The sequence below is a fragment of the Heloderma suspectum genome, chromosome 3, assembly GCF_057233095.1.
Source record: "Heloderma suspectum isolate Gila_16-S chromosome 3, 16-S_ref, whole genome shotgun sequence".
In the NCBI taxonomy this organism is placed as follows: domain Eukaryota; kingdom Metazoa; phylum Chordata; class Lepidosauria; order Squamata; family Helodermatidae; genus Heloderma; species Heloderma suspectum.
In genome coordinates this window covers 231114585-231258763 of record NC_139460.1, presented here as the reverse complement: position 1 = coordinate 231258763, position 144179 = coordinate 231114585, and positions in this window count along the sequence as shown.

The following is a 144179-nucleotide window of genomic DNA, read 5'->3' as shown; positions in this document are numbered from 1 at the left end:
ATCTCCCCTATGAGAGAAGGTTACAATGGCTGGGACTGTTTAGCTGGGAAAAAAGGAGGGTAAGGGGAGACAGGATAGAGGTCTACAAAATTATGCGTGGTGTGGAGAATGTGGATAGGGAGACATTTTTCTCCCTCTCTCATAATACTAGGACCTGGGGTCATACCATGAGGTTGATTGGTGGGAGATTCAGGACAGATCAAAGGAAGTACGTCTTCGCATAGCGCATCGTCAAACTATGGAATTCACTACCAGAAGATGTAGTGATGGCTTACAATTTGAATGGCTGTAAAAGGGGATTAGACAAATTCCTGGAGGAGAAGGGTACCAATGGCTACTAGTCCTGATGGCTATGTGTCACCTTCAGTACCAGAGGCAGTGAGGCTATGTACATAGGGATGGCAGAGAATTCCGCCACGGATCTCGGTGAGGCCGAATGCCAGTGCTTTCTGCCCCCCTAAATCTGTGGCGGAATGGCCTGCCACCCCCCCGCCCCCCTGCGGATCCCCCCTGGGATGAGAATTACCTGGGGTGGATCTTCCAGGCTGCGGCAGCTCTGGCGCCGGCGCCGGCAGCAGCTGCGGCGGCTGGTCTTCCGACCGACTGCCGCCGCCGCCATTTCCAGTCTTGGTAAAAAAAAAAAAAAAAAGACATGATAAGCTACTAGGGGTGCACGAAAGTCAGTTACCTGGTCTCGCAGCTTTTCGCGGTGGGGGGGAGGTGCTTCGCTGCTCCCTGGGGGAGGTGCTTCGCTGCTCCCCCCGCGAAGTTCAGGCCGGGGTAGGAGGCTTCCCGCCTCACCCGGCCGAGATTCAGGCCGGAGGGGAGGCTTCCCGCCTTGCCCGGCCGAAATTCAGGCCGGGGAGGAGGCGCCTCGCCTCGCCCGGCTGCGAAATTAAAAGTAAAACAAAAACAAAAAAAACACCCCCTTGATAGGCTACGTGACGATTAACGTAGCCTATCATGGCTAGATCTGCAAAGTCAGCCGTGATAGGCTACGTAAATCATCACGTAGCCTATCACGGGTGACTTTAAAAAAAAAATCACGGAGGAGTTTTGTTTTTTTTTCTTTTATTGGAATGGCGGCAGTGGCAGCCGGTCGAAAGACCGGCTGCCGCTCCTGCCCCGCAGGAACACCCGCCGAACCGCCGGCCGGACCCACTGCCGGGAGGGACAATCAGCAAAGGTAAGTCCCATCCCGGGGGGGGTGTGGGGGGCGGGGGGGTGCGGAGAATTTCTCAAATTCTCTGACACCCCTAGCTGAAATGTACTGAAGTGGTGGCTTACTTCCAGTACACCTGAAAAGAGTAAACTAGCTTAGGGGGTAGAAGACAGGCTGTGTAGCACCCACAGCTCTGTCCTCGAACATTTCACTGCTGCCCCTCTCACCACCTCTGCTGCCTGAGGCAGCTGCCTCACTAAGCCTAATGGTAGGGCTGGACCTGAGGCAACACATTTTTGTAGAGGAAGAAAGGATATCAGACACACATATTTATCTGCAAGTATATCAACACATACAATTAGACTTACCTTTAATTCACAGAAACCTATGTTAAAATACATACACACACACACACAAACACACACATTTCTTTTGTTTTGGGGACTGGGGTTCACATGATACATTAAAGGCTTTTTGAATTGTCCATCTCCACAAAGAAGCAGCTTATCATGGTCCTTGTCCTTCTTGCATTGTTGGGAATCACTGCAAAAATAAATAAAAACCTAAGTAAAAGTACATCCTTTTCAAAGCTCAAGTGATAAACATTGCTTTATTTATCACAGAATCAATGCCATGTCTATATTTTTGAAGAACATCTCTCTAAAACTTTTAGTAGGCTCTGACGGTGTTCATTTTCCACCCTAAAGTGTTCTACCCCTTTCAAACTTAAAAACAAAAACCTAATCCCTTTAAAACTCTCTTACAGCAATTTACAAGTGACAATGAGGTTTTCTTACATTTCTGTGACCTGGATAAAACAAAGCTGACAAAAATGAGGATACAGTTTCCAGGAATGGTTATATTGTAACTGTAACCAGTAAGGCCCTCATAAAGCACAGTGAAGGATAATTATATAGAAGAAGTTTTAAGAATACAATTGTAACACTGTCTCATGGCTAGGGTTGGCAGAGAATTTCTCCCCGAAACTTCGGGGGGCCGAGTGCCAACGTGTTCGGCCCCCCGAACAAGTTTCGGGGAGAAATCCTCCGAACCCCCCCCCCGCCCCCCGCACCCGCCCCCCGCACCCCCCCCCCGGGACGGGACTTACCTTCACCGAATGTCCCTCCCGGTGGCTGGTCCGGCCGGCGGTTCGGCGGGTGTTCAAGCGAGGCGGGAGCGGCAGCCGGTCTTTCGACCGGCTGCCGCCGCCGCCATTGCAATAAAAGAAAAAAAAAAACGCCCCCTGATAGGCTACGTGACGATTCACGTAGCCTATCACGGCTAGATTTGCAAAGTCAGCCGTGATAGGCTACGTCAATCATCACGTAGCCTATCACGGGTGACTTAAAAAAAAAAAAAGTGTGTACGGATAATGGCGGCCCCCATAGGGAGCTGCCATTCCCGTTCCTTATTTGGTCGCTGTAGTCTACGTAAAGATTTACGTAGACTACGGCGAAAATAAGGGCAACGCTATTTGCATTGCCCTTATTTTCGCCGTAGTCTATGTAAACATTTACGTAGACTACAGCGACTAAATAAGGAACGCGAATGGCGGCTCCCTATGGGGGCCGCCATTCGCGTACGTGCTTTTTTTTTTTTTAAGTCACCCTTGATAGGCTATGTGACGATTGACGTAGCCTATCACGGCTGACTTTGCAGATCTAGCCGTGATAGGCTACGTGAATCATCACGTAGCCTATCAGGGGGCGTTTTTTTTTTTTTTTAACTTTCGCGTTTGCGGCCGGGCAAGGCGGGAAGCCTCCTCCCCGGCCTGAATTTCGGCCGGGGTGAGGCGGGAAGCCTCCTCCCCGGCCTGAATTTCGGCCGGGGTGAGGCGGGAAGCCTCCCCCCCGGCCTGAATTTCAGCCGGGCCGAGGCAGGAAGCCTCCCCCCCGGACGGAACTTCGCGGGGTAACCAGCGAAGCGCCTCCCCCCCACCGCAAACGTCCTTCGAGGAAAGGTAAGTGACTTTCGTCCACCCGTACTCATGGCTGGCTGCTGTTCTCCAGGGATTTTGTACAGACCATGATCATTTGATTCTAAATGCCTAAGAAAAATATGAGGAATGTCATTCTATAGGATTTCAAGGCTGTCAAAGCTCTTTCAGCCTGAGGGCCAAATTCAGTTTTGGAGAAGCTATTGGGGGCTTTGTTTTAGTGGTGGGTGGGGCTGAAGGCAAAAAGGAGTGGGACCAAAGCACCAAAAATTCCAGTATAATTTAGCTTAAAGCTCTTACAGTCAAGAACCAAGCCTTAGGAGAGGCATTTCGACCTTTGGGGGGAGGGATGCAAAACCCGGGAAGCCACCAAACCAACAGCAGTTGGGGAAAACGGGGTGAGCCCCAGGGAAGAGGGCATGGTTATATGTGGAACCCAAGAGGGCCAGATTGGGACCCCAGGGGGGCAGGATTTAGCCTGTGGAGCCGAGTTTCAACACCCCTGCCCTAAATACTGGAATGCTTCCTCTGCTACTACAGAAATTATTCTCTCTGCTAGAATAAAGGCAGATCTTCTATCTTCAGATGTGTGAAGCATAAAACTAGCTATGGTTACCAGCTTCAGAACAAGCCAGAATATTAAATCTTGGTTTGTAGTCAATATAAGATTCTGGGCTACATCCAGTGTAGCATGAGCAAAGTGTTGTTTACACAAGACTTCCCCTTCCTGCCCTCTCTACTGCACACACACACACACACACACACACATGAAGGGCTTCTTCACACAGAGCTTTTATCCTGCTATTGAGTTTGTCACTCACGGAAGATTGTGGGCCCTTTAGATGACATTGTGAACCTCCAGGACATCTCCTGTACTAAATGACCTTTATTCCATTTTTAAATAGATCTGAGATAATGAGCTATCAAATTACCCCACTTGTGTTCCACTTGAGTTCCCTCCATGAAAAGAGGAAAAGCTGCAAGAAGAGAAGCAAGATCAATGAAACATACAGAAGACTCAGAGAAGGGGGAGAAGGGGGGGAAAGGAATTATGTGTAAAGGGAGTCCATTGTGATCCTGCATTTAAAATGGAAGCAGAAAGACCCCTTTTAAATGTGGGATTTTAGGCTGGTATAGAGATGCTCTAAATCAGCTCTGGAGGGTCTCCTCAACCCTAAAGAAAAGATTTGGGGGCCTGCAGTGGGAAGGGGAATCCATTCCACCAGTTGTGTCTCTTCCACTGGCAGATGGACACTGTTTAGGGGTGTCAGAGAATTCTGCCACGGACTCCAGTGAGGCTGGATTCCTTAGAATCCGGCCCCCCAGAATCCGTGGCAGAACGGCCTCCCCCCCACCACCAGGATGGAGCTTACCTGGTGGTGGATGCGGCGGAAGAGGATGAGGCAGCAGCTCCAGCTGGTCTCCCTGCCGCTGCCGGGTTGCTGCAGCCGCAAATGGCAGCCATCGTAGAGGCCGCCATTTGCATGGTTTCCTTTTGCTGTGATAGGCTATGTAATGTAAATATTTACGTAGCCTATCACAGCAAAACGCAGGAGTGCAAATGGTGGCTGCTATGCCATTTGTGCCCCTGCTTTTTGCCATGATAGGCTACATAAATACCTATGTAGCCTATCACAGCTTGACAGCCACGCAAATGGCGGCTGGTGTAGCAGCTGCCATTTGTGGCCGCAGCAGCCCAGCCACAGCCAGAATTTCGGCTGTGGCCGGCCCCAGCCAGCAGCTCCATGGAGTTGCCACGGAGCGGAGCCAGCTGGGGAGGATTCTAGGGGGAGGGACGGAGCACCTCCCCCCCACCGCCTATGCCCTGGAATGGACGGGTGAGTGGGATTCGTATATCCCTAACACTGTTAGACACAACCCCCTGACTTGTTCCAAAGCTTGTAAGCAGAGTTTCCTGGTTTTGATGAAATGAGAAAGTATGATTAATTGGAGACTTCCTATCCTGGTTTAGTGAGGAACACAGCCTGCATATGTAGGCAAAAAGCTCATGCATATCTCATCTTAATAAGCAAAGATATGATTGTCTGAAGACTCTATCGCCTAGCAAAGTAACTTTATAAATCCCGCATCCTCATAACTCAATGTCAAACCGTGTCAGATTTAGCAGAATACTATTTGAAAAACTCTCTGGCTGGCTCAAACTACATGTTACAAAGAATGCATAGCTGCAGCCATACATCATCCCAGTAACATTTAGCCAAAGACAATGGGTATCATAACATCATCAGAGTTTACCCACTCTGCATAGGTTGCAGTCCGTGAAGCAGTGTGTGTAGGGTGGAGAAATTCTGAACATGATGACAGCATGTCAAACATCTTTTTTAACTACATGTTATCAGGGAAGTTTTGGGATATGGCAGTCATATATTCCTCAGATGGTGATGTTGTTGTTGATGGTGATGATGATGATTTAGAATTTCTTGGTCATCTTTTTCTAAGAACCAAGGTGACTTACAACAAAATGATTAAGGGCGCATTCCTTCCTATGGGGATAGTTGGCCACCTCTGAAATTGGAGGTGGACAACTATCCAGTGCAGGGTGGGTGGAGCATTGCCCTTGCATTTGCTGCTAGACAACCAATTTCAGCTGCCTAACCTGGGCACTTCTGAGCAGGGCAAGGAGGCCAGATAGTGCATAGGAAGCATTGTGCCAGCGCTTTTGCAGTCCCCTGCCGTCTCTGCCCCCAGGAATGCCCCCTTTTTGGCTGCTTTGCACTGCTGTTATGAGCGCAGACTGGGGACAAACCATGCCTCCTACAAGGTGATGGGGGAGGGGGAGGGGAGTCGGGTTTCTGGGAACTGAGCTTGGAGCACCAGCTCCAAGCTTGGTTCCCATAAATGGAAAAACCCTGTGGCCATCTAGACGCTGTCTAGCGGCCACAGGATTGTGCCATAAAATATACAAAATATTAAATAGCTAAATCAATTTCCATTCAAAATACCAAGAAATAATAAAACAACTAAAACATCAGTATGGACCATAATTGAAACAACTGATGCATAAGAAGCCTATCATATGTCTTCAAATACCTGGGGGTAGAAAAAAATCTTAACCTGGCACCAAAATGTTGACAGTGTTGATGCTAGGCAGGCCTGACTCATTTAAGACTGGGACTCATTTCCCTCCACACTGAATTCAGCCTGGAGAATAGTAGCTGGTTTATACAGACTAGTAGCTTCCTTGATAAATTGGGAATGTGTGTGTGTGTGTGTGCGTGTGTGCGTGCGTGCATGCGTGCGTGTGTGTGTGTTTAGTTTCTAGATGTTAGTCTGTGTAATAAATATTTCTCTGCATTCAGTTACTGACCATGATGTGCATTTCACTTCTCTTTGCCTGTGACCCTTCTAGGTGCCTTCATCACTTCCAGATAAGGATAGATAAACCAGAGACCACAAGTACCAGTAGCACACATTAAAGTTACACTGCAATACTTGCACATTCTAGAATTCCATTCATCCTATCTGATACTCAGGATGTGCTTAACTTGCTATCTCCCCACAAAAAAAGCATGTAAAAGGTGCTATATAAAATGGATAACATTCCTTCCTTAATGCAAACATTTCTTCATGAGCAAATCTCTTGTATACCCCATGATTCATAGAAAACAGGAATATTTAGTTGACTATAATATATATCCCCTTCATGGTTCACTGCCTTGTTGTGGTGAAGGGGCTTGCGTAACTCAGTGAAGCCATAAGCTATGCCGTGCAGGGCCACCCAAGATGGACAGGTCATGGCAGAGAGTTCTGACAAAATGTGGTCCACTGGAGAAGGAAATGGCAACCCACTCCAGTATTCTTGCCAAGAAAACCCCATGGAACGTATCACAAGGCTAAAAGAGATGACGCCGGAAGATGAGCCCCTCAGGTCGGAAGGTGTCCAATATACTACTGGGGAAGAGCAGAGGGTATTTCCAAGTAGCGCCAGAAAGAGTGAAGCAGCTGGGCCAAAGCTGAAAGGACACTCAGCTGTGGATGTGTCTGGTGGTGAAAAGAAAATCCGATGCTGTAAAGAACAATATTGTTTAGGAACCTGGAATGTCAGATCAATGAATCAAGGTAAGCTGGAGGTGGTCAAACATGAGATGGCAAGATTGAACATCGACATCTTGGGAATCAGCGAACTAAAATGGACAAGCATGGGCGAATTTAATTCAGGTGACCATCATATCTACTATTGTGGCCAAGAATCCCTTAGAAGAAATGGAGTAGCACTCATAGTCAACAAAAGGGTGGGAAAAGCAGTACAGGGGTACAATCTTAAAAATGATAGAATGATCTCAGTACGAATCCAAGGCAAACTATTCAGCATCACAGTAATTCAAGTCTATGCCCCAACCACTGAGGCCGAAGAAGCTGAGGTTGATCAGTTCTATGAAGACCTACAACACCTTCTAGAACTAACACCAAAAACAGATGTCCTCTTCATCATAGGGGATTGGAATGCTAAAGTAGGAAGTCAAGAAATCACTGGGATAACAGGCAGGCATGGCCTTGGTGTACAAAATGAAGCAGGACAAAAGCTAATAGAGTTTTGCCAAGAGAACACACTGATCATAGCAAACACTCTTTTCCAACAGCACAAGAGACGACTCTACACATGGACATCACCAGATGGTCAATATCGAAATCAGATTGATTATGTCCTTTGCAGCCAAAGATGGAGAAGCTCCATACAGTCAGTAAAAACAAGACCTGGAGCTGACTGTGGCTCAGATCATGAGCTGCTTCTTGCAAAATTTTGGCTTAAATTGAAGAACGTCGGGAAAACCACTAAACCATTCAGGTATGACCTAAATCATATCCCTTATGAATATACAGTGGAGGTGAGGAATACATTTAAGGGATTAGACCTGATAGACAGAGTGCCTGAGGAACTATGGACGCAGGTCCGTAACATTGTTCAGGAGGCAGCAACTCAATCCATCCCAAAGAAAAAGAAATGCAAGAAAGCCAAGTGGCTGTCTGAGGAGGCTTTACAAGTAGCTGAGGAAAGAAGGGAAGCGAAAAGCAAGGGAGAAAGGGGAAGATACATCCAACTGAATGCAGAGTTCCAGAGAATAGCAAGGAGAGACAAGAAGGCCTTCTTAAATGAACAATGCAAAGAAATCAAGGAAAACAACAGAATGGGAAAGACTAGAGATCTCTTCAAGAAAATTGGAGCTCTCAAGGGAACGTTTTGTGCAAAGACGGGCATGATAAAGGACAAAGAAGGCAGGGACCTAACAGAAGCAGATGAGATTAAGAAGAGATGGCAAGAATACACAGAAGAACTATACAGGAAAGATCTTAATGTCCCTGATAGCCATGATAGTGCGGTCACTGAACTTGAGCCAGACATCCTCGAGAGTGAAGTCAAGTGGGCCTTAGGAAGCATTAGTAACAACAAAGCTAGCGGAGATGACAGTATTCCAGCTGAGATATTTAAAATCCTAAAAGATGATGCTGTTAAAGTGCTGCATTCAATATGCCAACAAATTTGGAACACTCAACAATGGCCGCAAGACTGGAAAAGGTCAGTTTACTTTCCAATTCCAAAGAAGGGCAACGCCAAAGAGTGTTCAAACTACTGCACAATTGCACTCATTTCACATGCCAGCATGGTGATGCTCAAAATTCTTCAAGCTAGGCTTCAGCGGTATGTGAGCTGAGAACTACCGGAAGTACAAGCTGGGTTTTGAAGAGGCAGAGGAACTAGAGATCAAATTGCCAACATTCGCTGCATCATGGAGAAAGCAAGAGAACTCCAGAAAAACGTCTATTTCTGCTTCATTGACTACGCTAAAGCCTTTGATTGTGTGGATCACAACAAACTGTGGCAAATTCTGAAAGTGATGGGAGTACCAGACCACTTTACCTGTCTCCTGAGAAACCTGTACGAGGGTCAAGAAGCAACAGTAAGAACCAGACATGGAACAACCGAGTGGTTCAAAATTGGGAAAGGAGTACGACAAGGCTGCATATTGTCATCCTGCTTATTTAACTTATATGCAGAGTACATCATGAGAAATGCCGGGTTGGATGAATCAGAGGTCAGAATTAAGATTGCTGGGAGAATTATCAACAACCTCCGATATGCAGACGATACCACCCTAATCTCAGAAAGCGAAGAGGATCTAAAGAGCCTCTTGATGAGGGTAAAAGAGGAGAGTGCAAAACCTGGTTTGAAACTCAACATTAAAAAAACTAAGATCATGGCATCTGGCCCTATCATTTCCTGGCATATAGAAGGGGAAGAAATGGAAACAGTGACAGATTTTACTTTCTTGTAGGGATGGGGGAGAATTTCTCCCCGAAACTTCGGGGGGCCGAGTGCCAACGCATTCGGTCCTCCGAAGGTTGTTCGGGGAGAAATTCTCCGCCCCCCACCCCCCGCCCCCCACCCCGGATGGGACTTACCTTTCACGAATGTTGCTCCCGGCGGCGGGTCCCGGCGGCGGTTCGGCAGGTCTTCGTCAGGGGCGGGGGCGGCAGCCGGTCTTTCGACCGGCTGCCGCCGCCGCCATTACAAGAAAAGTAAAAAAAAAAAAACGCCCCTGTGATAGGCTACGTAACGATTTACGTAGCCTATCATGGCTAGATTTGCAAAGTCAGCTGTGATAGGCTACGTTAATCGTCACGTAGCCTATCACGGGTGACTTTTTTAAAAAAAAAGCGCGTACGCTAATGGCGGCCCCCATAGGGAGCCGCCATTCGCGTTCTTATTTGGTCCCTGTAGTCTACGTAAAGATTTACGTAGACTGCGGCGAAAATAAGGGCAACGCAAATAGCGTTGCCCTTATTTTCGCCGTAGTCTACGTAAATCTTTACGTAGACTACAGGGACCAAATAAGGAACGCGAATGGCAGCTCCCTATGGGGGCCACCATTAGCGTACGCGCTTTTTTTTTTTTTTTAAGTCACCCGTGATAGGCTATGTGACGATTAACGTAGCCTATCATGGCTGACTTTGCAGATCTAGCCATGATAGGCTACATAAATCGTTACGTAGCCTATCACGGGGCTTTTTTTTTTTTTTTTACTTTTCTTTTGAAGTTCGCGGCCAGGGAGATGGAGCGCTTCTCCCCGGCCTGAATTTCGGCCGGGCGAGGCGGGAAACCTCTCCCCCGGCCTGAATTTCAGCCGGGCGAGGCGGGAAGCCTCCCCCCCCGGCCTGAACTTCGGGGGGAGAAGTGAACCCTTTCCCCCCACCACCACAAAGCAAACTGCGAGACCAGGTAAGTGACTTTTGTACATCCCTACTTTTTTGGGCTCCAAGATCACCGCAGATGGTGACTGTAGCCATGAAATTAAAAGACGCTTGCTCCTTGGGAGGAAAGCTATGGCAAACCTAGACAGCATAGTAAGAAGCAGAGACATCACCTTGCCAACAAAGGTCCGTCTAATCAAAGCTATGGTTTTCCCAGTAGTAATGTATGGCTGTGAGAGCTGGACTATAAGGAAGGCTGAGCACCGAAGAATTGATGCTTTCGAACTGTGGTGCTGGAGAAGACACTTACGAGTCCCCTGGACTGCAAGGAGGTCAAATCAGTCAATCCTAAAGGAAATCAACCCTGAGTGCTCATTGGAAGGATAGATACTGAAGCTGAAGCTCAAATATTTTGGCCACCTAATGCGAAGAGAAAACTCTCTGGAAAACACCCTGATGCCGGGAAAGACTGAAGGCAAAAGGAGAAGGGGATGGCAGAGGATGAGATGGCTAGGTAGCATCACTGATGCAATGAATATGAACTTGAGCACGCTCCGGGAGAGAGCGCAGGACAGGAAGGCCTGGCGTGCTATGGTCCATGGGGTCATGAAGAGTCGGACACGACTGAACGACTGAACAACAATAATAATATATATGTGTGTATGCAAACCTAGACAGCATAGTAAGAAGCAAAGACATCTAGGGACGTACGAAAGTTACTTACCTTTTCGCTGATGTGACTCGCAGTGGGGGGGAGGTGCTCTGTCCCTCACCCCAGAATCCTGCCTCGTCGGCTCTGCTCCGCGGCGGCTCTGCAGAGCAGCCGGCCAGGGCCATCCACAGCTGGAGTTCTGGCCATGGACTGGCTGCTGCGGACGCAAATGGTGGCCGCCATAGCAGCCGCCATTTGCGTCCAGCCAGGCTGCCGTGATAGGCTACGTAAGTATTTAAGCTAAGTAAGTATCATGGCAGGCCAAAAAAAACAGCATATGCAAATGTAGGCGGCTATGGTGGCTGCCATTTGCATTCCCCTTTGTTTCCGCCATTTTAGCCTACGTAAATATTACGGCGAAAAATAGGGAACGCAAATGGCAGCCGCCGTAGCCACCGCCATTTGTGTACACTGTTTGTTTGTTTTTTGCTTGCCATGATAAGCTACATAAAAACTTACATAGCCTATCACAGCAAACAGCAGATGCAAATGGCAGCCATGGCAGCCGGTCGAAAGACCAGCCGCCGCCGCTGGAGCTGCCGCCGCCGGAACATCCGCCCCAGGTAAGCTTCATCCCGGGAGGGAATCCGCAGGGGGGCCGTGGTGGAATTCTCCACCATCCCTAGAGACATCACCTTGCCGACAAAGGTCCATATAATCAAAGCTATGGTATTCCCAGTAGTAATGTATGGCTGTGAGAGCTGGACTATAAGGAAGGCTGAGCGCCGAAGAATTGATGCTTTCGAACTGTGGTGCTGGAGAAGACTCTTACGAGTCCCCTGGACTGCAAGGAGGTCAAATCAGTCCTTACTAAAGGAAATCAACCCTGAGTGCTCATTGGAAGGACAGATACTGAAGCTGAAGCTCAAATATTTTGGCCACCTAATGCGAAGAGAAAAGTCCCTGGAAAAGACCCTGATGCTGGGAAAGACTGAAGGCAAAAGGACAAGGGGATGGCAGAGGATGAGATGGCTAGATAGCATCACCAACGCAATGAATATGAACTTGAGCACACTCCGGGAGAGAGCGCAGGACAGGAAGGCCTGGCGTGCTATGGTCCATGGGGTCATGAAGAGTCGGACACGACTTAACAGCTGAACAACAAAAATGTGTAGAGGGGTGTGTGTGTGTGTGTGTGTGTAATTATGAGGAAATCCCAACACATAATCAAACATTCAGCTTTTTAATTTTTAAAACAGCCCTACCCCCATGTCTGCCTTGGCTGGTCATGGTGGGGGCGTTGCAGGTGGGTGGGGTAAAGAGATGTCACAGGCTGCCATTGGGCAGCACCTTCGCGCCACTCAAAAGGGGAGGGGCCAGAGAGGTTTTGTTCTCGATCCATGCCCCTCCCAAGCAATATCTCGCTCGCACGGTTCTCTCCCCCCCCTTATGCAGTGTGGGTGACAACCATTTGCCCCTTTTAGGGGGCCATGTAGGAATTTTTGGCTCACAGTACGATTGGCTGGGACTGCGTGTCTTTTTGCCTACTTCACACTGTTATTGGGGTTGGGCGTGTCCTATAGGTAATTCTGGTTGAATTCTTCCTCAGTTCTGGTTGCATTTCAGTTGGCGGCTAGGGCGGGCAAAGAAGAATGAGCTAAGGGATGGTGAGCATTCAGAGGCATCTTATGGTGACAGGTGACGCCTGAGGCCTCCTGAATGGGTTTTGCAGCTTGGCAGCGGGACAAGGGTTGCCTGGGAGACCGACTCACCTCACTCATCCAGGAACTTTGCGGCCCCGGAGGGGGTGACAGGGGAAAGTCTACCTCCCCCATAAGGGGCAGTCCGGAGGGGCGGCAATGCAGACATGCCACCCCTCAGGCTGGGTATGTTTTCGCCCATAAAGGTGCCAGCTAGGCACTGGTACAGTCAGGGCCTGTCCTAGGTTTCCCCTTTGCAGATATTTAAATAAATGTGGCCCAATTTTAATCCAAGCTTTGTTGTCTGTCTTTTCATTACCCCGTCTCCGCTCACAATGCTCAGCATGCACACTGTGTAAATCAGATAACTTCAGCTTAATAACCCTTGAGCAAATTATGCACTTGAACTGAAAGATCCTTTCTGCAGCATTAGAAGGTATGCCAGGTTAGAGGGAGAAAAATGTGACAGTGCTCATAAAATATAATTAAATAGCATTCAGTGAATCATGCTGTAAAATACTAATAAAACTAAGCTGTCAGACACACTGACAAGTCAGTAAAACAGAGAATGATTTGGAGTGAAGGAAAGTAAGATTTGAAATGCTAGCAGTGAAATTTAATGCTAAAGAACTGCATTTGCTTACTTGGCTTGCTGTAGAGATTCCAAATTAACTGTAAAAGTGTCTATTGTTGATATAGAGCACCTTGGAATCTGAGGAAAGGTAGAATAGTGAACAAACCCAGTGTTGTTATGATCGTACCATTTGCAACACTTTCACAACACCTTCATTTTTCTCTAGTGTAATATTGCCAATGTCTTTCAAAGTTTTTTTTTTATGTGTTATGACAAATATGATACAAAAGGCAGTTAAAAACCTGGGACACATTGGGAAACATTTAAAAATTGCTCTCAAACTGTTCTCAAGAATGTATGCCTGCTTCACATAGCAACCCCTGAATCACAAGTTCACAGCAGCCTTTGCAGGATAATTTTATTTTGAAGAAGAGAGCAGTGGAGGCCTACAATGTCTTTGTAATCATGGTTTATGGCGGATGGGAACCCATTGGAGCAAATCATGAGTGACACACCAACGATATGGCAAGAGTAGAAAGCAATCGGCCAGTGCATCTTCTCCTTGTCCTCTCTCCTTTCTGTCAGAGCTCAGTAACATCATCTGATGGCTGCAGTCCTTCTCTAGCCAAATCTAGTGACCAAGATGCCCATCAGTGCTATGACTGAGCAGACAGAAAGAACAGGGAAAAGAGGGAGAGAAGAAAAGGTGGACCAGACAATCACCTCTCTCTGTGCCCCTCCCATTTTCATCACTTACCCTTCCCAGATAAGTGTCTATAGGACCCAGCCTTAAACAGTTAGCAAAGAAATAGCCAAAACATTCCTTACAGATGCAGAGAGCAAGCTCCTCTTCCCTTCCACAATGCAGTCAATTAATATAATGCCAAAGCAAGAAATAAGCAAGTCTGGCTTGTGGAAAGATGCCTTCTCAGAGTGTATGTATTTGTCTTTCCCATTTCTAGTTCTCATTTCCAGCCACCCCTGTGCAAATTATCAAGTCAAGTTCCTTACAGTGTGGAGAGGAGGATAGTTTTGAAGCAGCCCAATGGTCTTGTGATAGGCTCACTGCCTTAAAGCTATATTGCTCTTACCCTTTATCTTGTGTGTAGGTGGATGTATGCCAAAACCAAGGTACTAAAAGCACATGATATGTGATGGAATTGTGAGAAGGGAATAGATTGAAACACAAAACACTGCAATTAGAAGACACATTCTGATTATTGAGTTCAACATTTTAAAGGTCACCTGTTGTTTCTGTACCTCTCTCATGCTCCTCTTCTCTCTTCCTGGGTCCATTGTATTATTTATTTCTATTGCAAGTTCTTTTAGGGACACAGACACACAGACACATTAAACTGCTGTTGTGTCTATGAGTATCTGAGATAGGACAGGACATCCAAAATGAATCAACCTGGCAGCTGATTTTGGATGTCAATAAAGGGCAGCAAAATGTTAGTATTGTATCTATCTTTCTATCTATTGACTGAACAACTGATAGATCTATCTATCTATCTATCTATTTATCTATCTATCATCTATTTATAATTAATTACTTGTATTTTTTATTCCAAAGGAGAGACACTTTGGGGATTTTCTGCCTCAGATGCCAAAATAACTTGGCCAGCTTTGGATGCTCTCTGTGCACCTTGATGGGTGGAGTGGTGGGGGGGGGGGGATTTGTTGATTCACATCAGGCTGCAAAACGTCTTAGGTCAGCTTCACTAATCACAAATCTCTGTTGTAACGTGTAGTTTGGACCTCAGAACTTAGCTATGAAGAAAGAAACAGAGGTTATATGACGTCTTTGGTAGAACGGCAACCAAATTCAACAGAAAATAAGTCAGCCCTGAAACACAGCTCTTTCTGGAAATGAGCCTAGTGGTATTTTAAGGCTTGGGTAGGGATGGCGGAGAATTTCTCCCCGAATCTTCGGGGGGCCGAGCGCCAACGCATTCGGTCCCCTGAAATCGGCGGTGAAATTCTCCGCCACCCCCCCCACCCCCCGGGATGGGACTTACCTTTGGCGAATGTCCCTCCCGGTGGCAGGTCCCGGCGGCGGTTCGGCGGCAGTTCATCGCGGGCGGGGTGGCGGCCGGTCTCCCGACCAGCTGCCGCCACCGGCATTGCAAAAAAAAAAGTAAAAAAAAAAACACCCCTGATAGGCTACGTCACGATTTACGTAGCCTATCACGGCTAGATTTCCAAAGTCAGCCGTGATAGGCTACGTAAATCGTCATGTAAACTATCACGGGTGACTTTGAAAAAAAAAAAAAAAGCACGTACGCAAATGGCAGCTCCCATGGGGACTGCCATTTGCGTTCCTTATTTTGGCATGTCTAGTCTACGTAAAGATTTACGTAGACTACGGCGAAAATAAGGGCACGGTATTTGCGTTGCCCTTATTTTCGCCGTAGTCTACGTAAATCTTTATGTAGACTAGACGTGCCAAAATAAGGAATGCAAATGGCGGCGCCCCATGGGCGCCGCCATTTGCATACATGCTTTTTTTTTTTTCCAAAGTCACCCGTGATAGGCTACGTGACGATTTGCGTAGCCTATCACAGCTGACTTTGGAAATCTAGCCATGATAGGCTACGTAAATCGTGACGTAGCCTATCACGGGGTCTTTTTTTTTTTACTTTTTGTTTCGCGGCTGGGGACACGGGGTGCTTCTCCCCGGCCTGAATTTCGGCCGGGCGAGGCAGGAAGCCTCCCCCCCTCGCCTGAACTTGGGGGGGAAAGCGAAGCGCCTCCCCCCCACTGCGAAGCCAAGCTGTGAAAAGGTAAGTGACTTTCGTACATCCCTAGGCTTAGGCCATGGTTTGAACCAAATCTTGCTCAAAAGGAAGTATATGAGGAAATGTTCCTTTGAAAAGGGAGATGTTTTCTAATGTTAATTAAGGGGGGAAAATACACATATTTACAGGCACCTAATTATAACAAGAACACATAATGCATTATCTCATTGTTTCTTTAGCCTTTGCCAAAAGGCAATAGTCCTACGTAATTACTAGAACTTGATAATTACAGGTCTTGTATAATTAAGCAGCAGCATAAAGTATTTATGCTTTATATCTTGACACAAAAAAGCAATCTTTGCTTCAGCAGAGACAGCACAAAATTATAGTTCCAAAACCAGCACCACATGACATTTCCCAACATCAGCACCACAACTTGCCACTTGTTGATAATTCCTCAGCAAAGGCCATTAAAGTAGAGATGCTGGTGAAGTGAAGTTCACCCAGGGCCAGATGCAAGCTTCATAGAATCATAGAATCATAGGGTTGGAAGGGACCTACAAGACCATCAAGTCCAACCCTCTGCTCAGTGCAGGAAGCTTGATTCCCAGGTGGTCTCCCATCCAAGTACTAACCAGGGCTGACCCTGCTTAGCTTCCGAGATCAGTAGGGATGGCGGAGAATTTCTCCCCGAAACTTCGGGGGGCCGAGCGCCAACGTGTTCGGCCCCCCTAACAAGTTCCGGGGAGAAATCCTTCGAACCCCCCCCCGCACCCCGCACCCCGCACCCCCCCCCGGGATGGGACTTACCTTTGCCGAATGTCCCTCCCGGCGGCGGGTCCAGCCGGCGGTTCGGCGGGTGTTCGAGCGGGGCGGGAGCGGCAGCCGGTCTTTCGACCAGCTGCCGCCGCCGCCATTGCAATAAAAGAAAAAAAAATGCCCCCTGATAGGCTACGTGATGATTAACGTAGCCTATCATGGCTAGATTTGCAAAGTCAGCCGTGATAGGCTACGTCAATCGTCACGTAGCCTATCACGGGTGACTTTAAAAAAAAAAAAAAAGCGCGGACGGATAATGGTGGCCCACATAGGGAGCCGCCATTCCCGTTCCTTATTTGGTCGCTGTAGTCTACATAAAGATTTACATAGACTACGGCGAAAATAAGGGCAACACTATTTACGTTGCCCTTATTTTCGCCGTAGTCTACATAAAGATTTATGTAGACTACAGGGACTAAATAAGGAATGCGAACGGCAGCTCCCTATGGGGGCCGCCATTTGCGTACGCGCTTTTTTTTTTTTTTTAAGTCACCCGTGATAGGCTACGTGACGATTGACATAGCCTATCATGGCTGACTTCGCAGATCTAGCCGTGATAGGCTACGTTAATCGTCACGTAGCCTATCAGGGGGAGTTTTGTTTTGTTTTTTAAACTTTCGTGTTCGCGGCCGGGCGAGGCGGGAAGCCTCTCCCCCGGCCTGAATTTCAGCTGGGGCGAGGCAGGAACCCTCCCCCCAGGCCTGAACTTCACGGGGGGAGCAGCGAAGCGCCTCCTCCCCACCGCGAACATCCTTCGAGGACAGGTAAGGGACTTCCGTCCACCCCTAGAGATCAGACGAGATCGGATGCATCCAGTCACCAAGAAGGTCAGGTGCTGGCAATGTTTGTGTCAAAGAAGAGAAGAGCTGAATTCACAGATACCCATCCCTCCTACCTACCTATCACCCAACATCTTCTCTCCTGCCCCACCTCCAAGTCCCTCCTCCATACACTTTAAATCCCACTTTTCTGGCTGAATTGCATCTGGTGGCAGCTGAAAGAGGGAGGGGGGAAGGGAAGAGAAGGAGAAAGATGCTGTACCTCACAAAACAATTAGGGGGTGAATGCTCACCAAGGATCCTTGGGGCAAGAGGATGCTCAGTGGGCAGGGAGGGGAACCACTTTGTATCCCTGCCTTGCAATCCACCACCACCACACACACACACACACACTGAGGATTCTCTTGCCTCAAAGTCCTTGCCATGGGGTTATTCATCCTTGCACTTTTCAGGGGCAGCCTTCCTGTCCCCCATGCAATCCAGTTGAGCTGATGAGAAGATACAGGAGCAAACGTGCATTTTTATTTTATTGATTGATTTACAACATTTGTATACCATTCCATATCTAAAACAGGTCCAGAGCAGTGAACGTAAGCGGTGAAATACGAAAAAAGATTAAAAGAGTTAAAAACACCTGATTATAATTATTCTTTTTTCAAAACAAAAGTTTTTTAGGGCTTTGTACACTAGTACCAAGACCTTAAACCTGGCTTAGTAGCGAATAGGCAGCCAATGCAGTTCCCTCAGCCAGAGGAGTTACATGCTGAAAAGGGGCAGCTCTCGACAACAGCCGACCTACTGCATTCTGCATTTGCTCCAGCTTCGGGACCAGCCTCAAGGGCAGCCCCACATAGAGTACACTGCAGTAATCTAGTCTTTAGGTTACTAGACCCTGTACCACCATGGCCAAGCTATCCCTGTGCAGGAGGGACTGTAGCTGGCGAACCAGCCAAAGCTGGTAAAAGGCACTCTGAGCTGCCGTGGCCACTTGGACGTCCACCGACAGTGATGGATCTAGCAGTACCCCAGACTACGAACCTGATCTTTCAAGGGGAGTGCAACCCCAACCAAAGTGGTGGGGAGGGGAGGGCCTTCGGTTGTCTGGATCAGGAGGTCCCTGCATAGCCCTATTTATAATTTATAGGTACTCATTGATCCGTCTTTGTCAACTGAGGCACAAGTGGTCTCTGTGTGGCTCACAGTGCTTTTTCTCAGTTTAGGTGGATATGCTAGCTCTAAGTGTACTTGAACAGATATACAATTGGGTCAGTCGTCCATGTCCTGCTAACCTCCTGTTTGGATTACTGCAATACATTCCCTTTGAAAATGGTCTAGAAACTTCAGATAGTCCAGACTATGGTGGTGAGACTGCTAATTGGGAGTGGGCAACACGAACACATCATGCCAGTTCTTCATCGCCACTGGCTTGCAGTAGATTCCAATTCAAAGGGCTGGTTTTGATCTTTAAGGCCCTTCATGGCTTGGAACCAAGGTACCCCTTCCCACAAGTTCTTATCTGGACCCTGAGCTCTTGTTTAGAGATCCCTCTCCAGGTGTCCATGCCACGTAAGGTGCAGCAGACAGCTACTGGTTTAAGAGCCTTTAGGGTGCAATCCTATGGGGATAGGTGACCACCTCCCAACTCAGAGGCGACCACCTATCCAATGCAAGGCAGGAGTAGAGCAGAGGGGATCATCCCCTCTGCACTTCAGCCACCCTGCATTTGTGGCTAGACAGCTGATTTCGGCTGTCTAGCTGTTGGATGGCGGAGTGGGGGAAACGGCTGCTGGATGTCACATAAGGTGTGTCGTACCAGCATTTCTGCCTTCCTTTCCCTGGAACGCCCCCCAGAATGCCCCATTTTCACCACTACACACTCCTCTTCCGAGCGCAGAGCATGGGGCCATTCTGAGCTGCCTGAGAGGCAGCATGGGAGAAGAGGAAAGCCTGTTCTCAGGGAACCGACCTCAGAGCACAGGATCCAAGGTCGGTTCCCAGAAACCAACGTGTTCTCTGGCCATCTAGCTGCTGACTAGCCACCATAGGATTGCTCCATTAGAGTACAAGCACCCTGATTATGGAATGCCCTCCTCAAAGTGGCTTACCTAGAGTCAATTTTGTTGTCATTTGCCAAACAAATATCTTTTTTTGTTTTCCCAGGCAATATACATCTGTTTTAGCCTGTTAAATCTGTTTTAGCACACTTTTTATTCTCCACTTCTTGAGTTTTATGCTACATCATACTTTATTGTTATAGTTATTTTCATTAATATGATAAGAAATATACAAAATAAATAATAAGGTATATGCAAATAATAAGTCATCCTACAAATACCTACATTATAATGCATATTATACAAATTATAATATCGTGAGTCAAATTATATATCTTCTTGATATTATATGGTGTAAAAGACCACTGATGTAAATACTTAAAGAAGTTTTCTTTTTGATTCATCACTATCAAATTCATCCCTACATTAACACCTATCCATTGCCAGCCCTCACCTGGTAGAGTAACTTCTGGATCTTTTCCCCACTTTTTCTTTAAAAAAAAGAAAAAAATGCAGGGGTGGGGCAGAACCCTAAGTCTTTTAGCAACAGATAGATCTTACTTATTAGACTCTTACTAGAGGTACTTAAATAGCACTCATCAGTGGCTGACATTTCCCCAAGAGGAATCTGTTTGCATAAAAGCACAAAAATAGCTTGTCTAGTTTGGAAAAAGTGATGTAGTTTCAGCTTCCCATTGGCCCTTAAACTTTCTTGATCAAAAGTAATCACAGAATTTCCTACCACATCTTTCATGATACAAGAAGTTTACCTCTTCCCATTTAGAAATATCCCCCAATATTCCTGTTTCATTAATTCCCTTGGTATAGACAGAGACATACATCCCAAAAGTAGTCTTAACACATAGATGAAAAAACACCACATCCAAATCTATGTGTGTTTTCTGATACTGTAATATATAAGTCAGAGTGGATATGTCCCATTTTTGTCAAATTCTTTGACTCCATTCCTATGGATCCAATGCCATATATTAGCCAATCTGCATGCTTCATAATATTTAGAAAATAAGGATAAATTAACCCCTCCATTTCTCCATGAGCGGGGGAATGCTGTCATATGAATTTATTGAAAGATCTTGCCATTCTTTAAGTCTGGATTATATGAGCTTCAAATGTATATTAATTATAAAAATAATATCCTCAGGAGAGCAGTCATTTTAATTTAATATAGTCTACCCATCCAAGACAAATTCAACTTAGGCCATTTTTGCATATCCATTGATACCTGCTGAAGTAGCTTCTTATGATTAAACTCAGCTATCTGACCTATGTCACCCATCAACCAAATACCAAGGTATTTAATCCCTGAAGATTTAAATTGGATTTTATATAGCTCTACTAATTTATTTTTGTATTGCTGCATCATGTTAAAGCCCATATACAGATGGATTTCAACATGGCACAGCAGAGCTTTGGCTATAGGGCAGTATGGAAATGTAATAAATGAATACATACATACATACATACACAAATAAATAATTTTATACCTGTCCTGAAGACTTCTGTACATGCATTAATCAGCTGAATAATGAAGGAAAAAGCCTGTCCTGGATTCACACATGATATTGTCTGCATATAATAATGTTTTGAAAATATTTTTATTCAAATGTTCTCTTTGAATACATGTTTGTTCCCTAAGAGCAGATGTTAAAGGTTCGGAACACATGATAAATAAAGCTGGGGACAGAAGACAGGCTGCCTTGTACCTCTTGGCAAACTGAAGCTCTCTGACAGATGGCCATTAATTGCAATTTTTGCTTTTGGAATCATATACATACACCAAATCCATTGTCTGAAATATTAGATCCAATCCCATTCCCAAAATATTCCATGACCTTCAACAAGTAAGGTCATGCAACTCTATCAAAAGCTTTCTCCGCATCTGTAAATAACAAAGCACCAGGCTCTTGACAAGATTTTATTTTATGTGTGATATTAATTGCTTTCCTTACATTACGAGACAGCTGGCATCCTTTAATAAGCCTGACAGGTCAATTTCTACATATTTATTTAGTACTCTGTTTAATCAATTAGCCAATGTAGATATCCATATTTTAAAATCACAGCTCAATAATGAAACTGGCCAATAGAATGTTGTTAATGAAATACCTTTATTTGAATTCGGAACAACTAGTTTGTGCCTAAGTACACATGCTCCATAGTATCTCATTGTTTGAGTTAATGGTTTTAACAGCTCATCACAAAGGACTTTATAAAATTCTAGGGATGTACGAAAGGGACTTACCTTGTCCCGCACCTTTTTTCGCAGTGGGGGGGAGGCGCTTCGCTTCTCCCCCCAAAGTTCATGCGAGGGAGGGGTGTCTTCCCGCCTCGCCCTGCCGAAATTCAGGCCGGGCAGGAGGCGCCCCATCCCTCGCCGGCGAAAGTCAGGCCGGGTAGAAGCGCCCCGTCTACCCGGCCGCGAAAAAAAAAAAAAAACCACCCCCATGATAGGCTACGTAACGATTCATGTAGCCTATCATGGCTAGATTTGCAAAGTCAGCCGTGATAGGCTTCGTTAATCGTCACATAGCCTATCACGGGTGACTCTGAGAAAAAAAAAGTGCATACGCAAATGGCGGCCCCCATAGGGAGCCGCCATTTGCGTTCCTTATTTGGTCCCTGTAGTCTACGTAAAGATTTACGTAGACTACAGGGACCAAATAAGGAACGCAAATGGCAGCTCCCTATGGGGGCCACCATTTGCGTACGTGCTTTTTTTTTTTTTCAAAGTCACCCGTGATAGGCTACGTGACGATTAACGTAGCCTATCATGGCTGACTTTGCAAATCTAGCTGTGATAGGCCACGTTAATCGTTACGTAGCCTATCACGGGGGTGGTTGTTTTTTTTAACTTTCCTTGTAATGGCGGCGGCGGCAGCCAGTCGAAAGACCGGCTGCCGCCCCCGCCCCTGACAAAGACCCGATGAACCGCCGCCGGGACCCGCTGCCGGGAGGGACATTCGTGAAAGGTAAGTCCCATCCCAGGGGGGGCGAGGGGGGTGGAGAATTTCACTGCTGATTTTGGGGGGCCGAATGCATTGGCACTCGGCCCCCCGAAGTTTCAGGGAGAAATTCTCCCCCATCCCTAAAAAATTCTTGTTTAAAACCATCAAGGTCTGTTGCCTTACTAGATTTCTAGATCCTGGATTGCTTTCTTTAGTTCTTCTCCTCTTCATTTTGAATCAAGATACTATGTTCCTATGAAAATTTAAGCAAAGTCTAATTTTTAAAAATCAGCAATTTTCAAAGAGTTTGTTTTTCTGACTGATACAACATCTCATGATAAACTAAAAATTCCTGTACTGTTTCCCTTGGAGTAGAAGCATAGCTGATCAATTTCTTTGTCAGATGTACCATGTGACTTTCTTCTTTCTTCAACATATTGGCTAATAACCTATCACTTTTATTTGTTTTCTCAAAGGGCTTTCATCTCAGATATCTAAGTGTCTTTTGAACTTTCTCAAATTAAATTCTAATTGCTTCCTTACTGCCACTAACTGCTGATATATTATTTTTGAACATGTATCTTTGTGTATCTTTTCCAATTCTTTTATCTTCCTTTCTAATCCCTTAATTTCTTCCTTTCTTTTCCTTCTTAACCAACTCACTTTCTATATCAACATACCCCCTATATATGCTTTATAAGTATCCTATATAGTAAGTCAGCTAGAAACCTTGACTCTTTTTTCATTTCATGTACCATATTCTCAGTAATTATTTAATTTTACCTTGGGTTTTTTTACCTCTTACATTGTAACCCACCCTGAGAACTTTTTGTTATAAGGTGGCCAATAAGTGCTATAAGTAGTTTTGTTTTGTTTTTTAAAATAAAGACTATTAGGGAAAGCAATACAAAATACACAGATTATTGCTACATAATGCTTTCTTAATATTGTCAAAATAAAATCCTGAAAGAATTGAAGCTCATGTAGTGCAGATTCCAAAACCACTTAACTGAGTTTTAGCTGAAACAAAGTCAATGCTCTTCAAATGAGAAGCCTACACAACCACTGACATAATCTATCCTTGGGAGGAGGGGAGTGAATAGACGACTTCAAAAAGGCCTACTGATGTGTCTATGTATGCACAGAAGTCATGGTTCACACTAAATAACCTGCATACTCTGAGGGGGTGGAGACATAAATGTAGGTCACAAGGATGAGCAACTTGTGGCCTTCCAGATGTTCTGACCTAAAGCGTCCATCAGCCCTATCCAACATAGCTAATAAGTTAACCTGCCAACACTTTGCTGAAATGCAATCCATCTCTCATTGAAGTTGGTGGTAACATTTCTCACAGATTATAATCTGTATAAGTATGTAAGGCTCAAATTACATATTGTGTTTAATACATAGCATGCAACTTCATATTTTTCCCCCACTTTATTTGAAAGTAAATTCAGGGGTCCAGTCCAGATCAGGACCACAGCACAGGGAGGTAAGATTTAATCTTCCAAAACTGGGGCAGGAGACTAATTTTGGGTGTGGATGAGATTTTTCTATTCTTTTTTTTTTGATAATATTTTTTCTTTTTTAAAAACAAAACAGCAACATAAACACGCAATAGATATACAGTAAAACATCTCTTACACTTATAAGGTATCTTCCTTTGGCTCCACCTACACAACAAATGCTCATTATTACTCTCTAACTAATTCTCTAATTCTTATCTTGGTTGTATATCATACACTGAGTTTACAGACATTATATTATTTCTCTCCTAATTATAACAACAACAAAAGAGAGTTAACCATCTCAAAGCTCAAATCCAGATACATAGATATCATTTATCTCTATTTCTTATACAAATTCTATAAAAGGTTTCCAGTCTAACATAAATTTAATTGTTGATCCTTCTTTAATCATAGTAGTCAGTTCTGCCATCTCTGTCAGCGCCATCATTTTCATAATCCACTCATTCGCAGTTGGTATTATTTCATTCTTCCACTTTTGTGCATACAATAACCTTTCAGCTGTTGTCATGTAGAGAAAGAGGGTTCCCCCCTTCTCTTTTACATGGTTATCTATTAGTCCCAATAAAAAAAGTTTCTGGCTTTAATTCTATAGTAGTCTTTAATATTCTTTGCGCTAAAGACTGTATTCGTTTCCAAAATGTTTTAGCTTTCTTACAAGTCCACCATAAATGATAAAAGTTCCCTCTTGATCTTCACATTTCCAACATCTTCCAGAAACACCTTTATACATTTTAGACAGTTTAAATGGTGACATATACCATCTATACATCATCGTATAAAAATTCTCTTTAAGTCTTGTACATAAAGTAAATTTTAAATCTTTTCCCCACATACTTTCCCACTCTTCCATTAATATATTATGACCAACATTTTGTGCCCATTTTATCATACAATCTTTTACTTGTTCATCTTCTGTCTCATACCTTAACAGTAATTTATACAGTTTAGCAATAACATGTTTGTCATTTTTACAGTGTTATTTCAAATTCAGATTCTGTTCAGATCTATTTTAAACCTTTCTTTAATTTGCAAATATGAAAACCACTGACATACATAACCTTCTTCCAATAATCTTTCCCTTGATTTTAACTTATATTCCCCTTGTGACAATTCCAGTAAATCATTATATCTTATCCATTTATGTGTACTATCAAATTCTCTTCTATACATTGCTTCTTGTGAGGATATCCAATGTTGTATTTTTTTATAGAACCTTAATTTATATTTATTCCAAATTCTTAATACAGCCCTTCTTATGTAGTGATTATTAAAATCTACATTCACTTTTGTTTTATCATACCACAAATAACCATGTCACCTGTATTTCAATTCGTGTCCTTCTAATTCTAGAAGTCTTCTATTTTTCAATGTCACCCATTCCTTCATCCACATCAAGCAGCAGGCAGAAAAATAGGTTTTAAAATCTGGCAATCCCAAACCACCTCTTTCCTTTGCATCTTGTAAAATTTTTATTTTAACTCTTGGGGTTTTTTGCTTGCCTATAAACTTCGTTATATCTCTCTGCCACTGCTTGCAAGGTAAATCCGATGTAATAATGGGTATCATATGAAACAGAAATAACATTCTAGTAGGGATGGCAGAGAATTCCGCCATGGATTTCAGTGAGGCCAAATGCACTGGCATTCGGCCCCCTGAAATCCGTGGCGGAACAGCCTGCCCCCCCTGCCCCCCCCCGTGGATTCCCCCCAGGACGAAGCTTACCTGGGGCAGATGTTCCAGACAGCGGCGGCTCCAACGCTGGCTCCACTGGCAGCGGCTGGTCTTTCAACCGGCTGCCGTGGCCACCATTTGCATCCTGCTCTTTGCCATGATAGGCTACATAAGTATGTACATAGCCCATCATGGCACGCCAAGCAAAAAAAAAAAAAGCGTACGCAAATGGCGGCGGCTATGGCTGCCGCTATTTGCGTTCCCTATTTTTCATCGTTTTAGCCTACATAAATATTTACGTAGGCTATTAAAGCAAAGAAAGGGGAACGCAAATAGCATAGTGGGCGCTATTTTCATTCCCCCTCTTTTTTTTGCTGTAATAGCCTACGTAAATATTTACGTAGGCTAAAACGGCGAAAAATAGGGAAGGCAAATGGCGGCCACCGTAGCTGCCACCATTTGCGTATGCCATTTTTTTATTTTTTTTTGCCCAGCCGTGATAGGCTATGTAAATACTTACGTAGCCTATCACGGCAGCCTGGCTGGACGCAAATGGTGGCCGATACGGCGCCTGCCATTTGCGTCCGCAGCAGCCCATCCGTGGCCGGAATTCCGGCTGCGGACGGCCCTGGCTGGCTGCTCCGTGGAGCCGCCACAGAGCGGAGCCAGCCGGGCAGGATTCCGGGGGGGAGGACCGGATCACCTCCCCCCCATCAAGGATTCCGGGGGGAGGGATGGAGCGCCTCCCCCCCCATGAATCAATTCTGCGAAAAGGTAAGTGACTTTCGTACATCCCTACATTCTAGGTAATACATTCATTTTGATCATTGTAATTCTTCCCAAAAGTGATAATTGTAATTTTTCCGATTTTAATAGGTCTTGTTTAATTTCATTTCACACTTTAACATAGTTATTTTGGAAAAGCATAAAATTTGCATTTGTCAAGAGGACACCCAAATATTTTACTTTCTTTTCAATTTGGAAGCCAGTCTTATCCATGAACTTTTTTTTTTCCTGAACATTCATATTCTTTGTTAAAAATTTTGTTTTCTGTTTATTAACTTTAAACCCTGCCACTACTCCAAATTCTTTTAGTTTTTTCATTAAAATTTCAATTCCCTTTAAGAGTTCTTCCAGCATAAATGCCAAGTCATCTGCAAAAGCCCTCAGCTTATATTTCTCCTTTTTAATCTTTACTCCTGTAATTCGATCATCCTGTTTTATATCTCTGTTCAATAATTCTAAAACCAATATAAACACTAGCGATGACATTGGGCAACCTTGTCTTGATCCTCTTTGTATCACACAAGGTTTAGTCAAATCCCCTTTTATAATTATTTGAGCCTTTTGATCGGTATATACCAATTTCACCGATTTTATAAACTTTTCTCCAAAATCCAATTCTTCTAAAGTCTTAATTAAAAATTTCCACTTGAGATTGTCAAATGCTTTCTCTGCATCTAAAAAGATAAGAGCTGCTTGCTTTTCTGGATGTTTTTCCAAATATTCCACCATGTTCAAGTAGGGATGGCGGAGAATTTCTCCCCAAATCTTTAGGAGGCTGAATGCCAACGCATTCAGCCCCCCGAAATTGGTGGGGAAATTCGCCTCCGGCCCCCTGCCCCCCCCCGGGATGGGACTTACCTCGTGTAAATGTCCCTCTCGGCGGCAGGTCCCGGCAGCGGTTCGGCAGCGGTTCGTCGGGGACGGGGGCAGCGGCCGGTCTCCCGACCGGCTGCCGCCACCGCCATTGCAAAAAAAAAAAAAGTAAAAAAAAAAAAACCTGTGATAGGCTACATAACGATTTACGTAGCCTATCACGGCTAGATTTCCAAAGACAGCCATGATAGGCGACATAAATCGTCACGTAGCCTATCACGGGTGACTTTGGAAAAAAAAAAGCGCGTACGCAAATGGCGGCTCCCATGGGGACCGCCATTTGCGTTCCTTATTTTGACACGTCTAGTCTACATAAAGATTTACGTAGTCTATGGCGAAAATAAGGGAACGCTATTTGCGTTGCCCTTATTTTTGCCGTAGTCTACGTAAATCTTTACGTAGACTAGACGTGTCAAAATAAGGAACGCAAATGGCGGTCCCCATGGGAGCCGCCATTTGCGTACGCGCTTTTTTTTTTTCCGAAGTCACCCGTGATAGGCTACGTGACGATTTATGTCGCCTATCATGGCTGTCTTTGGAAATCTAGCCGTGATAGGCTACGTAAATCGTTACGTAGCCTATAACAGGTGTGTGTGTGTTTTGTTTTGTTTTTTACTTTTTTTTTTGCGGCCGGGTAGATGGGGCGCTTCTACCCGGCCTGAATTTCGCCGGTGAGGGATGGGGCGCCTCCCCCCCAGGCTGAATTTTGGCCGGGCAAGGCGGGGCGCCTCCCCCCCCCTCGCCTGAACTTTGGGGGGAGAACTGAAGCGCCTCCCCCCCACCGCGAAGCAAGCTTCGAGAACAGGTAAGGGACTTTCATCCATCCCTACGTTCAAGACAGTTCTTACATTGTCTTTCATCTGTCTCCTTGGTAAGAATCCACTTTGATCCTCGTGTACAAACTCTTGCAATATTTACTTGAGCCTTTCTGCCAAAATTGTTGCAAATATCTTATAGTCATTGTTTAATAATGAGATTGGTCTACAGTTTTTTGTCAAGGCTAAATCCTGTCCTTCTTTATGTATTAATGTTATATATGCTGTTTTCCACGTTTCCGGTATTCCCCCTTTTCTAAGATACTGTTCATCATATTTTTCAATGGTTGTAAAATTTCTTCTTCACATTTCTTTTAATATAATCCTGATATTCCATCTGGTCCCGGAGTTTTTCCCAATTTAATTTTTTTATTGTTTCCACTATTTCTTTTACTGTTATTGGGCCATTCATCATTTGTTTTTGTTCCTTAGTAATGTTTGGTAAATTTTGTTTATGAATATATTTATCCATTAATTCTGGGGGGATATCCTGTCTTTTATACAAATTTGAATAGTATTAATCAGATAATTGTCCCCCATTGCCAAAATGTGCCCCTCAATGTAAGCACTGGCCCAGGTTAGCACCAGAGCTAACCAGACAGTGTAACGAGGAACAGAATTCCAGACTATAACAGGGAAATTATAACACTCACTTTTATACCTCAGTTCACTATCTGCAAATGGGATGACAAATCTGGGGAAAATTCACTCTGCTGTACCACACACATCCTCCCCCAAAAAACACTTATTTGATCCTTGTTTATCATTCAATTAACTTTCAAAGACTGAAACTAAGCACATCAATAGGTGTTGGAGTGATAGTGTCATGTATTTAATTAGACTACTACTACATAATATTTTAAGACCCCATCTGCAAACAAGACTTCTTGCAAAGCTTCAAAATTCGATGATGTTGGATGTCAGGGCTCTTGCTGTTTACATAAGAGGAAGTCAATCTCTCCTTACCTGAGGCATCATTTTTGTTACAACACTGAAAGATGACAAACATTATTGTTCTTATTTACCCATCAAGTATTGCAAAACAAGAACAAAAAGTTTGATTTCCAGTGACTATGTAAAATAGTGTTAATATTCAACTGTTGTGTTACTAGCACTATAGTTAGAAACAAGTTAACACAAAGGAAATTACATTTAAATGTAGCACTAAGGCTATATCCAAAAATGCCATGGAAGGTAAGATGAACACATAACTTTGAGTTCTTGCTTTCTTATTCAATAACTCAAGGAAATGAAAGATTATTTATTATATACCAAGTCCCAAACATGCACAAAACACCATGATCAAACAATTGCCCTAAACCAGTCCCACAAGCACCACTTTAATATAGAAACTGAGCTCCCATATGCATGAACTTCCCATTTATTTTAATGGAAAAGATCTTCTGGCTATCAAAAACACCCCAGAGCAGGAAAGGAGAGACAGCATACAGAAAATGTTATTTATGAGGAAGCTTTCAGTCATCCCAGCAGTTTGGCATCTACTTGAGGCTTGGTTGACAGTTTGCCTTCTGGGTAGGGCTTTCAGGAGGAGCTGAAGATGTAGTTTGATGACATATGTAGTTTGATTTACCTGCCTGGTTTAAAAAAAAAAAGCATCAGTTGCAACAAGGTGTATTGGGTGGGGAACCTCCTTCAACCCAAGAGTCACATTCAATTATGGAGAAAGCTCAGATTTCAGTGGTGGATGAACTGAAGGAGAAGGGGGTGTGGCCAAAGGCAAAAAGGGTGGCCAAAATACAAAAAAATCAGCATTTTATAGCTTAAAACTCGTACTGCCTGTAACTAAGCCTTAGGAGAAGCATTTGCGTTTCAACTTTTTAGAATGGGGGGGGGGAGTGTACAAAAGCCAGGAAACCACCAAACCATCAGCAGTCAGGGAAAGGGGTGGGGCCAGAGGAAGGCAGCATGGCCCTCTGCGAACCCCTTCTCAGGAGGGCCAGATTTGGCCCCAAGGCCCGAGTTTCTCCATTCCACTGGCAGAGAGCCAGGGAGCAAGTAGGCAGTGGCATCTACTACTTCCCTTCTCACCACCACCATTCTCTGGGCCAGAACAAGAGGCAGGTGAACAAGCAGACTGCAGTGGTGAAGAGGAGGACAAGTCCAGGGGGCACTGGTCAGTGGGCCCCTGCTGGGGGTGTGGGCCCTCAGCAGGTGCCCAGCCATGCTGACCCTTGATACTGGCCCTGCCCCAGGCGTCTAGTAGCTGTGCAGGGGAAAGGCACAATATGGGTAACTTTCTGTCTCAGTAAAATAAAAAAGAATCCAAATGTACTGAGAGTTATGTTTCACAGCTCCTTTAGAACAGGGGTGGGGAACATGCAGCCCACCAGATGTTGTTGAACTGCATTTCCCATCATCCTTCACCATTGGCTATGCTGGCTAGGGCCACCAGCATCTGGAGTGGTTGGCCACGTGTCCCAACCCTGCTTTAGAAACTGAAACAGTTGCACAAACAAACAGCTTTTGCTTCTTTAGTTCCATGCAGCTTTTTTACACTAGAAGGGAAATGGGGGTGGGGGGGAGCCATTTTTATCATTTCTCTTAGACAACTGCACACTTTAAAAAAATGTATTGCTGTGATTTTATTATTTTTTCCTCCTTAACTACTTTCCCATCACCAAGATAAAAATTTCAGCGTTTCTGAAGTTGCAGGCCAAAATGAATGCTTTGTCTTTAATTACTTTCAAAGTGCAAAATGTATTGCTATCAGGCAGATATTCTTTAGCTGTGATACATTTATTTACTCTGCTGTGGCTTTGGAGCTCATGGAGGGTTTGTAATTAGGTTGTGTAACCATGCAAACCTTCAGCTGGTGTTTGCTGTTTTTCAAGCAGTTTTGTTCCGCCTCTTGAAACAAGGAAATGCTACAATATACTATGAAAATTATGCAGAATTCTTTCATCTAAATGCATAGTATGGAAAAGAGCTACTTGAGAAATAATTGTTATGTTTTTAAATGCTGGTTAGGTTCACAGCTCAAAAGGCAAGATGTGTGTTAATATCAGTGTCTCTGAGGTGCCAACCACTTTCTCTGAATACTAGTCCTTGAGTGTTATCAGGACCTTATTGACTGAAGATTGCTATTACAGATTCTTAACCTCAACTTGGAAGGACATCCTTCTAGTGAAGCTTCATGCCTCCATTCAAACACATGGCACAACTCAATGCATTAGGAATCCAGGGAATTGCGTTATACCTTATGGGACTATTTGTCCCATTAGCCCAGGTCTGTCTGACTGGCCATGGCTCTCCAGGCCAGGGTCACAGGCATTGGTCAGGATGTATGAGAATTTTGTTTCTGTTTGTTCAACATTAAAACCTGCCCCATTTGCAAGCCTCAATGCGAATGTGAACACAAGCATGAGTGCATTTTTAGGGCAAAGCTCATGTGTTCCTGAGCTTGCAATAGCATTTGCAAAATGTGTTCGATAGAAACATGCACATTTTGAAACAGAAAAAAAAAGAGCACATTTTCATGCTTTAGTCAGTGGGGAGAAAGTATTCATTTAGAAGTGTGCCTTTAAAAAATGTGCACCTGAATGTGCATCTTTTCCCATTTGAAAACAAAAATGTTGCATTCAGGAACTAGAACAAGGCAAACCACGCTTCAGTGTGGAAACTGGAGAACCTTGACAAGGTTGAACTTCACTCAGTCTCCCATCCAAGGCAGTGGTCTTTCACATCATCTGCTAGTGCTACTAGGGATGGGGGAGAATTCTGTACAGTTCATATGTTCTGCACAGTTACATGTGCAAACTGGAACACAGTTATCCTTCTATACTCACACTTCTCCAAATTGTGAGATGTAATTCACCTAACAAAATATATAGTTACAAAAATGTGTATTTTAGGGGGAAAGTGCACACCAAAATGTTTATTAGTGAAAATGTGCAAACCCTTTACATAAGGGGTATGTATGCACACAAAAAGGCATATTCTGGGCAAAAAGGCAAACACAAATGCATATATTAGGAGAAATGTACATGAAAATATGTATAGATTTTCATGCAGACACTTTAAAAGAAAAAGCTGAAAACTAATGCAAAAACTGGGGCAGAATGAACTGAGGACTAGAAAAATGAGAAACAGACAGAAACCGAAATTTACAGGTTTGTCTGTTCCTCTCTGCTGTCTGATCTGAACATGCTTTTAAACTTAGGATTGAACCTGAGATTTTCGGCCAACAAAATATGTGTTCTACCACTGAGTTGTGGACCCTCCCCAGGTATATAGGTCATGTTATAAGCAATATCATGTTAGATTGTGACTTTACATAGCAAAACATTTGCAGTACTGCTAACTAGGGTGTGTATATGGATGTAACACAAATAGAAACTGTCACATACTCCAATAAAACTGTCAAAAAACTGGCATAGTGATGGCAGAGTTCTGGAAAAGCTATGAAGCTCCCTGGGTGGCCTTAAACAAGTCAAAATCTTTCAGTCTGACCTGATCACAGGGGATGCTGAGACAGAATCATAGAACCATAAAAAAGTAGGGCTGAAAGGGACCTACAAGACCATTGAGTCCAACCCCCTGCTCAATGCAGGAATCCAAGTCAGAGCATCCCTGACAAGTGGCTGTCCAGCCTTGTCTTGAATGCCTCCAGTGTGGGAGAGCCCACCACCTCCCTAAGTAATTGGCTCCATTGTCGTATTGCTCTAACAGTCAGGTAGGGATGTACAAAAGGTACTTACCTTTCTGCGGATTATGCTGATGCTGGGGGGGAGGCGTTCCGTCCCTCCCCCCGGAATCCTGGCCAGGGGGGAGGCACTCTGTACCTCCCCCCCAGAATCCTTGCCAGCCGGCTTCACTCCGCAGGGATTCTGCAGAGCTGCCAGCCGGCTCCGCCAGCAGCCGGACATCCGGCCACTGGCTAGCAGGGACGCAAATGGCGGCGGCCATAGCCGCCGCTGTTTGTGTCCCTGCAGTCAGCTGTGATAGGCTATGTAAATGTTTACGTAGCCTATCACGGCTGATTTTTAAAAACAACAATGTGCGTACGCAAATGGCGGCGACCATGGGCGCCGCCATTTGCTTTCCTTATTTTGGCATGTCTTAGTCTACGTAACATTTACGTAGACTAAGACAGCAAAAATAAGGGGAATGCAAATAGCGTAGACGCTACGCTATTTGCATTCCCCTTATTTTTGCCGTCTTAGTCTACGTAAATGTTTACGTAGACTAAGACGTGCCAAAATAAGGAACACAAATGGTGCGCATTTGGTATGCAAATGGTACGCAAATAAGGTACGCATTTGCGTACGCGCGTTGTTGTTGTGTTTTTTTAAGTCAGCCGTGATAGGCTACGTAAACATTTACATAGCCTATCACGGTGGTTTTTTTTAAAATCTAGCCATGATAGGCTACGTAAATCTTTATGTGGCCTATCACGTTTTGTTTTGTTTTTTACCTGGAAATGGTGGCGGCGGCAGCCGGTCGAAAGACCGGCCAGAGCAGCCGCTGCCGAACTGCCACCAGAGCCGCTGCCACCAGGAAGATCCGCCTAAGGTAAGTCTCATCCCGGGGGGGGTGGGGGGCCATTCCGCCACCGATTTTGGGGGGCCGAATGCGCTGGCATTCGGCCTCCCCGACATCCGTGGCGGAACTTTCATACATCCCTACAGTCAGGAGGTTTCTCCTGATGTTCAACCGGAATCTGTCTTCCTGTAACTTGAGCCCATTATTCAGTGTCCTGCATTCTGGGATGATTGAGAAGAGATCCTGGCCTTCCTCACTGCGACAACCTTTCAAGTACTTGAAGAGCGCTATCATATCTCCCCTAGGAATGACAGAGAATTCCTCCACAGACTCCAATGAGGCTGGATTCTTAGAATCCAGCCCCCCCCCCCCCAGAGTCTATGGCGGAACAGACCACCCCACCCTGCCACCCTGCGAAGTCCGACCCAGCCAGATCCTACCTGGCACTCCGGGTCCGGTTCCAGCCAGGTCTGTCTGATGCCCCTGTGTGGATGCAAAATGCCATCTGGCTGTGCGGATGCAAAATGGTGTCCATTTGCACCCCTTCCCTTTTGCCATGATAGGCTATATAAATCTTTACGTAGCCTATCATGGCAAAAGGGAGACATGCAAATGGCGTCCGCTATGACGGACACCATTTGCATCCGTAGACCAGCCGCAGCCAGAAGTCCAGTAGTGGCTGGTCCCGGTCGGAGGCACCGCGGACTCACCACGGAGCGGAGCCAGGTGGGGAGGATTCCGGGGGGAGGACCGGATCGCCTCCTCCCCCATGGACCTCCCAGTGGATGAAGATGAGTGGGGTTCGTACACCCCTAATCTCCCCTCAGTCTTCTCTTCTCAAGGCTAAACATGCCCAGTTCTTTCAGTCTCTCCTCATAGGGCTTTGTTTCCAGTCCCCTGATCATCTTCATTGCCCTCCTCTGCTAGGGATGTACGAAACACTTACCTGGTTTCGTCCAGGGACATCCGCGGGGGGGAGGTGCTCCATCCCTCCCCCCGAAATCCTCAACCGGGGGGGAGGTGATCCGTTCCTCCCCCTCGGAATCCTGCCTGGCCGGCTCCGCTCCGCAGCCACCAGGCTGCGGAGCTGCCGGCTGGGCCAACCCGCAGCGGGGCCTCCAGCCGCTGCCAGGCTGCTGCAGATGCAAATGGCGTCCTGAGTAGGGGATGCCATTTGCATCCCTATGGTAGCCCGTGATAGGCTACGTAAATATTTACGTAGCCTATCATGGAGAAAACAGGAACGCAAATGGCGTAGGGGATGCCATTTGCATCCCTGCTTTAGCCGTAATAGGGTACGTAAATATTTACGTAGGGTATCACAGGCTACCATAGGGACGCAAATGGCATCCCCTACTCAGGACGCCATTTGCATCCACAGCAGCCCAGCAGCAGCCAGAGCTGCCGCCGCTGCCGGAGCCACCATCAGAGCTGAAGCCGCAGCCGGAGCCACAGCCAGGTAGGCTCCGTTTCGCAGGGCTTTCGTGGGGTGGTGGGGCGGGTTACTCCATTCGGCCATGGAATCCAGGGGGCCGAATTCACTGGAATTTGGCCCCCCTGGGATCCATGGCAGAATTCTCTAACATCCCTACTCTGAACCCTCTCCAGTTTGTCTGCATCCTTCTTAAAGTGTGGTGCCCAGAACTGGATACAGTATTCATAAAATGAGATGTACTGCCTGGCACTCTTTCAAGGAAGTGAGGGGAATACAAATGTGATAGGTTAGGTAGAAGAAAACTAAATATGGCAAGCACTGGTGTGGCATAGTGGCTAAGAGGTGGAACTTTTAAGCATTGTCCCTGATTCAAATATCATCTCTGCTATGAACCCAGTAGATGGTTTTTGACAAGTCATGATCTCTCAGGCTCAGCCCACCCCTCTCAATGTGGGGATAACAAATTGGGGGGGGGGGGGTTGCAAGGAACCAATGTGGTGGAGTTTTTCAAGTATTGGACTAAGACTGGGTTCAAATGTACACTCAGCCGTAAAGCTCACTGGGTGATTCTCCCTGCCTAATCTACCTTACAGGGCTATTGTAAGGACAGACCACCAGTAACTCATAAAACTATGCTTCTTCATAATTTTGAATATAATGATCCTAGATTTCTGCATACAGATCTTCTCAAGCATCTTCTTGAAAGAGATACATCTTGAATATTGCAGCAACTTTTCCTTCTTGAACAGAAAAGCAGCAAGCTGGGATGTGACATGCAGAACTATTATAAAATACTGATTCTTTAATCATGTACCATATGCTTTTCTTGGTGGTTCAATCTCTCTCTCACTCCAAAGTATTCATAAAAATTAGCATGCTGCCTTAAACCCAAAATAGCCATAGAAAAGCTGCAGAAAGGCCAAAAGTGAACTGTTTGAATATTTAATAAATGCCTTAAGTATAAATAAATGGATAGTGCACTTGTCATACAAATATGCTGCTTTGTGCCAGATGGGTTATTTAAATTAGATGTTTGCTCTACTGCTGAAATAATTTAAAAAACTGTCGTATGTTCACACAGCCATGAAATCCTGTTGCTTTTCATCCTTTTCAACCTTAAAAATAAATAAATAAATAAAGCAGCATCAGTCTGGAGGTTATGGAATGACAGTCAGGCACAACAACATATGAGCTATATATAGCATGCATCACTATACATTTGCATATGCAACCTGACATTTAGCTATTGCTCTGTTTCCATTTCTCCAAGCCACATGGGAAGTGTAGGACAACTTTTTACAGGATCAAATTCCTTTTTGAGAAGAGAGCACTGGAAACTGATGATATCTTTACAATGATCACTGTATTTATGAAGGCATAGGTGGCTGTCCATCACTTCCCGGACCAGCCTGAGTACTCTCATTGTAAGACTGGTGACCTGTAGTGGTGACAGTAGCAATGAAGAAGAGGGAACATACGGTTGGCTGTTTTGGCTCATGTGTCTTCTATTCTATGCAGGATGCAGAATCAAAAGTGACATTTCAGCAGTGCACCGACATGTACAGGACTTACACATCTCTCTGTGCAGGGATCTTTGCATTTGTAATTCAAATTCTCCTTTGGTTCCCCACAGTGGTATCACATTCAGCTAAGGATGGACGAAAGTCCCTTACCTGGTCCCGCAGCTTGCTTTGCGGTGGGGGGGAGGCGCTTCGGTTCTCCCCCCGAAGTTCAGGGTGGGGGGGGAGGCGCCCTGCCCCGCCCGGCCAAAATTCAGGCCGGGGGTGAGGCACCCCATCCCTCGCCACCGAAATTCAGGCCGGGGAGGAGCGCCCCGTCTCCCCGGCCGCGAAATAAAAAAGTAAATGTAAAAAAACAACAACACACACACGTGATAGGCTACGTAACGATTTACGTAGCCTATCATGGCTAGATTTCCAAAGTCAGCCGTGATAGGCTACGTAAATCGTTATGTAGCCTATCATGGGTGACTTTGGAAAAAAAAAAAAAAAGCACGTATGCAAATGGCAGCGCCCATGGGCGCCGCCATTTGCGTTCCTTATTTGGGCCTGGGTAGTCTACGTAAAGATTTATGTAGACAATGGCAAAAATAAGGGCAACGCTATTTGCGGCCCGGCCGGCCAGGATTCGGAGGTGGAGAGACAGAGCGCCTCCCCCCCGGCCAGAATTTCGGGGGGGAGGGATGGAGTGCCTCCCCCCCACCAGAATTTCAGGGGGAGGGATGGAGCGCCTCTCCCCCACCTTGAATCAAATTTCATTCCAGGTAAGTGACTTTCGTACATCCCTACCTGGGAGTCTAGCTAAGTAAGCTCAAAAACACCACCAAAAGAAATTCAACATAAATTATAGTCTGTCCTGAGAATGAGGCAGAACAATGGAAGCCCCTTTCATGGGGGAAGGAAACTTTCTGGAAACTGGAGGACAGATTTTGGCAAAGCACAACTCCACTTCATCCTTGGAGCTTGACACAACACTGCCTCCCCCCCCCACACACACACACGCCTGTATTGTGATGGATGCAAAATGGGGGCCAGCCAGCCAATGCAGTTGATGCTGTTGCAACACGAAAAACTACAAAACCCTTGCCAAAAATAAAACAGGCTGTCCTACAAGCCCTTTCAATGGGGAGCCCTACCTGGAAGAAAACTGTTGCGAATTTCTCCTTCCCCTGGAGAAATTCGGTGAAATTATCTCTCAAATTTCTCTGCCCACAAATAAGGTGGAGAACTTTGAGAGGCCATCTGCACACAGCTCTGTTTTAAAACTCTGCCATTTCTGCATTTTACTAACACAAACATGGGCATGTAATATATACCAGCAGCCCACTATGAGATGGCTATGAATAGAGACAGGAATTCTTGAAAGGTTTGGAATCCTTGATTTCTGAAGTATGGTGAGAAAGAAATCCCGGTTTTGCTAAGGCTTCTGACTGCATCATAAGATGCAGTCAAAAGACTGTGATCATTTCCCCTAGAAAAAAACTCAGTGATTCAGAAAAGCAAAAGAAAGAAAGGAACAAGCAAACCCCATTAGGAAGAGAAAATTAGAAGAGGCAAGCGCAAGCACACACACGCACATAGGATTTTATAAATGAAGATGATAATGTCGCTCTTTCCTCTGGTGCCCTCCTTCCAAGTGGGTAGTGAATACACAAGTCTGACACAAAGAAGGAAGAACTGGAAGAAAAGATACAAAGATTATGTTAATGCCCCAGCACTGCGTACGATAAACAACAGAAACAAGGAGAAAAACTCTTCCACTCTGGGCTCCCATGGTGCAGGCAATTTATCACAGACATGCAAAGGCAGAGAAAGGCAAATTCACTGCTGGGATAAGAGGACCATGAAAACCAGGATGCTGGGGAAATGTGATCTTTGTGAACTCTAATATGAACTAACCTGATCAGCATCTCCTGGACTAAGGTGTGGTGGAAGGCAGATCTCTTCCCCAGCAGGGATAAAATTAACTCGGGATGGAGGTGATTATCAGTAGAGAAAGTGCGTGAGGGGAAAGGTTCAGAAGCCCCTCCCCTTAAAATTGCAGCCTTAAAAATCCCTGAAGGAATCACCAAGCTGCTTAAGAATAAGAACATAAGAAGAGCCCTGCTGGATCAGACCAAGGGTCCATCTAGTCCAGTGTTCTGTTCACACAGTGGCCAACCAGCTGCCCACAGGAGTCCCACTAGCAGGACAAGCAGCTGCCCACAGGAAACACCACCCACCTGCCCAAGTTCTCCAGCAACTGGTGAGCATAGGTATACCGCCTCTGATACTACAAGGCATACTACAAGTGTACTACAAGAGTCATACTGCCCTAAGCATTTGAGCTAAGCAGTTCTGCCCTAAGCATTTGAGCTTCTGGATCAGTACTCATTCAAAGCCCTCTGGAAAATCTATTCCTAATTCAGTTCACCCAGATTCCAGAAATTCATCCGAAGTTATCTATATTGCCCATAATTATATAACACTTGCACATACGTTCTGCACGTATATCTTTTTGCAGAGTTCACACTGCAGTATTGAATTTATGCTGTTTAAGATTGTGTGGTGTGAAGAAGATCTTAAAAGAAATGTAGCTGTTATAGAATGGGATGTATATGCTCCCAGTTCTGCCAGTGAGGGACATTTAGGGATGTACGAAAGTCACTTACCTTTTCGAAGGGTGACATTCGCGGTGCGGGAGAGGCACTCGTCCCTCCCCCCAAAATTCTCTCCGGCCGGCTCTGCTCTGTGGAGATTCCACGGAGCTGCCAGCCAGGGCCACCCGCAGCCGGATATCCAGCCGCTGGGCAGCCTGCAGGGACACAAATGGCGGCTGCCGTAGCCGCCACCATTTGCGTCCCTGTATTTTTCCGTGATAGGCTACATAAATATTTACGTAGCCTATCACGGCAAAAAAAAAAAAAACAGCGGACGCAAATGGCGGCGGCTACAGCGGCCACCATTTGCATTCCCTTTATTTCACCGTTTTAGCCTACGTAAATATTTACGTAGGCTATTACGGCAAAAAAAAAAAAAAAAGGAACACAAATGGTGTAGTGGCCGCCATTTGCGTTCCCATTTTTTTTTTTTTTTGCCATAATAGCCTACGTAAATATTTACGTAGGCTAAAATGGCAGGAAAAAAAGGGAACGCAAATGGCAGCCGCTGTAGCAGCCGCCATTTGCGTTCCCTTAGTTAAGCCGTGATAGGCTACGTAAATACTTACATAGCCTATCACGGCTTCTGCAGGGACACAAATGGCGTCCCTGCATTAGCCATGATAGGCTACGTAAGTATTTACATAGCCTATCACAGCTACATGGAAGAAGCGAATGGCAGCAGGTAGGTGCTCCGTTCCAGGCCCATTTCACGGGGTGGGGGGGCGGGGGGCTTCGTTCCGCCACGGGTTTTGGGGGTCGGAATGCACTGGCATTCGGCATCACCGAGATCCATGGCGGAATTCTCTGACATCCCTAGGGACATTCCAGTTTGGCTGAAGTTACTAGATCTCAATGAGGAGGATTTTACTACTCCTGTCCTCTCTGTTGCCACTGCTAGAGATTTGAAGGGATCCACAGGTTAACCACCCCAAATCCTAGCATCTACACTTTGGATTCCTTAAGACCACAATTGTTCCTTTCATGCGACCCTTGTCTTCTTCCCTAATATGTATCTTGGGCAGATATAAAGATTCTGGGACTCCCGCCGGGCATGGCCAACCTATATCCAGTAGGGATGTACGAAAGTTCCACCACAGATCTCAGGGAGGCCGAATGCCAGCACATTCAGCCCCCCGAAATCGGTGGAGGAACGGCCCGCCACCCCCCCGCCACCCCTGGGACGGGACTTACCTTGGGCGGATCTTCCTGGCGGCGGCGGCTCCGGCGGCGGCTCCGGTGGCGGTGTGGCGGCAGCAGCAGCCGGTCTTCCAACCAGCCGCCACCGCCATTTCCAGTTAAAAAAAAAACGTGATAGGCTACGTAAAGATTTAAGTAGCCTATCACGGCTAGATTTTAAAAAAACACCATGATAGGCTACGTAAATGTTTACATAGCCTATCACAGCTGACTTTAAAAAAAAAATGCACGTACACAAATGGCGGCGGCCATGGCCGCCGCCATTTGCATTCCTTATTTTGGCACGTCTTAGTCTACGTAAACATTTACGTAGACTAAGAGCAAAAATAAGGGGAACGCAAATAGCGTAGACGCTACGCTATTTGCGTTCCCCTTATTTTCGCCGTCTTAGTCTATGTAAATGTTTACGTAGACTAAGACATGCCAAAATAAGGAACACAAATGGCGGCAACCATGGCCGCCGCCATTTGTGTATGCACGTTTTTGGTTTTAAATCAGCCATGATAGGCTACATAAACATTTATGTAGCCTATCACAGCTGACTGCAGGGACACAAACGGCGGCGGCTATGGCCGCCGCCATTTGCGTCCCTGCTAGCCAGCGGCCGGATGTCTGGCTGCTGGCGGAGCCAGCCGTCGGCTCCGCAGAATCGCTGCGGAGCACAGCCAGCCAGCCAGGATTCTGGGGGGGAGGGACGGAGTGCCTCCCCCCCATCCAGGATTCTGGGGGGAGGGACGGAGAGCCTCCCCCCCACCATCAGCATAATCCCCGAAAGGTAAGTGATTTTCATACATCCCTAATATCCAGTAACAAATAGTTTTCCCTTCATTTTTTTTCCTGGTAAGTCTGGATTAGGCCAGGCCACTACTATGAAGTACAGCCTTCTCCAACCTGAGGCCTCCAAGATGTTTTGTACTATATCTCCCAGCATTCCTGACCATTGGCCATGATGTCTGTGGCTGATGGGAGCTGAAGTCCAAAACATCTGGATAGTTGTTGCCCACCAAGTTGAGGAAAGCTGACATAGCAGAGAGACCACAAAATAAAGCTTGTCTTCAAAAAAATAAAAATAAAATAAAAACCTTTGCTTCTGCAAGTAGTTGAATACACAAGTCAGAAGAATTCACTAGAGCTGTGTGAAAATGGTCTCTTGAAATTCTTCTTTTTGTAGACAAAGAGAATAAACATTACTGCCTTTTCCCACAGGAGGGGAAAAATGGCACATTGCAGTAACATGCCCTTTTTTCCCCATTTTTTTGCTGCTGCTGTAAGAAGCAACAGCAGCAAATGCACTGGCAGCTTCACCTCCATTTTACCTCTTCCACAATGCCCTGAACCCACAATTATTCTGACAGATCAGGTGTGTGGGATGGGGTGGGCAGGAGAGGGGTGGGAATTGCAGCCACCACAAAAAAAATGGTACACAATATTCAGAGAAAATTCTTCAATGTGGACTTTTTTCTGGGGTAGGTGTGGAGACAATCTTGATTTTTACAGGAAAAAAAATCTTCTCAGAAATGTTGGCTCAGCTCTAGCATTCACTTATACAGCATCTAAGCAAAGAAATAATTAAAAAATATGGAATAAATGCCTCCTTCTGTCTGTAACACTTCACATACCATCATCTTGTGTATGAAATTCCCTAAGGCAGACACAAAGATTAAGAGTTCATAACCTTGGTTATATCCATTTCTATCATCATTTTTCTATGGTTTTCCATTCACAAAAGGAAAACCATGGGCATTTATACCCTTTTATGAGCCCTTCCTTATTTTTAGAATCTCTTACGAGGGTCAAATTAAGTTTTCCATTGAATTCTTGAAGATTCTCTTAGAGGAAAAATCTGGTTTCATCTTTTGACTCTGTGTTCCCCACATTTTCTTCTCTCTCTTTCTCTCTCTCTCTCTCTCTCTCTCTCTCCAAAGGTGACTGATTAACCACAGAATTGTTTTGGATCGGCAGAGCTAGGGGGGGTGACATATCAAAAGAAGCCTTCTGGCTGAAAGGATTCTGTCTCTAGGATCTCAATAAGGCACTCTGCAAGGCTTAAGGAAAATAGTCTCTGAGCAGAGACAAATTCAAAAATGTATGTCAGGCATATGAAAGTTATAAATATCATATGAGGGATGGTGAGATAGTTCAACAGAATAGCAACAATGCAGACAGGGATAGCCCCAGACGTTTTGCTGCCTGGGGAAAAGGACACGATAGCACTCCCATCCCCATTCCACATACAGAAGCTGACAAGACTGGCAGCTGAATCTAACATCAAACTCTGGGGACTGGATAGCATGTACTACTGCAGCTGAAGGTAGCAGACTAGCTTACATACAGCTCAGTCCTCCCCACACCTCACTGCTGCTACTTAGCAAGTCTCTACTGTCTGAGGCAGCTGCCTCACTTTGCCTACTGGTAGGACCAGGTAAGAACATGGAATGAACATTTGAATAGGGATGAATGTGCAGAGCTCAGTAGTAGAGTGCCTGCTTTGAAAGCAAAGGGCAGTACCCAGCTGTGTCATTCCATTAGTGCAAATGACATCATGCTAGCAGAAACTAGGTTCTGACCTATGTGCAAGAGAAGAATCCAACTAAAGTTACATTTGCACAACTGCAGTTGCTCAAGCAACTGTGCATTGCACTAGTGCAACTCATGATGCAACCATTTGTGCATTACACTTGTGCCAGCCATGATGCAACCATTTGTGAACTATGCTTTTGCAACCCATTGTGGAACCGGTTGCACATTTCATTGGCACAAGCCATTGTGCAACAGGTTGTACAAGCATACAGCACAAGCCCTTGTGCAATGGAAGGATTGAGTGGTGCTCCACTAATGCTATTTAAGTTTGTGGAAAGGACACCGTTGGCTACTGCCCAAATGGTCCAGGTCTAGTTCCTGGCATCTCCAGTTAGAAGGACTGGGTGGCAGGTGATATGAAATGTAGGGTCAAACTACACATTCTTTTTTAATATATATAGCATGAAGCTATATCTGTGTTTCCCCCCCACTTAAAACTAATTGTGAAGGCCCAATCCAGATCAGCACCTGCATTTACTCTTGAGAAAGAAAAAAGCACAGAGTTGCATGCTGTAGATTAAAAATAATGCATAGCTTGAACCTTAATTGATTAAGACTGTTGCACTTTCTAAATTAAAATCATTTCTTTTATATATATATATATATTATATTATTGTATCTCTTTTGCTCTGTTGTTATTCTTAGCCATTTCTTTTTTGGGGGGAGGGAAGAACAGGGCTACAAACATTAGTTAAACATGGATAGAGGTGAAATGTACAAGATGTCCACACCTGAGACTTGGAAAACTGCTGCCAAGGAGAGTAGAGAGTACTGAGATAGATGACAAATTGGCTAACCTGGTACAAGGCAACATCCTATGTTACTGCAGAGGTTCTGATAGGGATGTAGGAAAATTCCACCACGGATCTCGGGGAGGCCGAATGCCAGCACATTCAGCCCCCCGAAATTGGTGGCGGAACGGCCGGCCACCCCCCTGCCCTCCCCCCGGGACGAGACTTACCTTGGGCGGATCTTCCTGGCGGCGGCAGCAGCTCCAGCGGTGGCTCCGGCAGTGGTTCAGCGGCGGCAGCTGCGGTGGCCGGTCTTCCGACTGGCTGCCGCCACTGGCATTTCCAGTTAAAAAAAAAAAAAAACGTGATAGGCTACGTAAAGATTTACGTAGCCTATCACGGCTAGGGTTTTTTTAAAAAACATGATAGGCTATGTAAATCTTTACGTAGCCTATCACGGCTGACTTAAAAAAAAAATGCGTACGCAAATGGCAGTGGCCATGGCCGCCACCATTTTCGTACGCGCGTTTTTGTTTTTGTTTTTGTTTTTAAGTCAGCCCTGATAGGCTACGTAAACATTTACGTAGCCTATCACAGCTGACTGCAGGGACACAAACGGCGGCGGCTATGGCCGCCGCCATTTGCATCCCTGCTAGCCAGTGGCCGGATGTCCGGCTGCTGGCGGAGCCAGCCGGCGGCTCCGCAGAATCCCTGCGGAGCACAGCTGGCCGGCCAGGATTCCGGGGGGGGAGGGACAGAGCGCCTCCCCCCCGGCGAGGATTCTGGGGGGAGGGACGGAACGCCTCCCCCCCAACCATAAACATAATCCACGAAAGGTAAGTGATTTTCATACAACCCTAGGTTCTGATGAAAGTAATGCAGAATGTGGCAATGTTCCAGCATTGGCAAATGGCAATGGCAATGCTACTCTGGATAAGTATGTGAGAGTCTAGATCAGACCCAGGGGTGTCTCCACGAGCAATTTACTGCAACTTTGCTGCACTTGGAGGTCATTCAGGGCACATGATGTTATGGCTATCCTGCAGCCACCTTGGAGTTTTGCACCAAAAAAACAGGTTTTTTGGACTACTTTTAGTCTGATTATGTTCCTTAATTTGGCTTGTCTGTACTTCTGTTGTGGTGTGCATCAGTCCTCTGCATGATAACCCTGCCCAGGGGTGTGTCTTTTACCTGGCTGTGACCTCACTGACCCCAATCAAGGGGTGTTTCAATTCAGGAGTTCTGAGCTACCTCATAGTATTTATTTCACCTTGCCTACCACTAAACTCTGGTGGCCATCCCCGCAAAGTATAGGTGTGCTCTGGGCAGCCTCTAACTTTTTTAAAAAAGTAAAGCATAAAAGGGCAGTGTCAAGATAACACATTAGCGCTATATCATGAACCCTAAGTAAGCACTCCAGGTTCACCAACCACAGCTGCCTGTGGACTGTAAGCTGTATCGATCTTGGACATTTAAAGTTGTTACTGCATCAGGGGCTAAGGCTTACACTGCTAAAAGCACCATGAAGTGAAGAATACATATACTCAGCCAGATTGCCATTCCCAAAGTAGTTATTGGGAAATCTGCAATTGTGCGCTTAAAAGATTTCCCTATTGCACTATAGTGAAATAGTGCATTTGTGTAGCAATGCCTATATCCCCTATAGCACTATAGCAAAATAGCAAAACAGCACATTTGTATATACTATAGTGCTATAGTGAAATAGCACTTTAGCAAAATAGCGAATTGTAGTACCTATACCTGCTATTGCACTATTGCACTATTGCGGTTTTAGATGGAAAGTAATTTAAAAAATGGGAGGAATTGGGGATAGGTTGGGGAGGTAGGCACTAACACACACTAGCCAGAAAAAGCAGAAAGGGCCAAACAAGGCAAGAGTGGAAGGGAGTGGGAGGGCGGGAACAGACTCTCTAAGTGATGATGTGGATGAGACTCCACCCAGTAGCTACTCAAACAATTCGGTAGCTAACCCCATCACCATGGAGATCTCCCCCTCCCCCTGACTCCCACACAGTGGAGGGAGGTGGCTCTGATTTCAGTGTTGCTCTGATTCCATTCTGGAATCAGATTCCATTTCAGTCGGAACCCACTGTAACTCTAAATGAGCTATCCAAGGTGCAGAATCCAATTTTGGGGACAGGGTTCAGCACCTTGCATAGCTCCCTTAGGGTTGTGGCTGGTTCTGGCTCAAACACAGAATGGAACTAGAGCCCCACCAAAATGGGAGCCAGCAGCCTCCAGGGCTCCCACATACTCGAGTATGAAAGTTTTAGGTACACACCTGACGAACCACCGTAACAGATTCTGCATTAATATTCATGTTTGTGCAGTCTGTATATTATTGAGATGTTGGTTAAACAGTTCAGAAAACACTGCAAGGAATGAACAAACTGCCATTTTAAAACATAAAACTGGGGAAGGAGAGTACCAGCGCCATGATGAAAAGGCACTTTCTGGAAAGTGTTCTGCATAGCAGTACACCAATTTGTTTTCAGAGCCAGAAACAGCAGGAAACATTTGTAGCTGAACAAAATGTAACATGGTAAAAGGAAAGCAATTTGAGAATATTCCTTCTTTTTTGTATTCATGATTCTCTGCTGGTGTTTACTGAAATGTATTGCTTGCTTGGTATTTTCTGTAGTCTAGGGAATTCTGCATCCCTATCATGGTGAAGTTTACTTGTTTGCTTAAGATGCACATTAAATTAAGAAAAATAGTGCAGCAAAATGTCATTGGACAAAATTAAACTGAACAATATGTCCTACTGCTATATGCCTTACCAATACCCTACTGTGCCATCAATTTTTAAGACATTTCCACTCCGTCAGCCTTTAGTCCCACAAATGTTATGGCACAAAGAATTATTGGTTTAAAAATATCTGTGCATTTGATATACCACCGAAACAAAGAAGTTCAGTGACCATGTTAAATAGAGAGAATGAAACTAACACTCTTTTGCTTCAGGGAACCTAACTGAGAGAATATACATGCCATATAGAAGTACATTCTACAAGTATGGAATATCAGAGGTCCTTTCCACCTTTCCATTTTGCATCTAATAAATTCCCCATGCTCATTATTACTTATTTCACTGTATTTCCTGCCCTACCCAAAGGTACAGGATGGGTTAAAGATGGGGCAAGAAGTGGGAGAATGAAGGAAGTGGTATAATCTCATTTCAAATTAGGCCAGTCCCCATTTTGTTGTTCAGTCGTTCAGTCGTGTCCGACTCTTCGTGACCCCATGGACCATAGCACGCCAGGCCTTCCTGTCCTGCGCTCTCTCCCGGAGCGTGCTCAAGTTCATATTCATTGCATCCGTGATGCTATCTAGCCATCTCATCCTCTGCCATCCCCTTCTCCTTTTGCCTTCAGTCTTTCCCAGCATCAGGGTCTTTTCCAGGGAGTTTTCTCTTCGCATTAGGTGGCCAAAATATTGGAGCTTCAGCTTCAGCATCTGTCCTTCCAATGAGCACTCAGGGTTGATTTCCTTTAGGATTGACTGATTTGACCTCCTTGCAGTCCAGGGGACTCGTAAGAGTCTTCTCCAGCACCACAGTTCGAAAGCATCAATTCTTCGGCGCTCAGCCTTCCTTATAGTCCAGCTCTCACAGCCATACATTACTCCTGGGAAAACCATAGCTTTGATTAGACGGACCTTTGTCGGCAAGGTGATGTCTCTGCTTCTTACTATGCTGTCTAGGTTGGCCATAGCTTTCCTCCCAAGGAGCAAGCGTCTTTTAATTTCATGGCTACAGTCACCGTCTGCCGTGATCTTGGAGCCCAAGAAAGTAAACTATGTCACTGCTTCCATTTCTTCCCCTTCTATATGCCAGGAAGTGATGGGGCCAGATGCCATGATCTTAGTTTTTTTAATGTTGAGTTTCAAACCAGCTTTTGCACTCTCCTCTTTCACCCTCAACAAGAGGCTCTTTAAATCCTCTTCGCTTTCTGCCATTAGGGTGGTATCATCTGCATATCGGAGGTTGTTGATAATTCTCCCAGCAATCTTAATTCTGACCTCTGATTCATCCAACCCGGCATTTCTCATGATGTACTCTGCATATAAGTTAAATAAGCAGGGTGACAATATGCAGCCTTGTCGTACTCCTTTCCCAGTTTTGAACCACTCGGTTGTTCCATGTCTGGTTCTTACTGTTGCTTCTTGACCCTCGTACAGGTTTCTCAGGAGACAGGTAAGGTGGTCTGGTACTCCCATCACTTTAAGAATTTGCCACAGTTTGTTGTGATCCACACAGTCAAAGGCTTTAGCGTAGTCAATGAAGCAGAAATAGACGTTTTTCTGGAATTCTCTTGCTTTCTCCATGATCCAGCGAATGTTGGCGATTTGATCTCTAGTTCCTCTGCCTCTTCGAAACCCAGCTTGTACTTCCAGTAGTTCTCGGTTCGCATACCGCTGAAGCCTAGCTTGTAGGATTTTGAGCATCACCTTGCTGGCATGTGAAATGAGCGCAATTGTGCGGTAGTTTGAACACTCTTTGGCGTTGCCCTTCTTTGGAATTGGAATGTAAACTGACCTTTTCCAGTCTTGTGGCCACTGTTGAGTGTTCCAGATTTGTTGACATATTGAATGCAGCACTTTAACAGCATCATCTTTTAGGATTTTAAATAGCTCGGCTGGAATACTGTCATCTCCGCTAGCTTTGTTGTTACTAATGCTTCCTAAGGCCCACTTGACTTCACTCTCTAGGATGTCCGGCTCAAGTTCAGTGACCGCACTATCATGGCTATCAGAGACATTCAGATCTTTCCTGTATCGTTCTTCTGTGTATTCTTGCCACCTCTTCTTAATCTCATCTGCTTCTGTGAGGTCCCTGCCTTCTTTGTCCTTTATCATGCCCGTCTTTGCACAAAACGTTCCCTTGAGATCTCCAATTTTCTTGAAGAGATCTCTAGTCTTTCCCATTCTGTTGTTTTCCTCGATTTCTTTGCATTGTTCATTTAAGAAGGCCTTCTTGTCTCTCCTTGCTATTCTCTGGAACTCTGCGTTCAGTTGGGTATATCTTCCCCTTTCTCCCTTGCTTTTCGCTTCCCTTCTTTCCTCAGCTACTTGTAAAGCCTCATCAGACAGCCACTTGGCTTTCTTGCATTTCTTTTTCTTTGGGATGGATTTCGTTGCTGCCTCCTGAACAATGTTACGGATCTCCGTCCATAGTTCCTCAGGCACTCTGTCTATCAGGTCTAATCCCTGAAATCTATTCCTCACCTCCACTGTATATTCATCAGGGATATGATTTAGGTCATACCTGAACAGTTTAGTGGTTTTCCCGACGTTCTTCCATTTAACATGAAATTTTGCAAGAAGCAGCTCATGATCTGAGCCACAGTCAGCTCCAGGTCTTGTTTTTACTGACTGTATGGAGCTTCTCCATCTTTGGCTGCAAAGGACATAATCAATCTGATTTCGATATTGACCATCTAGTGACGTCCATGTGTAGAGTCGCCTCTTGTGCTGTTGGAAAAGAGTGTTTGCTATGATCAGCATGTTCTCTTGGCAAAACTCTATTAGCTTTTGTCCTGCTTCATTTTGTACACCAAGGCCATGCCTGCCTGTTATCCTGGTGATTTCTTGATTTCCTACTTTAGCATTCCAATCCCCTATGATGAAGAGGACATCTTTTTTTGGTGTTAGTTCTAGAAGGTGTTGTAGGTCTTCATAGAACCGATCAACCTCAGCTTCTTCGGCCTCAGTGTTTGGGGCATAGACTTGAATTACTGTGATGTTGAATGGTTTGCCTTGGATTCGTACTGAGATCATTCTATCATTTTTAAGATTGTACCCCAGTACTGCTTTTCCCACCCTTTTGTTGACTATGAGTGCTACTCCATTTCTTCTAAGGGATTCTTGCCCACAATAGTAGATATGATGGTCACCTGAATTAAATTCGCCCATGCCTGTCCATTTTAGTTCACTGATTCCCAAGATGTCGATGTTCAATCTTGCCATCTCATGTTTGACCACCTCCAGCTTAACTTGATTCATTGATCTGACATTCCAGGTTCCTAAACAATATTGTTCTTTACAGCATCGGATTTTCTTTTCACCACCAGACACATCCACAGCTGAGTGTCCTTTCCGCTTTGGCCCAGCCGCTTCACTCTTTCTGGCGCTACTTGGAAATACCCTCTGCTCTTCCCCAGTAGCATATTGGACACCTTCCGACCTGAGGGGCTCATCTTCCGGCATCATCTGTTTTAGCCTTGTGATACGTTCCATGGGGTTTTCTTGGCAAGAATACTGGAGTGGGTTGCCATTTCCTTCTCCAGTGGACCACATTTTGTCAGAACTCTCTGCCATGACCTGTCCGTCTTGGGTGGCCCTGCATGGCATAGCTTATGGCTTCACTGAGTTACGCAAGCCCCTTCGCCACAACAAGGCAGTGATCCATGAAGGGGCCAGTCCCCATTACATCTGTTGAAAAGAAGAGGAATGGTTGGAAGTCCATCTGCCTGAAAAGAAGTGTGATGCCATCCCAGCCCACTTCAACCCTTGGCTACATCTGTATTTCATATTCTCTTCAAAATTAATACCATGAGCTAGGTTAAGTTAAGGAATAATGACTTTCCTGAGGCAACCCAGTGGTGTGTTTTATCTTAGACTCATGTCCAAAACCTCCCATACTTCTGCTCCAGGGGATAAACTAGCCAAAAATTTGATTTCCATAAGATGTGGGTGAAGAGGGATTGCTGTGTGGCTGGCAGCCTTCCCCACTCTGGCGCCTTCCAAATGTTTTGGACTATAACTAGGGAAGTACAGGCTGTGCAAAATCCACTCTGTCTGTATTTCGCGGATTATCAGCCGCCTTTGTTCCATTGTCTGCTCACAGACAGATGTGATTTTTTGTGTGTCATGTAGAAAAATACACAAATAATTACATAAGAGGTTTTGTAACAATGTGCATAATTTACCTTACAGTGTAACATTTAATGTATTGTCCCCCCATATTCCATTCAACTTTTCCTCAGCAGAAACTTGAATATTTTCCTATGATTAAATATGCGTAAATTTTGGGAAACTTAAAAAATCATCTGAAAGTCCACAGACTCCACGCGGCCTGAGGGGGTCTCTGTCTCTTCAGTGGAATCCGCAGGTCAGATTCTTAGAAATTGAAGCCCATTTTAGTCCATCTCAAATTTCTCCAGCATCCCTAACTATAACTCTTATCATCCCTGACCATTGGTCATTCTGTCCATGCTGTCCAGTATTGAATTTGGCTGGCACATGGGTGAAAATTTCAGCCCAGTTCATTTTGATATTAATTTACCAAAACCTGCAAAGTTCTTCATATTCAGAAGAAAAATAATTGGAGATTAAAAAAAAATGAATAGAGGAGGAAACTAAACTGGCAGATTCACCAGACCCTAGAACAAATATTGTCACATCTAGGGATGGACCAGTCTGTCTATATCCAGTCCATGTCATTTTCACATCTATTCAAGACTGTTCTGTTCAATTTCCCACATCAGCTTGCAATTAAAAAAAAAAACTGCATGGACATTTGCATTAATTTCCACATGCAATTTCCCCTAACATATGCTTTTTTCCTTAACATACACATTGGGGTTAATCCTGCTTGGAACAGACTCATTGAAATGAATGGCACTTAAATTAGATTAACATTGGATACAACCCATTGGCAATTTCCCCTGACACACAGTTTTTTCAGCCTTTTTCAGCAGAAAACTGCATTGGAAAATTTGGAAAGCTACACAATCCAAATTTCAATGGTGTCCCCAGTTCCATAGAGAGCCTAAACTTTCTGGCCAGAGGTGGGTGCCAAAAAAGTAGGGGGCAGTTGAGTTTATCTGATTTGCAGGCCTTTTAAAGACAACTTTGTAAACTGTTTATAAAGGGGCAGAGAGAACTTACACTGGGTGGGAAGGGGCAGGCCTTGGCTACAGGGCTGGGTGTCCTGATCTGCATATTAGTCCGAGAAGTTCAAATGAGGGTGATCCACTTAAAAATGCAGACCAAATGGAATTCTACACCATCCTTAGTCACAACTTTTATTTATTCTTTACCATTATACAAGCAGAATTGCTGTGTGTGTGGGGAGGGGGGTCCCACTCTAACACCTGAGGAACTCACCTGACTGTCCTTGCTGGAATTGTCCCTCAGGCACTATGCTCACGCTTGAGTCTAACCACCTGTAGGGAAGCCTCATACCTATCTGTATTGTTATGCAGATAACTGGTCCCCTTCCAGCAGCTGCTCGGGTCATCTGGCTGACCCCTGCCCCACCACCACCCTTCATGGTTGCAGAGTACAGGCATCTCCAGCAACCCTCTGGATAAGGAGTGTGTGCATTTCCATGTCTGTGTGACAGACGCGTGCTAAAGGAGTAAGACAGAATAGCAGAAATAAATGCTACTGTAAAGCACTGCTTTCCATGACACTTGCTGCATTTTCTTGGCAGTCCGCTTCCTTTTATGATAGACTAGTTTTGCAAGTTAAAGGCTGCCAAGGTCAAAAGAGCCTAAATTGCGAATGATGCAGTTAGTGGTGGCTTTTCAAAAGCTACAAATGAGAAGAGGCACACCACTGAGTTAAAAAAAAAGAAAGAAAAGAAAAGGCAGATAGCTAAGTGGCTTTGTGCCTTTATAGGATCACCGGCAAGGTATGGTTTTGCTCTGCAAAGTCACTTCGAAGTTCACCTGGACGCAGAATTGTCATGTTCTTAATTTGCAGTCTCTACATGTCTGCCCCCCACCCCCTGAACTGCCAAATCTGAAAACTGAAACTTGTATCTAAAAATCAAACCTGGCTTTTTTCTTCCCTCACTCACCACATGTGAAAAACTTCCTCCCAGAGCCAAATCAAGCAGTACAACAAACCTTTGTCTCCACCTTTGTCTCTCCACCTTTGTCTGCAAATAATGAACATGTCTTGCACAGTGGTTATTTTAAGAAAATAAATTAGCCTTCTACAATCATATCTCATGAAGATGCAGAAAAGATTTTACATTCCTGATTGCTTGTTTTTCTTTGGCTGGCTTGAAAAAAGATATACTCAGATGCGTGTGCGGGAACACACACAAATCTATTTCACTTCATCAGATCCTACATTAAATGTTTTTTTTCCAGTGAACCCAGTTATTTCGGGTTAAAATATACATTAAGACTAGAACCACACTGCTTTTCAGGTTAACTTTACAATTAGTGATTCGGGATGGAAGAAACAGGGATGTTTGAGGCTGCCAAAATTCTCTGAACTTCTCTTTGAAGTTGGGCTCGTTCCCATTTTCATTTGCAATCTGGTTGGTTTGTTTTTTTGTCCATTCAAACAGGAAAAGTGTGCATTTTGAATGATCTATGATCAATTCCTGTCTCTGTGTGCATTTTTCAGAAGTGTGCACTTTCCCCTGATTGGCTAAAGTTGAAGTATGAAAATGAGGGTTTGGGGAAGAAAGTGCATTTCAAAGTGTGCATTTTCAAAAAGAATACATATTTTTTTAATGTGATTCCAAGTTCGGGAATGTTTGAACATCCCCCCCCCCCCCATGCACTACTATTCATACTTAGGGCTGTGAATGGGGCAAGTTTGGATGATTTGTGAGCAGAGACAAAATTCTCATGCATCTGTATTAGTGACCCAGAAAATAGCCATCTGTGCAAACTGACTGGATGTAATAGAGTTGTGCCTTTCCTCGGAAAAGCCTTTGGAAGCTGTCCCTTTAACAGAATGAAACAAAGACTGTTTCACAAAAATGTAACTTTCCCTGCCAAATTAAAGCTTTATTTATTGAATAGATTTCTGCACCGCGGAACGTATTTAAAAATATCTCTAACAGTTTACCAGAAAAGTAACTACATTAAAGTATATTATGACTTACATTAAAATACATTATGATATATATTAAAAGACAATTAAAATATATAATGAGTGCTAAAACATGTATATAAAACATTAATAAAAACCTTAAAGCAACACAACGCCTTAATTAACAAAACTGGGAAGTACGTTCACTCAGGAAAGGCCTGAGTGAAGAGATGGATCTTTTACTGGTGCCTCAAGCATGCTACTGTTGGTGCCTCCCGAATACCAGGGCGGAGCTCATTCCATAAGATGGACACCACCATGGAGAAGGCCCACTTCCAGGTTGCTGCAAGATGCCAATCTGCAGATTGTGGTACAACCAGGTAGGGATGGCGGAGAATTCCGCCACGGATTTCAGGGAGGCCGAATGCATTAGCATTTGGCCTCCTGAAATCCGTGGCGGAATGGCCTGCCCCCCCGCCCCCCCGCGGACTCCCCCCGGGATGAGGCTTACCTGGGGTGGATGTTCCGGATGGCAGTGGCTCCAGCGGCGGCAGCAGCGGCTGGTCTTTCGACCGGCTGCCGCAGCCACCATTGTCGTCCTGCTCTTTGCCATGATAGGCTACGTAAGTATTTATGTACCTTATCACGGCAAGCCAAAAATAATAATTAAAAAATGGCATACACAAATGGTGGCGGCTATGGCGGCCGCCATTTGCGTTCCCAATTTTTCGCTGTTCTAGCCTATGTAAATATTACGGCGAAAAAAAGGGGAACGCAAATAGCGTAGTGGGCTACGTAAATATTTACGTAGGCTAGAATGGCGAAAAATAAAGGAACGCCAACAGCGCCCACTATGCTATTTGTATTCCCCTTTTTTTCGCCGTAATAGCCTACATAAATATTTACGTAGGCTAGAACGGCAAAAAATAGGGAACGCAAATGGCAGCCACCATAGCCGCCATTTGTGTATACTGGGTTTTTTTGGGGGGGTTAGCCATGATAGGCTATGTAAATATGTACGTAGCCTATCACGGCTAACGCAGGGACGCAAATGGCAGCTGCTATGGCTGCCGCCATTTGCGTCCGCACCAGCCCGTCCGCAGCCAGAAATCTGGCTGCAGCCGGGCCTGGTCGGCTGCGGAGCGGAGCCGGCCAGGAAGGATTCCAGGGGGGAAGACCAGATCACCTCCCCCCACCGTCGAGGATTTCGGGAAGAGGGACGGAGCGCCTCCCCCCCATTGCGAATCAATCCGTGAAAAGGTAAGTGAGTTTCATACATCCCTACAACAAGGAAGGCACCCTCTGATGATATCAATGATCTGACAGATACGGATGTACAAAACCCCTACCTTCTGTCCTGGAGGGGGAGGTGTCCGCGGTGGGGGGAGGCGATCCATTCCTCCCCCTGGAATCTTCATGCTCTGCTCCACAGCATTTCTGAGGAGCAGCCAGCCAGCTTGGTATAGCCAGTGATAAGGCCGCCATTGCTGTGCCATCTCGCTGAGGAGGAAGGAATCCGGATACAAATGGAGTCCACTGTGCCATTTGCGGCCATAAAGCTCTTAGTTTAAGCTAAATGCAGCCATTTATGGCTGCATTTAGGTTGATCTAAGAGCTTTGCGGCCGCAAATGGCATCCACTATGCCATTTGCGGCTGGATTCCTTCCTCCTCAGCGATACAGCATGGCAATGGTGGCCGTATCACTGGCTATACAGAGCTGGCCACAGAGAGGAGCCGGCTTCAAAGCGGATTCTGGGGGCGGGGGCAGAGGTGAGTGCCCCATTCCACCACAGACTCCGGAGGAATCCAGCCTCATTGGGGTCTGCGGCAGATTTCTCTGACATCTCTACTCACAGATCTGTATTGGAGAAGGTAGGTCAGGTAGTCTGGTCTCAAGCTGTCCAGGACTTTATATGCCAACATACTTGGCTCTGTAGCTAATAGGTAGCCAGTGCCATTGCTTTGACACTGGTGTACTATGTGCATCTTGGTGTATTTTTCCTTTGCCAAAGGAAGTGAGGTGGGTGGCTACCAGGAAGAGGGCCTTTGTGGCACCCTGGCTGTAGAATGAGCTCCCTAGAGAGGTTTGCCTGGCGCCTATGCTGTACTCTCTCAGGAGCCAGGTGAATACCTTGTTATTTTCCCAGTGTTTTAGCATTTTAGCATTATAGTCTTTTAACTCTGCTGTTTTAAATCTGCTACTGTATTTTAAATCTCTGCATTGCTGCTAGGTTTTATACTGGTTGTACATTTATACCGTAGTTTTAAGCTTTTATATTTTATACTGTTGTTATTCTGTACTTCATGGTTTTAATTTTTGTGAACCACCTAGAAAATTTTGGCTTTGGGGCAGTATAGAAATGTGATAGATAGATAGATAGATAGATAGATAGATAGATAGATAGATAGATAGATAGATAGATAGACAGACAGACCAGGTGCCCCACTCAGCATCCTGGCTGCTGCACTATGCGCCAGCTGCAGCTTTCAGAGCCAGTACAAGGGTAGACCCATGTAAAGCACATTACAGTATCTAAATGTGAGGATGTTCACTGCCATTCACATGGAACACTGGCTCCAAATAAGATCTCCGAGCAACTCAAGGAACTTTTTAAAATATGTACACCATATTCTAAGGCTTTGCTATAAACGACATCTGATGATCATAACTACTGCTGAAGAACCTGCCCTCCTATGACCTTCTTAACTAGCAGTCTCCTTTTTTTCAGAGAGAGAGAATAAAAAGAGATGATTTGAAGCTGGATAAAATTAAATGGATCATTAAGAAAACAAATGGTGTGGTTAAGAACTGGAATAACTGCAGGATAGAGGATGAGGTTGAAAAAGTGAAAAATGGAACAATACAACACTTGAACCCCAAATGTCTTTGTAATCTATTAACAGCTGCACTGGCCAAGGATGAGCAGACCAGGTGGTAGAACACAGATGCTGACAAATCAACCTATCCTCCTAAATAGCTCAACAGGGAAAAGTTAGAGTAAAAATGTTTTCAATATTAATAGAAGGAAAGGGATACCTGAACCACCTAGGGGCAGCACTACTGGGAGGAAAGGAATATGTTTCCTGCTACAGGAAGCTGGAGGACATCTGAAATTAAATCAATAATTCTTATTTATATGAGGCCTCACTATGGTGAATAGGGATGTATGAAAATTTTATTTTTGCTTGCAAAAAATGTGAGCATGCCCTGTTCAAAGATCTGAATGCAATCATGGGCATGAGCATGCGTCTGCCGAAAATATTCGTAAATTGCTGAACATGTGCTTGCATTTGAGTTGTGCAAGCACATGTTCAGTTAGATTTGCACGAGTGTACTACTTTGCACAAATTTCCCCCATAGACTGAATCAGCCCTGCTTTGGTCTATGGAGGAAAGTTGTGCAAATTTGGGGAAAGTTGTACAACTTTCACATTTGATTGCTGCTTGATTTGCACCATTTTTTCTGGTTGGGAAGAGTGAGCAGCAAACGCAAATGGGGATCTGGCACAAGACAAACAGTGAGACAATGTTCAGAGTATCCTGGCAATCCCGAACATTGCTCATTCGCCCATCCCTAAGAGTGAACAAATATGCACCATACAACATGAAGCTTTTATTGAAAGCATTACTATAACTCATCACGTGAGGTTCCCATATTCAGCAAACCACAAAGTACCCAACTGAGTAACTTCCCTCCAGTGTCAAATTGCAACTATATTAAGCCACCATCAGGCTTCATTAGCAAATAATACATACACATCGCATTCCCTCAGTGCATAATTTTATCACTTAAGCTAACAATACATCTGCCATTTATTGTCTCTCTATTTGCTACTGTTCAACAGATGCATAATGAGTGAAGAAAGATCAATTTGAAGCTCTTGATAAACAGCTGCAAAGAGTGACCTGGGAGACAGAAAATAAGTATATTAGAACCACTAATTAGAAAAGAATTATTATTTTGCTGGCAGAAACAATAGCCCTGTTCAGGTCTGAAGCCTGAATAGGGTACATTGCTGCATGAGTAGGAGGATGTCAGGGGTGTTTCTGAGTGCAGGGAGTGGGATAGCAGTTCAGATTCTGAAGGAGAACTGCCAGACATAGGAAAGGTGTTTTCCCAGGCTAGTCCAGACCTGACTGGGCAGGCTTCTCAGGTTACAAACACCCAGCTGGCTGAGGATGAGGGTTCCTCTTCAGACACCCCAGTGAGAAACAGTGAACAGAAGGAGGTGGGGTTTGGGGAGTCTGATCTAATAGACCCCAGGCGCAGGTGCAGAGCAAAGAGAGAGCAGGTAGGATGGAACTTAGACGATCTACCCAATTGCATGAGAAGCTGAGCTCAGAAGCTTCACAAGAGAGAGGGACCTCCTACCCTCCTTAAGTTAGGCTAGTGAGACCACTTTCCTCTTCAAATGGCGGGCAACTCTCTTAACTTCCTTTTGAATTCCCCTGAAGGCATTCCTTTGTAGACTGAGAGTCACTGAGAATTTGCATCTGTATGACCCTGTGAAGTAATGGATTAAAGCTGTAGACTAAAGCCTCTCATCTGTATTTGTTTTGGGTGTGAAATAAAGTGGGAGCTAAAGGAATCCTGACAGAGTTCCATGTTGGCCCCGCTCCCTATGGTCCAGTGTGTGCCACTGCACCCCCTCAGTCTGAAGAGGAGTTCTACTCATGCTCACTTGAATGCAAATATAACTCTGTGTGATTGGGGAACTTGATTTATCACAATAGGTCTTGTTCATACCACATTAGTCCACTGTAAGCAAGCAGTGATCATGAATGTTGATCCATACACAGAGATGGAAGTGAGAAAGATCTTGAAAAGTTGTTTAAAGAATAGACATAGGCCAAAGACAATGCTTAAAATGTTCTTCCACCCTGCATGCAGAACACTACAGCTAGATGAAAAACACTAATACTGGGAGTTATAGGACTTCTTTCTGTCTGAATATGCATAGGATTGAGTGCAGTCCTTTATATCAAGGGTGGGAAGCACACAGCCCATGAGTCACATGCGCTCACCCAACCCCCAGTGCCCACTGCTGTGCCACTAAATTTGGCAGTGACCACACACAAAAAATGTCAAGCAAGCCTTGAAATGTTCTGCAACTCAAATTTGGGGGCAAAGTCAGGGTTCAGAGACAAAATTAAAGTACTAGCAGGATGGTACCAAGTGATGAATTTGCAGTTAAAAATACATTTGTTTGATTGCTCCTCTCAGTTCAACCATTAGCCATCACTTTCTCAGTATGGAACTCCTCTTATTTCTGGTTTAATGTATCAATTCACAGAGATGAACAAATAGCAACAGAGCTGTTCAGAAACAGAAAAGAATGCTTATTTTCCAAACAGTTGTGTTAAAAGAAATATAATGAAAGGGAGGGGCTGTTGCTCGGTGGTAGCATACTTGCTTTGCATGCAGAAGGCCAAGGTTCAGTCCTCAGCACCTCCGGGTAAGGCTCTGAAAAACATCTTCTGAAACCCTAGAGAGCTACTGCCAGTTAATGTTCCCCAGCGTGTGGGAAAGTCAGGAACATAGATAAATAAGGGAAGTAGGCTGTGAATGCTGCCAACCATAGAGTGAAAGAGTACTAGATATCTACTTCTACGTTAGTATCGTTATTTGAAAAAGCACACAAAGGTAATGAGCACAAGAGTTGTCCAGCTCCCACTCATTTATTTATTTATTTATTTATTTATTTATTTATTGCATTTATATCCCGCCTTTTTTCCTCTCACAAGGAACCCAAGGTGGCGTACATAGGCCTCCTCCTCTCCATTTTATCCTCACAACAACAACCCTGTGAGGTAGGTTGGGCTGAGAGTCTGTGACTGGCCCAAAGTCACCCAATGAGCTTCCATGGCTGAGTGAGGACTAGAACCTGGATCTCCCGGCTCCCAGTCCAGCAGTCTCACCACTATACCATGCTGGCTCTGCTGTGGAGGTTTCAGTGGAACATCCACAGCAGAACCTCCTGAGAGGTTGTGGACCATATCTATTCATTGTTTCTCAGTACTGGGGAACTTCCAAGTAATTCAAGTGACAAACATGGCCAAATTTCCAGCAGGAAGCATCCTCAGAACCAGGACAACCCATTTGTGCTGCTCAGACATAATAGCTCTCCTGCTTCTGCTGGAGCAAACTCCAATAGAATCCTTCCAAAGTACTAAGTCAGAGCAACCTGAGTTTGACAGCAAAGAACCAAAAGCTATTCAGCTGGCAACCTTCCAGAACATAAAAGCAGGCAAGCAGTGTTCCCACAGCTAGGATTCAGTCAAAATGGACTGACCTGAGAAAATGGAAGCTTTGGTGGGAACTCATAATTGGCAGGACACAGTGCAGGTGCTGGCATTTAAGCAACAGCACAAATCCTATGGAAAAGAATAGGTGAACAAACAGGAGAGTCTACACCAGTAGACTATTTATTTTCAACCTTAATGTTGAAAATAAATAGAGCAGCCATGTAGGTTCTTGGCCTATTTTCTTAATATTGATTCTCACATATACTCAAAGCCCTGTAGAAACAATAGAGATGGGAAATGTTAACCGATGAGACAACTTGCTAACTGGATTACATAAAGTGTTATTTTCTGTCATCGTGCCTTAGCTAAGCACTGAGGTGGCATTTACAGTACGCTAGTAAAACCTTAAAACCATTTGAGTCTACCAGAAATGCAGTGGATTGTTCCATCAGCTCTACAAATGGGAGTGGTGGGGGGATTGATTGTACAGATTGATTTTCAGGCATGACTACTTGACTCAACTGTCATCCTTTTTTAAATTTAAATTTGCTGAGTAAATTCTCTAGATATCTTGACAACTCAGGCAGCAGAGATCATAATGATATTGGTAGCTGAGTGGCAGCACAGAGTGGCTTCCATTAACAGTAATATGTTGTGTAAGGCAAGTGGAACAAGCCTATTATGTTGACTCCAAATGACTGTGGGAAGGAGATGCCTCTAATCAGAGATGGCCAACATCTGCAGACTCCAGAGGGCCACTGTATTCTCCACTCATCAGTCCAGGGTTTTGAAAATCCAACCACCCCACAGATAGGGATGAGTGAATTACCCCAGTTGCATTTCTTTATTTATGTACAATTAATCCCTACTCATTCTTCTAAACTCTGGTTCAAATCTGATGTCCACTAGTTACTCATCTAGGAAAAGGTCATTGATTTGTCATATCTGCCTTACACTTAGGAGGTTTCCATTATTCAAGATTTAGGGTGTAATCCTATATCCATTTACCTGAGAATAAACCCCATTAAACCCACTGGGATTTACTCATGAATACGTGTATAGCTTTGTGCTGTAAGGCAGAGATGATCACTGAGCTGTTCCTACATACTGCATGTAAATATTTCCCCCAGAGAAAAGAATCTCTATCCCAAAACACATTGGAATTCAGATATACGTCATTTGTGAATAATACATTTTCTGTGCACCCATTACATTCTTTCTCCCCACTTCCATGTGAATTTGATGGCATCAACCCCCCTTTTGACCAAAGTTATGGTGTCACATTGCAACATCCTACAATGCACTAGAGCAGGTAAAGCTGGTTTTTAAGAAAAGACATTTTGAACTAAACACCCAGCTCGGCATCAATATTACGTTCAGTTCCATCCACTAAAGGTGCTAATGGACTTCTCCTTCATGAGAGTTTTTAACATCTATTGAGCTTCAGCGCATCAAGTAAAGCCCATTTAATTAAGAATCCATACAAAAGGTGGGAAGTTCCAATTACCTAAAATAGAAAAAAAAAACCACAGGCAATATCCAATACTGCCACAGTGCCTCTTCTCATTCCATTGCACTCATGGGATCTACCACCACCAGCACAACAGGAACTGATGCTTTCAAAAGCAACCCCAGAAATGAGTGAAAACATTCAGGGCATCTCTATACCAGCCTAAAATCCTGCATTTAAAATGGGGCTTTCTGCTTCCGTTTTAAATGCAGGATCACAATGACACCCTTTCTCACGCGCTTCCTCTTCCCCCCTCCCCTGCCCCCTTCATCTCCCCGTATCTGAGTCTTCCATTATCTTTCATGGATCTCGCTCCTCTTCTTGCTGCTTTTCCTCTTTTCATGGAGGAAACTGAAGCGGAACACAATGGGGTAATTTGACAGCTCATTATCTGCAATCTATTTAAAAACGGAACAATGGGCATTTAGTGCAGGAGATACTTTGGATGATCACTGCGTCATGTAAAGAGCCTGGAAGCTTCTGTGAAGGAGCAATCTCAATCGCAGGATAAAAGCTCAGTGTGAAGGAGCCCTTGTTTCCAGAATGGACAGGACAGTGGAGCTCCCTTCTGCAAGCTCCTCCCATCTGCCCCATTCCAGAAATGAGCATTTCCACTCATTTCTGATTGTTTCAGGGACTGGACCATTAGCTTAACATTGTGCTAGTGGTAGTTCTACTAGCATGCAGGCAGCATTGGCTTCCACCCCACAATCCCATAGTCATAGGACTCAATAAGAAAAAAAGGAGTAATTTAAACAGCCAATGCCCCTTGACCTCATAGACTAATGGACCACAGAGACTATCTGAAGAATTTCAGATTTTTGTACATATCTGAAGTTGTTTTGCACTGAGTCCAAACACTGTTCCATTTAGATCAGTAATCTGGACTCTGACTGGGAGCAGCTCTCCAGGGTTTGAAGCAAAGAAAGGCTTTTCTTTGGCCCTATTGCCTATGTTTTGTTTAGCCTGAGCTTCTGGGGATTGAACCGAGGACCATCTTTATGGTCCCTTCCTCTTTAATTCCGTTCCTCTTTAATTCACTTACAAGAAAAACAGGGCATAAATTCTTTAATGGCACATTGAGTGCATGTTGAGTTCCCAGCATCCTCCAGCCAGCATGGTTTGCTGGGGGATGCTGGGAGTTGTAGGACTTCTTCTGTCTAAACATGCATAGGATTACACAACCTAAATAAATTGAAGTAGCCCATAAATTACTAGCAATGGACAAAGCTATGATGGAAGCCCCTTAGAATTAAAGAATAAAATGTCTTTTGAAGCATACACTGTACAATGCACCTACCAGAAACAAGTTCCACTGTATTCAAGGCTTGGAACAGGTAATATGGGAGCACTTAAATACAGAATGTAAGTTTAAAGTGAATCAGCAGTCAATATAAATGTTGACATAAAACCTCATCCATCTGTAGCAACTAAATCCAAAGATCTTATATTAATGGTAGATGACATTTTGTTTGTTGGTATAAATGTGTATACCGTATAATAAGTTAGGACTTTGCTCATATGAAGGTCACATCACAGAAGAAGTTAATATAATAGTTCAGTGTTGAATAGACATGTTGAAACAGCTTCTGTTGGAGGCTTTCTGAGTCTGCTCACAGGCCTTCCCCTTCCTCCAGGGATCATGTCCAAACTCCCTTCCTTATATTCCCTGTTTGTTTGTTTGTTAATTTCTATACTGCCTAATAGCCAAAGCAGTCTGGGTCATTCACAACAATTAAAGGGCTACTTTAATTCATCAAGGGAGCAATTCTATGGCCGCTAGTCAGTGGCTAGACAGCCAAAGGATATCTTGTTTTGAGCAGGCAGCGCAGAAAAGTCCCATGCTCTGTGCTCTCAAGAGGAGCATGGAGCGACCAAAATGGGGAGCATCGGGGGGCATGCTGGGGCGAGGAGGGCAGAAAGGACATGTCCAATGTGTCATCCAGCAGCCTTCTCCCCCACTCCACCATCCCACAGCTAGACAGCCGAAAGCGTCTGTCTAGCCAAACATGCAGGGCAGGAGAAGCGTGGAGGGAACAATCCCCTCCATGCTTCTCCTGTCCTGCATTGGAGAGGCGGTTGCCTCCAAGTTCAGAGGCAGCCGCCTGCCTATCTGCTTAGGATTGCACCCTTAAAGAATTTATAATCTGCTTTATTTGTAAGTGGAAGCATCTCTAAATTACTGCAATTACTACACTTTATTTATTTATTTATTTTATTACATTTTTATACCACCCAATAGCTGAACCCCGCTGGGTGGTTCTCAACAATTAAAACCGTAAAATGCAAGACAATAAAATACAGCAGATACAATACAATGTAAGTATAAATACAAAAGTCTAAAACTACAATATAAAAATAATAACCAAACAGAAGGTAGCAGCAGAGCAAAAACTGTAAAATACAATGCCAGATATAAAACAAACTGCAAAATGTAGGCACCAGGCGAATGAGTGGGAAGCTCATTCCATAACTGGGGTTCCACAGCAGAAAAGACCCGCTCCTTAGTAGCAACCCACCTCACTTCCTTTGTCAGGGGTTCCCAGAGAAGGGCCATTGAAGCTGATCTTACAGCCCAGGCAGGTGTATATGGGAGGAGACAATCCTTCAGGTGGCCTGGCTGTTTAGGGCTTTGAGTGGTAGTACCAACACTTTGAATCGGGCCCAGAAATGGACTGGCAACCAATGCAGGTGGAAAAGTACTGGCATAATATGATCATGTTTGTTGTTGTTGTTGTTGTTTATTCAGTCAGTCGCTTCCGACTCTTCATGACTTCATGGACCAGCCCAAACCAGACCTTCCTGTCAGCCATCGCCACACCCAGCTCCCCCAAGGTCGAGTCCGTCACCTCCAGGATATCATCCATCCATCTTGCCCCTCTTCCTTTTGCCTTCCACTTTCCCTAGCGTGAGCATCTTCTCCAGGGTATCCTGTGTTCTCATGATGTGGCCAAAGTACTTCAGTTTTGCCTTTAATATCATTCCCTCAAGTGAGCAGTCTGGCTTTATTTCCTGGAGTATGGACTGGTCTGATCTTCTTGCAGTCCAAGGCACTCTCAGAATTTTTCTCCAACACTACAGTTCAAAAGCAGCATCTATCTTCCTTCGCTCAGCCTTCCTTATGGTCCAGCTCTCACAGCCATAGATTACTACGGGAAATACCATTGCTTTAACTATGCAGACTTTTGTTGTCAGTGGGTGATGTCTCTGCTCTTAACTATTTTATCAAGATTTATCATTGCTGTCCTCCCAAGAAGTAAACGTCTTCTGATTTCCAGTCAGCGTCTGCAGTAATCTTTGCACCTAGAAAGACAAAGTCTGCCGCCGCCGCCATTCCAATAAAAGTTAAAAAAAAAAAACGCCCCCGTGATATGCTACGTGACGATTAATGTAGCCTATCATGGCTAGATTTGCAAAGTCAGCCGTGATAGGCTACGTAAATCGTCATGTAGCCTATCACGGGTGACTTAAAAAAAAAAAAAAAAGCGCGTACGGATAATGGTGGCCCCCATAGGGAGCCGCCATTCACGTTCCTTATTTCGTCACTGTAGTCTACGTAAAGATTACGTAGACTACAGCGAAAATAAGGGCAATGCTATTTGCGTTGCCCTTATTTTCGCCGTAGTCTACATAAAGATTTACGTAGACTACAGCGACCAAATAAGGAACGCGAATGGCGGCTCCCTATGGGGGCCGCCATTTGCGTACGCGCTTTTTTTTTTTTTAAGTCACCCGTGATAGGCTACGTGATGATTTACGTAGCCTATCACGGCTGACTTTGCAGATCTAGCCGTGATAGGCTACGTTAATCGTCACGTAGCCTATCACGGGGGTGTTTTTGTTTTTGTTTTTAACTTTTTATTTCGCGGCCGGGCGAGGCGAGGCGCCTCCCCCCCGGCCTGAATTTTGGCCGGGCGAGGCGGGAAGCCTCCCCCCCCGGCCTGAACTTCGGGGGGAGAGCAGCGAAGCGCCTCCCCCCCACCGCAAAAAGCTGCGAGACCAGGTAAGTGGGTTTCGTGCACCCCTAAAAATGGAGCGGGGGACCAACTCTGTGCATGTCTACTCAGAAGTAAGTCTTACTGAGTTCAATGTGACTTACTCCTACACATGTCAGCACCCCACTTGCCCCCAGCTCAGCTTTGTATTTCCACATCCAGCTCATTAGCAAACCTCCTGTTATTTAACTCACTGGGTGACTTTGGGCTGGACTCTCACCACTACACCACACTTCTGTTATATGAAACTCATGAAGAAAAAGAGACAGTATAATGGAAAGTTCTTTCTGAAGCAGTCACACTTGTACAAATACAGCATGAAGGGAGAGATCAGCAACCTTCTCTTTGTTTGAATAAAAAGCACACTCTGCACATGCTCAGGGAATGGACAAAATGAGGAATAAACATACCAGGGAATATGAAGAACTGTATTCTTCGTGTGTGTGTGTGTGTGTGTGTGTGTGTGTGTGTGATCTCCCTCCATCCAGCTGTTCCCTGGAAACCCCCCCCCCATTCACCCAAGAGTCTTCTGAGATAACTAACAGGAGGTCTGATAATGAGCTAGATGTGGAGATACAAAGCTGAGCTGGGGGCAAGTGGGGTACTGACATGTGTAGGAGTACATTGCACTGAACTCAGTAAGACTTACTTCTGAGTAGACATGCACAGAGTTGGTTCTCCTCTCTGCTCAGCTTTGTATTTCCACATCCAGTTCATTATCAGACCTCCTGTTAGTTATCTCAGAAGACCCTTGGGTGAATGGGGGGGTTCCAGGGAACAGCTGGATTGCGGGAGATTCCCACACACACACACACACACACACACACACATAATGGAAGAATATAGTTTTTCATATTCCCTGGTATGTTTATTCCTCATTTTGTCCATTCCCTGAGCATGTGCAGAGTGTGCTTTTTATTCAAAGAGAAAGTTGCTGATCTTTCCCTTCATGCTGCATTTGTACAAGCGAAGTGTGACTGCTTCAGAAAGAACTTTCCATTATACTGTCTCTTTTTCTTCATAATGTTTCATAACAGAAGTATGATATAGTGGTTAGAGGCCAGCCCAAAGTCATCCAGTGAGATAACAAACAGGAGGTTTGCTAATGAGCTGGATGTGGAAATACAAAGCTGAGCTGGGGGCAAGTGGGGTGGTGACATGTGTAGGAGTAAGTCACATTGAACTCAGTAAGACTTACTTCTGAGTAGACATGCACAGAGTTGGTTCTCCTCTCCATTTTAGCCTCACCATGTCACCAACAAGGCTAGATGTGGAAATAGAAAGCCTAGCAGGGGGAATAATACTCGTGCAGGGCTCCAGACCAACATGGTCATTTTAAAAGGTTTTTTCTTTCTTTTTCTGTCTTTCAAACAGTGTTTCTTTAAACAAAGAGTACATTACTCAGGCACACCTAGGGCAGCCTTGTTTTGGGAAGCCTGGAGGAGGAGGAAGTATTTGGGCTGAAAGTAAATGGAGAGGGAGGATTTCAATTGAAAAAGAACACCCACAAACAAGGCGGTGAGCACAATTCATTTTTTTAAAAAAAAACTTACGTATTTATTATTGAAATATACTACTGTACGTTTTTATTTACGAAAATTTTGCGACTCTGTGCAGATGACCAAAAAAAAGCCGCATGACTGCTGGCTCCGCAGGACCTCGTGGTGCCGTTCTGCAGAGGATTCCGTTGCACAGATTGAAAGGAATTCGATCCCATTTCAGTCCATGGCGGAATTCTCTGACATCCCTACATGAAGGTGGCGTGGCCCACTAATACAACCACCAGGAAAAATGGAAAGGAGAGGTAGGTAAGTCATCTCTAAAGTATGCACTGATCTTAAGCACTCTTAAGATTAGGGCTGTGCATGGACCCTCTGCTTTGCTTAGGATTCCACTTCGGACCTTCTGAAGTGGCCCTGCTTCACTTTGGACTGATTCTGACCCCATTCACTTTGACTCGGATCCAAATCCGAAGCGAGATTTGTACATCCGAATCACTTGCTATTGGGCAAACACAAATGTCCATAACATTTGCACTTTTCATGATACATACATGAAATCTGGGGAACTCTCAACCCCCCTGGAGAGGTGTCCATCTCCAAATTTCAGGCAATTTGTCCCACGAGTTTTTGTGCTAGGTGCAGGTGAAATTCATTTTTTACAAGGAAATCTCTCAAAGCAAAGAGTTATAACTTTTCACTGCTTGCACAGAAGTGCATGAAAGCTGGGGAATGCACAGCCCCCCTGAGGGCATCTCACCTGCCAAATCTCAGACAGTTTGGCCCAGGGTATTTTGTGCTAGGTACAGGTAAAATGTGCTCTTCCCGGAAACTCAAACCAAAGTTCATAAAGGGATAATTAAGTTAGGTGTTGAAGAGGTGAGGAGGTCACTATCCCTAAACTCTGCTGTAGGTTTCTTTGAAGTGCAAATACCCCCTTTCCCCTAGCACAACTTTCCTATTCACAAGCAATAACCTCAGGGTCTCTTTGGCTGAATTGTCTAGGAAAACACTGGCTGGTAGGCAGGAAACAAAGACAGCAACCCTGCCAGGTAGGCACATTGACTTGAACGAAGAGCAGTGACCATTGTCTGCTGGACTGACAAGCAGGAAGCAACAAAGCAACCCTGCCAGGAGGGCACAGCAGCACCTCGCCCACCTGTGCCCCTGTCAAGACCCTGAAGATGCCTCATATTGGGCTTGCTTGCTTTGCAACACACAGTGTAGTATTATATTATTTAAATAATCTTTGTTAATGTGTGTAATCCTTTGCCCACTGCTTTTGGAAATGTGGACTCCTTTGTCCAACACTGTTTGCTTGTCCACACAGAACAAGCACACACACACACACACACACACAAACAAAACTCACACACACAAGTAAAAGAAAAGCAAACACTAGACTACAAGCAAAGTGGGGGTGGGGGACTAACTGTAATCCTAACAGAAGAGAAAGGGGTTTTTAATTTGGAGGGGGGGTCAAAAATGGGAAGGGAAGGAATATAGGAATTGAGAAGGGAAGGTGGAGGGGAACCAAGAACAAGGAAACGAAAGTACTATATGGCTAGGTATAGTGATAGCTATAGCTATAGCTATAGCTATAGATATAGATATAGATATAGATACAGATAAAATCTAGAGAGAGTCAAAGTAAGGGAAAACTAATGGTTGAGAGAGAATTGAAAAGGTGCGGGTGGGTAGGAAGTTAAGCAATTACTAGGAGTGCACGAAAGCCACTTACCTGGTCTCGCAGCTTTTCGCGGTGGGGGGGAGGCGCTTCGCTGCCCCCCCCGAAGTTCAGGCCAAGGGGGGGAGGCTTCCCGCCTCGCCTGGCCAAAATTCAGGCCAGGGGGGAGGCTTCCTGCCTCGCCCGGCCGAAATTCAGGCCGGGGAGGAGGTGCCTCGCCTCGCCCGTCCGCGAAATAAAAAGTTAAAAAAAAAAAATGCCCCTGTGATAGGCTACGTGACGATTAACGTAGCCTATCACGGCTAGATCTGCAAAGTCAGCCGTGATAGGCTACGTAAATCGTCACGTAGCCTATCATGGGTGACTTTAAAAAAAAAAAAGCGCATACGCAAATGGCGGCCCCCATAGGGAGCCGCCATTCGCGTTCCTTATTTGGTCGCTGTAGTCTACGTAATCTTTACGTAGACTACAGCGACTACTGCTGCTGCCCCCGCCCCTGACGAAGACCCGACGAACCGCCGCCGGGACCCGCCGCCGGGAGGGACATTCGGGAAAGGTAAGTCCCGTCCCGGGGGGGGGATGCGGGGGGCGGGGGGGCAGAGAATTTCTCCCCAAAACGTCTTTGGGGGGCCGAACACGTTGGCACTCGGCCCCCCAAAGTTTCGGGGAGAAATTCTCCGCCATCCCTAGCAATTACAGTGACATTTTCTAGATTTTTAAATGAACAAACAAGAAGAATGAATGGTAGACCTATTACAGAAGGGTGGGATGGAGAGGCACTAACATAGCTGTCGTAACACGCACTTTCTTGCTGGCTTCATTCTGCCAAAGGAGAGTGGCAAGGATTAAGGGTTCCTCTGCCATGTAGGGATGTACGAATCCCTTACCTTGCCATCCGTGGGGGGTCTGCTGGGGGGGGAGGCGATCCATTCCTCTCCCCCCCCCAGAATCCTCGCCAGCCAGCTCCGCTCCACATTGACTCCACGGAGCCACCAGCCGGCTCCAAAGCCCCAGCGATATGGCCACCATTGCCATATCGCTGGTAGGACTGATGTACTGCAGACGAAAATGGCATCCGGTATAGCGGATGCCATTTGCATCCCTGCTCTTTGATGTGATAGGCTATGTAAATCTTTACGTAGCCTATTGTGCAAAGGAACAGGGATGCAAATACACCATTTGTGTCCCTGGTTTTTTCATGCAAATGGCATCTGCTCTGCCATTTGTGTCCCTATCATGTCAAAGAGCAGGGACGCAAATGGCATAGCAGATGCCATTTGCATCCACAGTCCATCAGTCCAGCCAGCGATACAGCAGTGGCAGCCATATCGCTGGGGCTTTGGAGCCAGCAGCAGGCAGGATCCGGCCAGTGAGGGAGTTGGCGGGGAGGCGGCGGACTTCGGGGGGCCGGATTCAATAGAATCTGGCCTCATTGGGGTCTGTGGAGGATTTCTCAGACATCCCTACTGCCATGCCTGGCAGAGACTGGTGCAGTTGCTCCCAGTGGCCGCAGCAGAGGCAGGATAGGACTGGAGTGGAGAGAGAAAAATCATGGAGCTTCTGTCTCAGCTCCCATCCCATCCTGCTGCCGTCGCTGCCACTACCATCATTGCACACAATGGCAGCTTATCAGGGCAGGAGGAGACCTCTCAATTATCAGGCGGTTTGTGCACCCCAATGGATTGTCTTGTACCCCCATGCACACACAGGGTACACGTACCACACTTTGGATACCACTGCTCTAGCTTCTAGTCCTCTCCTCTCCAGTATCACCACCTCTCTCACAATGAGCAAACAGAGGCTGACTCACAGCGAAGTTCCCTCCCTCCCTCCCTCCCTCCTCCTCCTCCTCCTTCTTCTACTCCTCCTCCTCTGCCCTTCCCCCCTCCCTCCTCATCTTCTGCCCCTCCTGGTGGCCAGATCACTCTCAAATTGATACATTTGGTGCTTCCGCATCCTCTCCCCTTCCCCCCTCCCCCTTCCTCCTCCCCCTCCGCATGATATTTCAGAAGTTGACATTTTGGAGACAGTTTGTCTGGACTGCTCAGAAGGCATAATAAGAGCTGCAAATATACGAGGCGGACGAGGAACCTCATAAGTGACCCACTTCAGTTCAGGCCACCTCGGTGCTGTTCTGATGTGCTTCATAGCATGATGAGGCACCTCCGAATCAGCCGACTTCACCTTGTTATTTGGGCTTTGGACCAAAGTGGCGCACAACCCTAGTCTAAATGTTCAAACCGGTATATTCAAGCCACACACACAAACACGCATGCCACAAATGAAATAGAGGAAAGAATTTGAAAATATTATTACATTATATGTTTTCATAAGAAATGAAACCAATATTGTTGTATACTTTTAAAAGGGGAGATCATATTAAACTAGTTCAACAAATAAATTTCTGATAACAGCCTTCCAAAATATATAAACAAAGTTGGCTTAAGATGGTCAGTTGAACATACATGAAAAATAGAGAGACATGCTTTGGAGTTCATAGATCAAATTTTAAAATATAGATGAAGAGCTAGAGGGATTCTGATTCACACACTCAGCCATTTCAGCTAGAAGCAAAACCTTATGGTGAAAAGTTCAGACTAAACCTCTTTGGAAACTTGATATTTGACAAATAATTTACAGACAGATATGCCAAGTCTGTCAAAATGTAAACCATTTTACTCACAGGGAGGAATAACTGTTACTATTTCTTTTCCAGCAACCTTTCAGGAAGCAGAACTCTCCCACACCCACAACATCAAACTGGAAAAACAAAACAATGCATTATTTTTGACATGTTATGGCTGAAATGCTTCAACCACTTGCTTTTGAGTGGTCCTCTTATTTTTTGCATAGCTATTCCAAGGTAAATGATATCGAAGTTTTCTAACTATTCTTACCTGAGCAAGGATATCTTTTCTGTGCAGAAGGATGCTGAAAAGGAGAACAATGACATCCAGGTCTCAAGTTGCATGCATGGTGCACTTGCATTACTTGCACACTGCTGAATGTACACACTGAGTGCCAGTATGGTGGAGTGGTGGTTAGCTTGTTTGACTTTGGCTGGGAAGACCCAGGAAGCTCATTGGGTGTCTTTGAGCCATTTGAGCCTAAGTGACTTCACGGGGGGCTTCTTCACGCTGACCATTTATCCTGCTATTGAGATTTCCCACTCACAGAAGTTTGCAGGCCCTTTAGATGACATTGTTAACCCCCGGGGCACCTCCTGCACTACCTTTATTCCATTTTTAAATAGATTGGAGATAATGAGCTATCAAATTTCCCCACTTGTGTTCCACTTGAGTTGCCTCCGTGAAGAAGGAAAAGCTGCAAGAAGAGGAGCTAGAGCAAGGAAACATATGGAAGACTCAAAGAAGGAGGAGGAGGGGGAAAGGGGAGAGGGAGAACTAAGCATATGTAAAGGGAGCCCATCATGTTCCTGCATTTAAAACGGAAGCAGACAGCCCCCTTTTAAATGCGGGATTTTAGACTGGAGTTGAGATGCTCAGGGTTGTGAAGATAAATGGAGAGGAGGATCATGTATGCTGTCTTGGGCTCCCTGGAGAAAAGGTGGGTTATGAATGTAACAAATAGATAATATAATATAATCTGCTGTCTGCTCTGGCAGCAATGATGTGTCAATGTAGGAAGGGGCTTAATTCAGGCAAACACACAATACCTTAATATCCAAGTGATCAGAGTTAACAGAGCTGATAAACTGCTTACAAGGAGTGAAGGGACACCATGGCTCCTAGCCCTGTATGGGACAATAGAGAAAATATTGAGCTAGATGGACTAATGGTTTGATGTATATAAGGCGGCTTCCTATGTCCTACCCTTGCATGCACCTGTGGGCATTTAGGGCAGTATCCAACTGTGTCATTCCATTAGAGCAAATGATGTTGCGCTACTAGAAACGAGGTTCTGAATTCTGCGCAAGGGAAGAATCCAAGTAAAGTTATGTTTGCAGAAGCACAGTCGTGCAAGTGGTTGTGCATTAAGCTTGTGCCACCTACTGTGCAACGGGTCGCACAAGAGTTATGCACAATGGGTTGCACAACAGGTTGCACAAGCAAAATGCACACCTGCTTGCGCAACCATGCTTGCGCCAATGTAACTTTAGTTGTCGCAAAACCAGTGGCTCAAGCGTGATAGGTAACCACTTGCACAGCGGAGAGATTCAGCGGAGCTCCGCCAGCACTGTTTGAGTTTGCAGACTGACACCACTGGTTACTGCTCTTAGCCTCTACTGCAGAAGAGGGTTGTATTAGGGTTGTGCGAACTCACCTGAGTTTGTCTCACGACCTGCTCGCTGGAACCCTGTCCACTGCTGAACCTGGCTCATGCTGGGACACGAGCCAGTTGGTGGTCCGCAGGAGCTCACCGAGCGCTGTTGCTGCTGCCACTGCGAGCATCTGCGTCCCTCTCTGCCAATCACCGGCATACAGGGGTGCAGTTGCTCTCAGCAGCAGGATGGAAAGCGAGAGGGAAGTGCCGCTTCCCTCCCTCTTCCCATCCTGCCATCTCTGCCACCACCCAGAGCAACTGAGCCCCTCTCTGCTGAGAACCGGCAGAGAGGGGCACAGCTGCTCTGGGCAGTGGCGGCGATGGGAGAGGGCCTCTTGCCCTCTCCGGCCACCACCCAGAGCAACTGCACCGCTCTCTGCCAAGCACTGGCAGAGAGGGGCGCAGTTGCTCTCTGCAACAGGATGGGAAGGCTTCTCATCCTGCCGTCGCCACTCGCCAAGGAGTGGGGGCCACTGCGCTGGCCCGACTCAGCATGGGCCAAGTTGGGTAAGAGCAGGAAGACACAGACTGGTGTCCGGGGGTGCCGAACTGGCGGGAACCCGCCAAGCTCAAGTCCCCAAATGGACGCTTGTCTTGTGAGACATCCTAGGTTGTATACACTGGGACCAATGTCCTCAACACAATAACAGCTCAGCACTGAAAACACCAGATCAGCATTCATATCACTGAGGGTGCTTCCAGACAAGGTTTTTATCATGCAATCACCCTGCCTCAAACACAGAGTCTTACAGGAAGTCATGTGTCTTCCCATCACTTCTTCTGACTTTTTTCACACCACAAGAAAAAATCCATTAAGGGTGCAACCCTATGCATGTTTAGACAGACAAATACCCTACAACTCCCAGCATGCTCCAGCCAGCATAGCTGGCTGGAGCATGCTGGGAGTTGTAGGGTATTTGTCTAAACATGCATAGGATTGTGCCCTAACGAGTGTAAGATGGAATACCCATGCAATGTCTTTTGATTGGCAGCAGTAGGAGTGGTCTGCCTAGCACCCAGAGTGTCATCTGAGGGAATACACAAACTTTAATTCCTTCATCATAATTCATAGATAATAATTGATGTGAATTGGATGACCCAAAATCAGCTTTCTTTCCCTACTGACACAAGATATGATTAACCAGTCTCCAGTGCTCACCTTAGCCTGAAAAACACTAGATAGCCAAATACTGGGGGAATTTTAAAGTCACACCTTCAAAAATGAGCTAGTGAGCAATTCTGAAAGGACTGCAGAACCTCAGCCCCTGGGACCAAATCCAGCCCTCCTGGGGTCCCAATCTGGTCCTCTGGGGTTCCCCAATAGGCCATGCCTCATCCTCTGGCCTTACCCCTGGATGTTCCGCACAATATTAGAGGGATTATACCTCTAATATTGTGCATACTAAGCTTTCCCAGCCCCATGCTGTGCATATTTAAATATGCACATTTTTAAAACTTCCTTTTTTATGTAGAAATCAAAGGCAGGAAAATGGCAGGTGCTCACTGGATGGGATCGTGGTGAGTCCAGGATGACATGAGTGGGCACAAGCAGGCATGTGTGGGGGGCAAGCAAGGACAGTGTCTCGGTGGGCACAGTCTAGGGGTTGCAGGCAGAGGGGACATGATGGACTCCCAGACCCAGTTGGACACCCATGACATCCCTAATTTCACTTCTATACTGCCCAATAGCTGAATCTCTCTGGGTGGTTCACAAAAATTAAAACCACAAGGTGCAGCATAAAACAAATATAAAATATGAAAACCTAAAGCTACAATATAACAATACAATAAGAACAAAACATAGCAGCAATGCAGAGATTTACAGATTTAAAACTCCAGAGCTAAAAGATTAGGAAGCTTAAATACTGGGAGAATAAAAAGGTCTTCACCTGGCACCGGAAGGACTACAACGTAGGTGCCAGGTGAATCTCTCTAGGGAGTTCATTCCACAGCTGGGGTGCCACAGCAGAAAAGGCCCTCTTTCTGGTAGCCACCCACCTCACTTCCATTGGCCGGGGCTCCCGGAGAAGGATCTCTGAGGCTGATCTTAGGGTCCAGGTAGGCACATATGGGAGGAGACAATCCTTCAGATAACATGAAACATGGATAGCAATGGACAAACTCATTGGGTCCCATGCCACCCATTGCTCACCGGACACCTGCTGGCTGGCTGCCCCTGCTTGCCACAAGCCACCAGACAGTCCACAGGTGCCCAGTGAGCAGTCTGTAGCCACCCAATCCCTCACCAAGCTGCCATTTTATGTAAAATGGCAGCTCAGCCTTTTACATAAATCCCCATTTACAAAAAAAAATGGTGGCTGTAAAGGAGCCATTTACACAAGATTACAGGTGCCAATGGACCATTTATGCCTGTAATCTTGGGCGAATGGCCCCTTTACAACTGCCACTTGCATAAAGTGTAATTAGGTTAAATTAGGTTAAATCCTTTAAAAAGAAATCACTAGAGCATATTTGATCTTTAGCACAATCACTTGTGACAACAAGAAATGGAATTAATATTATCAGCCAACTCCTCGTCATACCTGAAAAACAGGAGATGCTAAACAACCGGCAAAACATTTAGCTCCACTTCAGCCAAGACATACGTATTTTATAGCTTTAAGTAGTAAAGCTCACAAGCAGGAAATAAGCTGAATTCCCAGATCAGTTAAATACCCAGTAAAGCTTGGGAATATTTAGAGGCTGTAGCCCAGTACACATCCCAATAAAACTTAATGGAAGAGTCCTCTAGTGTGCTTTCAAGCTCTCGGTCAAAGAGCGCTTGGGGATTTTGTCTAAAGGGGGCACGTGGAGCATGTCTTTTCTGTTTATTTTAGTGTCTGTGCTTGATTATGTCATGCTGAATGAGCAGAAAGAAACGAAGGGCCTTCCACTGGGAATAAGCCCTTGCATTTTCCACCAGTTTTCTTCATGCACGACCTACAGGAGGTCATTTTTTGGAGTTAAATAGACAGATCAGTTTTTATAGCTCATTTGTTCCATGGCCATCCTACTCAAACTCCTTAGTGCAAAATGGAGGCAGGCAATCACTGTTATGCAAGACTACCAATTTCTTGCAAGCTTGAGTTCTGCTCGAAGAATGAAGAAGCTACCTCCAGTTATCAGTCAGTTTATTCATCATTTATCTGCAATGATCAGCCAGGTCCCTGAATACCTGCATTCAGTTTTCAGCAGTACCATGTAATCGTACAAATCTCTTCTTTGTTGTCAGTCTAATGTTCAGTGCAATGATCTCCTCCTGATGACTTAAGAATCTTCAGATTTATAGAAGTCACCCTCTGGATACTGAATGCCAAAATTGACATTCCTATGTATGTTTAGCAGCTATGACTTTTCAGGAGCAATCCTATGGACCCCAGACAGAGTCGGGGGGGGGGGGCAGGCATAGGATAATTCGGATTCCTGGATCCAAGGTTGGAGACCTCGCTCCAACCATGGGTCCAGGAATCTGTGGTCCATGCCCCCTTCCCTTCCCCACCAGGGTGGAGAGAACCATGCTGGTTGCCACTCTGAGGTTGCAAAGACAAGAGGAGATAAAGGGGCATGCTGGTGGCTGGCCGGGGAGGGGAGAGTACTGGAGAAGCTGGGATATGATGTGCCCCAGCAAGACAGCAAAAAAGCCCATCTAGCTAAAATGCAAAATGGGAGGAGTGTTCCTCCCTCTCTGCATAGGATGCCTGTAAGCTTCTGAGTTCGGAGGCTTTCAGGCATCACCATAGAATTGCACCCTTCTTTTCTTTCTTTTTGTACTCTGGAGTAGGTACAGGGCCTCCAATGTTTATCAGGACCCTAGTGGGGAGTAGGGGAGATTGTATTCTAGAGTACAAATGAAAAGATGACATGGCTGCTAGACACACATTTAAAGCGATATCTATTTCGGCCCTAATCTATTTGGCATTCAAGTGCTTCTGGATGGAGGGCTCCTAGCACTTCCCACCAAAAGACATCGTGCAAGGATTCCATCTTTTCCTCCTTAATGGATTCTTTTTTCTGGAAAGAAAAAGAGATGGAAGAAGCAATGGGAAAACTTGGGAAGTTTACAAATGGAATATCACAGGTGGGGAACCTCAGCCCCACAGGCCAAATATTGCCCTCCAGGGTTCCCCAGATGGCCTCCCCCTTTTCCTGGCCCTACTCCCCCACCCAACCACCAGTTGTTTGGCAGTTTCCTGGTCTTTGAGCAGGTTTCCCACCCGCCGCCCCATTCTAAGATTGAAATGCCTCTCCAAAGGCTTAGTTACAGGCAGTAAGAGGTTAAAGTTAAAATATGCTGGTATTTGGGGTGTCTTGGTCCCACCCTTTGTCCTTAAGCCCCACCTACCACTGAAATGTGGCCCTGAAGATATTGTCCAAAATTAAATTCAGCCCTTGAGCTGAAAGAGGTTCCATACCCCTGTAGAAAATGATGATATCTGGATGCCTTCCCCCAAATTCTATGAACAAGGCAGTATGATTTCACAATAAAAGCCTTGTCTGGATTCTCGAAGTATCCTTAATCAGCTGTTCAGAAACAATGGGTAGAAACTGCCAACAGGAACATGGGATAGATAGATCTCTGGATTATGAGAGGCATGCCATGAACATACATGCCATGAACTTAGATCTTGTGGCATTAGAGGAACTGCTTTCTTCACATACATGGAACATTTTGGATCCAAGCTACAATCTTGCTTGTCTTGGAGGGGATATTCGAAGGGAAAGCTCATGCTAGCCTGTTGACTCTTTTCAGGATGGGATGAGTATCCAGGTATATACTGCTTTCTTGGAAAATATATTGCCATGCAAACAGAGCAATATTAGAATCATAGAATCATAGAATAGTAGGGCTGGAAGGGGCCTACAAGGCCATCGAGTCCAACCCCCTGCTGCTCAATGCAGGAATCCAAGTCAGAGCATCCCTGACAGATGGCTGTCCAGCCTCGTCTTGAATGCCTCCAGTGTGGGAGAGCCCACTACCTCCCTAGGTAATTGGTTCCATTGTCGTATTGCTCTAACAGTCAGGGAGTTTCTCCTGATGTTCAGCTGGAATCTGGCTTCCTGTCACTTGAGCCCATTATTCAGTGTCATGCACTCTGGCATGATCGAGAAGAGATCCTGGCCTTTCTCTCTGGGACAACCTTTCAAGTACTTGAAGAGCGCGATCCTATCTCCCCTCAGTCTTTTCTTCTCAAGGCTAAACATGCCCAGTTCTTTCAGTCTGTCTTCATAGGGCTTTGTTTCCAGTCCCCTGATCATCCTCGTTGCCCTCCTCTGATCACTCTCCAGTTTGTCTGCATCCTTCTTAAAGTGTGGTGCCCAGAACCGGACACAGTACTCCAGATGAGGCCTAACCAGTGCTGAGTAGAGGGGAACTAGTACTTCCCAGGATTTGGAAGCTATGCTTCAATTAATGCAGCCCCAAATAGCATTTGCCTGTTTTGCAGCCACATCACATTGTTGGCTCATATTCAGCTCGTGATCGACAACAATTCCAAGATCCTTCTCGCTTGTTGTGTTGTTGAGCCACGTATCCCCCATCTTGTAACTGTGCATTTGGTTTCTTTTTCCTAGGTGCAGAACTTGACATTTATCCCTATTAAATGTCATTCTGTTGTTTTCTGCCCAGCACTCCAGTCTATCACTTTGAATTTTGTTTCTGTCTTCCAAAGTTTTAGCTATCCCGCCCAATATTGTGTCATCTGCAAATTTGATCAGCATTCCCTGCACCACCTCCTCCAAGTCATTAATAAAAATGTTGAAGAGCACTGGGCCTAGGACTGAGTCCTGCAGTACCCCACTCGTTACCTCTCCTAGGGATGGCGGAGAATTTCTCCATGAATCTTCGGGAGGCCAAGCGCCGAGGCATTCGGCCCCCCGAAAGTGTTGGGGAAATTCTCCGCCGGCCCCCCACCCCCCCGGGGTGGAACTTACCGTGGCCGAATGTCTCTCTCGGCGGTGGGTCCCGGCGGTGGTTCGGCGGTGTTTCGTCGGGGGCGGGGGCAGCGGCCGGTCTCCCGACCGGCTGCCGCCACCACCATTACAAAATAAAAAAGTAAAAAAAAAAAAAACCACACCCGTGATAGGCTACGTGACGATTTACATAGCCTATCATGGCTAGATTTCCAAAGTCAGCCGTGATAGGCTACGTAAATCGTCACGTAGCCTATCACGGGTGACTTCGGGAAAAAAAAAAGTGCTTATGCAAATGGCAGTGGCCCATGGGCGCCGCCATTTGTGTTCCTTATTTTGGCACGTCTAGTCTACGTAAAGATTTACGTAGACTATGGCTTAAATAAGGGCAACGCAAATAGCATTCCCTTATTTTCGCCGTAGTCTACGTAAATCTTTACGTAGACTTCCCATGCCCAAATAAGGAACGCAAATGGCGGCGGCCCATGGGCCGCCGCCATTTGCGTACGCACTTTTTTTTTTCCAAAATCACCCGTGATAGGCTACGTGACAATTAACGTAGCCTATCACGGCTGACTTTGGAAATCTAGCCGTGATAGGCTACGTTAATCGTTACGTAGCCTATCACGGGGTTTTTTGTGGTTTTTTTTCACTTTTTCTTTCGCGGCCGGGGAGACGGGGCACTTCTCCCAGGCCTGAATTTTGGCTGGGTGAGGTGGGGCGCCTCCCCCCCCGGCCTGAATTTCGGGGGGAGAAGCAAAGCGCCTCCCCCCCACCGCGAATCACCCTTGCGAAAAGGTAAGTGACTTTCGTACATCCCTAACCTCTCCCCAGTTTGAGAAGGTCCCATTGATAAGCACTCTTTGAGTCCGATTCTGTAGCCAACTGTGGATCCACCGGATCGTTGTTTCATCTAGCCCACTTCGAGCTAGTTTGCTCATCAGGATATCATGGGGCACTTTGTCGAAAGCTTTGCTGAAGTCGAGGTATATTCTGTCTACCGCGTTCCCACAGTCCACAAGGGAAGTTACTTGATCAAAAAATGAGATCAAATTCGTTGGGCAGGATTTGTTCTTGACAAATCCATGTTGGCTTTGAGTAATCACTGCATTGTTTCCAAGGTGCTTACAGAAGGAGAAGGATCGCTTTATCATCTGCTCCAGAATTTTCCCAGGGATTGATGTCAGACTGACTGGTCTGTACTTCCCAGTTTCCTCCTTTTTACCCTTTTTGAAGATAGGGACAACATTAGCCCTCCTCCAGTCATCTGGCACTTTCCCCCTCTTCCATGATTTCTCAAAGCTAATAGTGGTTCTGAGAGTTCTTCTGCCAGTTCCTTTAATACTCTAGGGTGCAGTTCATCTAGCCCTGGAGATTTGAACTCCTTCAAAGTAATTAGGTGTTCCTTGACCATATGCCTATCGATCTCAAGCTGCAATCTTGCCCCTTCAGCCTTTACTTCGCCTTTGCCAGGACCCTCTTTTGGGAGAAGACTGAACCAAAGTAGGAATTGAGCACCTCTGCCTTTTCTTTGTCATCTGTTATCATTTTGCCATCCTTATTTAATAGCTGAACCACCATTTCTTAACTCTGTCTTTTGTTTCTGGGACAGCATCTTTTTTTCACATTAAGCTTTTATTTCAATGTAATATACTTCCACATACATGTCCTTTGGATCACATTGATCCATTTAATCTGATTTTTTCAACCAGCCTCAGGCATTCCAATGTAACTGTCTAACAAACTGAGCAGTTCATACCACAGATAAAGCACAAATCTTGCAAATTCTGTATTGCCGCTTCCAGATAGTAACAAACGTATTTGAGATCATTATTCATGAGCTTCTGACAAACACACACATATTTTGTTTGATGCCTCCTTTTCATTTTAGAGAAGGCCTCTGGACAGCCGTGGAGAGAACTCATTTTGCAAAATGGATGGAGGTGAGTTTTAGTTTATTATCTTGTCTCCCTACTTTTGATGTCCCTACAGAGTCCTCTTCCTCCTCCTTCTCATAAAGTCAAAACTGGGGCAGTGACGACAACGGGGGAAGCAGCTAAGGAGACTACTTCAGGTAAGTTGGGGGGGTACGTGGTGGGATAACTGAAAAAATGGGGGGAGGAATCTGTGTACTGCTTTACTGCACATACTTTGAAACTCACAGTTAATTCCAAACTTCATAGAGAATTCATAATACTTCGATCCAGGCTTGCTACAAAGGTGAGCATTACAAACAGATAAGTTTTGACCAACGAGCCAACCAAGTACAAAATTTGGCAGCATCACTAATTTCGACTATGATGTTCATGAAAGCACAAGGACTGAAATGTGCTTGAGTTAGCTGTGTCCCTAAAAAACGTAGTTGTGTAAAGGTCTCCATTTAATGCTAGATGAAATCACTTTACATCATTTTTTAATGCTCATGAGTAAGATCAACAGAATTCTAGGCCAGTTCATTTATTGTGAAATTGTGTTCTCTCATGCTTAAGATAACCAAATATTTTATCTGTTGATGGCAGGCTTTACATTATTTCCCAGTTATTGCTCTCTCCCACACCCCCAATGTATTTGGTATTACATACTTACTTAAACAGCCTCTCTTTCGGTAGCCTAGCTCTCCTTATCTCCCCATTTTACATTTGTATAGGTTAACCAGGATGAATACATTATAATTCCTTAGTGCTCTTAACACCAGAGACTGGAGAATGCAAGGTAAACCCTCCCGATTATCATACATTTACCTTTTCATTCTTTTCCTTGGCTGTACAGTGATTTTTCATGCCAAATCACACTCTCAGATGCTTCTGTCTCCTACAGGTATGTGAAAGGAAAGCAGAATGGACCCTCTCATCAGAAGAATGTCGTTTGACTGGGCACCTCTTCCTGGACACCTCTCCCTGGACTCCTCTATTAGAATTACTGAACTAAAGCTACTTATATATCTAACAAGCTTGTTAAGGAACTGCTTGTTGCTGCAAATTGGGCATCTCTCCGTGCTTACAAAATGACTGAGGTTTTAAAAGGGATTGTAGTGTTCTACATTCTTAGCACACTTTCTACAAAGTTAGTAATTGAATCCTTATGATGTGTTTCAAGGGCCACCTTCATTTTGATGACAGTGCATTGAATCTAATGCTTAGTATTTCGTAAAACTCTTTAGTTATGTATTTAAGCATTGTATTTAGCACCAGTATATCTTTACACGTTACCAGTCCTATGCATGTCTACTTGATAAGCAGTATAGTGTAGTGGTTAGAGCAGCCTTCCCCAACCTGGTGCCCTACAGTTATGTTGGACTTCAAATCCCATCATCCCCAGGAAGCATGGCCACCAAGGGGATGGTGAGACTTGCATTCCACACATCTGGAGGTTGGGGAAGGCTAGCTTAGAGTGCCAGAGTAGGGGTTGGAAGATTGAGGCTGAGAGTAAGGATGGGGAGACCCAGGTTCAAATCCCCCATTCAGCCATAAAGTGACATTAGGTGACATTGGGTGTATTACTATCTCTCAGCCTAACCCAGCTCACAGGGTTGTTGGGGGGGCAAACTATTTATACTGCCTGGAGAGATATGTGAAGGAAAGGTGGAATATTAATGTAATTAAGAATGGGACTTATTCTCAAGAACATTTGCATCAGACCATGGCATCACACTAAGGCAGCAATCCTTTACACATATACCTGTAAGTGCCACTGAACTCAATATGGGTTACTTCTGAGTAGACATGCATAAGATTACCCTTCACAATACAAAGGAAAATACACTTTTAAGCCCTTGATGGATTGGACTGAAAGAACAAGTCTGTTTCAACTATAATTTTAATGCAGATCAGGAGTTTCAAGTCTTCAAAGCACTTCACATGTATCATCTCAATAATTTTTATAGCACTCCTGTGGTATAGGTCAGCATTATTTCCACCATATTATAGATGGAGGGTTGAGATTTGAGATAAGAGATAGTGACTTGCCTGAGACCATAGGTTTGCGGCTGAAATGAGGTTTGAAGATTATAAATGTGTGTTTGTACCCAAGAATAAAGAGCCCTTTATTTTAGGAAGTTGAGATCTGAACTGTGGAACTGGTTCACAGTTAGCAGCTCTTCTAAATCATTTTTGTTATCTGCAACAGATCTGAACTCACAAAGAACAGTAGGAGATTAAAGATAAAGCACCCATATTTTCAAGCCAGACCCAATGTCACCATGTGGCATTCGTGGGCAATTGCTAAGATCTCAGTAGGGCGCGCTGTGCACTCTTCCCTTGGGACCCCTTTTAGAAAGTGGAGATCAAACCAACATTTTAGTTTCCCACAGTGCACCCAATGATGCAGCACTATGTTGGGGCACTGTGGGAATTTAAAAGGGTAGTTGCCACCAGCCCACTGTCATCACAAGGGCCAACCAAGGTAGAAGTAAGGCCACTTTACTGAGGGGCCCCTCAAACTTGGAACTGGCCCTGTTTCAAGCTCAATGCAAGCAATTTTTAACATTCTTTTTTTACTATGGCTATGATTTATTTACGATGACTATTGCACTCAACTGGGGAAGAAAACAGTGTGTACTATCAGCCACACCCCCATTCCTTCCTGCATCACCACTGATGAGCATCTCGGGTACCATAGGGTTGTTCAGATTCCCCCTTCTGAGGTTAGAGAGAAAGCGCTCTGACCTCGGAAGAGGGAGTGCGAAATCTGACCCTTCTCACCTGCCCCCACACAGCCAGCGTGGAAAGAACCATGCTGTCTGCTCTCCAAGGTCGGAAAAGCAACCTCAGAGGAAGAGGATAGGGCACACTGTGGTGGGCAGGGAGGGGAGGAGGCTGGAGAGGCCGGAATATGAGATATCCTGAGCCTCCTCCAGCTGCCTTCCTCCCTTCTCCATAGAGCCCTTGGCCTCATTAGACAGGTGTTAAAAAAGCTCAGCTAGCAAAATCTGCAGGGAAGGAGGACAGGGAGGCAAAGATCACCTCTGATGCTCCTTCTGCCCTGCATTAGATGATCAGATGCCTCCAAGTTTAGGAGCTTCCAGTCACCAGAGCCTTTAAAGGCTTTTCTCTTTTCCCTGGCATTTGGCAGCATGTAATGAGTTTAATTGATCCTGAATTTGTTTTATGGTTTGGCTGATTGCTCAAAGTTGTTTTTAGATATATCTATGTTGTCTCTGTGTATATTGTCTGTTCATGCATTCTTTATGTTTTTAAATTTTGCATATTGTATTTTTAATGTTTTTAACCTTTGTAAACCACCTAGAGAGCTTCAGCCATGGGGCCGTATAGAAATTTTAATAACAACAACAACAACAATGCTGCCAACTGTGCAGTTCAAATCTTATGCATGTTTACTCAGAAGTAAGTCATAAGAACATAAGAAGAGCCCTGCTGGATCAGACCAAGGGTCCATCTAGTCCAGCATTCTGTTCACACAGTGGCCAACCAGGTGCCCATGGGAAACCCACAAGCAGGGCATGAGTGCAACAGCACCCTCCTACCCATGTTCCCCAGAAATGGGTGTACATAGGCTCACTGCCTCTGGTACTGGAGGTAGCACATAACCATCAAGACTAGTAGCCATTGATAGCCTTTTCCTCCAGGCATTTGTCAAACCCCCTTTTAAAGCCATCCAAACTGGTGGCCACCACTACTTCCTGTGGTAGCCAATTCCATAGTTCAGCTATGCACTGTGTGAAGAAGTGCTTCCTTTTATCTCTCCTGAATCTCCCACCAATCAGCTTGATAGGATGACCCCGGGTTCTAGTATTTTGAGAGAGGGAGAAAAATGTCTCTCTATCCACATTCTCCACACCATGCTTAATTTTGTAGACATCCATCTTGTCTCCCCTTACCCTCCTTTTTTCCAAGCTAACCAAGCCCGGCTGTTGGAACCTTCTCTCGGGAGATGCTCCAGCCTCTTGATCATTTTAGTTGCCCTTTTCTGCATCTTTTCCAGCTCTACAATTTAGGTGTGATGACCAGAACTGTACACAGTATTCCAAGTGTGGTCGCACGCACCATAGATTTGTATAGAGGCAGTATGATGTTGGCAGTTTTATTCTCAATGCCTTTTCTAATTATGCCTAACATGGAGTTTGTGTTTTTTTACAGCGGCTGCACACTGGGTTAACATCTTCATCGTAGGGGTGCACGAAAGCCACTTACCTGGTCTCGCAGCTTTTCGCGGTGGAGGGGAGGCGCTTCGCTGCTCTCCCCCCGAAGTTCAGGCCGGGGGGGAGGCTTCCCGCCTCGCCCCACCGACATTCAGGCCGGAGGGGAGGCTTCCCGCCTCGCCCGGCCAAAATTCAGGCCGGGGAGGAGGCGCCTCGCCTCGCCCGGCCGCGAAATAAAAAGTTAAAAAAAAACGCCCCCGTGATAGGCTACGTGACGATTAACGTAGCCTATCACGGCTAGATCTGCAAAGTCAGCCGTGATAGGCTATGTAAATCGTCACATAGCCTATCACGGGTGACTTTAAAAAAAAAAAAAGCGCGTACGCAAATGGCGGCCCCCATAGGGAGCCGCCATTCGCGTTCCTTATTTGGTTGCTGTAGTCTACATAAATCTTTACGTAGACTACGGTGAAAATAAGGGCAATGCAAATAGCGTTGCCCTTATTTTCGCCATAGTCTACGTAATCTTTACGTAGACTACAGCAACCAAATAAGGAACATGAATGGCGGCTCCCTATAGGGGCCGCCATTAGCCGTACGCGCTTTTTTTTTTTTTTAAGTCACCCGTGATAGGCTACGTGATGATTTACGTAGCCTATCACGGCTGACTTTGCAAATCTAGCTGTGATAGGCTATGTTAATCGTCACGTAGCCTATCATGGGGGCGTTTGTTTGTTTTTTTACTTTTATTGGAATGGCGGGGGCGGCAGCCGGTCGAAAGACCGGCTGCCGCCCCCGCCCCTGACAAAGACCCAACAAACCACCACCGGGACCCGCCGCCGGGAGGGACATTTGGGAAAGGTAAGTCCCATCCCGGGGGGGGGTGCGGGGGGTGGAGGGGCGCGGAGAATTTCTCCCCGAAACTTCTTCGGAGGGCCGAACACGTTGGCGCTCAGTCCCCCGAAGTTTCGGGGAGAAATTCTCCGCCATCCCTACTTCATCGAGCTGTCCACCACAGTCCCAAGATCTTTTTCCTGGTCAGTCACCACCAGCTCAGATCCCATCAGGCTATATTTGAAGTTGGGATTTTTTGCCCCAACGTACATCACTTCACACTTGCTTACAATGAACCGCATTTGTCCCACTGGTTTTAAAGGGTTTACTCCCTAGTAAGTGTTGCAGCCTTAGTGAATGTGAAGTAGCTATACAAGGAGCAACTATGTACAGTGTTTAATAAAGATGGCACTTGAACTATGCAAATTGTGAACTGGATTTTGCACCTAGAGGGCTCAGGAAGTATATCAGCTATTTCATTTAGTTCTGAAGCCAGTATTCTCATTTGCTGTTGGACATTTTTGCAAGACAGGCAATCCAACATATATATTTAAAAACCATTTTATAGCCCTGGCAGCTTGCCATATAATTAGTTTCTCCCTTTTTTCTCTCTTGCTAAGGAAGCCAGTTCCAAATACTACTTTGCACATAAACACAAATATGCAAAGTCAAGGCTAAAATGGTATCCTAGGTGGTGCATAGAAGCCTATATTTACCTTACCGTGCTTCACAGCATTTTGTGAATGTATGTTGTTTCTACTTAGTGTGATAAATAAAATATTGCTTCCCACTGATCCACCCCCAATATCGATTAATGCATATCTACAGGCTAAATGCAAAATATTTTACAAAAATAAATCCACCTTTTTGAAGTTATGAAGCTGCTGAAATTATGTTTCCTTACTGTTAAAAACATGCATGTTCGTTTGAAAATTGAGGAAAAGCTGTCTCCCAAGTACTTTGTTTTTAGAACAATAAACATGTATTTTGCCTCACAGGGAATTCTGTCTCCCACTGAAACAAAGGAGGCCTTGGGGCTGAATAATTATCAGCATTTTATTTATACAGTTTTATAGATGCAGCTGGCTCTCCATGGATTTTTTTTTTTAAGACTGCACTCTACTGCAGACAGAATACTGCAGGGGATAATAACATGACATGAAAGGAATAAGCAAGATATCAGGAGATACAGAAAGAAAAAGATGATTCACCCAAGTCATTAAATTTGCATGTGCACCTTACAAACAGAACAGTGTGTCAGTTTAAATAAGAGCCCATTGAGTTTGATGGAAGATGGCCTCCCAGTCCTTAAACTCAAGCACTCAGGAATAATTTACCATAGACTTCAGTTGTGATTAAAAGCAAGTACATTTAGGACCGGTGCCATGAATTTCACCACTGACCTCATGTCTCAGTCTTGAAGCAATGCATGTTTGGTTTATCACTTTCTTCTTGTCTTCTGTGAACCACTGCTTTCACCTTACATATGACTACTACTTAGGATGCCCACTTATGACTTACCAAAAAAGAGGAGACAGGTTGCCAAAAAAGAGCACAAAAGGGGACACAGATTTACACAAAATTTTCATACACTAATTTATAGAGAGAGATGCAAATTTAGTAATAATGATTATAATTGAAATAGAAATAAAGTACATCTCAGCATAGTGGGGAAGACTGTGACCAGGTGACCTGTGTGCCTTGCTCAGTCTGCTGTCCAGGTGCTGTTGATGGGCAACTCACAGCCCAGTTCTTCCACCTGATGGTTCTTTAGCTTTAAACTGGGCTTGGACTGGACAATACGGATGGATAGACTCACTTCTGTCCATGCCACCGGGCTCTTGCTGAGCCTCTATCAACTGGCCACCCCTGTTTGACTCCCTGGACAAGCCACCGCCATTTACATAACATTACGTTTATCGGAAGACTTGAGCCACCTTTTTTTTTTTTGCAAAATGGTGACTTGCTGAGGGGTCAGCAGCTGCCAGGCGCTGACAGACTGCATGGGTCCAGTAAGTGTGGTGGGATGAGAATGAGATCCAAGAGGTTGAGCATTGGGGGGACTCCACCAGACCCCACCCCCTCTCAGACTCCTATGACATCACTATTGGAGAGCCCTTCAAATAGGGGGCAACTTCAAAATAGAGGACAAAGGAAAACAGCACAGATGGCTATGCTACTACTAATAATGAACTCATTGTTTGAGTGTGGATTCTCAAGCAGGGATGTCCATCACTGGGAAATAAGTTCCTTTTTGACGCGCCAGAGTTCTGTGGCATGTACAACTCGATTTGTGCTTGCGAGCCAAGCTGCGGGCTTTTCCCCAAACTCCAGGAACTTTTCTGCACATTCTGCACATTCCCACAGGTTCCGCAAATTGGGCAAATTTCTGAGCAATTTGGGCAAATGTGCCCAAATTTGCACAAAATGCTCAGACATCTGGGTAAATTGCTCAGAAATTTGCACAAATTGCAGAAACTTCAGGGGGAAATGCGTAAAATGCCAGAAAAAAATCCACGAACTGGTCTGACTCACTGCAGATGAAGTCAGGCACCACAGCAGGAACTAGAACGAAGTGAAGGGGCTGAACATAGGAAAACCCATTGAACTCAAACTCCCAAATGGATTTCTCTGGCATCCCTATTCTAAGGAAACCAAAATGGCACAAACCGTACATGAGGGGAGTATCAGCAGGCTCAGGGGAATCCCAATGTTTGCAACAATACAAAAGAAAATCTGAAAAAAAAAATGACTAAGGAGAAGGGGACCTAACAGCCCAATGAGGACTGAGCATGCTGAGTGGGCACAGAATGCTGACTAACCTGCTTCATATATAACACCAATTCCTGGGTTAACCATGGCTGCACAGGGGGGAGTGAGCACATTGCCTCCCACCCACTCACCACTTCCACTTTGAATCAGCTTTCCAAAACAATCCAGGAATGCCCCGTCTGAACCCAACATCAAACCATGGGTTAACGCTCTGGGTTGTTTAACCCTAAACAACCCAAAGTGCAAGGTTCACACATCATGACAACAACCCAGGAATGAGGCATTCCTGGAATGAGGCATTCCTGGGTTGTTGCAGAAAGCAGAAGCAGGTGGGAACCAGCACAATCACTTGTGCATGCTCACAAACAACCCATGTTCATTAACTATGGTTTGGTTGATCATGCAAACCAGGCCACTGACTGACTGAGGGGATGGAAAGCTATAGAAGAGAGGAAATGGAATGGAGTACCATGAAAGTAGGCATCACTGTCTGGAACACTGAACACGAGCATCCCCAACTCTACAATATTTTGTTGAAGGTCCTGCTGGTACAGAGTTAAAGCAAAGTTGGTTTTCAGCAATGCATTTTCAGGTTCACTGGAAAAGAAAGAGAAGTCAGGGCTAAAGCACCAGTTATTGACTTGAAACCACTCAGAGGAACTCCAGATAATGGATTGTGTAAATGAAGCAAGAGTGACAGGAAACAATGCAAGAATGCACAACTTGTGACCTACTAAGGTGATGACGAACTCATGACGTACCAAGCCCTGAATGAGGGCCTACCAAGACCTTGATTAATCTGTTTTTTTTGTGCCTACCTAGACCTGCAAAAAAACATGAGAGGTGTCAAGCATCTGACCAGTCACAATATTTGTTTGTAGGTTGTATTTTGTTTCGTAGGTCACTAGTTGCATAAGATTCGAATAATGAATTAGATCTTTTAGTCCCACCAGGGCACATATGGTTAGGTCCAGGCAACCGCTCTACAAAAGTAGTCCAATGAACATCTCTGTTTTTCTGCATAACCATGTATATCTTGTGTTGCTGCATAACCATGTATAACTTGGCTATATTCCCAGGTACATTTAAAGAATGTACCTGAGCTCAGTGTAGCCACTCACAAAGTCACTGGGCCCATGCTCTTCAACATTTTTATTAATGACTTGGATGAGGTTGATAGGCTGGAGTGCTGGTCAAAAAAAACAGAATGAAATTTTGTAGGGATAAATGCCAAGTTCTGCACCTAGGAAAAAGAAACCAAATGCACAGTTACAAGATGGGGGATACGTGGCTCAACAATACTACAAGCCAAGTAATACAAGATGGATCTTGGAATTGTTGTAGATCACAAGCTGAATATGAGCCAACAATGTGATGCGGCTGCAAAAAAAGGCAAATGTTATTTTGTGCTGCATTAATAAAGTATAGCTTCCAAATCACATGAAGTACTAGTTCCCCTCTACTCAGCACTGGTTAGGCCTCATCTGGAGTACTGTGTCCAGTTCTGGGCACCACACTTGAAGAAGGATGCAGACAAACTGGAGAGGGTTCAGAGGAGGGCAACAAAGATGATCAGAGGACTGGAAACAAAGCCCTATGAAGACAGACTGAAAGCACTGGGCATGTTTAGCCTTGAGAAGAGAAGACTGAGGGGAGATATGATAGCGCTCTTCAAGTACTTGAAAGGTTGTCACAGAGAGGAAGGCCAGGATCTCTTCTCGATCATCCCAGAGTGCAGGACATGGAATAATGGGCTCAGGTGACAGGAAGCCAGATTCCGGCTGAACATCAGGAAAAACTTCCTGACTGTTAGAGCAATACGAGAATGGAACCAATTCCCTAGGGAGGTGGTGGGCTCTTCCACACTGGTGGCGTTCAAGACGAGGCTGGACAGCCATCTGTCAGGGATGCTCTGACTTGGATTCCTGCATTCAGAGCACCGTCTGGTCCAGTTTTATTGGATGAGTTTCAGTTACTGAGGCCTGAGGATGCGGACAAGGTGCTTGGCCAAGTCCGATCGACCACTTGTGTGCTTGACCCTTGCCCTTCATGGCTTATTAAATCAAACAAGGAGGGGTTGTCTGGCTGGGTCCAGGAGGTTGTAAATTCCTCCTTGAGAGAGGGAGTGGTGCCTGCCGCTTTAAAAGAGGCAGTAATTAGACCACTCCTGAAAAAGCCTAACCTGGACCCAGAGGATGTTACCAATTATAGGCCAGTGGCCAACATCCCCTTCCTGGGCAAGGTGCTTGAGCGGGTGGTTGTAGGACAGCTCCAGGTACTGTTGAATGAAACGGATTATCTAGATCCATTTCAATCGGGCTTCAGGCCTGGTTTTGGAATGGAAACTGCCTTGGTCGCCCTGTGGGATGACCTCTGCCGGGAGAGGGACAGGGGGAGTGCAACCCTGTTGATTCTCCTGGACATCTCAGCAATTTTCGATACCATCGACCATGGTATCCTTCTGGATAGGTTGTCTGGGTTGGGAGTTGGAGGCACTGCACTACAGTGGTTCCGCTCCTACTTGGATGGCCGATTCCAGAAGGTGGTGCTGGGGGATTATTGCTCTGTGCCATGGCAATTGTGCCATGGGGTTCCACAGGGCTCTATTTTATCCCCCATGCTGTTTAACATCTACATGAAACCGCTGGGGGAGGTTATCCGGAGGTGTGGGCTGAGGTGCCATCAATATGCGGATGACACCCAGCTCTCCCTCTCTTTCTCATCAAAACCAGGTGAGGCAGTGGCTGTTCTGAACCACTGCCTGGGCACGGTAATGGACTGGATGAGGGCTAATAAACTGAAACTCAATCCAGACAAGACGGAGGTACTGTTAGTGGGTGGTTCGTCTGCCCGGCTAGGTGATATTCAACCTGTTCTGGAGGGGGTTGCACTCCCCCTAAAGGATCAGGTTCATAGTTTGGGGGTGCTCTTGGATCCAGAACTGTCACTTGAGGCACAGGTGAACTCAGTGGCATGGAGCACTTTTTGTCAGCTTAGGCTGGTATACCAACTACGCCCTTATCTGGACAGAGATAGCCTAGCTACAGTTATCCATGCTCTGATAACTTCTCGTCTGGATTACTGCAATGCTTTATACATGGGGCTGCCTTTGAAAACGGTCCGGAAACTTCAGCTGGTCCAAAATAGGGCAGCAAGATTGTTAACTGGGACTGGCCTGCGAGCTCATATTACGCCAGTACTTTTCCAGCTGCACTGGCTGCCAGTCCATTTCCGGGCCGGATTCAAAGTGCTGGTGTTAACATTTAAAGCCCTTAACGGCTTGGGGCCAGGTTACCTGAAGGATCGCCTCCTCCCATATGTGCCTGCCCGGACCTTAAGATCATCATCAGCGGCCCTTCTCCGTGACCCCTGCCAAAGGAAGTGAGGCGGGTGGCTACTAGGAGGAGGGCTTTTTCTGTTGTGGCACCCCGGTTCTGGAATGAGCTCCCTAGTGAGGTTCGCCTGGCGCCTACATTGTACACCTTTCGGCGTCAGGTGAAGACCTTTTTATTTTCCCAGGCATTTTAGCATTTTAGCTTTCTAAATTTTTATCTTTGCTGTTTTAAATCTGTATTTTAAACTCCTGTACTGCTGCTAGGTTTTATTGTGGTTGTATTGTTATATTGTGGTTTTAATGTTCTATATATTTTAAATTGTTTTATTGTGTGTTGTTTGGTTTTAATTTTTGTGAACCTCCCAGAGAGCTTCAGCTATTGGGCGGTATAGAAATGAAATGAAATGAAATAAATAAATAAATTATTTAATAGCTGAACCACCATTTCTTTTCTCTGCCTTTTATTATGCATGTAGCTGAAGAAAGCCTTTTTGTTGTTTTTAGCATCCCTTTCTAACCTCCGCTCGCTCTCAGCTTTAGCCTTCCTGATGCCATCCCTGCAATTCTGTGCTACCTGCCTGTACTCTTCCTTTGTTACTCTGCCTTCTTTCCACTTCCTATATGTGTCCTTTTTTTCTTTTCAGGTCATCTCTAAGCTTTTTGTGAAGCCACATTGGCTTCTTCTGTTGTCTTCCACCTTTTCTTCTTGTTGGAATTGTTTGTAATTGTGCCTTGAGAATTTCCTTTTTTAAAAGCTCCCACCCATCTTGGACTCCTTTTCTCAAGTTACAGGAAGCCAGATTCAGGCTGAATATCAGGAAAAAGTCCTGACTGTTAGAGCAATACGACAATGGAACCAATTACCTAGGGAGGTGGTGGGCTGTCCCACACTGGAGGCATTCAAGACAAGGCTGGACAGCCATCTGTCAGGGATGCTTTGACTTTGAATTAATTTTCTGCATTGAGCAGGGGGTTGGACTCAATGGTCTTATAGGCCCCTTCCAACCCTACTATTCTATGATTCTATGATCCAGTTGTGATTTATATATAGTTGGTCAAAAATGTCTTATAGAGCTCTGCAAAGTCCTGAATAGGCTGTCTGTCACAGTCACAAAAGCTAGGCAATTAAAATGAAGTCTATAATTCCCTCCCTTTCCCATAATTCCCACTATTCCCTTCACTTTGTTTCTTAAAGGGATGGTGACATATGAATAATCCTAATATAATTCCTATTGTAAACAACCCTGAACACAGAACTCGAAAAATGTGTCAACACACAATATAAGCCCTATTCAGGCATTTTACATCTGAGTAGACTAAATATGTGAGGAAGGGGAACATGCTAGCCCTGCCCCCTGCTCACACATTTCCATCACCCTCTACTCATGGGGGATGAAGTTCTGAAGAGGAGAGACTCCTGCATCCATTGAGGCTCTGCACAGGATTTTGTATGCTGATTTCCCACAGGAAGCTGTGTTTAGAGATGAGAGGCCAAAGATTTCACTGAAACCTTAATCACACTTCAGGTTTTCCTTGGATATAATACTGAACTTAATGCTTGTTTATTATTATTATTATTATTATTATTATTATTATTATTATTATTATTCCAAGACAAGTCAGAGGTAGCTTACAGCAAACTGGCAGTAAATTCAAGGACCTGATTTCTTACTACTTGAAGTTGTTACTCTTTTCCAGTTTTTGTCAGGCTGGACTCCTGTGCCTTTAACAGCTGCATACGAGTCAAAAATTTCACAAGTGCCACTTTTCGTGATGTGGAAAGCTGCAGTGATAGGAAAAGCTGGCCATGTTTATTGATTGATTGATTGATTGATTGATTGATTTTGTTTTTTATACAGCTGTTAAGCTCTGCCTGGGGGGGCAGGGGAGGGGACAGTAGCAGCAGCCATAAAGGTAAAGGTGGCTAAAGAAGTAACTGACTACTGGATATGATGAATTCCAGTTGTAGTCGTCTCACAGCCTTCACTTCATCAGCTACTCAGCCTTTCCTATACTAACTTGGTGGTGAACAACTTGGAGGTTGCAGCTCAGACTATATTACATCTCTGTACTGCAGCGAGTTTCTCCATTCCAAACACTTATTATTTTGCTGCGGCTTGAGTCTTCTCTCGTGCTTCCCCTCTGACTTCTATTAAATTCAGTGACAACCTTTTTGCAGAAATGCAGGGCCTTGCTGTTAACCCACCCTGTCAGCTGAGGCTAGAAGCCCTTCCATTTTCTGAGCTACTGTGACAAACCCTTCACCCTGGTTTGAAAGTAAGTTGGGAGCTGCCGTTTGGATAAATACGGCTACAGAACTGTGTGGTGATGTTTGTTCAGGAGATCCTAGGTATAAAAAGGCGTTGCTAGGCATTTACCCAGCATGCTGCTGACTTCGAGCACACAAAAACATTGTGAATGCAGAACACATGTCTTCACGGCCTTATCTGCTTTGAAGCTATGATATGCAATGACAAAGATAAATGGTAAAACACTAGAATTGCTGGACTGGGTCATACTATGGGTTTGCCTAACCCAGATTCTAGTGCTAAATGCTTCAGAGGAAGTGCACAGCTGGGAGATTACAAAGTAATTCGTCTTCTTCTGGTCACTTGACACATGTTTAGGGCACCTTGAAAATTCTTTGAGAAGCCAAAATGTGTTATTGCTCTTTATGTATATGTATTTATTTATTACATTTCTATGCTGCCCAATAGCCAAACTCTCTGGGCGGTTCACAAAAACTAAAAACACGAGGTACAGAATAAAAACAGTATAAAATGTAAGAGCTTAAAACTACAGTATAAAAATACGACCAGAATAAAGCCTAGAAGCAGTGCAGTTATTTAAAACACAGATTTAAAACAGCAAAGCTAAAAGTCTAGAAAGCTCAAATGCTAAAATGCCTGGGAAAATAAAAAGGTCTTCAACTGGCGCCAGAAAGAATATGTAGGTGCCAGGCAAACCTAACTAGGGAGCTCATTCCACAGCTGGGGTGCCACAGCAGAAAAAGCCCTCTTCCTGGTAGCCATCTGCCTCACTTCCTTTGGCAGAGGCTTCCAGAGAAGGACCCCCAAAGATGATGTTAGGGTCCAGGCAGGTACAAATGGGAGGAGACAAGATAACCTGGCCCCAAGCCATTTAGGGCTTTGAATGATAATACCAGCACTTTGAATCAGGCCTGGACATGGACTGGCAGCCAGTGCAGCTGGCAAAGTACTGGCATATGATCATGTTGACCAGTTCCCATTAACAATCTTGCTGCCCTGCCTTTGATCAGCTGAAGTTTCTGGACAGTTTTCAAAGGCAGCCCCACGTATAACACATTGCAATAATCCAGATGAGAGATTATCAGAGCATGGATAACTGTAGCTAGGCTATTTCTGGGCCCATCTACACACAGCTTTTACTCCTGGGCGGTGGCAAGTCGAGGTCCCTCATGATAGAAGATGCAGCCGCAACTTCACAGCCATCGGTAGTTTTCGCTCAGAAAATGTGGAGTTCCAAGGAGCCGTTTTGCTGCAATATTTTTCGTTTGCTACAGGTTTCCTCACGCTTGTGAGCCATCTGTCCTTTCCCCAAACTGACTTCACATTTTGCAGTGGGCATGTTATAGGCACACATAGTGCCTGCGTCACTCCATGATGCCCTTTTATTCCTCCTCCCCATCCCTTCACAGCTCCACAGTTACAGAGGGACAGAGGGGCATTTTCGTATTTAATCACACTTTCGCACATATTTGCAGCTTCACATCTTCGCAACGGTTCCTTTTGGACTCAGTACCCAAGGGCTGGGGGTAGGGATGGGAGCATTCCCTACCTGATTCTCCGGGGGAGAATCCGCCCGTGGGGGGAGGCAATCCAGAATCCTCTTTGGCTGGCTCTGCTCCTCTTTGGCCGGGCTGCTGCGACCGCAAATTTGCATCCTGCCAGGCTGCTGTGATAGGCTACTTACGTATTTATGTAGCCTATCACGGCAAAGAGCAGGGACACAAATGGCGGCTGCTACGCCGTTTGCACCGCTGCTCTTTCCAGGATAGGTTACGTAAGTATTTACATAGCCTATCAACGTAAAGGCAGCCATGCAAATGGTGTAGTGGCCGCCACTTGCATGGCTGCCTTTACTGTGATAGTCTATGTAAATACTTAGGTAGCCTATCACAGAAAGAGCAGCAGCGCAAACGGTGTAGCAGCCGCCATTTGCATCCCTGCTCTTTGCCATGATAGGATATGTAAATACTTATATAGACTATCACAGCAGCCTGGCAGGACGCAAATGGCCACAGACAAATGGCCACAGCAGCTGGCTGACAGACCAGCCACCGCCAGAGCCGCCACCAGAGCCACCCCCACCTCTGCATCCACCCCAGGTAAGCTTCATCCCGGGGGGATTCCACGGGGTGGCGGGGGGTGGGAGGCATTCGGCCTCACTGAAATCCGTGGCAGAATTCTCCACCATCCCTACCTTGTCCACATCCTCAGGCCTCAATAACTGAAACTCATCCAATAAAACTGGACCAGATGGTGGTCTGGATGCCTCTACTAATGGAACTGCATTAATTGTAGTGTTCAATTCATGACGAATCTGACCGACTTCAACCTTCAGAGTGCTGTGTAAACTTGTCACAGCGTGCTACTGAGGGTTCCACAGTTTCTCTCCCTGGCCCAGAGTGTAGCAGGCCATGAAACATTTGGAAAAGTTCCACTGGATGACACTGAGAAAATCCAATGGTGGTGAAAAGAAATCTCTCTTTGCCACCCTCACCACCATGGAGTAGGCTTAATAATGAGCTCTAAGCTCTGTTTGGTCAGAGTCAGCACAAGTTTTCCTTCACTTACATTCTAGCCATCTCCTCTCTTGCTTCATTGCCCTCAGCTTGGGTGTATACCAAGAAGCTGGCCAGGCTCTGCTCAGAGGGAGAGGGTGCATGGCCATGATCTCATAAACTGCCTGAGTCATCCCTTGATTCCACAGAGATGGGGGTGGACCATTTTAATAGGTCCCCCACCCTTGCAGACAGGAAAGGCTGCTGAGAGTCTGAACCTCAATAGAAAGTGATCTGACCATGACAAGGGGATAGATGTTAATTCCCCCACTTTCAGATCACCATCCTCCTGCCTAGCTGAGAAAACAAGATCAACCATGTGTCCTTTTACATGTGTTGGGCAGATGACATATTGAGACAGCCCCATGGTTGTCATGGTGGCCATGAAGTCCTGAGCCACCCCAGATCCAGCAGCCTCAGCATGGAAGTTGAGTTCCCCCAGAACCATTGTTCTAGGGGTCTTCAACACCAAATCCAAGACTACCTCCATCAGCTCAGGCAGGGAGTCTGATGGGTAGTGGAGTGGGCAGTACACCAGCAGAATCCCTAATCTGTCCTAGGTACCCAACACAAGGTACAGACACTCAAGATATGCACTCAAATGAACAGGACTCAGAACAGAACAGCACTCAAATGAAGCCTCGAGAGTGAGATCGAATTCCTATAAACCACAGCAACCTCACCCCCACCCCAACCCTCGAGTCGGTGCTGGTGCTGCACTGAGTATCCAGGCTGGCGCAGCTGAGAGAGAGTAACCCCTCCCAGTTCCCCCACCTAGGTCTCCATAATACGTAGCAGGTCGGCCTCCTCATCCACAGTCAAATCACTGATGAGGGAGATTTTGTTTTGGACTTACTCACCGGTCCGGTTCCGGGTGTCTGTGGGTGGGGGAGGCAATCCATCCTCCCCCCAGAATCCTCCCCAGCCAGCTCCGCTCCACGGCGAGTCGATGGAGCAGCCAGCTGGGCCCATCTGAAGCTGGACTTCTGTCCGCTGCTGGGCTGCGGACGCAAATGGCGTCCAGCGTAGAGGATACCATTCACGTCCCTGCTCTTTCCATGATAGGCTACATAAATATTTACATAGCCTATCACGGCCAAAGCAGGGACACAAATGGTGTCTGCAGCCAGGCAGTGGACAGCTGTGGATGACTACCTACCGGCAGCAGGTAGGGTCCGTCCCGACAGAATTTCATGGGGTGGCGGGGGGGAGTAGTCCGTTTTAAAGAATCCAGCCTCATTGGAGTCCGTGGTGGATTTCTCCGCCAACCCTACTGACCTAGCGTTCAGCAGCAGCAGACCCAAGGGAAAGCTGGTAAGGCCACCAGGAACCATCTGGTTGGGGAAAGTACCAGAACAGGGGATAGCTGTAAGGTAACTACCCCCACACACACCCAATCTCCTCTACTGGCCTGTTAATCCGCCAGCTCCATACCTCCCCATACCCATGACCACCCTCTGACAACGGATCAGTTACTTTTCAGCGGGTAATCATTGTTGTCCTGTGTAGCGCAATCCTATTAAGCATGTTTACTCAAAAGAAGTCCAGCTCAGTTTCATATGACTTACTTCCTAGTAGGAGTGTTGTTAGGATTACAGGGTGAGTTGTTAGGAAACTCCATTTGTCATATGTTCAGGAGATCCAGGTTTGATAGGCCCTTGACAAATTTCCACCCCCTGCCCCCACTAGCTGGGTTGGCCCTCACCTGTAGCTTACCTAGAAGCAGCAGCTGTGGGCACTGGGCAGTCATTTTTACTTCCCAACATGTCCTAATGTGATGGCACCCCATGTGTTTGTGGAAATTAACATACTTTCCTGAAACTGCCACTGCCACTGCCAAGTAAGCATAGGGCTGGGGACACTGAGCAGGAGTCCATTCTGGCAGCCTCTGCCAGCGTCCTGGGACTCCAGCGGGTGCCCAAGTTTGCCGGGTACTGAGCTCAAGCCTGGCTCTGTCCGTAGTTTGGCTTTTTCTGTACTTAATTTGTGAGCTTTCCATTTCAACTCTTTCAAAAGAGAAAGAAGAGAGGCAAGGATAGAGCCCCACTCAGCTTTCCCCAACCTGGTGCCCTTGTGATGTGTTGCACCACAGTTCCCATTATCCCCAGCCAGTGTGATCATTCCGTGCTGGCTGGCGATAATGGGAGTTGCAGCCCAATGCATCACGAGGGCACCAGGTTGGGAAAAGGCTGAACTAGCTTGTCAGGGGCAATTTCTGATATTTACACAGTTTTCTGAAGATGTACTCTGTAGAAAATGAATGTATTATTACGGGCAGTGGATTTCAGTTGCTTTAATTGGTAGGGGACAATTTTAATTAGTGAGGAAAAAATATAACCAATGAGAATTAAAGGCAGAGTTGTTTGTTTCTTTTTATGGCTATTTTGGTTCTGGTTGTTATGGTGATAGGAAATGAAAAGAAAATAATAAAGATGACCTTTCTCTCTAAAAATCAGTGATAGCTTTCATTTATAAACTTGAAATTTATCTTCAATATTTCAAAAAGGTCCTGAATAGAAGTAGGGTGTTGGTATTATGCAGATTAATTTAAAATTACATTAAAATTGGTTCAGGGTTAATTGGTAATTATTCAGTGACAGATTATTCATTTTCCTTAACTAATACTTTTATTTAATTAATACATTGGTTACAAAACAGGTGACTAACAGCACAATCCTATACATGCCTACTCAGACGTAAGTCCCATTATGTTTTACTGGGTTTATTCCCAGGTAATTAGTTATAGGATTACAGTATAAAGGTTCCTTAATCACATGATAGCCCTGGTGTTAATGTAGCGTTTGTATTCCGGGACCTGAATATTATCATAATTTCCTCTGATTGTGAAGTTGTGTGACTGAGTGTTTATCAGTGTTGGAAGTGTAATTGGGCCACCCAAAAATAACATAGTAATTCTGACATATTTGAGAGGCACTCAGAAATCTGTGAATTAAAATGTTGTTTAAAAAACAACAACAGCTAGACAAGGACCTGTGAGCTTCCAAGACCTGGAGAATAAGAGGAGCAGTTGAGCCATTAAATATTAAGGTTCCAGTTGGAGAAAAAAGAAATGGAAATTGAAGGAGAGGAAGAGAAGGAATTCACCTGTTCAAGCCCCTAACAGTTTATAGGAAGTTAATGCTGGAAATGGGAATTAGAGTCAGAGGAATGCATACCATTATGGGCTTCTTCACACAGAGCTTTTATCCTGCTATTGAGATTGCTCACTCACAGATGTTTGTGGGCCCTTTAGATGATGCCATTAACCTCAAGGGCATCTCCTTCGCTAAATGACCTTTATTCCATTTTTAAATAGATCAGATATAATGAGCTATCAAATTACCCCACTTGGGTTCTGCTTGAGTTCCCTCCATGGAAAAGGAAAAGCCACAAGAAGAGGAGTGAGACCAAATAAACATATGTAAGACTCAGAGAAGGGGGGGGTGGAATCCATTGTGATCATGCATTTAAAATGGAAGCAGGATTTTAAATGCAGGATTTTAGGCTGGTGTAGAGATAGTCTATGTTAAAATAGTGGTCTGTATGGGCAGGTTTCAGAAGGGAGGAAAGGAAAGAAGGCACATTTCCTCCATTCCAGTTTCCAGAAACCTCATCATCCCCAAAACAGAGATTTAGGAACTCTAAATATTTTAAGTATTGTAAACCTCCTCCTGATACCTCTTCTCTTCCTCCCCTCTCCTTGTAAACCCAAACAGCATTAAAAGTCCCCTGTCCAGGCTTACTAGAGCCCTGAACAAGAAGATTTCTTTTACTAGCTGGGGACTGCATGGTTTTGTTACAGGGCCACACTTTTTGGCCCCTAAAGAGAATGCTCTAGAAGGTATAGCATGTATTTATTATATTTTTATACCGCCCAATAGCCAAAGCATTCATAGTCTACTTTATTGTTTCCCACTATTTTATCATTCCATTTTAAAAATTTAATGCAATTTTTAAAGTATTTCCAACAATTGAAGTCAACGCCTGTATAATACAAAATGCACTATGCATCCTTAACCTGGTAAGGGACTCCTATAAATAATTTAGATCATCAATTTATCTAATTAGCAAAAATTAGCAATACATGTTGACAATTAATCAATGTCCTTAAAATATATTGCATATCTCATGACTAAATAAAATCATTAATATTGGCAGTGCACACTCTAAGACTTAACAACCCATGTGCTGTTCTTTCAGAGTGAATTCAAATTATTCAGTCGTTACATCATTTCAAATGAGTTGCCTCAATTCATATCCACACTGTATCTAACCTTCATAAGCTGAATAAATGACTTCCAAAGTGACCAGGTAGCCTGCCCAGGTGTTACCTGTTGGTGGACAACTTCAAGCTCTCCCTTTCTTAGGATGCTTTATTTTAAACTGGACTTGGACCAGACAGCCCTTCAAATACAGTCCTCTGTAAAGAAGGACACATTGCCACCCTAGTCTCACTAGAGATGAAACTAATATCCAATTTGGCCACATCCCTTCCAGCAGAACTGAATGTAATTTGTATGGATTAGGAAAAGTCTCACAGGACTTATACACCATCTGTTATGTACTTTATATTGAGTTTCCTTTGTATTCTTGATAACAGACACGCTAGGAAATGAAAACCAAATAGTGGTAACCTGCCAATCTAAATCTTCATGTATTTTCCAAATCTGTCTCCCAGGTGAAGACAGTTGCAGGGCTGGCCCTACCATTAGGCAAACTGAGGTGACCGCCGCAGGAAGCAGGTGCCAGAGAAGCAGCAGTGAGGTATTGGAGGAAAGAGCTATGGATGCTACACATCCTGCCCTGCATCTCCTAAGCTACCTTCTGTCATCCTATGTGGCAATGGAACAGCTTCCTCCACCACATCCAAGAGCAGTGAGGTAGCGTAGAAGGCTGCAATCCTACATCCACCACACTCCTATTCCACATATTACTCTATTTGACTTCTGTATGTGGGATGGAGGTGCCATTTTATCCTTTGCCTTAGGGAGCAGAATGTCTTGGGCTGCTTTAAGACCAGAGGTAGAAGGAGTAGGTTTAGAAGGAGTAGGTTTGGCCCAATATGTTACTGTCAGCAGTGAAGAGGAAAGAAGCACCGTGGACTAAAGACAAAGAAGGGGGAGGCAGGCAGGCCCTGGTGTTCGAAAAAGGAAAATGTATTGCTCTACACATTTTGGAAGTGTCTTCTTCTTTAGGAGCTGTTTAAAGCCCTTCAGTCTCTTGATCTAAAATGAACAGTGGATTCATTTTAGAACTTTTCTCTGGATGCTTGCACACACTAATCCTAAAGCATATGACTCTCACATGACAGTGAACAGCTTTAAAAAGTTCCTGAAGGAGACATTTCTGAAATGCATAGAGCACAATAAATTTTCCTTTTTTGAGCACCAGAACCTGCCTCCCCCTTCTTTGTCGTTAGTCCACGGAACTTCTTCCCTCTTCACTCCTGCAAGTTACATATTGGGCCAAATCTACTTTGTCGTTACCATCTGTTACTCAGCCAAGGTCAAGGTGATGTTAATGACACATAAGGCCCCAAATAAGTTGAGACCAGGCTACCTGAGGGAGTGCCTTCTCCCATGTCAAGGGAGGGAGTGCCTTCTCCCATATCTGTTCATTGAAGATCAGGGCCTACACATGTACATCTGATGGCAATGAAGGGAAGGACCTTTTTGGTTGTGGCATCCTGTTTTGGGAATTCTCTCCCCGGTGCAGTACAACAGGCAGAATCCCTGTTGGTTTCTCAGTGCCTGTCAAAAATGTATTCGTTTAACCAAGCATTTGCTGATGTTAATGTGTAGTTCAGTTAGAGGTCATGTTTTATTGTGGATTTTTATTTCAATTTTAATTACTGTTTTAATGAGTTACATTTGTTAAAGAAATGTGCATATTAGTTGTAGTAGTAGTAATAGCATAGTAGAAATTAGACCTTTACAGTGCAATCCTCTGCATGTCTACTGAAAAGTAAGACCCATTGAGTTCAATGGGACTTACATCCAGATAAGTGCATATGGGATGAGACCAGGAATCTAAGGAAGGAAGTGGGGGTCTGATGATACAGTTTTATATTTGTTGACTAAGGAGGTGACTCAGTTGCATGTTGATGTATAGGACACTGTGTTAGAGACACTGACTGAGATGGTTGAGATGTAATGCCAAACAGTGGTTTGGTGCTATGTGAATGAGACTGGAATGCCCTTTTTCCCATTCCCTTTCCTACATGCAAGGTGATTCCCTCACTTCTTTGAAATACCTGGAAGAAGAAGGAAATAGCATTAATAAAGCAGTACAAAAAAGCTGGCCAATATATTAAAAGGAAAATACAAAGGAATAATAGAAGTGGATCACATTATTGGCCTGAGATGATGATTTGCTGAGAAATTTGGACTGTGCAAGGTGTACTTTATGAAATAAGTATAAATTATATGTTTTGTTCTCATGTTTGGACTTATGTTTTAATATGATCTTTAGCATTTCTATTTATATTAGATTATTATCAATTTAGAATGGTTGTTGCTCATATTACTGGTTTTTTGTTTTGTTTTTACACTGTTTAGTTGTGACGTGTGTGTGATATACATAATTATCATATAGAGAAATATTAGTAACTTCTTTTTTTGCCTGGGCACTTTAACTGCTTTGATTGTTTTGCTGCCCTGTAAATTGTATAGCTGTTTTTATGGTATTTGGGGATTATATGACCATTTTCAGGTCCTGTTTTGTACACCGCCCTTATATCTTTGGATGAAGGGTGGAATGATGATGATGATGATGATGATGATGATGATGATGATGGCTTTGGTTACCTAGGACTACTAACACTGGTTGGGCTTATTGCAAGCTAGCCACAATTACTCTCCCATTTTTCTTGATTTGTGCATTAGGCATCATATTTTGTTTGTTACTATCAATTTTTTTAGGCCTGTTCCAGTGAGAGAGTATTTTTAAAGGGGGAGGGAAAAAATAATCAGAGAGCATCCATTATGCATGAGCTTTGAAAGAACCAAGAACACCACTAGTGAAATCAATAAGATGCGCCTATTTTTTTCCTAGTGGATAAATAATGGCACCACTTCAGCATTTGCAAGGAAAAAGGAAACTTTAAATGGACTGTGTTGTCTTGCAATTTGCACACCCTTGTTTAATGCAGAGCCATAAACCAACTGGAAGTCACTAATGCAGAACTAAATGATGAAATAACGGCAGGACCTCTTTTGAAGAGCTATTTGCAAGCCCTCTTAGTGATCTTTAGGCAGTAGCATCATGAAAGCAAATACTAAACACCTGCTTATATTCAGAATACTGGCCACATGTAGGCCACAGTTAACAAGTCACTGTTGATGGCTGTAATTTTCTCTAATGTTATGCTTTCACTGGCACAAATGAAAACATATCCATTGCTATGTATTAGGCCCCTCTAGCTAACACTGCAAGCACCACTCACATGTACACACAGCTTCAAGGGAGCTGTTTTAGTGTGGTGTGATCTCATACAAGAGGGCCATGTGAGTTTATAATGGGGACAGTCATGTGGGCTGTTGGCATGGGATGCTTCCAGATGAGGCTGTTATATGATTGCCCTGCTTTATTCCTGGAATTTTGTAGCAGCTCAGGATGAAGTCATCTTCAAGTTGTAATGCTCCCAAGTTTTCCCACTGCTCTTTTTTTTCTTACCAGGAAAAAAAAAACTATTAAGGAGGACAAAGGAGCTGCTGATTGAGAATTTAGCTTCATGTTTGGAAAGGATTTTCTGAAATCTGTGAATTTCTTCATATCCAGGATGGAGATGAGGTTTTTAAAAAATTGAACGCAGGAGTAAGCAAAACGGACAGATTTGTCCATCCCTATCTGCACAATGCCTTTTGACTGGTAGTGCTAGGAGTCTTCTGTCTGGAAGCACCCATGGAATCATATCTGTAAGGAGAGTGCCAGTTCTATGAAAAAGATCCACCCATATCTTTGTGTTATTAGCATGCATGCTGTGAAGCATGGAATTCTACCATACTGAGCTGAATTCTACCATGTTTCCAGGTCAAGGGTGTATGTGGAGAAGGAGAGGAACCTAAACATCTACCTTATGTTAGTTTTCAAATCTTTGTTGTGTGCGCTAAGCAAGGCCAGCCCATGAAACGGGATGAATCCCCCACCTCAGGCAGCAGAGCAGGAGCAGCAGCAAATTACATGCTCTCACCAATACCAGAACCCCCCCCACACACACACACACACACACGTGCTACTAGGCAGGTGAGCCGCTGTCACATTTCCCTTTGCCCCTGCTGTAGAACTTCAAAAGCCAAATCAAAACACAGACAAGAGACTTCAGTTCCAAGGCTTTTAATCCACTTAATTCAATGGGTCATTCAGATGCTAATTGCCAGTGACCCACAGTCTACAAAGGAAATACCTTCAGGGAGTTCAAAGGAAAACTACAAAAGTTGCCCACCGTCTGAGGAACAGGCGAGCTTGCTGTCCTAACTTAAGAGGGGTGGCTCTGCCTCTATGTCATAAGGACTCTAAGCGCAGCTGTTCCCGCCGGGCCAATCGGGCAGATCACCTAAGCTCTGCCCCTGCCATTTCTCTCTTGTCTCTGTGTCTGCATCTAGTGTCTAAGAATTCAGGCTCTACCAGCCCCCCTTCTCCCTGTTCGCTACCTCTCACAGGTATGGGAGAAGAGGGGCCCTCTCCATCCAGCTGTGCCTCTGAAGCTTGAGGAGCAGGCCTATCCATCACTGTCCAGGCCTGGGAAATTTCCTCCCCCACGCTTTGCGGTTCCTCTTAGGGATGTCATAGAATTAGGGATGGTGGAGAATTTCTCCCGGAAACTTCGGGGGGCCGAGCGCCAACGTGTTCGGCCCCCTGAACAAGTTTCGGGGAGAAATTCTCCGCACCCCCCGCCCCCCGCACCCCCCCCGGGACGGGACTTACCTTCCCTGAATGTCCCTCCCGGCGGCGGGTCCGGCTGGCGGTTCGTCCGGTGTTCGAGCGGGGCGGGAGCGGCAGCCGGTCTTTCGACCGGCTGCCGCCCCCGCCATTGCAATCAAAGAAAAAAAAAACGCCCCCTGATAGGCTACGTGACAATTCATGTAGCCTATCACGGCTAGATTTGCAAAGTCAGCCGTGATAGGCTACGTGAATCGTCACGTAGCCTATCACGGGTGACTTTAAAAAAAAAAAAAGTCTGTACGGATAATGGCGGCCCCCATAGGGAGCCGCCATTCCCGTTCCTTATTTGGTCGCTGTAGTCTACGTAAATGTTTACGTAGACTACGGCGAAAATAAGGGCAATGCTATTTGCATTGCCCTTATTTTCGCCGTAGTCTACGTAAACATTTACGTAGACTACAGCAACTAAATAAGGAACACGAATGGCGGCTCCCTATGGGGGCCACCATTCGTGTACGCGCTTTTTTTTTTTTTTTAAGTCACCCGTGATAGGCTACGTGACGATTCACGTAGCCTATCATGGCTGAGTTTCCAGATCTAGCCATGATAGGCTACGTGAATCATCACGTAGCCTATCAGGGGACTTTTTTTTTTTTTTTAACTTTCGTGTTCGCGGCCGGGCGAGGCGGGAAGCCTCCTCCCCGGCCTGAATTTCGGCCGGGCAAGGCGGGAAGCCTCCCCCCCGGCCTAAATTTCGGCCGGGCGAGGCTGGAAGCCTCCCCCCCCCGGCCTGAACTTCGTGGGGGGAGCAGCGAAGCGCTCCCCCCCACTGCGAACAAGCTGCGAGAAAAGGTAAGTGACTTTCGTCCACCCCTACATAGAATTCCGCCACGGATCTCAGTGAAGCTGAATGCCAGTGCATTTGGCCCCCCAAAATCCATGGTAGAACGAAGCCCCCTGCCCCACCACCCCACAAAAGGCTCAGGAAACGGAGCACTTACCTGGTGCCGTTCGTGCTGCTTTGCGAATGGTGGCCGCATATGCGGCTGCCATTCGCTTCCCCATTTAGGCCATGATAGGCTACATAAATACTTATGTAGCCTATCACAGCTAACGCAGGGACACCATTTGCGTCCCTGTGGAGGCCATGATAGGCTACGCAAATATTTACGTAGCGTATCACGGCAAAAAAAGGGAACGCAAATGGCAGCCGCCATAGCCACCACCATTTGCGTCCCTGTTTTTTTTTGCCATGATAGGCTACATAAATATTTACATAGCCTATCACGGCCAAAAACATGAACGCAAATGGCAGCCTCCGTAGCCGCCATTTGCGTCCGCAGGCTCCAGACGCTTGCAAATGCACCTGGCCGGTGGCTCTGCAGAGTTGCCGCAGAGAAGAGCCAGCCGGGTTAGGATTTCTAGGGGGGGGGCGGAGTGCCTCTCCCCCACCACAAATCTCCCCTGCGGAAAGGTAAGTGACTTTCGTACATCCCTAGTTCCTCTTCAGACTCTGAGCTACTCTGCCAACTGCTGCACTCAGGGGCAACCCTGACAGCCACTGAGTGGGCAGGTGTTCCAGGGAGCCTAGGGGTGTACTTGGAGATTGCCTTACTGTAAGTGACCTCCAGGAACATCCCTCCCACAATGCCTAGCTTTGAGAAAGGACTCTATCAGAGCCAGGCATTTGGGCCTGGCCAGCTCTTTGGAGACCTATGCCGGCCACTTCTTATGGCAATGCAGCTCTTCAGAGAGCAGCAGTGGTTCTGGCAATGTGGGGGGTGTAGATGGGAGATGCAGCGTGGGGGTGGTGGGAGATGTGGTGAGAGTGGGGCTGATGCGCTAGAGGGGTGGGGGATGTGGTGAGGGGCTGGGAGACACAGTGGCAGCAATGGGGGGTGGGTAGTTGCAGCAGAGGCGTGCATGTGCTCTCCTGCCTCAGGCCTCAGGCCTCTCTAAGTATGAATCATTTTTAGGTAGGGATGTACGAAAGTCACTTACCTGTTCGTCGATTATGTTGATGGGGGGGGAGGCGTTCCATCCCTCCCCCCAGAATCCTCACCGGAGGGGAGGTGCTCCGTTCCTCCCCCCTGGAATCCTCCGTGGCCGGCTGTGCTCCGCGGCAGCTCCGCGGAGCAGCCGGCCAGGGCCGGCCAGGCCAGAGCCATCCACAGCCGGATTTCCGGCCGGTAAAAAAAAAAAAACAACCTCGTACGTGAATGGCGGTGGCTACGGCCGCTGCTATTTGCGTTCCTTATTTTTGCCCTCTTAATCTACGTAAATATTTACATAGACTATGATGGTGAAAATCAAGGGGAACACAAATAGCATAGTGGGTGCTATTTGCATCACTTTTTGATTCCCCATTTTAGCCTACGTAAATCTTTTTACGTACGCAGTTTTTATGTACGCAGAATGGGACTTACCTTTGGCGAATGTCCCTGGCACTGGTGGCTCCCGGCGCTGGTTCGGCGGTGGCGGCGGCGGCTGGTCTTCCGACCGGCTGCCGCCGCCGCCATTTCCAAGTACAAAAAAAAAACCAAACAAACAAACGTGATAGGCTACGTAAGGATTTACGTAGCCTATCACGGCTGACTGCAGGGACGCAAACGCATTTGCGTCCCGGCCGGCCAGTAGGATTCGTGGCCGGAGGGATGGTGCGCCTCCCCCCTGGCCAGAATTTCGGCTGGAGGGATGGGGCACCTCCCCCCTGCCAGAATTTCGGCAGGGAGGAACAGAGCGCCTCCCCCCGACCGCGAAGCAAGCTGCGGGACCAGGTAAGTGACTTTCGTCCATCCCTAAGCCTATCACTTTGTGTGCGTGGTTTTTTTAACCTAGTCATGATAGGCTACATAAATATTTACGTAGCCTATCACGTCTTTCTTTTTCTTTTTTCTTTTTTTTTTTACCAGAGTGGAAATGGCAGCGGCGGCAGCCAGTCGGAAGAACGGCCGCTGCCGCCACCACTGCTGAAGCCGCCGCCCGGAAGATCTGCCCCAGGTGAGTCTCATCCCGGGGGGGGATCCGGGGGGGCGGGGGGGCAGGCCGTTCTGCCACGGAGTTCAGGGGGCCGAATGCACTGGCCTCACCGTGATCCGTGGCGGAATTCTCTGCCATCCCTATTTTTAGGGGTATCGGATTCCACACTTTCAACTCAATGGATAATGCACCATTTCCCAAAATACTTGTACTTTTAAATAAGGAGTATACTGAGGCAGATTTGGTACTCTGAGGGTGAAATCACAGCAAGCATATGTACATTTTTGTACTTCACAGGCTGTCAAGGTATGAAACCATGAGCTCATTCACACTATTATCATCTAGAAATCCTGCACTCATGGTGGGTCACTGATAGGGATGTATGAAAGTCACTTACCTTTTCGACAGGGTGATTCGTGGTGTCCTAACCCAGCCAGCTGGGTGTCCTAATCGCGGTGTCCTAATCCTAACCCAGCCAGCTCTGCTCTGCAGCGACTCCGCGGAGCCGCCGTCCTGGGCCGCCCACAGCCGGACATCCGGCTGCTGGGTAGCCTGCACAGGGATGCAAATGGCAGCTGCTGTAGCTGCCGCCATTTGTGTCCCTGTATTTTGCCATGATAGGCTACGTAAATATTTATGTAGCCTATCACGGCAAAACAAAAACCAGAGAATGCAGATGGCGGCAGCTATGGCAGCCGCCATTTGCATTCCTTTTTTTTCCCACCGTAATAGGCTAAGTAAATATTTACGTAGCCTATTATGGCAAAACAGAGGGGCACAAATGGCGGCCACTATGCCATTTGCGCCCCTCTGTTTTGCCATGATAGGCTACGTAAATATTTACGTAACCTATCACGTAGCTGCCACCATTTGTGTTCCCTTACTTTTGCCGTCATAGGCTATGTAAGTATTGGCGTCCCTGTGTTAGCCAGGATAGGCTACATAAGTATTTACGTAGCCTATCACGGCTATATGGAAGAAGCAAATGACGGCCGCAGATGCAGCCACCATTCGCAATGCAGTGTGGACGGCAGCAGGTAGGTGATCCGTTCCGGGCTGAATTCACGGGGGGGGGGGCTTCGTTCCGCCACAGATTTCGGGGGCCGAATGCACTGGCATTTGGCCTCACCAAGATCCATGGTGGAATTCTCTAACATCTCTAGTCACTGAGTCTGTATCCGCCCACCATAAACACAATACAGAGCTTAGTTCCTATGATCCTTCCATCCCTATTATGAAGGAAGGATCACAGGACTGAGCATGCCAAATTCAGAGCTGCAATAAAGGGAAAGGGATATCAGTGCTTTCCCCCTGTATCCAACTGAAGTGTAAAAGTCCTCAGTCTGAACCTACCCTGGTTTCTTGCATAGCCAATAGAAGTGCATTGGGTGACAAGCATCTACAAACATAGCAATAACCAGTGAGCTATTCAGCATGGGGCCATTTTATTTGTCCAAGAAGGCCAAACTAGCCAGTGTGGTCTAATAATTACAGTGTTCAAATCCCCACTTGGCCATGAAGCTCACTCAGGCCTGTCAGTCTCTCTCAACCTAACCTCTCTCATAAGATTGATGTGAGGACAAAATGGTGGTGAGGGGGGATAGAAGAGAAGCATGTGCACCACTTTGAGCTCCTTGGAGGAAATGCAGGAAGGAAAGTAAAATAAATAACATTTATTTGAATTCTTTTAAAAAAAAATGGCAACGGGAAATATGTGTGGGTACAGATGTGTGTTGCTTCTGTGCCAGAATCTACTGATCATAATTGTTAGCATACTTCATGAGCCACACTTGTCTCAAGTGACCTTAATGATGACATATCATGTAGTTGTTTATAATATTTTTGCCTCACTTTCCCACTTACAAAAAGGGGTTAGAGAGCACCATGCAACAAATTTACTATTGGTTTTGACTGTGCTGTTAAGGACCATTTTGCCCTGAGGAGAGGGGGAAAGAGAAGAGAGAGAGCGTGAAGACAAGGAGTCTTGTGAGCTGCCCACCTTCTAGTTCCTGGTGTTCCAGCTGAGGTGGCCAATCCCTCTCACAACCACTACAGGGCTATTCAGGGACCATCATACCCAATAGTTTCCCTGTCTTTACTGATGTATTATATAATTTTTATTTACACTTTAAAAGAAAGAAGTAAACTACTTCATAATGTTCACCTGAAAAGCAGAATATAAATAACTAAGGGTGAAATCCCATGCATTTTTAGACTGAAAAAAAGTCCTACAACTGGTTGGCTGGGGGACATTGGGAGTTGTAGGACTTTTTTTGTCTAAACATGGATAGGAGTTCACTCTTAAATAAGTAAACAAATATGCTGTTGCTTAAAACTGGTACAAACCATCTCTGTGGGCACTGTGGAAGAATTAGCTATGCATCTGGTTGCTTGCCTTATTTAGATTAATCTCCTTGCTTTAGAGAAAATTTACTACCAGAGATCCAAGTTTCTACATTTAAAACCATGCTAATTGCTACACCCTATGTATTACTCAGTGGCAATTGGCAAGAGGTCTATGCAGTCTACAAGTTTTTATGCATTTGTGCACACACTGGCCCCGATATCTGGTGTATCCAAAGAATCTTAATTTTTTGTTAATGCAACATGGTCATCCCTCACATTTGTGAGTAATGTCTCATGAAGGTACAACAATCTGGATACGGCAAGTGATGGAGCATAGCTAGGCTACAGACATGCAACCTGATCTATCCACATTCAATTTGCCACCTACCAGAATTACATATTTAATGATAAATGAAATCTATATATGTTATTTTTGTTGTAATGGTTTTCTTAACTTCAATGGAACTTACTCTTGAGTTATTAAGACTGCAGCCTTAATATGGTTTAACAGTCATTCCCTCTCACTCCGGGAATTTTAAGCAAGATAGTTCTTCATCCCAAGGAATTTGGGAAAACATAATTCTCAATTACTGACAGAGCCAGCTGCCTGCGGTGGAACAGCCAATGGTGCCCCCTACCCACCCAAGTCAAGATGCAGAGTACCCAAAGCCAATCAATATATTTTGGTGCATGAGGCAGAAAATCCATCAAGCACCCCTTCCCATCCTTGGACACATCCAGACATGCCTTTTACTCCGGGGCCGGTGCAAGTGGAGGTCCTTTTGATTAGACAACGTACTAGTCACCACCTCACAGTCTTCCGTGGTTTCCACCCGGAAAATGCAGATTTCCAAGGTGTCATTTTCCTCCGAATTTTTCAGCTGCTGCGGCTTCATCGTGGCAGGGTGTGCTGTCGAACCATCCCTCAGGGTGACGGCATGGTTTGCGGTGGGCAGTGAGTGACAGTATGATGCCTTTTTCCTCCTCCCCTCACTTCCCTCTCTTTCTTCCCAATCACTTCCCATCCTGCCCGCAGTTGCGATGGGAGAGGGGATAGGAGAGGGAAGCGGCACTTCGTGCAGCCACCACTGAGAGCAGCCACGTGCGTCCCTCTCTGCCAGGGCTCTGCTATATCCAGGCCATTGAGCATCCACAGTGTAGGAGCTGCACAGCTCCATCGATGCAATAGACCCAGTCAGCACCATGTAGATGGGGCCCTTGAGAGTAAATAATAATAATAGTAAATAACAAATAACTAACAATGTCATGCCCTTTCATGACACCCCAAATTTGCTGCCTAAGGCAGCCACTTCACTCTGCTTGATGGCAGAACCAGCCAGCCCTGGCTAGCAGTCCTGAACAGTATTCTTACAAATTTCATGCAACAATAGTTCCCAAGATTTTGGGGGAGACAAACTGCTATAAAATTGATATGCTGTTTCTTGTTCAGCTGTATTTTCTCAAATGTCCTAGATTTTTATATGTCTTGGATTTCAGTAGGGATGTCAGAGAATTCCGCCACAGACTGAGACAAGATCGAATTCCCTTCAGTCCGTGCCACGGAATCCTCTGCAGAACGGCACCATGAGGTCCTGCAGAGCCAGCAGTCATGCGGCTTTTTTTCCCATCATCCTCAAAGAGTCACAAAATTTTCATAAATAAAAACGCAGTGTAGTATATTCCGATAATAAATACGTAAGTTTTTTTAGAAGATGAATTGTGCTCACTGCCTTGTTCATGGGTATTCTTTCTACACTGAACTCCTCCATCTCCATTTACTTTCAACCAAAACACTTCCTCTTCCTAGGGGCTTCCCAAAAGAAGGCTGTCTTAGGTGTGCCTGAGCGATAAACTATTTGTTTAAAGCAACGCTGTTTTAAAGAATGAAAAAACCTTTTAAAATGACCATGCCGCTTCAGGACCGGCATGGTCATTTTGAAAGTTTTTTTCTTTCTTTAAAATAGCCTTGCTTTAAACAAAGAGTGCATCGCTCAGGCACACCTAGGACAGCCTTCTTTTGGGAAGCCCCTAGGAAGAGGAAGTGTTTTAACTGAAAGTAAACGGAGACAGAGGATTTCAATTTTAAAAAAATATTTACAAAAAATAGTGATTCTTACGGAAGTTATGCAGACTCATGGAGACAGCTGGACACCAGAATTACGGTTGTCAGTACAGATTTATCTTCATAATTTTTGGAGCAGGAAAAAAAAGAGAATTCTGGGGGCTTGTGAATGGCAGAACGGAGCACTGGCCGCAAACTGCAGAAGTCCAGTGGCATGGAAGGTGCACAATTTGACCATCCCTAGATTTCAGTAGGCATTTGGCTTGTATATGTTAATTGATTTGTTTATATATCCTTTAAGGCTTTTATTGCTTTTAATCGCTTTTCCTCCTCCGCCGTCTCATCGTTGTAGTTATTGTTGTTATTGTTATTATATTGTTTTGCCCTTAGCCATGTTGAGCATCTCTTTGGCTGAAAAATAGGAAGAATTAGCTATCAGTTCATAGTTAATTATTAAGTATTAATTAACATAGTGTGTAGATAAGATACCCATCATTCTCAGTGGATATATAGCATATAAGAGTGCTGCATTATAGTTCCTATGTCCTATTCCAAATGCCCTCCCAGTCTCCCAGTTCTTCTCTCTTCCAGTCTTTGAGGGTAACATGAAATCCGCCCCTCCAAGTTAATCTGGATCAACATTATGCAAAGCAAATATATGCATATATGCTGTATCTTTATTTTTCCATGGTTTTTCCTCAATGACACATTTTGATTTCTACCATTGGGCACACAACACTGGGCAAAATCTACTATGCCAGTAAGCCCTTATATTTCAAGAGGCTTAAAACTAAGAAGAGTATAATGTAGCAAACCAGAGCATAATGTAGTAAACCTCTGCAGATCCGCTGTATTTCTGAAATATCATTCAAGTGCCCTTTAAATAAATTTTATGAGATGGAAGAGATGAAAGGCACCGATTTACATTTGCCTTCCAAAATTCCACTGCATTGCTATGCAATATAAAGAGAGAGAAGCAGGACTTGCAGTAATAAAGGTCAAAATACTTTTGAAAAAGAAGTTGCTGTATCATCCTCTTAGAGCTAACCCATCATCTTGTCAGAGCAAAACTGCCAAGTAGAGTTACAGTAGTCATCTTAAATTAAACCCAAATTCCAGATTATATATAATCTTTTTGTTGTGGTGGCCATTTTAATGTGGCCTTTTCTCCTTAAACGCCACTGAATCCTGAGGGAGAATCCTGGGAATTCTCCCATAGGACCAACAGTTGCAATTGCTGCACCAGTGGTGGGATTTGGGAGGGGAGGGTTGTTGTTGTGTTTGTAATTTTATTTAAAATCAATCTGGACCTTGCTCTGTCCCACATATCCAATGCTTGATGCTTGCCAAACACATTGGCCTGATGTGCATAGCTTCACAAGGATTCAGTGGTGTTGTCACCTTTGAAACAACCAACCACCAGTTTGGAAGGATTGGGAGCCGGAATCCTAGTCCCCTCACGACGGTCAAGGATGTTGAAAGTGGAGTGGATGCAAGCCTGATAGAGCGGGATGCTTGAGGAATTTGATCTATGTGAACTCCTGTATTTGAAATGTCCTGATATACACATCTCTCGGACAAATGTGTTGATTGGGACTTAGCTATCTACCAAAAGATGCACTTCCCTGAATTTCGCAGCTCAACAGTTTATTTAAATCTGTATTTTGAGAGAAAAGATAGATTTAAAGACATCCTTTGAAATAAATTACTCTTTAAATACAGATTTAAATACACATTCAGATTTTTCATGTTTATTATTTTGCGGATTAATGCAGAAATGGAGTGGTACTGAAGTATGGGTAAAAAAAAAAAAAAAAACAATGCAAAGGTGACACAGATGTAAATAGAAATCATTATCAGCCAAACTGGCAATATCAACCATGTGTTCATTTACAGAATATTTATACCCCACCTTTCCTCATATAGTACAAATTCAGCAACAACACAGGGAACCCAACGTGTGATGGCTCTCTTCATAAGATCATCAGATACACATGCATGATACTTTGCAGCTATCACCATGGAAAGATTTACCAAAAGACAATGGTGGTGTGTTAGCCTTAAGAAAAAATCCCAAATCCATTAGGCACAATATCTTAATCAGGCCAACTCAAAGGTCACAATAAGACATACAAGCGTTTGAGCAGTGGCATAGTGGTAAATGGTAAATTTTGAAGTACAGGCACTAATCATGACAGTTCCCATAGCCATGCCTTCAAGGAGAGGCCAAAATGCAGGCTGCTATGTTAATCCGTATCAACAAACCATTTCTAGCAGTTTTCATCTCTGCCAGCAGGACTAGGTCTTCTATAAAGCTATTTGCCCATTCAAGACCAGGCCACCCCAAAAAACCTTGCATTACAGGGATAGCTCATAATGATGTATTCTTGCTGAGAAAATTCATCCCCTGCCCCCAGCTATTGTAAAGATTGCAGCTAATCTCAGAGGGGACAGGGAATTCTGAAAGGGGGGTACCAGAGGTCTCAGGGTCCCTTCCAATCAAAAAGTGCCACATTGTGTCCCTCCAAGACCTGGTCCCAAAACAGCACTGCTTTTGAAATTTTCAGATATCTTCACTCCAAATTATGAAGAGATCTGGGATCTCAGATATTTGCACATTTTTTATGATCTTTGTGTTGTCTTAAGAACAGTATTACACTATATGGATCATGGAAAGGCTGAATGTGTTAAACAGCACACAGTTAAGACAAAATATGTACAGGCAAACACCTTTGGAGGTATTTATCTACAAAAATAGAAACACCCCATTAAAATCAAGCCATGTAGGCCAAATTCCAAACACACACACACACATACATACATACATATATATATATATATGGTAGGGAAATTCAGAGAGAATATAAAACAATTACTGATTTACAGCTCATTCTGGATCACTGCCACCGAGTAAAGGATTTTAAAGAATTTAAGCATATTTTATTCATAGGGATTTATGTTAAAATGACAAATACAGCCATTTGATCTTCAGAGGTATAAACTCTTATTACTATAATTCAGTTTAAAGCACTTTTCCCCTAAAGTTAATCTCAACATATCACATTAATCATAACTGCAAAGCGATGCCTACTCTTCTTTCTTTCTTTCTTTCTTTCTTTCTTTTTTCTTTGCCTTGAATACTCAAAACGGCATATAATAGAGTTAACATCTAGAAAATATCCTAAATCAACATGAGATACATCAACTCTCACTATAATTAAGGAATGATCTTTGGCCAAAACTCATGCCAAGAACACAAAATACACACATATCATATATAAATGGCACATATGTGTAATTATTATTGCCTCTTGTCTCTTCGAAATGGCTATGAGTGACCATAAGGAAAGTATGTCCCCAACTTATGAGTATTTGGGAGGAAAATGAGAGAGACCTGGGTTCAACTTCCTACTCAAGACACTACTTTAAATCTGTACCTAGAAGCTACGTATGTCCTTTTTCATTTTTACCCTAAAATAGGCACAGGAGGCCCTATCTGGATCTTAAAAGCCCCCGCCCCCACTCTAGGCCCCCAATCTGGATCATCTGTTTTGACCCTTACTTTGTGAGTTTGGGCCAGTGACTCTCTCTCTGAGCCTAACCTCCTCATAGGGTTGTTATGAGGATAAAGTTGGTGTGGGAAGGCAGAACCATGTAGGCTGTCCTGACTGTAGGGATGTACGAAAGTCACTTACCTTTTATGAAATTTGATTCGCGGTGGGGGGGCGCTCCGTCCCTCCCCCTGAAATTCTGGCCGGGGGGGGAGGCACCCCGTCCCTCCCACCGCGAATCCTGCCGGCCGGGTCTGCAAATGGTGGCGGCCATAGCCGCCGCCATTTGCGTCCCTGCAGTCAGCCATGATAGGCTACGTAAATGTTTACATAGCCTATCACGGCCGAGTTTAAAAAAAAAAATGCGCGTACGCGTTTAAGGGGACGTGTTCCTTATTTTGGCACGTGTAGTCTACGTAAACATTTACATAGACTACGGCGAAAATAAGGGGAATGCTATTTGTGTTCCCCTTATTTTCGCCATAGTCTACGTAAATGTTTACGTAGACTACACGTGCCAAAATAAGAAATGCAAATGGCGGCGTCCATGGGCACCGCCATTTGCATACGCGCGGTTTGTTTGTTTGTTTTAACTCAGCCGTGATAGGCTACGTAAACATTTATGTTGCCTATCACGGTATTTTTTAAAAATCTAGCCGTGATAGGCTATGTAAAACTTTACGTAGCCTATCATGTTTTTGTTTTTGTTTTTTTAAACTTGGAAATGGTGGCGGCGGCAGCCGGTCGGAAGACCGGCCGCCGCAGCCATCGCCGCCGAACCACCGCCACAGCCGCTGCCACCAGGGAGATTCACCCAAGGTAAGTCCCGTCCCAGGGGGGGCGGGGGGGCAGACCGTTTCGCCACCGATTTCGGGGGGCTGAATGCGCTGGCATTCGGCCTCCCCGAGATTCGTGGCGAAATTCTCTGACATCCCTAGTCCTGAGTTCCTTCAACCTCTAGCATGGAACTGGCATTTTTCACTGTTGCTGTATGCCACTCTGCTAATATTTTCAATGAACTCCCCACCACAATCCCAAGATCACTTTCCTGATAGTCACTTTCTTGTCTAGAGCAGAGGTCTTTTGTATTTACATACCTTGTGTTCCTCAGGTAAGAACAGGTGCCTTGGAGACTGATATTCCAGTCCTGATCACTGTGGGTTATGTTATGATGATGTAGAGATATGACCCAGTATAGCAGGACTGGGCAATGTGTGGCCCTCCAGATGTTGGTGGACTGCAACTGGACCATCCCTCACCATTGGCCATACTGGGTAGGGCTGATGGGAACTGCAGCCCAACACATCCAGAAGGCCATGTGTTCTCCACCCCTGTTTTATAGGGTAATCAAATTAACAAATTTTGTAGGTAACCACCAAAGACTGTCTTGGGAACAAAGCAATCCTTGACAACATGTTTTAGAATTGTAGTCTGCCCCAACACCATTCCCATTTTTGTCTCCTGTGATGGGCATAGTTTAAGTGGCACAGTAATCTTAACCTAGTTGTTACTGTGCAAATAATACTATTAGTAGTCAACAGAACAGTGAACATTAATAATCTTATAAACTAGATGGTGAGCAAGGAAAATGCTATAAGCCTTAGGTAGGGACTAATGCATTCCATTGAACAGGCATTGCTCTAAGCTTTGTGGTTATTAGCCACAGTAATCTGCGTTTTGGGCAATATTGCATGCACAGGTGTAGGCATATCTTTTTCTCTCTTTTTTGCCTTATTACTTGCCCTAAAGTTTTCTGGAGTGATGCTTAGGTGCCACTGTGACATTCAGTGACATCTAAGAAAGGTCAGTTTGGTTACCTGCTGTTGGGTTATTGCTAATCATCATTTTCAAAGCAACGTCTCTCTTCAACTGATTTCATGCATGAATTATTAGAACACTGAAAATAGAGACCGGATGTGTGTGTGTGTGTGTGTGTGTGCGCGCGCACGCGCGCATGTAGCCACTGATTTCTTTCAAAAGTTTTACATAGCACATTTTCATCTTCATTAGATAGCCTTGTACTTTTCCTATTTAAGTCTATGAGTCACACAAAAGTATACATACCATTATAATATCATCAAGGGCACTTTGTAGCTGTATAGTCAAGTTTGCACCACAAATCACAGTGTGACATCTATTGCTTCCATCAGATTCCTGAGAAGCCAAGCATTTTGCATTTTCGAAAGATTACATGTTGAGTCCATGGTGTTCTTTCTTTCTCTTCCCAAGGTGAATATAAATGCAAACACTGAGTTCTCTGCTTACTGCTTGCCATTATTATGTAGACTTTGACCTCCATCCCCTGAACTATTGCATGTTTTTGCATTTAGGACATTGTCTAAACAAGCTTAGATGGCACCATGTTGGAGAAGGTTTAACTAAACAGTAATGCCAAACAGTGTTTGTACTTTTAAAGGTATAGGGAGTTTCCAAACTTTGGCTGCTGGTGGGCCCATTCGGAATTCTGAGGAAAGTATCATGGGTGCTGTCCTAAAATGGCTGCCATGATGAGCATGGCCAGACACAAAACAGCCATTTCATAGAAAGACAAACTTAAAAACCTGGATACAAGGCAGAGGTGGGGGTCCAAGCCTCAGAACACAATATCATTCCTTTGAACCCACCATTTTCTGCCCCACTTCACAGAAAGGCAACCTGGTGAGCCTATAAACAAGTAACTTGCCCAAGATCCTGAATACAAGGCAGAAGTGGAGCCTAAGCCCCCAAATGCAAATCCACTCCTTCAAATCCACAGGTCTCTCTCTCATTTAGGATTGTCCACCAAGCACCCTCTCTTCTCTCCATCTCATCCCACATTCCCAGCACACGCGTTCCAATCACTCATTTCTCTCTTTCAAGATCAGCCCCAAAACTCCCATAGTCTCACTTTCACACAAACACACAAAACAGACAGTCTCCCCTCCCCCTGACACACACAAACACACATGTACACTCCCAATTTCATCCCACTTGATTGGATTAATCCCAATCCTCACTCAACTGTCTTGCTGCCATCCCCAAATCTCTCCCTCCCTTAGCAGGTAGTGGCAATGGCATCTGTTTCTTCCTTTCCTTTTTTTGAGGATGTCTCTGGGTCCACATGGGACCAGAGGCATTCTGGGGAATAAAAATGGCAAGTGGATGGAGGCCAGTGAAAGTCCCAGGCACCTCAATTAAAATAATAATAATAATAATAATAATAATAATAATAATAATCGTACTTAAAAAAAAAAACCTACATGTATGAACTTCATTCAATACCACAAGCATTGCAATGACTAATGGTTGTTAGGAGCTTCTAACAAAGTCAATGTTCTGGCTATTTTGGATTTTGAAATTCCTTTACCACATTGACAACTTAATTTGCTTTACAAGTTTGAAGATAGCCTGTTAACAAGAAAGTGTCACTCATGTTTAGATCATCACACAAAGTTTTCTCTACAAATGTATTGATATTTCCTTACCAATCTGTAACATTATCAGTAAAGGCTTTGAGTTAAGTGCTTCTTTTAGAACGCCTTTCAATTTGTCTGAGGAAATGTGAAGTTGTTATGCTGAAAAACAAGATTTGCATTTGAAGTGAGAAAGCTGTTTAGAAAAGAAGATGTAATTTGAAAGGGCATCTTGAAATCAAGATGAGGATTCTCAAAGGAAGCAGTACAAGACAAACATTTACTGAGTAAATGGAAACTGTTTAAAAATTAATCTTAATGTACCTTTTCATTAAGGGGCAGAGTTCAGGTTTCATATCACACATTCACTCTTCAGTAGTCCCTCTTATTTCAGTCCTATTCCAAGGCCCTAAGGAACTACTGAAGAGCACACGTGAGGCATGGAATCTGACTTAGGTGCGTTTAAAAACTTTATATTATTAGGAGGGACATGTGGCTGCTAGAAGGGGCATCCCCCCCCCCCCCGTACATATCTCTCTGGTTACATATGTTTTGACTCATGACATTGTCCTGGTAATGCATGGCAAGACTCCATCGATAAAAGAAAGATGTGACATGACATCACTTACAGCATTTTCCTGCCACTGATCCAGTTCATTGGCTGTGTCTGGCAAGGCGCTGGGAAACACTGAATGTAATGTCATCAGGTCACACATTTCTTTAATCAAAGTTATGAGATATGCAGAACCAAGTTTACTACATGGTGTTATAAAAGAGCTCAGGCATGCTGTTCTTTGCACACCTGTATTGTGCGCTATGGCATTCATTGACATTGCCTAGACATCTTGGCTCAAGAATCCATTTTAGTTCCAGAAGTAGCAGCATGGAAAGCTGTCAGGAATGTTGATATGGCTCTGGATTAGGGTTGTGCACCTCTTTGGCCTGAAGCCCAAGCTCCAAGTTGAAGCAGGGCGCTTCAGTCACCTCGTGCCACCTCTGAGGCAAGGCAGAGGGGGCATGAAGTGATGCAAAGCAAGTTGGGTCTCTCTGAAGCACTTCAGTGTGCTTCAGTTAGGGATGGACGAAAGTCCCTTACCTGGTCCCGCAGCTTGCTTCGCGGTGGGGGGGAGGCGCTCCGTCCCTCACCCCGAAATTCTGGGCAGGGTGGGAGGCGCCCCATCCCTCCCCGCCAAAATTCTGGCCGGGGGGGAGCGCCCCGTCTCCCCGGCCGCAAATCTCGTCTCCTGCCGGGATGCAAATGCCAGCGGCCGTAGCTGCCGCCGTTTGCGTCCCTGCAGTCAGCCGTGATAGGCTATGTAAATGTTTACGTAGCCTATCACGGCTGACTTTGGGGGGGGGAAAGCGCGTACGCAAATGGCGGCGCCTATAGGTGCCGCCATTTGCGTACACACTTTTTTTTTCCCCAAAGTCAGCCGTGATAGGCTACGTAAACATTTATGTAGCCTATCACGGTGTTTTTTGAAAATCTAGCCATGATAGGCTATGTAAATCTTTACGTAGCCAATCACATTTTGTTGTTCTGTTTTGTTTTTTACTTGGAAATGACGGCAGCGGCAGCCGGTCAGAAGACCGGCCGCCGCCGAACCGCCGCAGGGAGCCACCGCCGCCAGGGACATTTAACAAAGGTAAGTCCCATCTTACCTGGGGGGGCGGGGGGGCGGGGGGGCGGACCGTTTCTCCACCAATTTCGGGGGGGTTAATGCGTTGACATTCGGCCTCCCGGAGATTCCTGGAGAAATTCTCCGACATCCCTAGCTTCAGCATGATCTGGAAGCACAGCCCAGCTGCACTGCCACCATCCAGCCCCCAGCTCCTTACCTGGGTCATCTGGACATGTGCTGGCAGCTGTCTTGTTGTTCCGGGCAGAGGGGGGGAGCCATTTTTAAAATGGCAACTCCCTGTATTTCTGGAAATAGATCCTGCAGAATCTATTTCCAAATATACAGGGAGTCACTGTTTTAAAAATGGCTCCCCCCCGGAACAGCAAGATGGCTGCTGGCACACATCCAGAGGGCCCAGGAGCTGGTGGCAGCAGGTCCCCCCCTCCCCCCAAACAACAAGATGGCTGTCAGTGCACATCCAAGGGCCCAGGTGAGGAGGTGGAGGCTGAGTAGTTCAGGCCCCCTCCCCCCCAATCAGCCCAAAGCAAATCAGGCCTGCCTCAGAAGCCCCAAAGTGGCCTCCAAGGTGGATTGGGGGGTCCTACTCTGGATGGCTTCAGAGGAGCAGGAGCCAGAGAGCCAGTGTGGTGTAGTGGTTAGAGTGTTCTGGGAAATCTGGGTTCTGGTCCCCACTCTACTATGAAGCTCACTGGGTGACTTTAGGCCTGGCACTGACTCTTCCCCCTGACCTTCTCGTAAGGATAAGCTTCAGGCTTCTTGTGAGAATAAAATGGAGGAGACAGGGTTCGTGTATGTCCCCTTGGGCTCCTTGGAGGAAAGGTGGAATATAAACATAATACATTTTTTTAAAAGTGCTTTCTCCATTGATTCACAGCCTTTTTAGCTTGCTCTTGCTCCAACCTTCACTATTGTGACTGGCCATTGTGCTTTCCTGTACCTGAATAAGCTTCCCATCCCTATTAGCAGATTCTATATGTGCAAGACAGCATTTCCTATGGACAGGTTACAGATTCTGTTACTTGATATGCCTTGCCTTTTTCCTTCTTTGCTCACTGGCCCCATAAGCCATCAATTTTGTTATCTGTTTCTCCATCTGCTGTTGCCTGAGCAGGCAACTTCTTGCAATGGACTTCAGCATCCCTCTCTGACCTACCATCTCATCCGTCATCTTGGCTTGGGTCCAAGATCCAGAACCTTTTTCTTTCTCCAGAGAGGGGCCAACCCAAGTCATCTCCCAACAAACAGCAGTGGCTCAGGTAAGCATAACTTGGTTGCATAGTTCCGATCTCAAAGAATACACACCACATTAAACTTGCTTTCTACTACTAAGTTGTTCCCATATATATGGGAGGGGAGATAACTAGGTGAGGGTTTTCTCATGGTGCTCTCAGAAATTAAAGTGTTTGGTGCTATTTCTTCCATATTTTACACTTACTTGAATTTTGTGCACTTAAGGATTCAGGAAGAGAGAACAGCACAAAATTCCTGACCCATCGTTTCATTCATTTGCATCTGCACATCTGCATATAAATGATAAATCAGACCTTAGCATGTGCTTCTGGAGTTGCATTATTACAGTCTACTTCCTAGTCTTTTATTGCCTTTAACTTCAAAATGTGGTTACCTGTTGCAGACTCAGACAAAGAAAGTGATGGAGAGATACAGCTGCCCTGCAACTATTAAGATGCAGCAGCATAAATTTATTTATTTATTCATTCATTCATTTCATTTCATTTCTATACCGCCCAATAGCCGAAGCTCTCTGGGCGGTATAAAAACATGTATTTCACTAAGCAATGGGATTCTGATACTTAGCTACCCCTCCATCTTTTATTACTAATAATCCCACTGACAGAACACAGGGATGCACAGTCAAGTAAGTAATTTATTAATTATTAGAACAAGTAAGGTAGTTGTCACTTGTTTGCATGGACAAACTGAGGACATCATAGTTTATTGCCTCTGGTTTGTTTACAGCACACCAACGTGATTAATAAGGTATAGAAAACAGGCATCATTAAGCCAGTGTTTTGCACTAATGATAAAGATTAGCACCTGTGTGTCATACTTCACTGTCAGTGACTCATTTCAGGTCCATCACGTAATGAAGAAATTAAAGGAAGAAATCCCTGTCTTTCCATTCTGCTGGAGACTTATCACAGTTCTACAGAGGGCACAGATTTATTTTAAATAAATAAATAAATTGGAATGCATTTGCAACTTCCTAGTAGCAATTTATACTGGCAAATAAACATTTGACTAATAAGCCTCTGTTTATCCCTGCCCCTAAAGAGCAAAACAAAATGGAGAGCTCTGTTTATCTAATATGCAAAATTATTTTTTCCCACCCATGGTAATAAACTTTATTGCATTAAGAAGCAGCAATAAGTAATGCATCTTTCTGCAAAACCTCATTTAGTCAAGAGTCACAATACAGTAGCAGGGGGAGAGAAAGAGTGGAATTTTACAAATCTAGCTTCAATTAAATTACAGTAACAATTGTAGGGAAGAAGCTAGCAGGATCAGGGTTCTCAGTTCATTGCATCCTTATGGAACACTCTCCCAGAGAGCATGGCCTCAAATCCTCACCCTCTCTTCTGTTTTTAGAAGATCCCTTAAAAAACATTAATATATAATTTGAAGCATGTTGAATGTTTATTGTCTCTGATGATTCTGTGTAAGTTTATTATGTTGGTTTTATATGGTTTTAGGAATTGATTGTACATTATATAGTGAGTTGTGCACCTTTGTGCCTCACTACAGGTCACATTAAAAATTAAAAGTGTGCATAAATCAATTTAAACCTCCTTTCTATGTTTAGTGGAATCCCTAAAACTAATATGTGTTCAACCATTGAGTTTGGTAGATCACATCCATACCCTTCTTATATAATATAATATAATATAATATAATATAATATATATGCTATATACTGTTATGAATACCAAACCCAAGATAAGATTTTAAAAGAATCAGATAGTGTCAAGGGCATGATAGGATTGCGTCTGATGAGCCATCATGTTAGTAAAAATTATTTCACAAGTCGACAATAAATTTAAGTTTATTTTTGTATCCTTAGTCACAACGAGTTGATATAAAATATAAACAACACATAATCAGTGCAAAAGGTTTTTCCATATGAAAATATTACCCATTGACTGGTTATCCCATTGGAGAGGTTTTAACCCAGTTTCCATTTAAGAATCCATAGAATCATAGAATCATAGAATAGTAGGGTTGGAAGGGGACTACAAGGCCATCGAGTCCAACCCCCTGCTCAATGCAGGTATCGAGGTTAAAGCATCCCTGACAGATGCCTGTTCAGCCTCGTCTTGAATGCCTCCAGTGTGGGAGAGCCCACCACCTCCCTAGATCATTGGCTCCATTGTCGTATTGCTCTAACAGTCAGGAAGTTTCTCCTGATGTTCAGCCGGAATCTGGCTTCCTGTAATTTGAGCCCATTATTCCATGTCCTGCACTCTGGGATGACTGAGAAGAGATCCTGGCCTTCCTCTCTGTGACAACCTTTCAAGTACTAGAAGAACTCCTACAGAAAAAACTTATGGAGCTATGAAAAGAACTCATCTCCCCCCGCCCCCAAATAACAGTGGTGAAATATATAATACATTTTAGTAGTGTTAACAGGGAACTTAGCAGGATTGCAGGCCTTTCATCCAGCAATTGGCACAAGGTCTCTAGAGGTAGTGGTAGTTATTTTGACAGGGCCAGACAATGGGCAAAGGAGGATATTCATCTGTCCTGGTCAAGAACAGGAGGGCAAGACTTCATGTTATCTTAACCATCAATTTTGGGGAAATAGTTAACTTTTTCCAAGGTCAGTTACAAGCCTGATTGAGGGAGTTCTCTTCATCACGAATAAAAACTCTTGCCATGAGTTTCTCTCAGATAGCACATCCAGCACAAGATATCCTCTACAATCCAGGGTATATCTGGCAGAATTAAGAGGGTGGCAAGAGTGTGGTGTAGTGGCAAGAGTGTTGGACTAGGAGCTGGGAGATCCGGGTTCTAGTCCCCACTCGGCCATGGAAGCTCACTGGGTGACTTTGGGCCAGTCACAGACTCTCAGCCCAACCCACCTCACAGGGTTGTTGTTGTGAGGATAAAATGGAGAGGAGGAGGAGAATGTAAGCCACCTTGGGTTCCTTGCAAGAGGAAAAAAGGAGGGATATAAATGCAATAAATAAATAAATACATACATAAATACATAAATACATAAAATACTTGTGACTGAATCAAGCTATATCTCTCCTTGTTCAGCCAATGTGTATTGTGGTTAGTGTTTGACTAGGACAGGGGAGATCCACTCAGCTACGAAGTCAGTGGGCAACCTTGGGCCTGCCAGCAAATCACACACACATTCTCTCTCTCTCTCTCTCTCTCTCTCAGCTTAACCTACTGTCAGGGCTCTGCAGGCTCAGCATTCAGCTGGAAGGGCCCAAAGCAAGGTTGGAGTCCAGTTTGGGCTAAAATCAAGGTCCAGAGTAGCAAACTAAGGTCATAGAGGCAGGTGTGTGGTCCGTTTCCAAAAGATGACACTCCAAGGTAGGGTACCATTTAGCAATGAGTTGCTCAGAGTGAGGAACCAAACCTGAAGCTAGTTAAATGAGGGCAGCCAGGCTTCTGTTGACTCCCCAGATCATCTGGTCCAGGTGGGCTGATGAGCTGCAGTACCTCTCTCTGGACACCAGGTGGGTGGCGCTGCAGCACTGTTCTTATCAGACCCGTAGCTCTTATCAGACCCGCAGCTCCACCAGTAGCTCCCTCTGTGCCTGAGAGTTTCTTACGGGTGCAGTCCGATGCATGTTTAGACAGCTTGCTGGCTGGGGAATGCTGGGAGTTGTAGGCCTTTTCTCTGTCTAAGCATGCATAGGATTGTGCCCTAAGTGGTGCAAGATGGAAGGTGTCCAGGCTCTGCAGCTTAAGAGTCCCTAATTCAAATCTTCCAGTGCCTTCCACCTACTTCAGGGAGATGATGTGAGGATGAAATGTGGTGAGGGAGAAACATGTATATAGCCCTGAGATCCTTGGAAAGGGGCATGTCTAAAAATGGAATGAATACCTTCCCCCAGACTCATGCGATAATGAATCACAAAGTGCATATCTCAGTTTTTAGAAATCCAAACCTTTTTCTACTCCATTGTAGAAAAAAAACACAAGTAGTTGAAGAACTGCTTGTCACACTGAATTCTTGCTCACTTGGCCCAAATGTGCCCTTGCTAGTAGGTCTGGTAATTCTACTGACTCCACTGACACTGCTTGCATTAATGTGTGAGTGAAATCAGAATAGGAATATGAGCAAACATCTGCTGATATTCTTTTTTAAGTGTGCAAAGATCACAATTGATTTTTGTCCATTTGGTGTCCCATATACTTGCATAAAACAATGGCTTCAGATCTTTGTATGACCCATTTTATAACAAAGGACAACTTTGTGGTGGAAAGCAGAACGTCGTACGGTGTGTGACAATTCTCCGTTGGGCACAAAAGTCCCTCTCAGTCTAAATCAAGTTAGGCAGCAATCTGATACTCACTTACCTGGGAGTATGTCCCATTGAACTTGATGGGGCTTCCTTCTGAGTGGACATGTACAGGATAGCACTCCATGATTGGCTACATTATCTGCAAGGACATGTTCAAAGAATCAAGCTTCTATCTTCCCTCACAATCTCTTCTTCTTAATTCTTTTTGAGTGAAGTGTATTGTATCAGGAATCATAGATCAGACCAGATGCACTCAGAGATTGCCCTACATTTAGAATGAAGGGTGCTGAGCCATTTGCCTCCAACTCTCTGTCTTTCCTCCTTTCTCATACTGTTATCCAAAATGAGCATCTAGCTACAATTGTGAAGAAGGAGGGGGTACCCACCTCCCTGATTTTGTTCTTTATGGCCTCAGAGGATACATTCCTGTTCCAGCCATTGACTCTGGATGCCACAAAAGTGGGCATGCAGGGCCTCTCAGTTAAGGAGTGCCTCCCTCCTCATTGGCAAATTTGAACCATAGCTGGCTCCTTAACAGTCCTCCATATCTCCATGAAGGACATAATAAATATGCCCCAGCTTAAATAGACCTGTATTCAGGGTGGGCTGTATGAATTCCCACAGTAAGGCTGCAATCCTATGCATGTTTAGACAGAGGAAAGTCCTAAACTCCCAGCATTCCCCAGCCAACATGGCCGGCTGGGGAATGCTGGGAGTTGTAGGACTTTTCTCTGTCTAAACATGCATAGGATTGTGCCCTAACTTAGTTAAAATCAGGCCAAGGGAAAAGTGAACAGGCTGTCTGTAAGAGTCCACCTTTCCTCCCCTCTTGTAGCTACTTCTGTTGCTGGGGTTGTCTTTTTCACAGATGCTCCTGTTGATACTTTGTCTGCTGCTGCAACTTTCAGGCAAGTTGCTGGACCACACTCTGCAGCTGAGATCAATGCTGGAGAGCCTGGATCATAGTGAAAAGAGTTCCTGACACTCCCTTATCCACAGGACGCAGCCTTACTTCCCTTCTCCTTGGCTCCAACCCCTCGAGGCTGGAGCTGAGCAAGAGAGCTGTCGCTACCTGCCATTGCCTTCCTCCCCCACCAGCCAGATTTACTTCCAGGACAGCAGGAAGGTGCCACATGTCCCCCAAGGCTGCAGTCCTTCACACAGTGTGCTTATAGGGCATTTGTAGCTGGTACTGATGGCAGGTCCTTAATGCATCCTAATGCTGACCTCAGTTTGGTAGAGTGGATTATCTTGTCTTTTGGCATCAAAGAGACAGCTGTGTGCTCTGCCATTATCAATTTCAGAAATGTGTTGCAAGCACCATGGGAGACTCAGAAGAGTGTCATCTCCTATAGTCATATTACATAAATTCAGTTCATTGTTCATGTGACCTTTCTGATAAGTACCCACTTGAAATGCTTCCCCGTCTCTCTAATCAAGATATATTCAAATTCACCTCCCAGAAGTCAAGAAGGGTTTTGTCTAGAGGTTTTGTCCATTTCATTTTCCTCTGTAGTGTGTTATATTCATGTGTGGGAATGCCAGAATGCTCTTGGTACTGTTCTTCAATTAAAAAAAAAGACCTGGTAAACTCATTGTTCCAAAGATAATTGAGTCAGAATCTCATTCTTCTCATGGATTAGAAACCATAAACTTCCAGCTGCAAGAGAGATTTTTATCTCTCTTTTCACAGAGATTCACCCTTTAAATAATTAATCTCTTCCATTGTAGGTAGGTCAAGGTTACAATCTGAATGCAAAACTCTGCAGTTATTTAGTTAATGAGTGCACAAATTAAAAGACTCGAGCCTCCACATTAGGATCTGGCCACCCTTAATTGAAGGCTTTTCTAATGGCCAATCAGCTGTTCATTAACTTCATCCAGTGGGTGCGCATGGTGAACCAGAAATATCATCAGGCTTTAGTAGATACTACAACTTGCAATTAGTGCAAACCTTTCTGTGACCATTTGCAAGGGCCAAACTAATAGAATTTGAAAAACAGTATTGGGAAGGCAGGAGGGAACAGCTAAACACTCCCCTTATGCATGCTTTTCCCTCTGAAATCTCTTCTTCCCATCCGTTCTTCTTCTCCTACTGATATTCCATAATTGACTGGGAAGAAGCAGTTTCTGAGAGAGATGTGGAAGCTGGGGGATTTTCCTCCTGCCAGTTCATGGTGTGCTTTCAATTTCTCCCCATCCCCATGTCCACTTTATTTATTTATTTATTTATTCATTCATTCATTCATATTTAACTTTAATATACCATCTTATTTGATTAAAAAAACATGCCATCAAGGCATTGCACATTTCAAAACAAACCATCATAAAACCATCAAACACAGGCTGTTAAAACATGGGCATATCAATCCTATGGTCCCTGGGAAAACCATCTCAGAGATCACAGGATATGTTGGATCCCCCTTCCAAGGCCATAGACACTCCTATGACCTCAGGAAAGGGAATTCAACATTGAACCATTCTCCTTCCTCAGGTCCTTTGCAGCCACCATGGAAAGTATTGCAGTGGCTGTTCCTCCAAGGTTGCAACACCTTGGAAGAACTCAGAGAGATCAAAAGGGGGGTGTTCAGGTGGGTAGGATGGGTGGGGGAGAAACCAGGAACTGAAGGATCCTGTAGCATCTCCAACACCACTCCCACCCACAACTAGGCAGGTCAGCTAGATGGGCTCAGAGGCATGCATGACTAATGGGCCTCTGGAGGCAATGGTACCCCCGAAAGATCTCCTGCAGATCCTAATAACTTGACAGGTCCATAATGAGACAGTTGATCCCTTAGATCTCCAGTTCCTAAGCAATTTAGGGATTTAAACGTTTTTTAAAAAACCAACCAACACCAGCACCTTGAATTAAAACCAGCCCAGAAAACAATTGGCAGCCAATGCAAGTCTTTTCAGGACAGATGTTTAGCAGCCTAGCTATTTAATTTCAAATAGCTTTATAAAGTTTCAGCACAATTTGTCTAGTTTCACCCTTACACCATGAACAGAGGAAAATCTGTAAATGAAAAAGACCAACCCTCATTTTTTCTCTGGACTTCCAAGTTGCAATTAAAACTGGAGCTGATTGATCAATTTCTGGTTGTCCTAAAAAGCCTTCATTTGGGAAAGAGTGTGTGTGGGGGGGGTGAATAAAAAATGTCAGAACTGAAGATTTGTTAAAGCTGAAATACTTGGTTTCAAATGCATTTAAAAACAGGCTAAGATTATATTTTATTCTTAAATTTGGGATATAGCCATGAAAATGCATACTTAAAAAAAAAACACAGGGAGACTCATCTAGACCACCAAATCATAGGAAATGGTAGACTGATGGAACATTGTCAGATTTTAACAGCTAAGCATCTAGGCACCTGCTGGTATGGTTAGTTTCATGGTTCACTGGTAGGCAGTTCTATTGCTGTCATATGCTGATTTGTAGGTATCTGTCTTTTTCCATTGCTGGCTGTGTTTCTGATTCACAAAGGCAGCACTGATGAAACTGAAATGACATGAACAGAGAGACTAAAGAAATGGGGTGTACCCTCACTGGATTTTCATGGATAACCTTGAGGTCTTAAGAACATAAAGAGCTGCCATGCTTGGTTAGACTGATGGCCTGTATCGCTCAGCATAGTCTCTCACCTGGTTATGGCTGACATCCCAGGAACAACCACCAAAAATGACCACAAGGGCGATGACATGTTTGGCAGCACAGCATCCTCTGCAAATCAGTTCAGTGAGTAGAAGCTCCCTGATACCAGGTCCGACTATTTGTCCATCTAGCCCAGTATTGCCTGCTCTGTTCTGACTGGCAATGACTCTCTAGGGACTCAGGCAAAAGTTTTTTCCATCAGTTGCTACCTGATCTTTTTGACTGGAGATACCAGGGATTGAACCTGGGGCTTTCAGCATGCAAAACATCGGTCTGCTGGGAGTACTGCAACCTTGTCTGCAAGTTACTGGAAGGCAGCACTGTTGTAGTCAGTATGTTCTTGGGAATTTTGACCACAGCTAGCCTTAGGCTCTCTATAGCCTACAGTGTGGTTTCCTGTGATTTTGCTCCTCCCCTTCCTCCCCCCCCCCAACCTCCACCATTGCTTGGAGCACACGTGTTTGCTCTCTGCTCCTGCCTGTGCAATGGAACACAAAATGGACTTAACAAATTCTTTTTGAAACTCTATGCTGTACCTACATTATATATGCAAGAACATTTGTGAGTAAAACTATGTACCTTTTCTTCACCAAAGAAGGGTGTGGTCTCCTTTTATTGTTATAAGATAGCCTGTGTGCATGTGGGACTGGTAAACACTCATTCTGCTTTGCTTTTTTGTTTTTCTCTGCTAATTGCTTTTCTCACAGTAGGCATTATTACTAAATAATCCCATCAAGGTTTACCAGTGAAGTACAATCCCTCTGTAACCCAAGCTAACTGTGTAGCATATAACCTTGTGCTGCTGTTTCTGATCCATTTTAATGGGACACACACACACACACACACACACTCAAGTTTTATACTTATCTGCTGTTCACATTCTCCCCTCATAGGATAAAAATAATCAAGGGTAAAAATGAACACAAGTTAATACAGGAGGAGGGCAAAACTAAATTACAGGGCGGCTAGTTTAATTTTAATTGGCCTTAAATTTTAATTTGCCTTCAAGTTTGGATGCTGCCATTTAATGAAAAGAGTAGTGCAAGAAAGGAACATAGGCAAGCTGTTGGGTAATGTGCCCCGATGTCAAAACAGAGACATATTTCAAAGTGTTCACATACACCACTACTTCTAAACTTAAAAAAAGCATCCTATGCAGTATTCCTTTCAATCAATCAATCTGATGAGCAATGGTAGATTGTATTTGAAAATCTTTGCCTCAGTTAAGGCTGTTTATCATTCACCGAATTCACTAGGCATGATTGCCATCTGGAAGCTGCAATTTTCTATTCAAAATTACGTCTCTCTCTTAACAGTGTTTTCCAAGTGAGTTTCACTTCTAATGGCTTTCTCTTTCTTTAGAGCTTGTTTTAGCAAGCTCTAAAAAGGCAAATTATGCTGCATACTTAATTCTGTTCCTGAATACTATTCATTCATCACTGTTGCCAGACTAGTTTTGCAAAAGCAACATGTTCTTAGCTTCTGGGGGTGGGGGGAAATACACCAATTATAAATACTGTTGCCAAATTAATTTGGATGAATGTGGAATTAGAGTGAGACCGCAATGCCAACACTGAAGGTGCAATCATTGCTTTTGAAACAACCGAAAAAAGACATCTTTGAAGTGAGTCCTGAATCCCTGCTATACAAGAACTGAGAAGTTAAATTGAGTGGGCTGCCTGGTCATGCATATATTAAACTGGCATTGAAGCCATTTCACTGGCCACCGTGACAGATTTGTCCTTGTCTTGGAATATCATGCTATAGGAGTTGGGTATTTAGTGATCACTAGGGATTTTGGAGGAATCCATCTAGTGGGTAGAGTTCACCAAGCTTTCATCAGCTTGCCCCCCCCCCCCGCCCTCGGACATCAGCTCACTTCCCTGCAAGCTGGTCCAACTCAATTTGCATCAAGTTGGGTCAGCTCATGGATTTCCCCCCTCACAAACAGAAAGTTTGATTTTTCCCCCTCTTGCAAACAGAAAGTTCATCCCGCCGCCGCATATAGAGAGTTGTGCAGATTGCAGCTGCAATTTGTACAAATTTATATTTATGAGGGGTGGGAGCAAGAAGTTCCAATATTTCGGGAAAAGCCCATGGCTCAGCTCACAAATACCAGCTGAGCTGGGCAGGAAGATCCGTTGAGCCCCAAAAGGGCTGGATTTTGAAACAATGGACATCCCTAGTGATCACTGATCAGCAGATAACCATCCTATGCATATTCCAGGTACTAAAGGTGTCACCTAGGTAGGTTACAATATTCCTGGTGTTAATGCACAGAATTTTTAGAAATAGAGGACTCTGAGATCAGGCATGTCTTTTCATCTTTTACTTTAGAATCTCAAGCAGTTTTTACATGATTTACATTTTATGATATAAGAGCATTAAACACACAAAGATACAATGTGATTGCAGATAAAACACAATTTAAGCTTTTTAAGAATTATTTAAGGGCATTGCCTTTAAGGATTAAAGCATCTTAATCAGTGACATTTCTGAGCCGGGAGCAGAACAGAGTAGAGAAGTCAGTGACGGCCAGTGTCATTGTCCTTCTGAGGTCACATGTTGTTTCCTGTGAGAACCAATGTTGGGTTCTGTAAGAACAGGTGGAATGTCCTCCTCTTCTGGTGCTTTGCCTCTCACATTTAAATGATTTCTTATCAGCTGCTGATGTATGTTGCTCATGAAACAGGAATTTCTTTAGCAATTAGTTATTATTTTTCCCAAAGTTTTCAGACATGCTTTTGGGAATTAATATGTTTACTTCATTACTTGTCAGCAATTCTGAGCCACACTTCCTTTCAAAACAGGGTGCCACCAGCTTTTCTTTGCTGGTTTTATCTACTTTCTCTAATATCTCATGTCATTTATTTGTGTCATAACTTGAACATGTGCATTGTTTAGCAGTTATTCTTCCTTTTCTCAACCTCCTTATCTGAAACGCATTTTGCTTTTTCTCAAATTTAGCCAGGAAAACTTCATCTTTCCCAAAGGTTGCTAGGTCAATGAAAGGTTCATCAAAAGTCACAGCATATTAGCACGAACCTTTATGTCAGAATGTTTCTGTTATAATCAATCTGATTCAACTTTCCTGATATACATGTTAATGTATCATGTATAGATTTATGAAAATTATATGCTTATGAGAGAAGTATGCTTACGAGAAATATGAGAAAGGCCAAATAACTTTATTTATATATATATATATTTATATATATATATATATATATATATATATATATATATGAAAGGTGGCCTAATATGCAGGTTGGTGCAGGAGTCCTTTTTCTGCACTTTCTCCAGCTCCACCACATCCTTTCTTAGGTGGGTTGAACAGAACTGTACACACTGTCAAGCCTGGTCACAGCCATAGATTTGTATAAAGGGAACATTATATATACAATACAAGGTACTTTAGCATAAAGTTATAATAATATTCAGAACTGAAACAGCTTTAGTAACAGCAGAAGCTCGCATGAAAAGAACTTTCTATTGCATTGGGTCCCTTTGATTGTAAGGATACAGGAGACTGTTACACATTTTTAATAAAGAACCTGACACTTCAGGTAATTGCCATTGTTTCAGCATGCTAACAGGCTTTTAATGCATTGTTTTTGACCAACTGACAGGGAAATGGATATTTCATCTTCCTGGTGATTAACAGGGAGCCTGCAAATAAGAATATGCTACCCTTAGAACGTCGTCTTCACAGAAGCAGAAGAGCAACCTTGGTTCTGAATTTCAAAGACGTTCCTTGCCAATTGAGATTGGCAAGACTGGTTTTAACTTACACATTGCTGGAGATGCACACACTCATGGGTGGACAATGTCCTTGCCAGAGACATTTAGAGCTCAGAGAGAAAATGCTTGACCAAGGGTGGGAACAGGTGTTACACCCACCACCCAGGTGCCACCAAAATAGCATCCTGCCATACACAGTTCTTCTGTCCCTCCCCACTGTAACTTTTAGGGCTGCTCACCACCACACTGTGAGTTTCTCTTTCCAGCCCCCAGCAAATCTCGTGGTGCGGATTCTTCAATATTACAGGGGATAGGAAGGAAAATGGAGAGTTCATCACAGTGGGGCTGCTTTTGCAGCACCATTCTCATTCTCCACGGCAGCTCCATGGATTTGTAAAATCTGCCCCCACTCAGACATCCTGTGCCGAACAAAAGAAGAGCCCTGCTGGATCAGACCAAAGGGCCATCTGGTCTGGCATTCTCTTTCTAACAGTGGCCAGTCACATGCCTCTGGCAAGCCCACATTCCCAGGCAAACTCCATGTTAGGCATAACTAGGAAAGGCATTGAAAATAAAACTGCCAATATCATGCTGCCCTTATACAAATCGGTGGTGCAACCACACTTGGAATACCATGTACAGTTCTGTTTGCCACACCTTAAAAGAGCTATTGTACAGTTGGAAAAAGTGCAGAAAAGGGCAACTAAAATGATCAAAGGGCTGGAGCAATTCCCCTACAAGGAAAGGTTATAACATCTGGGACTGTTTAGCTTAGGGGGGGAAAGGGTGAGTTAAGGGAGACATGATAGAGGTGTATAAAATTATGCATGGTGTGGAGCAAGTGGATGGGGATACATTTTTCTCCCTCTGTCATAATACTAGAACCTGGGGTCATCCCATGGAGCTGATAGGTGGGAGATAAATGGAAGGACTTCTTCACACAGCACATAAGCAGACTATGGAATTCACTACCATGAGATATAGTGATGGCCATTAATTTGGATGGCTTCAAAAGGGGATTGGACAAATTCATGGAGGAGAAGGCTATCAATGGCTATTAGTCATGATGACTATATACTACCTCTCACACAAGAGGCAATATGCCTCTATACAGCAGTTACTGGGGAACATGAGTGGGAAGGTACTATTCCACTCATGTCCTACTTGCCACAAGCAGCTGGTTGGCCACTGTGAGAACAGAATGCTGGACTAGATGAACACTTCGTTTGATCCAGCATGGCTCTTCCTATGTTCTTATGTTAACATGGAGCCCATGAAAGCAACAGCCTTCAGCTGCTATTTGTTCCAAATAATTAGACAGCAGGGGTATACTGAAACTTCCATATAGCTATCAAGCCATGATAACTATTGATAGCTATGCACTATAAAATTTCCTAAACCTTTTCTGAAGCTATTCTGTGGCAGTGACTTCCATGAAATAACTATAGACTGTGTGAAATACTCCTTCCTTTGACGTGTTCTGAATCTACTGCCATTCGGTTTCAGTGGATGATAATTATGAGAAATTCATTTGGTTTGCATTTTAATGCAAACTTACCTAATCATGCAGTTTTGAACCAATACGCGAACTGAAACTCAATTATCTCTCAAAATTCACACTTCTTTGAATTGTACTATCAGTTCTCCAATCAAAAAATGCATGCAACAGTGTGTACATTAGGGAAAAGTGCACACAAAATGATGTATATTACTGAGTATAATGTTAAAATTATATTATATTAGGGAAATCACTTGTAACAATGCATATATTAGGCAAAAATTACAGAGTTTCATGCATTAGGAGAAACACACACACAAATGTGTACCAATTTTCATGCCAACTTTTTTGAAGTTCTCAGAGCTTGGGATGAACTGAAGTTAACATTGGAAACAATTTCAAAGTTCAGAACTAACTGAACTTAAGACTGGAAAAATGAGAAAATAGGAGAAACCAAAACTGACAGATTCATCTTTCCCTAAATCAATGTCCCCCAAGTTATAGTATTATGAGAAAGGGAGAAAAAATTCTGTCCACTTTCTCAGTACTGTTCATGTTCCCTTTAATTGTCTTTTTTATATATATAAAGAACCTCAAACATGCCTAGTCTCTCCTCAAATGAAAAGTGCTACTGAACATTTATTTATCTTATGAAACAATCAATTTGTATTTTGAGCCAGATAAATACGAACTTGGGTGAGATCATTATTCTAGCCTGGATTGTTGACTCCATCCATTGACCCTCTCAGAACCATCCCCTTGGCATATCTAGGAGTGCTCCTGTTTTCATCTGTGTAATATTGGAGGCTGTGCAATTTTGGGTCTCTTAAATATTACAAAATTAACCATGGGTTGCACAACTGCAAGTCAGGAGCAGGGGGCTCTTGAGAAATGTTATCAAGAAACACTGCTATCAAGAAAATAAGTGTGTGTGTGTGTGTGAGAGAGAGAGAGAGAGAGAGAGAGAGAGGTGGAAACAGTCTTTTCATGTGACATTTTTCATATTTAATGGATAGCCCTGCTTTTCATCAGCTGCTTTCTGTTACTATTCTAGTCCTTGATTTTCAGTTGCAAATGGTAACCTTTACATGGGCCAAAATACTTTTCCACAGCATGGCTAAATCCTGAAGTTTATTGACCTTTCCATATTCTAGTACACAGGAATGAGACAACCAGCAACATGCTTAGAGACCATTCTTTCCTCTTTATGTTCCTGTTTCTGCTAGGTTCCCTGCAGAATGTAATTCTAACTTTGCTCTGCTAACCCCATCAGCAGACACCAGATGACAAGTTATCACTCGCTTTAAAAAGAAATGAGAGCATCCAATGAAATGTTGCCTTGGACTGTAATCAAAAGTAGTGGTGTTGTTTATTAGAGGCGCAGAGCATGAAGATAATTTTTTTTTTTAAGGTGTCTTGCAGTGCAGGTTGGTACAAGTCATCGGAAGCCTGTTTTATATTATTTTGTTGGAAGTGGTGTATAAGTCGAAGAAACACTGTATAAACTGGACTTTTATTGTTGCTTGAGCCCAAAGCTGACCTCTTCTAAAATAGGTTGAGGCATTCCTGTGGAGTAGAAATCACAAAACTTGCATCATCCTGGTAGTGTCACACAGGCAATCTTCTCACATGGAAATGTAGTTTCTGCACTGCCAATCTAAGTTTGCAGCATCTGCTCCAAACCCATTTCCGAATTAACAGGTATATCCATAAATCTATCAGAGAAGTACAGCCCTTAGTCAAGCTAAGTGAGATATTAAACACCAACCTCGATGGGTCTTCAAACACATTTTCCTTTTCTGAAACATCCATTTTAATCCAGATTCTTATGGGGTAAGAGCAGATAGGTCAACATTTTCCAAGGGCACTTCTATGCTGATTTATGCCTTATTTAAAAAGAAAAAAGGCATGGAATATTTAAGTCTGAAATAAAGACCAGAGGCTGATCTGTCTGATGATTCCATTGGAACTTCATGAAGGCTGTTTCATATTATGTTGTTAAGCATGCTTAATTTTTGATGTGGGTTTCGGTTTCCCTAAAATGTAATGTATGGATGAAACCAAGGTGTTTGGAAATGTGCGTCATAAAGGTGTAAAAAACATCACAAAAACAGGATTGGTTGAGGTTCCCTTTCGAGCAGTAAATTGACTGAGTTTTCCTGCCATGAGCAGTGCTACATATTTATTTGTTAATTGTGTTTATTTGAAGTATTTTTTATGCCACTCCTCTGTCAAAAAGGCTCCTAGAGTGGCTTACAAATAATTTAAACAAGACAGTCCCTGCCTGTGGGCTTCCAATCTAAAAAGACATGAAACACAAGGAAAAAGGAATGGGGAGGGAAAATGGGGAGGGAAGAGGGAAACAACATTATTTTTTTCAGCAGGGCTGGTAGAATGGCCCTGCTTCCCACTCTCATCTCCCTCAGTCAGTACAGCCTGCTGGTATGGCTGGTAGTGGTGACAATTGAGGGAGGAAGCCTTCAATGAGGGAAGCCTTTCAGGAGGGTCAGTGCAGTGGAAAGGCCCTGCTCTCCTTCTCATCACATTATGACTGCTGTGAGGAAAAAACTAGTGTTGCATCTAGTGTTGCATTTCCTTGAAGCATGTGCATAGGTGTTTAAACATGCATGCATATTGTACTTCCACAAGTAGCATATTTGCAGCAAAAAGCACTGTCGTTTTCATAACACTGCCCAATGTAAGGAATTGTCAGGGTTACATCATAATAGGCAGCTATCAAAGGAGAGGCAGAGATTCTCCACTGAAGGATGAAACCATGAGTCAGAGGCCAAGCAGGAAGTATTTTACACCTCTTCATGTCTAGGAGGGTGCAATGGCTAGCCTGGGTGGGTGGGACTAGTCCAGACTGTGAGAACATTGTCAATGACAATGGGCTTCTCTTGGCCTTGTTCAGTCGTTCAGTCGTGTCCGACTCTTCGTGACCCCATGGACCATAGCACGCCAGGCCTTCCTGTCCTGCGCTCTCTCCCGGAGCGTGCTCAAGTTCATATTCATTGCATCCGTGATGCTATCTAGCCATCTCATCCTCTGCCGTCCCCTTCTCCTTTTGCCTTCAGTCTTTCCCAGCATCAGGGTCTTTTCCAGGGAGTTTTCTCTTCGCATTAGGTGGCCAAAATATTGGAGCTTCAGCTTCATTATCTGTCCTTCCAATAAGCACTCAGGGTTGATTTCCTTTAGGATGGACTGATTTGACCTCCTTGCAGTCCAGGGGACTCGTAAGAGTCTTCTCCAGCACCACAGTTCGAAAGCATCAATTCTTCGGCGCTCAGCCTTCCTTATAGTCCAGCTCTCACAGCCATACATTACTACTGGGAAAACCATAGCTTTGATTAGACGGACCTTTGTCGGCAAGGTGATGTCTCTGCTTCTTACTATGCTGTCTAGGTTTGCCATAGCTTTCCTCCCAAGGAGCAAGCGTCTTTTAATTTCATGGCTACAGTCACCGTCTGCCGTGATCTTGGAGCCCAAGAAAGTAAAATCTGTCACTGCTTCCATTTCTTCCCCTTCTATATGCCAGGAAGTGATAGGGCCAGATGACATGATCTTAGTTTTTTTAATGTTGAGTTTCAAACCAGCTTTTGCACTCTCCTCTTTCACCCTCAACAAGAGGCTCTTGAGATCCTCTTCGCTTTCTGCCATTAGGGTGGTATCGTCTGCATATCGGAGGTTGTTGATAATTCTCCCGGCAATCTTAATTCCGACCTCTGATTCATCCAACCCGGCTTTTATCTTGTTCTTATGATTGGTCACTCACGGAAGTTTGTGAGTCCTTTACAGGATGTTGTCAACCACCAGGGTCTCTCCTGTGCTTTATAACCTTTATCCTGGCTTTTTTTCTTAATCAGGAAAATGCACTACTGCATGGCACTCCTGTGTAATTGCATAATTCTGCTACATCACAGCTATATCACAGGGCCATCTAATGGCTGTATAATGAAACATATATTTTCCCTGGAAAAAAGCATGTGTAAGCATGTGTAAAGGAGCAGATCTTAATCCCATGAATAAACTGAAGCAGAAGCCCTGGTAAAGGTACAGGATAAAAGCGTGGTGTAGAGCAGCTCAATGAAAAGAGCAGGTATCATTGCCTTAGCCAGCGCACACAGGGAGAGTACGGAGAAACAGCTAATGAAAACTGTGCAGTGGAGGTTTAGGAAAGCGTTTTCATCTCCCTCGCCCCACTACCACCTTGCAGCAACCAGATCCAGTCAGAAGTGCCACATAAGAATATCATACCACTAAGCTCTGCATTAATTAATCTTGAAAAATGAACATGCCCTGGTTCACAGTCAAAGTTAATCCAAGACAACATTTCTGCTTCACCCATAATCATGCATCAGAAAGATGGGGGAGTGGAAATCTGCCCATTCACTACCCACCCTCTGAAACATGTTACCAACTGACATTAGACAGGCCCCCCACAGTTCTGACATTTCGCCGTCTTCTTAAAATTCATCTCTTCACACAGGCTTTCCCTAAAGTGTGACCCAGCCAGCTATGGTTTGTAGCACACAATAGAAAGTGTGTTTTTATTGCTGATTGATTTGCGGTGTGTTTTCTAATTGTTATATTTTTTATTTTTATGGTATTGTATTTTCTGTTCACCTCTTTTTGACAGCTTTGTGGAAAGTGTTATAGAAATCTGAATAATAATAATAATAATAATAACAACAACAACAACAACAATAACACTCCTTCCTTCCTTCCTTCCTTCCTTCCTTGGCACACTTCTAAATAAGGGCTGCATTTTGCCATGTACATATAAAACATAATGTGCTTCTCCTATCCTCATTTAAATATTCTCCGTCTATTCCAGTTTCGATGTTTAGCAGCCAACGATGTTGGCTGCTAAACCATCATCATGTTTCTGCATCACCCAAGTTTAATTTACAGTATACACTCTAAGCCCAAACTGTTCAAGCAAGTTGAAATAGATAGAATCAGAGGAGACAGCAAAAGCTATTTTCTGCTCTGCGAGATACAGGCCTTGCACACTATTTTTAGGCTTCCAACTTGGATCCCATGTTTATCTTTGAGGGTCCAATAATTCTTTAATCTTTGATGTTCAGTGTTCTTTAATATTTCCCCGTTAATCCTCTTAATGCTGGCTGTCACTCAGTATATTCATCCAATACTGTTGCCACTGTAGCGGTTGACCATGTCTCCGGTATTGTGCGTCCCTGCCTTTGTAGTAGCATACGGCATTCCCAACACCCTCTGGAGAAAATCATTGTTTGTTTATGCATCTGCTTATTTCTTCCAAATATGCCTGCTTCTGCCGGGTGGTGCATCTCTGTAACAGAACTGTACAGGTAAGCAAAGATATAAAGCCACTTCAAGAACAGGCTCCAACTTTTAAGAACCATTGAACTAATTCTACAAACCAGGATACATTAGGATACATTGGAAGCAGCCTGTTTTCACATTATTTGTTCTATGACATGCCCATAGAACACATACCCATAGGCTCATAAGATAGGCTTATACCCATAAGATCACCTCACTGATCCATGAGTGAAACAATAAAAAATCCAGGAATAAAATAAAAAATCCACAGTTAGGCAATACCTTATTTGTTGTTGTTGTTGTTCAGTCGTTCAGTCGTGTCCGACTCTTCGTGACCCCATGGACCATAGCACGCCAGGCCTTCCTGTCCTGCGCACTCTCCCGGAGTGTGCTCAAGTTCATATTCATTGCATCGGTGATGCTATCTAGCCATCTCATCCTCTGCCGTCCCCTTCTCCTTTTGCCTTCAGTCTTTCCCAGCATCAGGGTCTTTTCCAGGGAGTTTTCTCTTCGCATTAGGTGGCCAAAATATTTGAGCTTCAGCTTCAGCATCTGTCCTTCCAATGAGTACTCAGGGTTGATTTCCCTTAGGATGGACTGATTTGACCTCCTTGCAGTCCAGGGGACTCGCAAGAGTCTTCTCCAGCACCACAGTTCGAAAGAATCAATTCTTCGGCGCTCAGCCTTCCTTATAGTCCAGCTCTCACAGCCATACATTACTACTGGGAAAACCATAGCTTTGATTAGACGGACCTTTGTCGGCAAGTTGATGTCTCTGCTTCTTACTATGCTGTCTAGGTTTGCCATAGCTTTCCTCCCAAGGAGCAATCGTCTTTTAATTTCATGGCTACAGTCACCATCTGCCGTGATCTTGGAGCCCAAGAAAATAAAATCTGTCACTGCTTCCATTTCTTCCCCTTCTATATACCAGGAAGTGATGGGGCCAGATGCCATGATCTTAGTTTTTTTAATGTTGAGTTTCAAACCAGCTTTTGCACTCTCCCTTTCACCCTCAACAAGAGGCTCTTGAGATCCTCTTCGCTTTCTGCCATTAGGGTGGTATTGTCTGCATATCGGAGGTTGTTGATAATTCTCCCGGCAATCTTAATTCCGACCTGTGATTCATCCAACCCGGCGTTTCTCATGATATACTCTGCATATAAGTTAAATAAGCACGGTAACAAAATGCAGCCTTGTCGTACTCCTCTCCCAATTTTGAACCACTCAGTTGTTCCATGTGTGGTTCTTACTGTTGCTTCTTCACCCTCATACAGGTTTCTCAGGAGACAGGTAAGGTGGTCTGGTACCCCCATCACTTTAAGAATTTGCCACAGTTTGTTGTGATCCACACAATCAAAGGCTTTAGCGTAGTCAATGAAGCAGAAATAGACGTTTTTCTGGAATTCTCTTCCTTTCTTCATGATCCAGCGAACGTTGGTGATTTGATCTCTAGTTCCTCTGCCTCTTCGAAACCCAGCTTGTACTTCCAGTAGTTCTCGGTTCACATACCGCTGAAGCCTAGCTTGTAGGATTTTGAGCATCACCTTGCTGGCATGTGAAATGAGCGCAATTGTACGGTAGTTTGAACACTCTTTGGCATTGCCCTTCTTTGGAATTGGAATGTAAACTGACCTTTTCCAGTCTTGTGGCCACTGTTGAGTGTTCCAGATTTGTTGGCATATTGAATGCAGCACTTTAACAGCATCATCTTTTAGGATTTTAAATAGCTCAGCTGGAATACTGTCATCTCCGCTAGCTTTGTTGTTATTAATGCTTCCTAAGGCCCACTTGACTTCACTCTCGAGGATGTCTGGCTCAAGTTCAGTGACCGCACTATCATGGCTATCAGGGACATTAAGATCTTTCCTGTATAGTTCTTCTGTGTATTCTTGCCATCTCTTCTTAATCTCATCTGCTTCTGTTAGGTCCCTGCCTTCTTTGTCCTTATTAGGACCTTATTAGGACCAACTAAAATGCCACAAAACATTATGCAAGGTTTCAAGTTCACCAGAATTCTTCATCAGGCTAGGTAGCTATTAGCTACTAAGCTACATACAAGGTTATGTTATTATCATATAAAGCCCTAAACTACTTGGGACCAGGATCTCTAGCAGAACTCCTTCCTTATATATACCCAGGCAACATCTAAGATCATCAGAGAAGACCTTGCTTGTCATTCCAAAATGAAAGGAATGTCTCCATGAAGAACCCCAAGAGTGGGCCTTCTCTGTAGTGGCACCCACCCTCTGGAGAACCCTCCCCCACCCCATTAGGGAGGCAGAGGATGTGGCATCTTTCAAGTGCCTCCTAAAAATGCACCTTTTCATCCAGGCTTTCCTTGAGTTGTAACTGCTGTTCGGTTTTACTGTGGTTTTACATTCTACTTTTAAACTTTTAAAGTCTTATAGTATGTTTTATCATGTTGTATTTTATGGTTTAAATTGTTGTGAACTGCCCAGAGAGCCTCGGCTGTTGGTCAGTATATAAATGTAATAAATAAAATAAAATAAAATAAAAGGCAGGGGCAGAAAACTTCAAAAGCTAGGCCTGATCTTGTGACCATGAGGTATTTTGTCTGATATTCTTAATCATGAAAATTATAGATGTGTGATCTTTACTATGTTGCCTCTTACCATTTAGTAATGCTCACTTGGAAAAACATTTTGCCATTCATCCATCCTGGTCATGGATCTGCCTCTGGTCATACAGCTCTGTTGTTTCTGTTTTAAATTGTTCCCATACCCACTTGCTCATCATCATTCTTCACTATCAATTCACACACCTGTCCATTGTGTACTCACAATGAACAGGAGCAGGAACAGGAACAGGAGCAAGGTGTCAGTTTGAACCAACTGGAATCAGCGCCCACAGTGCTATTGGATTTAATATATATTTAAGTGGAAAATTGCCAAGGAAGTCCAACACAGTCACATTTGGCTTCAAAAGCCTTCAAAAAATT